Source organism: Rhinichthys klamathensis, unplaced genomic scaffold, assembly GCF_029890125.1.
Source record: "Rhinichthys klamathensis goyatoka isolate OS25496 unplaced genomic scaffold, OSU_Roscu_1.1 h1tg000330l_1, whole genome shotgun sequence".
Taxonomy (NCBI): domain Eukaryota; kingdom Metazoa; phylum Chordata; class Actinopteri; order Cypriniformes; family Leuciscidae; genus Rhinichthys; species Rhinichthys klamathensis.
Genome location: NW_026606845.1, coordinates 2,122,735 through 2,266,913, shown reverse-complemented (window position 1 = coordinate 2,266,913; position 144,179 = coordinate 2,122,735). Strand labels below are relative to the sequence as shown.

Sequence of the window (144,179 nt, the reverse complement as noted above, 5' to 3'; positions counted from 1 at the left end):
GAAGATCGGTCGTGTGATCATCTGTGATGGGAGTATCTGACTTTGATGTCTCACTTATTGTGAGTGTGTCGTACAGGACAGAGGTCGTGGACTTGAGCTCAAGAGCTAAATTATTCTACAGGAAAATGCAACAAATAATATTGTTTACAAGTAGCAGGTCAATTCTGTGTGGTATAAGACTGTGTGGTATAAAACTCTCTCTCTCTCTCTCTCTCTCTCTCTCTCTCTCTCTCTCTCTCTCTCTCTCTCTCTCTCTCTCTCTCATCGGTTTATCACAAAAAATATAATATCGCCCATCCCTATTGAAAAAAGGTTTAGATTTTGATTTTTTTTATTGAAAATAATACAATTTGTCACCATTATGGTGATCAGTGTTTGCTTTAGCTGGCCTCTCGACTCTTGACTTTATAACATTAGTTTTTCTCTGGCTGCTGTAACGTCCAGAATGTAGATCTAGTGGAGGAGTCTTAAGATTAACATAAATCAGATATTATGTTCAATGTTTGCGGAAATAAATACGGGGAAAATCAGCCCTACTAATGAGTGATTATAATCAAGGGTATTATTCAATATATATTTTTATACATATTAAAATATTAAATTATTTGAATGACTTCTTCAGGCTTACTTTACTTAGTTATAGAATTATGTCTGTTTACTGGAATGTGCTCTCCATGTTTTAAAGAGAGAGGCACCCAACATGTGTTAAAACTAGAGCTGGGCGATATATCGCATGACATTGTTATGCGCGTCTCTTCAGTAAAGCCGGTTCCTTGATTAGTAGTAAATCACCTTCACCTGCTTTCAGATGGAAGATATGATGCAGATATGAGTGTTAAATTAACACTCAAGAGTGTTAAAGTTAATGAGATAATTAAGTGATTAATTGAGTGATAATTGAGCATTATTAAAGACACCTGATGTTATCAAGCAGAATCACTGAAGGAGAAAATCACAAATTGTAAGCCACCGTTATGGCGATCAGTGTTTGCTTTAGTTGGACTCTTGACCCTTATACTTTCACTTTAATTTTAATTTCAATTTTGTTTGTCTGCTGTTATTGATTTATAACAGCCAAATGAACAAGGAAAAGTGTGATCTGATAGTGTTGGTTATGTTTTGGCATAATCATGCTTTGATCTGAAAAATGAAACTTAATGAGATGATTTGGTTTAACTTGTTAGCAACAGCTTTGTGATTCTGCAGAATATGATTATCAGTATTTTTCTTATAATCCAAAATATTTAATTAACATTGCTCTGATCAAAACACTTTCAATTGAATTTCTTTAGAAACGCAGACATCAATAATCAGCCCGTGAATCTCAACAATGGTGACAATAATAATGCATGTTCCAGTGGGTGCCACCAATCACAACTTATTAATGGCTCCCATCATGCATTGCGGTATGAATAAGTTATAATCTGAATTGTCTATGTAATTTATTCTGCTTGTCACCATTGTTGAGATGCATTGACTGAATCTTGATATCTGTGTGTGCCTAAAACATTTTATTAGTTTTTATTACAACTTTTAAGAAATCCTTTTTAATTATATCTAAAATTCTGGATATTTATGCAGAATCACAGTTATGCTGTAACCAACAGCATAAATCACAAACATAAAGTTCAAATGATGATTGTCATAATACAACCATCACCATTAGATCACTTTTGTTCTTTGTTGATCTGACCGTTATAACTCAGATACAACACACAAACTAAATCTAAAGTTAATAATGTAAGGGTCAAGAGCCCAACTAAAGCAAACAATGATCGCCATAACGGTGGCTTACAATTTGAGATTTTCTCCTTGAGTGATTCTGCTTTAGGTGTCTTCAATAATGCTCAATCATCACTCAATTAATCACTTAATTATCTCATTAACTTCAACACTCTTGAGTGTGGACTTATATACACTCCCAGGAGTGTTAATTTAACACTGGAGTTTTTGCTGTGTACAAAGAGCCGTAGTTAACTTACAAGCTGAGCCATATCGCATCAATTATCGCTGGCGATATGTCCGCGATATTAATGCGATATGGCTCAGCTGGTCAGTTAACTACGGCTCTTTGTAGTAAATGCCGCTCCATCTGAAAGCAGGTGAAGGTGATTTACTACTAATCAAAGAACCGGCTTTACTGACGAGATGCGCATAGCAATGTCCTGCGATATATCGCCCAGCCCTAGTTAAAACATATATTTAATCTTCTAGCTGAAGACATCCGAGGTCACTGGGGTCACTTCAATCAGCCGCCTACGTGAATAGTTCTTAGTTAATTTTCTCTCGAGGACAATTCAAATCTATCTATCTATCTTAAAGCATTTACTTTACTTTTCATCTTCAATCACTAGAGAATAATGATGAATATTGCCTGAAACTCTCACTGATAGAGGGAACATCAGTATCATCATCATCGAAGCTTTATTAAGGCTTGCATGGTCCAAAAACACAAATAATAAAACAGACAAATACAGAAAAACAAAAAGAGTCCACCAAACGCCAATGGTTCCACATTCTGGAGAAGAACCTGACTGATCTTAATGCCGGGTTCGTCAGTGTTGAAATGATCCTGTTTACAGAGTGATAACCAACACATACATCTGTACATGATGATGCACACAGCAGAACAGAACACATCATTATTATACACTGAGTTTCTGCATGCTCTTTCTGTAGCGCCGCCACAAATGGCCAGTAGATAGGTACATAGGGCTACAATATACACTAAAAAGTATTGTCTTTACAGATCCTGAGCACATGCTAAATTTGCAAATCAACATGTTAGCTTGTGCATAGATCACACGACACTGTCTGTCAATGTCCCTCATCAGACAGGTCATCAGTTATATAATGTCCTATGTAACTCAGGATCCTGGTGTCAGCTATATAATCGATGGAGATATGTTTCAGCCTATCAGTCCAAGTGTGGATATTTTCTTAACCCTCTAGGGTCTACGCTGTTTTTGGACTCCTTGAGATGTCCTGACATGCCCTGACATTTGTGATTTTTTCAGTTGCTTATAAACATATTCTGAAAAGGAATTTTTAAGCCCAAAAGTGGGCGGAGCCGGACGTCGCTATCTTGGCAGCGCGTCACTCCCGGATAACCGTAAATTGGCAAAGAGACAGATTAGCTGAGGTGACGTAACGGCTAACAGACAGCAGACAAATGGCTAATAGTGAGAGCAGCGGCAATCCACCTGTCACTCAAGTGGCCACGCCCTTTACTATGCTTACTTTGGACTTACAATTACAGAAAAAAAAACATCAGCTGTGTTCCCAAAACAACATTCCCAGTACACTCAAAATAATGATATGTTGGCTTTACTTAACTTTTTTGTGTAAACAGGTTCTACCGGTTCCACATAACTATGTTTCGTTAAACAAACATAATATGTGACCCGATCTGGCGAAATGAGTCGGAAGTAGCAACGTTCTATTTTAAGATATGGGCCGATTATGTGGAAAAACAATGAAATAATAGATTTTTTTTTTTTTTTTTGCTAATTTCAAAGAACAGACATTCAAAAATAATCTCCCAAAGTTTCGTAGTCCAGATAATTGAGTAAAGGTATTTAAATTACTATTAAAGTGTACAAAGTTTTACTAAATTCGCTGGAAATGAACATTGCTTTTCTCAACTCCTCTCGTCACCTCTGAGCATTTCCCGGGTATCCCCTGAAACGTCACTATCTCTGCTCTTTAAATGGTGTTACACGTTGTATAGAACCAATCAAAAAGCTTAGAAATGTACACAAATGCTGATCATTTGTCGATGGGAAGCCATTTCGACTGACCGGCACGCGATTGGTCCAGCCACCCTCCTGTCAGACTCGCAGCAAGCGCTCAGTGTTTACCATAACATACAATAGTAACCTTTTAGCTTTCAACACTTATATTTCATTAACCGATAAACTTTATCAATCAATTTCATTAAAGTATTAAAATCTGTTTTATACTTTTGTAATATACTGATAACCACCATAATAATTTAGGTAATAAAAAAGAAAACAACATGAAGATTCAAAGTTCATCACCATTAGTTTTCCACAAGTTGAGGCACATATTGAGCACTTAACCCTTGTGCATCAATTTAAAAAAGTTACACATAGCTACACAGAGGACAAAAATGTCCTTGTCAAAAAACGTCACAAAAATGTGAAGCTTGGGAGCACAGACTTAAGTTTGGTATCATTTTAAAGAAGACCCTTGGCAGATTATTGCTGAAGTAAAAAAATAATAATAAGTAAATCCCAAAAAAAGTTATATAGGTATAAGTTTATGAAAATTATTTATGAAAATTATTTTACATAAAACATATACTTTATAAATCAAGTTGAACTCTAAAACGGCAAGAAAATCAAAGCCATAAATCTAAATAAGTTGTGTTCCAAATTTGAGGATGATATCTCAAAAAATGAGCTTTCGGTAAGAATTTGTTTGGGCGCAGTAACAGATTTTCCCCATTGGGTGCCAGCAAAACTCCACTGGTGCACTGTAGACTTGAAAATCATGCTTCCCCCATTTAATGTTGAATCACAGAAGCTACACCAGTTACTTTTGCCAATAGATTTATTATTTAAATGTGTGTCATGTCAGACAGAGAGAAACAGGCATATAACAATAAGGCTACCGATGAGGAAGTCTCATTCTAGATTTAACTGTTCCCCATTTGTCTACCCCATCATCTCTGTGTTTCCTCCTTCCTCTCACCCCTCATGCCTTATGTTTCTCTGTGGTGGTACAGTGAGATTGAGCTTTTATACATCACAAAGACTCTTACAGCTTCCTTGTAAGGTAACAAAACATGTTGCTCTGAGCTTCTTAAAATTAGAACACATATGTCATATGTACACGTCATGCTTAAACATGGCACAATCCACTTCCATATTAATAACTAACCTTGTTGTATACATTAGTGGTACATTTGCATCAGTGGAAACATTCCTTTCCCTGCAAAGAACATGCCAACTGTCTCCGTGAACATTGCATTGCAGACATAGTACCCCTAAGCAAAATATAACTCAAGCAGCTCTCTGCTCAGCACACATGTACAAACACTGTCTGACTTCATAAAAAAAACATTATGAAATTATTATTAAAATGAATAAAGAAAAATAATAAAATAAAAATAAAATAACATTAAACAATATTTTTTTCAGTCTTCATGCACACAGTGATTGCATTTGTTATTTGCAGTTGAGTTTTTCTCTCTCAATATTACAAACACACACATGCACACACACACATATTTTTTTATAACACGCATACTAACCACACTCTGACATCCATACCAACACACTCACACCAAGAACGTTGCATAATTTATCGAATTGGCTCTATAATATGCCGAAGCAGAAAACAGGAATAAAGCGATATTTTTTTTATAGGCCAAACCTGGAAAAAATGGCACCATCTGATAAAAAATAGTAAAAATGTAAATTTTGAAGCCTTGCCAACAGAATGAAAGCCTCTTAACAGAGATTGCATCATTTTATAGTTAAATGGCACTGGGATTAAAAATTGCAGTTTTAATGGGTTTCAATGGGGACATTTTTGTCCAAAAGGCGCTGAGAGGGAAGTATTTTTTGGACCTAGTGCAAAAAAGATTTTTCAAAGGAAATGGAAGTGTAATAGTAAAATTACAATAAAAATACACACCTGTGCCAAAATTCATCCAGTTAGCATTAACAAAAAACAAAAAAAGTTACACATAGCTACAAAGTGGACAAAAATGTCCATGTCAAAAAACTTTCATAAAAATGTTGGGCTTGGGAGCAAAGACTTAAGTTTGGTCTCATTTTAAAGAGGACCCTTGGCAGATTATTGCTGAAGTTAAACAAGTGAAAAAAGTGAAACCAAACATTTTGAATAGAGGTTTAAGTTTATGAAAATTATTTATGAACATTATTATCGTTATTTAAAATATATATTTTATGAAACATGTTGAACTCTAAAACTGATATAAATACAAAGCCATAAATCTAAATAAGTTGTGTTCCAAATTTGAGGTTGATATCTCAAAAAATGAGCTTTCGGTAAGATTTTGTTTGGGTGCAGTAACAGATTTCCCCCATTGGGTGCCAGCAAAACTCCACTGGTGCACACAGTGATTGGATTTTAGATTGGCAATTGAGTTTTTCTCTCTCAAATTTTACAAGCACACAAACAGACAAACACACAATTTTTTTTTATTACACGCATACAAACCACACTCAGACATCCATACCAACACACCCACACAATTATCGTTGCACAATTTATCCAATTGGCTCTATAATATGCCGAAGCAGAAAACAGGAATAAAGCGATATTTGTTTTATAGGCCAAACCTGGAAAAATGGCACCATCTGGTAAAAAATAGTAAAATTTTTAAATTTGAAGCCTTGCCAACAGAATGAAAGCCTCTTAACAAAGATTGCATCATTTTATAGTTAAATGGCACTGGGATTAAAAATGGCAGTTTTAATGGGTTTCAATGGGGACATTTTTGTCCAAAAGGCGCTGAGAGGGAGTATTTTGTGTACCTAGTGCAAAAAAGATTTTTTTAAGAAAATTAAGGTGAAATAGTAAATTTACAATAGAATTACACACCTGTGCCAAATTTTATGCAGTTAGCATTAACACAGGCAAAGTGATAAAAAAAAAAAAAAACTGAAAAGGACAAAAATGTCCATAAGGATGCACAAGGGTTAAAATACAAAATAAAACAATTCTTTCCTTTCTTTCTTTTTCCTTTAAATCCTCGCTTATCTGGCTTATGCTTATGCTACTCCGAGCAATGTCTGAACTTTGTATTTTGAGCACTTCTTGCGTTGTTTTTGCCTCTCCACGATGACTCGCTTGGTTTAGTCCTCAGTTGTAAGTCGCTTTGGATAAAAGTGCCTGCTAAATGACTAAATGTAAATTGATATAAAGAAGGTGCACAGTGTCATACACACAAATACAAAATAGCATCATGGTGACACACACATGACTCCAAAATAATGCCATTTATATTCATTAAACAATATATAATGTAATATAAACCCCAAATGTACATAACTGATAACAAAAAACTAAAAGGAAACATAATTATTTAAATAAAATAACATCAAATGTGAAGTGTCACGCAGGGAATTCATGTGTTTTTAAAGTTCTTTTTAAAGTGATCTGTCAGTCACTGCTGGCAGGAAGGCGGTAGGGTCACAGAGCTATTATACTCAAAAACTTGACATTTATTAGTATTAAACATTCTTCATACAATGAAAGATAAAACTTTTAAAACTTTTTTTAAAAACTGTAAAAACATGTGTAATGGATATGGAATGACACACTCACACGTGGATTCTTTCAACTCTGATTTATCATTTTAGATAAATTTGAAGAGAAACTACTGCAGACATTCATAAAAGACCATAGCAGCGACACTCATCAAACTGGTCAAATAAAACACATGGTAACAGTATACAACGTGAAAACTAACAATATAGCTGTAATTAATAACAGTGTACTAATACAGGACAATACATTGTAGACGATAACGGGAAAATATAATAAATTGCTAAATACAAATCACGTTGGCTGAAGAGAAAATACTGCAGACATTCATAAAAGAATTCACTCAACTCAACATACAAATAATTGTCAGCTTGTTAAGATATAGACACAATGACCACGTGTAGGTCTAAACTCAATACATTTTATTACAATCTCAACAACTGTGTTAAAGTGTTAAATGCATTGTATATTTGTTCAAATACATGTATAAAAGAAATTGTGTCGAAAAGATTCACTTAAAGGTATAGCAGAGGATTTTCTTTTTCCGGGTGGGTAGTCCATACTATTGGTCCACCTAAGTGTCAATCATTCTGGTGATATGTTTACGTAAGGCCGTCGTACACAGCAAAAACTCCAGTGTTAAATTAACTCTCCTGGGAGTTTATATGGCTCCAGACTCAGTGTTAAAATATGAGTGTTAAATTAACACTCAAGAGTGTTAAAGTTAATGAGCTCATTAAGTGATTAATTGTGTGATGATTGACTAATATTGAAGACACCTGATGTTAACAAGCAGAATCACCAAAGGAGAAAATCTACTTTTTTAAGACACCGTTATGGAGATCAGTGTTTGCTTTAGTTGGGCTCATGGCCCTTAAATCATTAAATTCAGTTTTTGTTTGGCTGTTGCATCTGAATTATAACTGCCAGATGAACAAAGAGAAAAGTTGACCAGGTGTTGTTTGTTATGTTTTGACATAATCATAATTTGACCTGAATATCAAATCTCTATTAGAGAGTTATGTCTACCTTGTTGATTACATCAGACCTGTGTTTCTACAGCAAATTATTTTCAGTATCGTCAAAATAATCCAAAATATTTCTTAAAAGTTGTTCTGATAAAAAGACTTGGGAGGTTACTGTAATTAGACACACTGACATCAAGAATCAACCTGTGATTCTCAACAATGGTGACAATAATAAAGCATGTTGCAGTGCATTCTGGGTGCCACCAATCAAAACACATTCATGGCTCCCATCATGCATTGCGGTATGAATAAATTATGATCTGAATTGTTTTAGTAATTTCCTTTCCCTAATTCAATATTCTGTGTCACCATTGTTGAGATTCATACACTGATTCTTGATGTCTGTGTGTGCCTAAAAGACAGATTTTGTTTTATCAGAACAACTCTTAAGAAATCCTTTAGATTATTTAGAAAATTCTGGATCTTTTGCTGTAGAATCATATTGACGCCGTAAGCAACAATATACATTTAAGTCAGAGATTAGACTCTAAATGAGTTCAGTGATTCAGATCAAATTATGATTATGTCAAAACATAACCAACACCACCTGATAAACATTTTCTTTGTTCATCTGGCAGTTATAGCTCAGATACAACAGAGAATCAAATTTTAAAGTTAACAGTTTAAGGGTCAAGAGCCCAACTAAAGTGAACACTGATCACCATAATGGTGTCTTAAAAAATTCGATTTTCTCCTTTGGTGATTCTGCTTGTTAACATCAGGTGTCTTCAATAATGGTCAATCATCACTCAATTAATCACTTAATGAGCTCATTACCTTTAACACTCTTGAGTGTTAATTTAACACTCATATTTTAACACTGAGTCTGGAGCCATATAAACTCCCAGGAGAGTTAATTTAACTCTGGAGTTTTTGCTGTGTACGTGCTCGTCCCTATGTAGTTTTCACTTTCTGCGCATGCACACTTTCAGGTGTATTATGTGTGATGACGGTTTCAGTCATTCCTTTGAAAATGGCTGAGGGTTGAAAGAGAAAAAATGTATACGAAGTGTATGATAAGAAGAGAAAGGCCGCAGGATATAGAAACAAGACCAGAGTGATTTTGGGTGAATATTTCACATGCTGCCGTGCCATCATAAAAGTGCATGTATCCACCATAAAAGTCCATCAAAAAGTGCATCTAAAAAGTGCATCTATCCATCATAAAAGTGCATCTGTCCATCATAAAAGTGCATCTATCCATCATAAAAGTGCATCTAAAAAGTGCATCTGTCCATCATAAGTGCATCTATCCATCATAAAAGTCCATCAAAAAGTGCATCTATCCATCATAAAAGTGCATCTAAAAAGTGCATCTCTCCATGATAAAAGTGCATCTCTCCATCATAAAAGTGCATCTATCCATGATAAAAGTGCATCAATCCATCATAAAAGTGCATCTATCCATGATAAAAGTGCATCTATCCATCATAAAAGTGCATCTATCCATCATAAAAGTGCATCTAAAAAGTGCATCTCTCCATCATAAAAGTGCATCTAAAAAGTGCATCTCTCCATGATAAAAGTGCATCTAAAAAGTGCATCTATCCATCATAAAAGTGCATCTATCCATCATAAAACTATCCATCCTAAAAGTGCATCTATCCATGATAAAAGTGCATCTCTCCATGATAAAAGTGCATCTGTCCATCATAAAAGTGCATCTATCCATCATAAAAGTCCATCAAAAAGTGCATCTATCCATCTAAAAAGTGCATCTATCCATCATAAAAGTGCATCTATCCATCATAAAACTATCCATCCTAAAAGTGCATCTATCCATGATAAAAGTGCATCTCTCCATGATAAAAGTGCATCTGTCCATCATAAAAGTGCATCTATCCATCATAAAAGTCCATCAAAAAGTGCATCTATCCATCTAAAAAGTGCATCTATCCATCATAAAAGTGCATCTATCCATCATAAAAGTGCATCTGTCCATCATAAAAGAGTGCATCTGTCCATCATAAAAGTGCATCTATCCATCATAAAAGTGCATTTATGCATCATAAAAGTGCATCTGTCCATCATAAAAGTGCATCTATCCATCATAAAAGTGCATCTAAAAAGTGCATCTGTCCATCATAAAAGTGCATCTATCCATCATAAAAGTGCATCTATCCATCATAAAAGTCCATCAAAAAGTGCATCTATCCATCATAAAAGTGCATCTCTCCATGATAAAAGTGCATCTCTCCATCATAAAAGTGCATCTATCCATTATAAAAGTGCATCTATCCATCATAAAAGTGCATCTCTCCATGATAAAAGTGCATCTATCCATTATAAAAGTGCATCTATCCATTATAAAAGTGCATCTATCCATGATAAAAGTGCATCTCTCCATCATAAAAGTGCATCTCTCCATCATAAAAGTGCATCTCTCCATCATAATAGTGCATCTATCCATCATAAAAGTGCATCTATCCATCATAAAAGTGCATCTATCCATCATAAAAGATGCATTGATATAGATGGATAGATGCACTTTTATGGACTTCAAAACAGAATCGCCCTTCACTGCCATTATAAAGCTTGGAAGAGCCAGGACATTTTTAATATAACTCTGATTGTATTTGTCTGTAAGAAGAGTGTCATACACACCTAGGATGGCTTGAGGGTGAGTAAATCATGGGCTAATTTTCATTTTTGGGTGAACTATCCCTTTAAGGGTTTGCAAGCGAGTTTGTGTTTACCTGGGTACGAAAAGATTTTGTCCACAAATTGAATTGTAATTTATGGTTTGGAAATGGAGGTGTTTGTTGTTTGAACAGAATCTAATTTAGCTGCTCTATCTCAAAAAAAAAAAAAAAGTGAAATTATGATAACTAAATGAGAGATGAAAATGGTCTAAACTGAAATTTTGTCAAAGAAAAATGGAAATAAAAGGGTAACACTTTAGAATAATGGTCCGTAGTTAACAAGTAGCGATGCAGGAAGTAATAGTACTGCATTAACACCGAACTTAATACTATTAACAAATATGGAAGCAATAAGCAGTAAGTAATATCTAATTTAGTACAAAGGTAGTTCCTATAGGTATTTGATTATTACTAAAGAAATATATCCTCATTGAGAACTACTTGTGAACTAAGAAAGAATAACCAATTAATTACTAATCACAAAAGTAACATGTCTAAAAAGTGAACAATTGTGGGTTTTTTTTTACTCTTAACATGGTCATAACATTTCAGAAGCTTGTGCCTCAAATGGCTTCTTAGTGGAAACCAGTTTATGAATATTATATCCCCCCAAATACATTAGCTACAGGTTGAGATTGTGACTACTATTACCAAAGGATGGACGTATGTTCTCTGTTTAATTCAAACTTAAACATAGAATAATACTAATAATGATAATAAGTTTAAAAATTTTAATAATTAGGAAGTGATGCTGACATGATTGGATTAGTTCACTATTATGAGCTCTTTTGAGTGTCAGTTCAATATGTCTCAGACTCCAACGACCTACCTTTATGTTACAGTAGCCGCCTGAGGAGGACTTCTCATTAGGATATAAACATTGATGTTCTCTTGTCAATAACAATTTGCATCCTTAATGAAGAAATTTCCTGCATTTATGTTGCGATAATCGCAAAATCACATCTTCCAGATTACAATGTTTGTTTGAATATTACTAGTGCCTCACAGAAATGTATGCCTGTACAGTATGTGTCAAATATAAAATTAAATAACTTGTATTACTTGTGAAAAACATGTTAACTCCTCACTAATTACTCAAGCGTTACCATGTCATCCCACAGGAACTACTAGTGATGTGGCCCATTATTTTAAAGTGTAAAACATGCTAACTCCTCACTAATTACTCAAGCGTTACCATGTCATCCCACAGGAACTACTAGTGATGTGGCCCATTATTTTAAAGTGTAAAACATGCTAACTCCTCACTAATTACTCAAGCGTTACCTTGTCATCCCACAGGAACTACTAGTGATGTGGCCCATTATTTTAAAGTGTAAAACATGCTAACTCCTCACTAATTACTCAAGCGTTACCTTGTCATCCCGCAGGATCTAACGTTATTAGTGATGTGGTCCATTATTTTAAAGTGTAAAACATGCTAACTCCTCACTAATTACTCAAGCGTTACCTTGTCATCCCACAGGAACTACTAGTGATGTGGCCCATTATTTTAAAGTGTAAAACATGCTAACTCCTCACTAATTACTCAAGCGTTACCTTGTCATCCCGCAGGATCTAACGTTATTAGTGATGTGGTCCATTATTTTAAAGTGTAAAACATGTTAACTCCTCACTAATTACTTAAGCGTTACCTTGTCATCCCACAGGAACTACTAGTGATGTGGCCCATTATTTTAAAGTGTAAAACATGTTAACTCCTCACTAATTACTCAAGCGTTACCTTGTCATCCCGCAGGAACTAACGTTATTAGTGATGTGGCCCATTATTTTAAAGTGTAAAACATGCTAACTCCTCACTAATTACTCAAGCGTTACCTTGTCATCCCGCAAGAACTACTAGTGATGTGGCCCATTATTTTAAAGTGTAAAACATGCTAACTCCTCACTAATTACTTAAGCGTTACCATGTCATCCCGCAGGAACTACTAGTGATGTGGCCCATTATTTTAAAGTGTAAAACATGTTAACTCCTCACTAATTACTCAAGCGTTACCTTGTCATCCCACAGGAACTACTAGTGATGTGGCCCATTATTTTAAAGTGTAAAACATGTTAACTCCTCACTAATTACTCAAGCGTTACCTTGTCATCCCACAGGAACTACTAGTGATGTGGCCCATTATTTTAAAGTGAAAAACATGCTAACTCCTCACTAATTACTCAAGCGTTACCATGTCATCCCGCAGGATCTAACGTTATTAGTGATGTGGTCCATTATTTTAATGTGAAAAACATGTTAACTCCTCACTAATTACTCAAGCGTTACCGTCATCCCGCAAGAACTACTAGTGATGTGGCCCATTATTTTAAAGTGAAAAACACTTAAAGGAGCTGTATGTAAGATTGTGGCCAAAACTGGTACTGCAATCACTTTCAAATTACTGTAGAGCGGTGTATCCCCTCCCCCTCCTCCCTGAATCGAGGTTGCCAGATAGGCTGCAGGATCCAGCAGGAACGTAGGCTGCTACAAGAAGTGGTAACTAGAGCAGAGCTGGCAACCCGGATGCCGCAACACTACTGACTTCGTGATTGGTCGATAGGTGGAGGGTGGAGCATCAGACCAAAACACAACATGACAACATCAACATCAGTTGAGGGCTGCAACTTCACTTTTTAAATGACAATATCCTGGCCAGACTACTGTTGTCAGTGATATAAGTATTTGAAATGAACATGATTTCTTAATATCTAGTGACATATCAGGGCCATTTTATGATTAACTGAAATAAATGTATTTCATACAGCTCCTTTAATAAAACTTATAGTTTTTAAACACTTCACTATTATACTACTAGTGAATCACTAGTAGTTCCTGCGTGATGACAAGTTAACGCTTGAGTAATTAGTGAGGAGTTAGCATGTTTCTCACTTTAAAATATGGGCCACATTACTAGTCAACGTGATCTCATGAGAAAAAGTGTAGTTCTACCATACGTACATTTATTTATGTTTTATACACACAGAAACATATAATACTGATTTATTTACAGCACTAAAACGTATAACATTTACGTATTGACAGCACAAAAACGTTACTTATTTACGTATGAACAACTTTACCGACATACAAATTTGTACGTATTGCTATTTAACTTATGCATATTAAAATTGTGGCATTAATGTTTTGACTCTATTGTATTCAATTGTCTTATCAATTAAATGTTTAGTCGCATTTATTAATAACGTTACAGTTTAACGTTACTCATAAATAATAACATTTCGCTCTGTTCGTGACTTCTGCTGCAAACTCGTTTCGGAGGATTATAGCCTATAAGCCTATATAAACAAGAATACACTTTAAACCTTAAAAATACCTTCTTTAATCGTTTAACCATTTTGTAATAACTTACTTGGTTTATTTAACACAACATAAATTCAAAAAAGACATCAATTTTATTAGCTTGATGTAATCCAAATCTTTATAATCCATACGTTGTTAGCAAGAAACAAATCCAAATTCAGCCCTTTATCCAGTGATCTTCATCTCCATTTCTCAGCAGAGACCGTAAACGTCAAATCCCGCGCTGGTGTTGCACCCGAAGCGTTACGACATTTTACGGCAGTGATATCAGACGCTCATTGGCTCTCGCATGCATCGTCACAGATTACAACATGCCGTGTTCAAGTTGGTGTACTACATTTGAATTGGAGAAGCGTGCGCGCCTTCACAGAGCGAACAGCGAACCGAAACTGGATTAACATTTTCATGGATAAATAATTTAAATTCTGCTTTGTAACGTTACCTCATACAAAACTATACTGCCAGAGAGGACTGCGACACATCGTCATGTGAACGACTTTTGGTACGGTTTTGAGATTTTCTCAATAAATAAATTATTGTGATAGCTACGTGTCTGTCTGTTGTTTTTCTTTATAATTGTAGCCTACGTAGTTTTAAGAAATTCTTAGGTTTAGGGGTAACTTTGGGGTAGGATTAGTGGTTCAAACTATGTTTTAATGCTATGTTGTTAATAAAACTGCCATTTCTCTACACATATCTGTCCATTACGTTTTATCCTTTTAATATTGTCTATAAAACGGGTAAGTTGTGTTTAGGTGTGGGAGTAGGGTTAAGAGATCTTACATTTATAATCTATAAAATGGTAAAAGAGAAATTATACAGTTATCTTTATAATATGAAATATTCGTAAAAAGTTTACGTTTTTTAGCTGTAAAATCGTAATAATATTACGTTTAAACGTTGCAGATGCGTCCATATTATGCGTTTCAACATTGCAGATGCATCCATATTATACGTTTCAACATATCGAAACGTACAAAAAAGTACGTTTTCTATCTTTGAAAATTACGTATTAATACCTAACGTTACGTATTAACAATGAGACCAGGCTGCATTAGTAGATCCTGTGGGATGACAAGGTAACGCTTGAGTAATTAGTGAGGAGTTAACATGTTTTTCACTTTAAAATAATGGGCCACATCACTAGTAGTTCCTGTGGGATGACAAGGTAACGCTTGAGTAATTAGTGAGGAGTTAACATGTTTTTCACTTTAAAATAATGGGCCACATCACTAGTAGTTCTTGCGGGATGACAAGGTAACGCTTGAGTAATTAGTGAGGAGTTAACATGTTTTTCACTTTAAAATAATGGGCCACATCACTAGTAGTTCCTGTGGGATAACAAGGTAACGCATGACTAATTAGTGAGGAGTTATCATGTTTTACACTTTAAAATAATGGGCCACATCACTAGTAGTTCCTGTGGGAAGACAAGGTAACGCTTGAGTAATTAGTGAGGAGTTAACATGTTTTTCACTTTAAAATAATGGGCCACATCACTAGTAGTTCCTGTGGGATGACAAGGTAACGCTTGAGTAATTAGTGAGGAGTTAACATGTTTTTCACTTTAAAATAATGGGCCACATCACTAGTAGTTCTTGCGGGATGACAAGGTAACGCTTGAGTAATTAGTGAGGAGTTAACATGTTTTTCACTTTAAAATAATGGGCCACATCACTAGTAGTTCCTGTGGGATGACAAGGTAACGCTTGAGTAATTAGTGAGGAGTTAACATGTTTTTCACTTTAAAATAATGGGCCACATCACTAGTAGTTCCTGTGGGATGACAAGGTAACGCTTGAGTAATTAGTGAGGAGTTAGCATGTTTTACACTTTAAAATAATGGGCCACATCACTAGTAGTTCCTGTGGGATGACATGGTAACGCTTGAGTAATTAGTGAGGAGTTAGCATGTTTTTCACAAGTAATACAAGTTATTTAATTTTATATTTGACACATACTGTACAGGCATACATTTCTGTGAGGCACTAGTAATATTCAAACAAACATTGTAATCTGGAAGATGTGGTTTTGCGATTATCGCAACATAAATGCAGGAAATTTCTTCATTAAGGATGCAAATTGTTATTGACAAGAGAACATCAATGTTTATATCCTAATGAGAAGTCCTCCTCAGGCGGCTACTGTAACATAAAGGTAGGTCGTTGGAGTCTGAGACATATTGAACTGACACTCAAAAGAGCTCATAATAGTGAACTAATCCAATCATGTCAGCATCACTTCCTAATTATTTAAAATTTTAAACAAATTATCATTATTAGTATCATTCTGTTTAAGTTTGAATTAAACAGAGAACATACGTCCATCCTTTGGTAATAGTAGTCACAATCTCAACCTGTAGCTAATGTATTTGGGGGGGATATAATATTCATAAACTGGTTTCCACTAAGAAGCCATTTGAGGCACAAGCTTCTGAAATGTTATGACCATGTTAAGAGTAAAAAAAAAAACCCACAATTGTTAACTTTTTAGACATGTTACTTTTGTGATTAGTAATTAATTGGTTATTCTTTCTTAGTTCACAAGTAGTTCTCAATGAGGATATATTTCTTTAGTAATAATCAAATACCTACCAAGGAACTACCTTTGTACTAAATTAGATATTACTTACTGCTTAGTTAATATTGTTTCCATATTAGTTAATAGTATTAAGTTCGGTGTTAATGCAGTACTACCTATTACTTCCTGCATATCTACTTATTCTATTACTTCCTGCATAGCTACGGACCATTATTCTAAAGTGTTACCATAAGTACTAACACTAGAAAAATGTGATAGTTTTTCTTTAGCATGTAATGATTTGTATATTTATATTACTTCTATTTAACTCACACATATTTACAGATCACTCAAAACATGTTTCCGTTCCAGTAATACAACCAATGTTCAGATTCAGAAGTGCATAAAAGTAAATGCCCTATTTTGTCTAATAAACTCGAAACGGGAAACTCATGAAAATATGCATGATTGATACCAGGGCAACCAAATATCTCAGACACCAAATAGTGCAACGCTGACCAAAATGTGACCAAAAAGGCGGCTACATGACATTTCCCTACTTCTGTAAAATAACCGATCACTGTCAGTGAAACCCATAGTAAAACCATTGCAGTTTCACTTTAGTGTGTCGACAAGTGAAAAGGAGATTGATCTTAACACAGGTGAGAATTGAGTCTCCATTCATAATGTTCATAATGGTCGTAATCTGTAGGTTATATGATGCTAGGCGATTTGTACAGTTATATTTATTATGTTGACAAGTGTTGTGTTGGTGATTAGTGATTATAGGCCTGGACTGGCCACAGCTTACTCCACAGCCATAACACACATTTTAGCCAAACAAGCATTGGAAGTTATTTAAATGTCAATAATAGGCAAAGTAATAAATAGTAAAAATGCAAAAAAAAACAAAAAAAAAACTTTTTTGGTTAGTCTTATACTGTATATGGTGCTCAAGTCCAGCTGGGAAGTTGTTTAAGACGTCAGTTGATTTAACTACAAAAAAATACAGTAAGATTTTTATACTACAATATGAAGAACAAAGAATGTGCTTCAGGTGTGTATTACGTTTTTTTTTTTAAATTCATTTATGAAGTCACTTAAATTAACGTAACGTATTATCGTTACATAGGCTATTTATTATATAAATATTACAATGCCATTATATTTTGTGCAGGAAACTGTCAGGCTTTCTTTTTTTTTTACAACAAAAGAAGGCAATGTGACTGCTAAATATAGCCTACTGTGAAAATAAAGTTTTAGGCACTTGTGTAAACCTGCTGTAAATGAGGACGCTTCCAAAAATAATGTCATAAATAATTTGATTTATCAATTAACTTCTATTAACTAAATTAGAGTTGTCCAAACGTTTTTTTTTAAAACACTTTCAAACTCTTGCGTGTGCTCTCAAACGTTCCCGTGCGTTGATCATTGAAGCCAATCACAGACATATATGATGATACACAATAGCCAATCAGAAGTGTTTAAGATTCTGCTCAGCACTCAAGGAATAACAATTTAAAAATTTCAGTACTGACTTGGTACCGAAGTGTGTACTTTTTGACAACTCTAAACTAATTCAAATCAATAGTTGGCATGTGACCACACTTTGCATTTAAAACCGCTTTGTAGGTAAACTTGCACATAGTTCCCTTTCGAGAGAACTCGCGCTGCGTCGATGACGCTTTGGGAACGCCCCTTCATGATTGCGTCTGAAGCACAGGTGTCAACTAGTCCAATGGCGAGAGTGAGCGTCACGGGCGGGTGATGTCACGACCAGGAAAGGATAAAAGCACATCCGGTCTGACGGGCGTTAGCTTCTGTGCCTCAGCAAGCGCTCTGTGTTACAAACTGTCTGCCATATTTATTGTTGTCTTTCACAAAATCATACAGCTCAATTTGAGTTTATATGGCGTCCAAACAATCATTCAAGTTGTGTGGTTCTCCCTGCCCTCGTTATCTCACGGGTGGGGATATACACGAACTTTGTGTGATGTGATTGGGAGCGAAGCATGCTCTGTCAGCCTTCAAGGGGGCTAACTGCGAGCATTGTGAGAGGCTGCCGCTTCACACGCTCCGCTCTCGCCTGTCACTCTTAGAGGAGGGTGTTCAGGTGAACGTTCCCTGCGGCTCGGGACCCCCACGTTGGGATCGCAAATGGATCTCAGGGTGGGGTTTGAGACGGGCCCCGCCCTTTTATCCAGTGCTCTCTCTCTCCGGAGTCGAAAGCCCGCCCAGCAGGAGAGACCGGCACTTTAGCTGTCTTCTTCCGAGGAACTAGATGTACTGAGTGTCGAAATGGGGGAAGATGAATCGCCAACACTTTCGAGAAACAAGGCGATCCTCCCAAAAGTTTATTAGACGAGCGATTTTTAACATCAAGCACAGTACCTCCACCGAGGGGACTTCCATTCTTTCCCAACCTCCACACAACCATATTCTGCAAGAGTATTTAGCCCCCAGGTCCTTGTATACTCTGATATAAGGGGGGCTAAAAGGACATGGTTATGGGGCGATGCCTAAAGTAGAACAGCCACTTGCCAATTATCTGTCCCCAGCCTCGGCATCGTCCCTGAAGTCCCTAATGCTGCCCACTAACCCACTAAAAACAAACATAATCTATGCTAGTGGGTAAAGCATATACGGCGGCAGGTCAGGCCGGTGGATGCCTTCATAATATGGCTATATTATAGGCATACCAAGATAACCTTCTGAGGGACCTGGAGACTGGCAAGGGGGCGGGGCGGGGTTCGAGAAGATTTGTCGCTCTGAGCCATTAAAGAGACTGCTCGTTATATTGGGTGGTCAATGGCAGCAAATGTGGCATTGGAAAGACATCTTTGGTTAAATTTATCTGAAATCAAAGACAAGGATAAATATTTCCTAGTGCACGCCCCACTATCGCCTCCTGCCCTCTTCTGTGATTTGGTTAACACCGTAGTCGAGAGGTTTCAGGAGGCTAAAAAACAAGCGGAGGCGTTCAAGCGCTACCTCCCTCGCCGTCAACAGGCCTCTGGGGCTGCTGGTCGTGGGGAGCCCCTGCCGTCAAGCTCCTCATACACTGTAAAACCCAACATGTTCAGCTGACTCATTTCATTTGAGGTAACTGATTACCTAAAACAATTTAAGTTTTTATAAAAACAATAGTTATGAGTGCTCTGAACTTATTTTCATTGAGTCACTAAAACAATAATAATTCTGAATACACAATTAAACTTTACACTGCATTTAAATACTAAATAAAGCTTAAACTTCACTTTATTGAGTAAAAACAGTGAAATGACAAACTTTAAATTAACTTAGAGCACCTTCAGTTACTGCTAGCTCACACCATCACACACAAAGTCAAATCCAATGAGTTAAGCTAACTCATTACATTTGATGTAACTGATTACATAAATTCTTTTAAGTTTATAAAAACACAAAAGTTATGAGTACTCTGATTTTTTTCAGTTGAGTGATTAATTAGGTGATTAGTTAAGTGATTGGTTAAGTGATTAATTAAGTGATGGTTGAGTATTAGAGATGAACACCTGCTGTTAATCAGCAGAATCACTGAAGGAAAGATGAACACAAGAACTACAACTGACTTCCAACCACAATATTCGATGAAATCAACTGAAGATAATATGTTTAAACCTCTAAACATCTCAGCAGAGGATAATTGAACATCTCCACAAACAGCATTACCAGCTTCACTTATTACCAACCAGTTTGAGTTTTATCATGCGTCTACAGAAGTTTTTATTGTGAATGTACAGAGGTCTAGATGAAGATGATTTATTGAGTTTTATTTAAAGACACCATGATAGTGGTCAGTGTTTGCTTTAGTTGGGCTCTTGACCCTTGTCTTTATAACACCAGTTGGTCCTCTGGCTGCTGTAACTGAGTGTTTATGACACGCATTTGTTATGGCACAAAAGCCAATGTGAGCATGTGGTTGTGTTTTGACAATGATTTATGAAATTATGAATCATCATTTAGTATCTTGATTATCTGATGTCTGTACTAATCTCTGGTTAAAAAAGGTGATGCATTACTTGTATTACTCTTAATAAGTTACTGTGATTCTGCTGTAAGGCCAAATGTTGTGACAATCAGATTTTAAAAACCTCTTTGGTATCATGCTGACTTAGACATCAAGAATCAGTATATGAATCTAAACAGTGGTGACCTTTCAAAAACGATTCATGCTGCAATGAATGCTGGAAGCCGTGTATGCGTTGTGTATTATGGTAGTACCCAGCATGCATTGCAGCATGAATTGTTTTTTCAAATGGTCACCATTCTTGAGATTCATATCCTGATTCTTGATGTCTGTGTTATGCATTGTAATGCAATATTTTTCTTGTTTTTTTTTGTGCGCAAACCATCTGTAAAATCCTCCAAATGATCTATAACATGGTGTTCTCTTATGCTATAGCATCACAGTTTAGAATTAAACTAAGAATTTTACCCTTTTAATCAGAGCTTAGACTCTGATTGAGATCAGTCAGTCAAGTCACTAAATGATGATCATCATCATTCCTTAACCAACATCACCTTATCATACTTTTCCTTGACCACTCTGCCATAACACGTGTTTAAAAAAAATGAATTACAGCAGCCAAAGAAAAATATATGTGCAAATGTCAAGCGTCAAGAGACCAACTAAAGCAAACGCTGATCTCCATCATGGTGACCTTAAACCTTGTTTCTCTTTCCTTCAGTGATTCTGCTTAATAACAGCAGGTGTTCATCACTAATGCTCAATCATCTCTTAATTAGTAACTTAACTATACAATTATCATTCAATTATCATTCTGGGATCAAGAATGTTCCATAACTCAAAACGTTTGAGTTATGTTTCAGTCTTTGTGTCCACATAGCTTTCGGTAATATTTGAGGCCAGTAAACTCAATTTAATTTAGTCCAAACAACTGTTAGGTTTTACAGTGTACCGAGCGCAACAGAAGGAGAGTTTTCTTGCGCCCCCAGTGTCGGAACAGCTGGCGGTTCGGCATCGAGACGTCGTTCATGGCAGCCGCATCCAAGTCAAGTCCTCCTCATTTATATAGCGCTTTTAACGATGTAGATTGTTTCAAAGCAGCTTTACAGAGCTAAAGTTAGTTTTGATTGATTCACTTCCGTCGAAATGATCATTTGTTGTTAAATTACGCTGATGGCATTCAAATTCGTATTAAGAATTGATTCTATAGTTATGTGCGTTTGAATATATGTGCGCAGGTTTGTAATTCCCTACAAACCATGCCTAAACAAACTACTTTTCTTGCCTATAAATTGATACGGAATTTTATTTTATTACTTCGGGGTTGGTACGTGAACCGTAAAATACCGTGAACCATAAAAAAGAACCATAATCCAACATAACGTTCAGCCTGCTGTACATGAGGTCCCTAAAGTGGTGTCTCAAAACCAAGGGGTTTTCCCCCGAGAATGAACCCACTTCCTATGATCAAGGTAACACGGCAGTGTCTCCATGCCTTGGTTATATGGAGGGTTCCTTGGTTCCTATCCCAGGGTCCAGTGTTAGGTGCTCTTTGCCATCAAGTTTTGCTCTCGACAGATGCTTCCCTCACTGGCTGGGGAGCGGTAATGGAAGGCCGCTCAGCTCAGGGCCTGTGGAGGAGTCATCATCTTCCATGGCACATACACTGCCTGGAGATGATGGTGGTCTTCAACATGTTGAGACACTTCCTTCCAGACCTGAGGGGCCATCACGTGCTTGTTTGTACAGACAACACGTCGGTGGTCTCCTATATAAATCATCAAGGGGGTCTGCGTTCACGTCCACTATGCAAACTGGCGCACCAGATTGTATTGTGGTCCCTAGGGAGACTGCTCTACCTGAGCAGTTTATATTCCGGGACATCAGAATGTAGGAGCAGGCATCCTGTTGAGGCAGAGGCTGAGGCCCGGGGAATGGAGGCTCCACACCGAGGTGGTGGCGCACATTTGGGGGGTTTATGGCCAGGCACAGGTGGATCTGTTCGTGTCTCAGGATACAACGCACTGTCTAGTGTGGTTCTCCCTCACACATCCAGCACCACTGGGACACGTCTGTATGCATTTCCCCCGATTGCTCTGCTCCCAGGAGTTCTGGAGAAGGTTCGCCAGGACGGAGTGAGTGTTATGTTGGTAGTTCTTTACTGGCCAAGCTGGGTGTGGTTTTTGGACCTAATATCCCTTCTTGACGGCTCCTACCTGAAGCTGCCGGTCAGGAGGGACCTTCTAACTCAGGCGGGGGACTAGTCCCGGTCCAGAAGTGTTCCACCTGTGGGTCTGGCCTCTGTGGGGGCCAGACTCATAGACTCTGGTCTCTCAACCGAGGTTGTAGAGACCATACTCTACTCCAGAGTTCCATCCACAAGGAAGCTATACGCCCTGAAGTGGAGAGTTTTTACTTCCTGCATGGCAGCCTGAGGCTCAGGCCTGCCAATTCGTACCAGAGTTCCAGCTTGGGATCTGGCACTTGTTCGAGAAGGTTTATCTGTCCCTCCTTTCGAGCCCCTTGATTCTGTTCAGAAAAGTTTCTGACCCTCAAAACTGCGCTCCTTTCTAGCCATTTCCTCACTAAAAAGAGTAGGAGATCTCCAGGCCCTATCAGTATCTCCTTCTTGCCTTGAGTTTGCACCCGGGATGGTCAAAGCGTTCCTCTCTATCTGAAACCATGTACCAAAGGTTCCAACCAATATACCGCGGCTTATCATACTGCAGGCAGTACATTCTGTCCTCCTCCCTTTAAAGATCAAGACCAGGAGAAATTGAAACTCATCTGTCCAGTAAGAGAACTGTACACTTACGTCCACAGAGTGGAGAAAGTAAGATCAGCTGCTGGTATGCTTTCGGCCTCCTACAAAAGGTATTCCTGCATCCAAACAGACTGTTAGCAAATGGATAGTTGAGGCTATCTCTCTTGCATATGAGGTTGTGGGCCAGCCTTCACCTTTGGCCACTAGAGCCCATTCTACTAAGGGTGTGGCGGCCTCCAAGGCCCTAATTTTTGGGCTGTCTCTTCAAGAAGTTTGTGACGCAGCGGGCTGGTCTTCGCCACTCTTGTATGTCAGAGATTATGACTTAGACATGGATACCGCTGGATCTAGAGTTCTCAAGTCGTGAGACAGTTTTAACACGACGTTCGGGTATTCTTGTTCCCAAAGCGACATGGACGCAACGCGAGTTCCCTCGAAAGGGAACGTCTTAGGTTACGACTGTAACCCTAATTCAGTTTTGCCGCAGTGGCAAAGGTCATATGGGCCGCATCTGGGCCACACACAGCAAGCCACAACTCACACTAAAACCGTCTTGCTGTGTGTGGCCCAGATACGGGCCATATGACCATTGCCGCTGCCAGAACTGAGCCCTTTGTGCAATAGTTTTCTGGATTTAGTCTGTCTCAGTTTTTTCTGTTTCTTTTTTCGCAGATAAAGTTATATAAACTTAAACTGTAAAAATGTATTTCCTTGTAATAGAGAGAGAGAGAAATAAAATCACAGAAAGATGCAGAGGAACAGCATGGAAGAACCTTCTTTTATGAATATTATGCTGTTGGGCTCGACTGGATCAGGAAAGAGCGCTTCAGGAAACACCATCATAGGTGTTAGAGAAACATTTAAAGAAGATTTTTCTCCCGAGTCTGTAACCAGAACCTGTGAATCAGCACAAACAGAGCTGGACGGACAAACAATCACAGTGATCGACACTGTAGGACTCTCTGATACATCAGTGAAGATTAAATATGCTGAATCTCAAATAGAGAAGATGTTTACACTCCATAGTGTTGATGTGTTTCTGCTGGTGATCAAACTGGGTGAGACATTCACAAAGGAGAAAATTAATGTTATGCAACTGAGCCATATTTATTTTGGATCAAAGCTCTCAAATCACACAATAGTGCTCTTTACTCACGGAGATCAGTTACATGAGCCAATAGAGAAATATCTGAATAAATGTGAAACACTGCGGTCAGTAGTTGATCAGTGTTCAGGAGGTTTTCATGTGTTTAACAACAAAGGTGAAGATCAATCTCAGGTCACTGAGCTTCTGGAAAAGATAAAGAGTCTGCGAGAGAAGAATGGAGAGAGCAGATACACCGAGCAGGATAAGAGGACTCTTCTACTCAAGCAACATGATGCTGCAGTATCATTATTAGCAGGAGCAGTGGCAGCAGCAGCAGTAGGAGCAACAGTAGGAACAGCAATAATAATAGGATCAGTAGCAGGAGCAACAGTCGGAGCAGCAGTAGGAGCAACAGAAGCAGTAGCAGGAGTCAAAGCAGCAGCAGGACTAGCAGCTACAGTGGGAGCAGCTGCATTAACTGTTGTGAAAGCAACAATAATGGGAGCAGCAGGAGGTGCAGCTCTGGCAACAGCAACAGCAGTTAGCGCTGGAGTATATTTCTGGTATGCTAAATAATGAATATTGTAATTATTACCAGAGTTTCTTATTCCTTAGAATTTTTTTCTGGTCTAAGTCCTGCCGGTTGTTCTGTTAATCAGTGTTTCATGCGCTTGTGATTGTAAATTAAGAGTACATGATATTTTTAATTTCATTCTGCATCTAAGATAATGCGTTTTCATTGTATTCCTTTTCACAATGTAACTGAATTAACTATTTACCTGAACGGTTTATGACGTTGTATATGGTATCATTGTAATCATTAGAACCATCAAACAGAGTTATGGACTTTTTAGCTGTAAATTATGACATTTGAAATTGAAACCATGAGTAAATCTGAAGATTTAGAATGCGTGTGTCAGTGTGACGTCACAGAGATTGAGCTTCATCTCATCATGAGGGAAATAAACTGGTACAACATCTAAAAGCCCTGTCCAAAACTAAAATAAATTGCTAAATTTTCTGTTTAGGCTATTTTTTTGAGCCTGTGCAGATATGGTTTCTTTTTTACCTCTTTAATTTGTGTGTTAGCCCTTGTTACATTAAGTTTGATGCCATCTTATTATATTTTAAGTTCTCCTTACCTCTTCAGATGCGTTGGTGACACTTTACCTGGTTTGGTTTTAAGGCGATTGACCTTATAGTTTAAAATCGGGGCATTGAGCATTAGGGACCCCCAGGAGACCTCATAAACCCAGAAGTAGAGGATTTTCTTTCCAAAACATGCTCACATAGGCCTACATTTACATTATACATGTGACATTCAACAAATACCAGAGTGTAACATATTACCATGGGGTTTTGGACTTGAGCCAAAAGACCATGTAAAGATCATTGTGAATTCCAGCATCATGATGCATATTTTATTAGACCGAAACCAAAAAGAGCCCTGGATAAAATCTAAATTTGCTTCAACAAATGTCTTATAGTGTTGGTGTATGAAACCGCTGTGCGCCGCTTGCTTAAACCCCTTCCCTGATATCATTAAATGCCATTCTAATAACCATATCCTCACACCTTGCTATGCAACAGATTTATTTGATGGTCCACAATGCACATTCTTTGATTCAATGCTTTTATTAATTTGAGGAATGTTTCGGAGAAAATATTGAAAAGAGATTGATAAGAAAAGAAAAAGTAAATTTAATAAGATCAAAGTAAATGTGGAGCAGGATGACTAATTACCATCTCCGACCACGCGTGAGATCATAATTAATATCCAATACACAAATATAGTTCATTGATGTTGAACAGGGAGCATCATTCCAGCAACGGTTATCTGTAGGGTGGAATGATGAAATCAGTTACGCTGATCATTACCGTGGAGTTAGAATCAATGGTGTTCAACTTAAGGCACTTGGTGAAATCCAAATGAGTCATTTAACGTTACCGCATGATATGAAATTATAGGATTGCAAATTATAAATTGAAAGTGCACTCACAGGTCCAGTTGATCTCCAAACAGTTCTCAGGAACAACAGCATTGTTTGGTTCTCCAGAGCACCAGTTGGTATAGTCATACACAGATCCATCACTCCACAACCACTCTCCGTCCTAATAAGTGAAGAGAATGAATCCAAAAAGTGCACTATAGCCAGACTTAAGTTCAGCTTTAAGTCAAACTATCTTCATTAGAACCTTCACCTTTGATTAAAGCAGAAACTTCAGTTTAGACAAGCAAATAGGGATCTTTAGGGCGCACAATTTAACTTACTTGTTCACCATCATGAGCACCAACCCAAGTTCTTGTGGAAGGCGGCAACAGACTCAGCAGGAAATCATTCTCTGGTTGATCATGCACAGATGCGAGATTCGCACCGAGAGTTTGACAGTTTCTCTGAAGAGACAGATTTGTCATTTCAAAATCTAAAGTCGTTTATGCTTTCTGCCAAAAAGATTAAACATTTTAGTCATTTGGAAACAAAGTCTGCTCTGATCGATTATTTGCTCGGTATCAGTTTTCTGTTGCATTTATTTGCAGAAGAGAATTTCACTTAATATAACTGGGAAAGCTTCTTTTTAAGGGTCTTTAATCTGTAACATTTAAATTAATCATTTGATTCAGCAAACTATTTTTATTTCATTTTTAAATGCAAGCAATTAATACAGCTGTAATTAGATCTAGTATTACTCGGTTGACCCAGTTTTAACCCACACTTAAACCTAACCATACCTAGCAGCAAAAGTGTTTTACATCAACACGTACATTACCAAACCATTTATTTGGATGTAGTTAAAGACACCTAATATAAAGATGTGCCCAAATAATTTTGTGTTAGTCAAGTCACATTTATATAGCACTTTTTTACGGTTCAGAATGTTTCAAAAGCGGGGGAAAAAATTGCAACAAAGTTTGTTTCCAGAAGAAAATAGCATTACAGTCCAGCTACGTAAATTCTGTGAGGTTTAATTTTTGTTGTAAAAAGTTATAAATTCTAATATATCCGCTCTGGGGAAAACCCATGATGTAACTAATACATTACCTCTGCTGTAATCCAGGTAACCGATTGAGAGAAGTACTTGTAGCACCTGAGTCCAGAATCGGTCCATTCAAGTGGGCATCCTTCTGAATCATTTGTGGATCCAGTAACATTACCTAAATGTTATGGGGATTTTGTAATATTTACAGCAAAAAGGGTTTTTATTTTATGTGGCTCATTTCAAAATTGTGCGATTATATGCCCAAAGCTAAGTGTACTTTGACACTGAAAATCCTTCATTAATCATGCAAATAGTACATGGAATCTTGTACATTCCCAAAATGCAGTTAAACTATCAAGGGTTTTTAAAATTAAATGTTTTGGTTACCTTCTGCATTCCCCATGGAGCAGATAACGAAAAGCAGCAGAAGACTTCTCAGCATTGCCATGACGAACCTGAAATTAACCTAAAAATGAATAATTATGTGAAGTTAAATGTCTGCACTCAAATGCTGCACACTGTGGATTTCTCAATGCATAAACACACAGCAAATTTTATTCAGTAGATTTCTGTACCAAAAACTCACCTTGCTTTAAAGACTGTAGCCTTCAGATTCTCAGAGGAAGTTTTCGTGAAGTTCCAGAAAGACCTCTGCGTTTAGAGCCTACTTTATTTAGTGGGCCTCATTTATCAATCTAACGTAGATCCGAGCGCAGAAATCATAGGGTTCACGTGTGATTCATGAAACATTCAAATACAGCCAATCCCATCGTACAAATGATCGGCCGTTGATAAATGTGGCTGCTGAAAACAATCATCATTTGAATATCACGCCCATAAAAATTCACGGTTTAGAAGCCGTAACTTCCTCATTATCTTCACCTGAGCTCAACACGCAGCGCCAGCTGAAGCTTGGGCTTTGATCCAATAGGATGGTAAAGGTATTTTATGACGTCCCAATGTGATTACACCTCAGTCCAGTAGATGGCGGTAATGCACAATGATTGCAAGCTGCCAAATAAAATCTACCGAAGAAGAAGATTATCTTCACCTGGGATGTTTCCATGACAACGCAGCACGGATGCAAATAAATATAGAATTTATTTTTATATATATTTTTTTAAATATGCGGTGTCTGTGTGTGTGTATGTGAGAGAGAGAGAGAGAGAGAGAGAGAGAGAGAGAGAGAGAGAGAGAGAGAGAGAGAGAGAGAGAGAGAGAGAGAGAGAGAGAGAGATACATTCAGTAGTCCAAATTGAACCAATATAATCATTTTAACTAGTTTTTGTTATTTTTTTTGTTATTTTATAACGTTGGGGAATCTTTCTTTAGAAATAAACTTAAGATTCGAAGTTACAGACCAGTCTCCAATTACATCCATAGAATAAGACTAGCTTGAGACCCTGAATGGATCAGTTCTTATTCTTTGTGACTGAACACAAATTGCAAGCAGTGTAAGGATTTGAGATCAACGGGGACCTGTTTCTTGATTGCGCAATGCGTCATAAATGAAGTTAATCAATGACCTGCTGGCAGACATTGGGGCACCATATCACATGATTCAAGGTTTTGTGAATTAAACATATATGTGTTCATATTTGTTCAGTAGTGAAAGGAAAACAGGATTCGGTCAGTCGCTACATAAATTAATAATCAAAAGAGTTCGTTGGACGAACTGATTAATTGATTGTAATATTAATTTAACCACATCAAGTTAATCCAATTAACTGACCCAAATATTCATAATTAATCATAACAAGTTATTATTGATTATTAATATTTCATAGAGCTGATTCATTACACTCTTTCCTTCAGTAATTCTGCTTGTAAACAGCAGGTGTTCATTATTAATGCTCAACACTTACACACAACGCAGGGTTTGAGGCGCCTGTTTCCAAGTGATAACTGATAGCTTTGTGGCTTCAGATAGTCTACCTGAAATTTAATCTTACAAAAATATACTTAATTCAAGATGTTGACACTGGAAAGAAAGTGTCAGATGATCAGTTAAATTCAAATTTAAGTTTGTTTGACATTTTAATTTAAAAAAAAAAAAAGAAAAAGATTGATTAAACTTCCACAATAGAGAGAAATGAAAAACATCCACATATTTGAAACTTTGCCACTGCCAGAACTCAGCCCTATGAGACTCAGCGCATTAGCCCAGATGAGGAATGTATGTTTTTAGACAGTACATAAAGGTATTTACAGGGCAGGCTGATCCATAATAATTGTGATGTGAATATATAACTTAATTGTTAGATTATAAAAACCTCAGTGAATCAGGCTATTTCATGATGAACACACACACACAGCCGCCTGCAGTGCATACTACATTGAATTTCACACACTTTTGCGTCACTATATGCACGCAGATTTGATGCACACTTTTGCTGAACCTGGACTGAAGCGAGCTCCACAGCAGTCTTCTACTCGACAGTCAAAGCAGCGTTACGTCACTAAAGTGTGGACACGGAGGAAGATCCATTTGGGACAGGGCTGTGCACTCCAGTCCAGAAACTCCAGGGTTTCATTTTAGATCAACTGATATAGAACTCATACAGATTTAGAACAACAAAAGAAGAAAAAAAAGTGAAATAATGATTATGTTAAAACATAACCAACACCATCAAATCTCCTTTTTCTAGTTGTTCATTTGGCTGTTATAACTCACTTACACAGCAGCCAAAAAAAATCTAATGATAATGATTTAAGTATCAAGAGCCCAACTAAAACACACACTGATCACCATAACGGTGACTTAAAATTCCGGTTTTCTCCTTCAGTGATTCTGCTTGTTAACATCAGGTGTCTTAAACTTTAACACTGCTTCAGTGTTACTTTAACACTCTTGAGTGTGGACTCATATAAACACTGAACAGTGTTAATTTAACACTGGGGATTTTGATGTGTATATATTTCCTCCAACAGCTCAAGCATATCTATACACCTATAGAACAGTGCAAAAAATAAATAATTAAACCGCTCAATAGCAGATTCCAAGTAATTAAGACCTCAGGGCATCATTTCATTTTGCATGGGTTCCGCATAAATGGTCAGGTCACTACTGTTCAATAAACGACACTCATTCTAGAGACCAAAGCTCATCTGTGAACACATACTGTACTGTAACTGTAAGAAAGTGCAAATAATGGAATCAGACATCTATTATGTAAATTTTAAAAGAAGAGATGCTGAGGATACAACTGGACCTCAAACACCAAATAACCACCAGGATGAAGGAAAAGCTCAAAAGTGCAGTAAGTACAAAGTTTATTCTGAAGCAATGATGGTGGTGAATGTTTGAGGAATTGAGAAAAACTATACAATACAATACGTACAATACGTCAAGGTTTGTATCAAATGAATTAAAACAGATTTTTTTTTTTTTTTCATATTTTACCATATATTTATTTCTTATTATTGTCATTTATAAAAGAGCATTCAGAAGAAAACTCTTTAAAAAGCCATTTCGAATGTTGATTTTAGTTACATCTTTTACTATAGAGTAAATTGTTATTTACTGATATCCGTGTGTTTTGTCTCTGTGTGTCAGGAGGAAGCAGGTGTTTGGTGTTGATGACAGTGTGTCTCGGGCTCATGTGTGTTCTTCTGCTGGTCTTCATCACACTGTACATCACCATCACAGCAGAGAGAGACCTGTTAAAGAGTTACAAGAACACAGTTGAAGAGTTCAATCACACTATCAACAGCTTACAGGACAAGAACACTGATCTAATGACTGAAAAAGACCAACTGAAGAACAACTTCAGCTCTTTGAGTCAGAAGAAACTGGAACTGGAGACCAGAGTCAATGATCTCAGTGCTGAGAAAAGTCAGTTACAGGGAAGTTTTGACTCTTTGAGTCAGAAGAAACTGGAGTTAGAGACCAGAGTCAATGATCTCACTGCTCAAAATAGTCAGTTACAGAGAAGTGTTGACTCTTTGAGTCAGAAGATCCTGGAGTTAGAGATTGAACTAAGAAAGTTATCTATACAAGGTTTGTACACATGTATTTATATGTTTATTTGCACTTTACACCACAAATACTGACCAAAGTGTTTGTGTTTATTGAAAGGAAATGGCAGTTTTATTTTCATATCTCATAAGTTGAAGAGATGGTCTGAGTGCAGGCAGTTCTGCAGAGATCGAGGAGCTGATCTGATCATTATCAACACTGAAGAGAAGCAGGTGAGATTGTGTGAGTGACTGTTAGTTTATGAGAGGAATCACACCATTGGGCATTTATTTTAGACTGCAAGGGAAGCTCAGCTTCCCCTATTGTCAAAAAAATTAATGGTCAAATATGTACTATTGTGTTAACATTTTATTGACTAAAAATGCGTTAGAACACGTTCATCTCGAAGACAAGTTCGTTCAGATTCAGCTACATATAGCAGGACGGTTGAGTCGATCTCCTTCTAATACATTCCCATAGCATCACAGTGCATTTCACTGTTGAAGCCTATAGCGTCCATTGACTTCAATGGGGCTGCTTTGAACAGTTTTTTTTTTCAGTGCTTCGCAACTATAGACGGTCATTAGATAAATGCTGCATGATGTCCCGCCCACGGACGCTCAGCGTCTCTGGGAGTGAATGGAGGAGTGGGCTGGCCAGGATCTCTGCATCTCCTTTTGATTGACGCCAATTTTCTCCAATAAACACTCACTGACGTGGAAGCTATTTGAGCTCAGTTCCAGCGAGGATTGTTCAAGTGTAGTCGAAAGACAAACTGCTGCACATTTCACACAATTATACACCACATTCCTTGTTTCAGTTTAACAAAAAAGCATGGAATGTTTTGTGATTAATGTCCTTTACTACAAGCATGGTATGTTTTGTGATTACTAATCACAAAACTTACTATGCCTTTACTACATTATTGGTAGTTTTAATATGACATTTGTTGAAAATGCACTGTAACCACAACACTTACCATGCTTTTACCACAGTAGTTGTACTGTGATAGGCAGACATGGGGACTTGTGACTTGGTGACTTGGACTCGAGTCGACTCGAGTCGCTATTTTTATGACTTGTGACTTGACTTGACATAAAATGAAATACTTGAGACTTGACTCGGACTTGGAAGTTAAAGACTCGGGACTTGACTTGACTTGAGACACGATGACTTGAATGACTTGAGTGTTAATCACATCATGTTTTCAGTTTGAATATAAAATATATATAAAAAAATGTTTTAAAGTTGATCACGACACTATCATCAGTCATACCTCGTACCTATACGCACACCACGCCCACTTAGATCAGATATCACATCAAAATGTCAGCCGGAGGGGTACCGAGGGTCATTGCTTTCGGCTTCAAGAATTATTCACACGATGGCAAAAGACGAACAGCGCTTTGCAAGACATACAACATTAACATTGCGGACAGCCAGACGACAACCTCCAATTTCGTCCGTCATTTGAAGAGCCATTCTGCCCAGTAAGTGCTTGTCAATTTGTTAATGTTAGTTGGTAGTTAGCTAATGTAATAGCTAAAGTAGCCATTAACCCTTTCACAAGTAAGTTTAAACTATTCTAACTGATCCCCCAGCGTGAGTTTTTCTAGGCGACCGTTATTTAGAACCTGTCACTCACTTTAATGTTTCATGGTGACGCGTCATTGCTTGTCAAGTGACACAGCGCAACCACAACACAGCGCTGAATGAATGATCTGCTTTTATGTCATTTTTCCTGTTTTATTCAAAATGTTCACAAATGTATTAGCTATAACATGCAACACTGATATTCCGATTGTCAAATATGTGTAAGTGGATGTGTTTTGTTGTTTAAACACCTTTATAATGATCGCGTTAGTTGAGCTGTATGTGCGAATGGGCGGTGCCATGTTAGTTTACAACACGTCAATTTCTCAACTTCTCACGAAATACATGAAAGTAAGTGACCGGTGAACTGGGAGGAGAATAGGGTAAAATGTAAAGCTACTTACACAATGTGTATCTGATATGAATAAAACGTGCGTCTTATTATAATGGAAATGATTATTATTGACGCTTCCATAGACATCAGTGTATATTTTACAAACTACAAATATATTTTTTGCTAGTAGTTATGTGTATTTAAATGTCTGAAACCTAAAATAAAAATGATGTGGTTGAAAACACTGAACAGTTGTGATATATGACAGCACTGAGAGCGTATGTCTCTGGCTCAGCGCCAGCCAACGCGTTTGAATTCATTGATAAATAACTTACACGAAGCAGAATAGTGGGTCATATGTCTAATGCTTTTTGAAAACTTAAAAGGGGCATATAATGCCATTTTTGTACAAGCTAATATGATTCTTTGGGGTCTAAATTAAAAGTTTGTAATATACTTTAATTAAAAATTCTCATTAGTATTGTAAGAAAACACTTATTTTACTTGGTCAAAAACAGCTCTGTTTTCAGCACGCCGTTTCAGTGCATATGACTTTAAATGATAATTTGCTCACCCCGCCCCTCTGTTCTGTGCGTACACCGTTTGTAACACAATAACACAATAACCATAACGCGTTGTTCAGTATAAACGTGGAATTATGAATTATATTGAGAACGTCATACATAGAAAACATGCCGTAATGTACCCTGAGTGTAAACCTTAGACGCATTCATTGTGAAGTGTGCAGCTAGCGATTTGCAAAGATATAAATATTAATATAAAGTTGAATAAAACGTTACACTCACTTCAGTTCTTCTGGAGATTCAGCAGGAACACGAATATCTGGTACCGATCTTTTTTCATGAGCAGCTACTTAGCAAATCCAGCTTTATACTCACCCTCGTTTATAAAGCAGTCTGGTGTGTGAAATGATTCGGGCAAACATGAGAGCATTGACGTTGCTCGTGGGGAATATTCCCTTCGAAAACAAACTCAGCCACTGCGTCTTCAGCGGTTCAGATTTAGGAACATTAAAATGACTGCTGTGTTCGTTATTACACCCAAGAGCAGAACACCACAATCGCTTAGACGCCATTCTGCTCATAGACAGTGCTCCAGCATATCAACAATGACCGCGCCGGTCCACGCAGACTATGATTGACAGCTCTCACGAGCGAGGGCGGGTCTGTGTTGAAACGCGGCTGTCATTCAACAATCGTGGGAGTGGCTTCCGAGCCTGTGACGTCACACGGTCGAACGGCTCGATTTGAGGCAGGGGAAAACATATAAGGAGATTAAAACAAAACCACTGGATGGATTTTTATCATTATATGATGGTTGTGTACAGGCACTGCCAACACACATTTCAGTACAATCAACTTGTAAAAGTGCATGTACCATTATATGACCCCTTTAAGGCTTTCTTCTTCATAAAAGAAGTCGGACATCACATTTTTGTATACATTGTTATTTCTTTAAATTAGTAAGCTACAGGACACCATCTTTTAAAACATGACCTGCGTGAAAGAAAAAAGTGAATGAATGCGTCATTGTTCCCAAATGCAATTCCGAATGCGCCTCTGTTCATTTCAAACCAAACTGACGCCCATAGATCAAACTCTGCAGGTAAAATTACAATAATAAGGTGACTTGACTTGACTTGGACTTGACTTGACCTACTACAAGACTTGACTTGACTTGACTTGACATAGCCTGTGACTTGACTTGACTTGACTTGCCCAGGAAAAAAATACTTGGGACTTACTTGAGACTTGAAGGTTAAGACTTGAGACTTACTTGAGACTTGCACATGTGTGACTTGGTCCCATCTCTGGTGATAGGTGTAGTAAAAGTAACCCACTATTATCCCCAAAAATGAGCTTCCCCTCCTTGAAAGACCAGCAGCCGCCACTGAATCACACTTATTCCTGTTTTTATTCACACACAGAGCTTCATAACTTCATTATTCAAGGAGGATGTGTGGAGTGGTGTGTGGTTTGGTGTGTGGATTGGTTTGTCAGACTCTGAGACTGAGGGGATCATGAAATGGGTGGATAATTCACCACTGAAACAAGGGTAAGTGATAAAACACTTCGAATGCGTTTGTTTAATCCTTTCAATTCTCATTAAAAAAATAGATAATAACAACCTTTATAAATTAGACTCAGCTCTTCCACAAACAAAATCACGACAACAACCACAATAAAAAAAAAATTTATGGATTAATTATTTTCTTTCTTGCTTTTCTGCACTTTAACTTCTGAACTACTCTGCTGTTGTCCCAGCTAACAATTTTGTGTTCTAAGAACTTTTCCAAACATTCGGTTTTGGTTATGGAAACGTTAAAATGTCCAGTTTTTCTGATGTTCTTGATGATGTTCATAAAACATTCTTTCAACTTAATTTTAACTCAACATTCTAACTTTGATTTGTAACATTCCAAGAACACAGAAATGTCCAGTTTCCTGAATGTTAATAGATAGTTATTGAAAGGTTAGTATGATGTTCCTGAAACATTATTTAAAACATTTGAACTTCTGCTGTAAACAAGCAGAATCACTGAAGGAAAGAGAAACCAGATCAGTAAAAAGCACAACTGACTTCAGACACAGTCTTAGATGAAATCAACTGAAGAGAAAAGAAGACATTAAATCTGTGAAGATCTCAGCAGAGGAGGATTAAACAACTCCACAAACAGCATTACCAGCTTCACTTATTACTAACCAGACTGACTTTATTTCTGTCACACGTCTACACAAGTTTTATTGAGAAATAACAGGGGTTTAAGGGCTGATGTTAAATTGAAAATCTTTCGTTTGAAATCACCATTATGGTGAACAGTGTTTGCCCTAGTCGGGTTCTTGACCTTTCTTAATTTCTTTCAGCATTTGAAGGTATTTCCGCATTAATAGAGAATCAGACCATTTCCTGATAGTCACCATAACATTTACAGTCATCTTCATCTAAAGATATTTTGTCTCATGTTTTTTTGACACAGTAATTGTGTGTTTGTACAAACTGATTCTACAACCAGAAGAAAAACTAATACATTACAAATTAAATACAATTATATTAATATTATTTTAAGGTTCAAGAACCCAACTACAGGAAACACTGATCAGCTCAATGGTGACTTCAAATATGTGTTCCTCTTTCCTTTAGTGATTTTAAACATTAACTTTGTCAATACTAACGTTCACGCTGTTAATGAAACACAGGGGATTTTACAGCGTCTGGCTTTAATCCAGAAAATATTTAAAGGACATCCAAAGAATGTTGTTTGAATAATGTTTTCTGCCAACATTATCAGAACATTCATCAAATACTATAATGACAATATGTTGTGATTACATGAACATTGTTTTGAAAGTGTTTAATTCTCACACTTGCACAAACTTTACATTTAAGAGAAACGCATGAACAATAATGGGACAGCCTACAAAACCTTCCCACTTTTCAAGGATGTTATTTTAAAAGAGCAAGACAACCTTATTCATCTGAAGTTTGTTGTCATTCTAATGTTTAATGGATGTTCCAAAAATAATGTTTTAAGAACATTTTCTCCCAACATTATGTGAACATTTAAAAAAAAACTTCTACAAACATAAACACTTTTTTTTTGTGCTAACCTTTTGAGAACATTATTAAATACCAGATAACGTTGAACAAACATATTACTGGAAGAATGATTGTTCATAGCTTTGAGAGAACTTTGCCAGTACATTAGCCAATGTCAGGAGATCGTTCCCTGTTAGCTGGGGTGGTGCATGGCTCTTTTATGATGAATAGCTTGTTAAGCTCCTCATTTGTTGTTTTCTGAATGGATAAAAACTTTCATTGGACATCAGGGGTCCTGAATAACTGAAAATCTGACACACTTTATTCAGGTTTTGGCAAAGAGGTGAGCCGAATAACAGTGGTGGAGATGAGGACTGCATTGAACTGGATCCTGGAAGAGACCCTGTGAACAACTGGAATGATTTGCCATGCTCTGCGAATATGAGATGTATTTGTGAGAAATAAGTTTCAGTCTTGTTGTGCTTTTTCTATGATTGATGATCTATGAATCATTCTTATTGTGAATGTATAATTTCTGATTCAGGTTTCTGTCTTTTAAAAAACTGCCATCTGATCTTCATATGAATTTGTTAGAAGGAAATGTAAAATTGTCATTTTTTTTCTCATTGCTATAATAAACTCAGAACATCCCGTTTCTCACGATGTGAATGATGCTGATCTGGGACAATAAACCTCTGATGTGTTCATGACTATTATTCTGATATTGAGTGTCTGTAAAAACTGCTTTTGAGTTGTTTTCACTCTGAATAAAATGGCCAATAACCATTATTATTATTATAGTAAACTGTATTTTTGTTTTTATTTCATATTTCATTCTTTTGTATCTGTTTATTGCACTATGGATATACAGCGGGTGAAATAAGTATTGAACACGTCACCATTTTCTCAGAAAGTATATTTCCAAAGGTGCTATTGACATGAAACCCAAGTAATCCATACATACAAAGCAACCAAAACAAATAAGTTCAGAAATTAAGTTATGTCTAATAATGTGAAATGACACAGGGAAAAAGTATTGAACACCTGAAGAAAGGGAGGTGCAAAAAGGCATGGAAAGCCAAGACAACAGCTGAAAACTATCAGTAATTAAAAAGCAATCCAGCCCTGTCCGTGCAAATTAATATCACCTGGTTCAGTCCCAAAGGATGGCTTACAAAACGGCCTCATTGCCAAGGTGTCACACAAGACACATCTCATGATGTGGATTGCCTACAACCATTGTCAGAATCCCATAAAATAAAGTGAGCAATGTCTCTTCTTCACCTATATATTATAATTTTAATAATAATTCTATCGAATGACAAATTTGAAAATGATCACTGGTAAAGGTAGTAATATAAAATAATAATAATAAAATAAAGATTTGGCAGCAGGCCAAATTATTTGCCCGAATTCTCCCGGTGCTCCCGATGGCCAGTCCGGGCCTGATGTGAGTTCACAGAGATCTCACTGTGTGCTCATATGTGAGTCACCCCAGCTAGAAATGTTGAGCTGCTGAGATCTTCAGATTTAATGTCTTCTTTTCTCTTCAATGGATTTCATCTAAGACTGTGTCTGAAGTCAGTTGTAGTTCTTGTGTTTCTGCTCGTCTCTTTTTCTGTTCTCTTCTTTCCTTCAGTGATTCTGCTTGTTAACAGGCTTATTAAAGCTGAGATGACTTCTGTTATGTCTTCATTACAAGAAGCACAAGCAAGTATATTCCTTTAGGAATCTTTTAATAACTCTTATGCACAAGCAGGATAACATGCAAGCACTATTTTCTCTCACTCTTCTTTCTTCCTTCACATGCGTTTCTAACTCAAGAAGCGTGAGTGCCATCTAGTGGTGCATTAATGTAAGAACATCACATATTCCCCTCTTAGTTAAATGAATTCTTTCTGTAGCCAACAATTGACAAAAAATAGAAGTAAAGCACATCAAACCAGTAATGTATTAACAATTTCACATGTGTATGAAGAATACACTAAGCAACACATTACATGAATGCAAAGCAGCATTTAAGATAACAATATGAACAAAACCCAACTACTCAATACTTCAATGTTCATGTGAGTGTTGCAAAAGTCCATGTCAGTTTCTGTGACTAATAGACATGGTCCTTTAGCCAACCCGGCTCACGTCTTTGACGTGTCTCACGTGGCAAGCATCAGAAGACATTGAGTTTCCAGACGGTGGAGCATGAGAGGGAATCAGGTTTTCTGCATTTGTGGTCAGTCCATTATCCATTGCATTAGTCGGCACAGGTGCGAGACACGATGCATGCCACTTCTTTCCATCGTCTAATAGGAAGGTGTAAGGGCCAACTTTTTTCCTCACCTCAACTGGAGGAGTGAATTTTGGGTGTCCTTTTGGTACATGTACTGACTTTTTAATGCGCACTTTATCCCCTTTTTGGAAAGAAGAATGACGCACTCGATGCTTGGTGTCAAAGCGAGATTTGCAGAACACGTTTCTGCAGTTGTTTAGGTTCATGACCAGAAGGTGAGGGTTTCAGGACATTGAGGCAGGTACGCATCTTCCTCCCATGAAGTAATTCGAAGGGGGAAACACCTGTCACAGCATGAGGTGTAGCACGATAGATCTGCAGGAAGTCAGTCACTGTTGCTTTCCATGGTGCAGATTGTAGGATTGCTGATTGAATTGTACTTTTAAGAACTCTGTGGAAGCGTTCAATAGCTCCATTTGCAGCAGGATGATACACTGATGTGCGAATGTGCTTAATGTCTCTCTCTTTCGAACGCAGCGAACTCTGGTGAAATAAACTGAGGCCCATTATCACTCACCAGAGTGGTCGGGTTGCCATGTCTACTGAAGACTGAGGTAAGAAAAGCAGTCACCTGTTTTGTTGCAACAGATGCAGTAAAGGCTACCTCGGGCCATTTACTCTAATAGTCAGTGAGTGTCAGAGCGTATCGACAGTCCCAGACAGCAGTCTCGAAAGGGCCCACAATGTCTATCGCCAATTTTTCCCAAGGTGCAGAGGGTAAAGGAAGTGTAGTGGCACAGCAGAGGTTTTCGCAGTTTTATCCAGAGAAAGGCATGACAGGCGGTAATTCTTTCTTCCACAAGTGTGTCCATTCTGGGCCACCAGTACATTTCACGCAGGCGTTGCTTTGTTCTTACAATCCCCTGATGGCCCTCATGTGCAATGCGGACTAGCGACACACGCAGGTCCCCAGGTACCACCAGTCGAGACCCTCTGAACACAAAATCAGCTTGCACACTGAACTCATGTCTTAGTTTGTAGTACGGGCGTAGAACAGGATCCAGAGCAGCCGGAGATCAGGCTTGTGCAAAATTCTGAATTTCAGAATTGGCCTCCATTCAATTCATGAATTTGAATTTGAATTGAATTGACTCCGCCCCACAGGAAGTTGAATTGGAATTGGAATGGCAGGAAGTGGAATTAAATTCATGGCAATTCAAAGAAATTCCACACAGTCACACAACAGAAAGAATGTGTTGAATCTCACATAGGCCTACATTCAGTGTTTGGAAGGTTACTTTGGAAATGTAATTGCTTACTGTTATAAGTTACCCATTATAAATGTGGTTTGGATTACTTTATTTGGATTACTTTATCAATGCAAAGCAACTTCCTTTTAATTTGATTAGTAACTAATTGAATTACACATTTTACCTCAGTAATACAACTAAATACAATTACATTAATTTTGTAATTTAATAACATAATTTTGTTACACGTAAGTCACTCCTCAACCCTGCATATATTTTGTTCTAAAATATAGATAATGATCAAATTCTTGATATAAATTAGCCAATGTTGTTTAATTGGTTTTGTTCCAATGTTTTTTTCATTTCAAAGTAATCAAATAACACAAAGTCGTTGTAATTGCAGTTCCCTTTCGTAGTCACTCCGAGTTACGTCGGATGACGGAGAATGGGGGTTTCGCCAGAAAGCCTATCACCTTCGAGTATTAAAAAACGAGCCTATGGCAATGAAATGCCATGGGTCTGCGGAATTTGCATAATGTATCTCCGCCTCACCGCGTGAGTATTTAAGGAGAGACACCTGCAACAGCAGATCATGTTTTCGCTTCGGAGCCAAGAGCATCTCTTCACTCCACAAGCCAAATCCTGAGTTTTCTCAGTGACTACATCTCTTCGAGACGAGCGAACTCTCCGGTGTTGGTGTGACGGCGGTATCCAGCGAGTTTCACATTGCCTGCGAGCTGAGCAGTGGTCTGCCAGTCTGTGTGTTCTCCCTGGTCACTTCAACATCCGCGGAGTTTTTCCTCTCACTAAAGAGCTGCACGCGGCACGTCTTTTTAAAGACGCGTCTATCTAAAGACGATCTGCCCGTGTTTTTCTGAGTGTGGTATTCTGATAGATTCAGCTGATGGGCGCGAGCGCTGTTTTGAGTGCTTGGGCTTTGATCGCGCTCAGACAGCGCTCGTGGGTGTGTCACGTTCTCTCACTGGGAACGTGACCATCGCAATGTAACGGTCGAGACTCGATGAGCTCAATGAGTGAGAGTCCCCTCATCCACACCCCGATCTATTTTTCTCCACGTGAGATAATACTTCGGCTGGTGGCCAGGGTGACCTAAGACGGCAGGTTTGGAACTAAACCGACGAAAAATTCCTCGGTCCACACCCCGTCTTTCACATTGCAACCTGCGTGGTCCCGGGTGAGTTCGCCGGCCCGCCCGCGGGCCCGCGGTCTCATTCGGTACCCCGGCTGATGAAATCATGTATCATGAGATCGTGGAAGTCTCCTTGACTTTTCGCGACTGCTCAGTGGCCTCTTCCGCCTTCTCTGCCCTTGTAGAGGCCGCGGCCTAGGGTGCACTGGGGTTCCCCCTGTGGAGTGTTCTGTGGCAACACTTATGTGTCCCCACAGCGCCTCCACCTGGTGTGGCGACTCTTAGGCACCCCTCCAATGCCTGTAGGTTCTTGTCTACTCCGGTGGCGGGGACCTATAGAGCTGCGGGGCAGGCTGCCACCTCACTGCGTGTTATTGCCATCCTCCTGGGTGTTCAATGACATGCACGAGGGTAGGGCTGATTCAGGGCTCATCCTTGAGCTGCCTGCCGTCACCGACCTTGTTCTCCGAGCGACGTAGGTGACCGCACGCTCCCTGAGTCAGGTGATGTCCACATAGGTGGTCAGACACCTCTGGCTAACCTGGTTGATGTGCGCGAGGCTGAGTGATTTCGTTTCCTCAACTCCCCCATATCCCAGGCTGGCCTCTTCGGCGGCGCGGTCGAGGACTCTGCCCAACAGGTTTCGGCCGCCCAGAAGTGGACTGTGGCTATTTTTTCTGACCCCGCGGTTTTGCTGCCTCCAGCTGCCGGCTCAGACGCCTCAGTCCGCTTGCTGCCGAATGCGCCCTCCTGCGACTTCCGCCCCCTCCCGCCCGGCCCCCAGCAGCACCGGGCCGCGCCGTGGAGGTGGTCGCAGGAAGGCGCCCAGCGCCGCCGCTCCCACCACGCGCATCACGCGCTGTGCGTAGGGCACCAAGTGCTGAGGGGGCACCAAAAATAGCCTAATGAAAAACCAATCATCAAACTTTTTGTTATAATCAGATTCAGCGCGTTCTTCCTCTTCATTCCGCAGCGGCGCCGAGCAGAGACAGAGAGCACGTCAGAAACACAGGACAGGGTGTGTGTGTGTGTTCATGTGTGTGTTCTTCTGAGCCTCATTGGTCTGTCACTGCTCGTCAATGTCAGAATATTTGAGATGACCAATCAAATCAAAGTAGGCGGGCTTTATGTTCACAGACGCTGAGCGCGAATTTTAACAGTGCAACTCTACGCTTCAGTGTACGGTCAAGTGCGAGATAAGATGTAAGTAGCTAAACAACTTTATTTGACAGTTTTTTTTAGGTCATAAATGTTAAACGAATGACAAAAAATAATTAGGCAAACTAATATAGTTTTGTCTAATTTCGCCATTTTTAACTGAAAATAGGCCTATGTAACATGTAGCCTAGTGTAATAGTTTAGGCTACTGTCATTGTGAGGGGACAAGAAACATGAACAAAGCCGTTTTCATCATGTTAGGCACAGGATTTATAATGAATGTGTACATATTGAGAATAAAATACAAATTGTAACCTTTAGTAAATTAAAAAAGCCAACTTTAGGAGGGGAAGAGACAGGGCAAGATAAAAACAAAGAGAAAAAGAGTGTGATGCTGATGAGGAGAGAAAAATAATCAGCTGCCCACTGACATGGTTTTAAAGCTGTTGTTATCGATTTTTTTTTTTTTTTTTTTTTTTGCCTTCACAACATCTTAAAATGCACATCTGTAGTTCAGAAAAATCCAAAATTTCCCCCGAACACCCCTAACTAACCTGCCTCAAATTCGGGATCCCAGTGATTATAAAACCATGCCATTGCATGGTAATGAAACTAGTTAATAGTAAGCATTAGACCCTAATCTAAAGTGTTACTTTTTAGCTTTTTAATTTTTTTATAAATCATATCCTCATTGGGGGCTTAGCCCCCCTAAATGAAAATACTAAATGAAAATGTTTTTTTTTAGGGGGGGGGGGGGGGGGGGGGCATGGCATCATAAAGGAATTATGCTTAGGGCACCAAAATGGCTAGCAGCGGCACTGAAGGCGCCCCTGCCCGTACCGGTCCCGCAGCCCCGCCAAGGCCAGGCTTGCGGCGCTCCCGTTACGTGCAGCTCAGATGTGGGTTGCAGTTCTTCAGGGAGTGGTTGCAGGGCCACTCCTTCCCCTGGTGGAGGGCTGGGGGAGAATCTTTCTAAAACAAAGAGCTGCATCCCATCTCTGAGCCCTCAGAGGGCCGGACGACAGTGCGCGACGCTCCCGGGCCTTGCCGCTCTCGTCCCCCTCTGTCTCTGAGGGCGCGGATGACAGTGTGTGCCGTCTCCGGACCACACCACTCTCGTCCCCCTCTGTCGCCAGACCCCTGGCAGAGCAGACCCCCGTGGAACGCTGGTCCTTCCCTGGTCTCCTCTGTCAGGACGCGGAGCATGACCGTGCCCCCGCACCGGGCCGCTATGCCACCCACGCCTGGGCCGGTCACTCCGCTTCGCTGCCCCTCCGGGGGGACGTCTGTCGTTCGGATGTTTCCGCTGGTTCAGTTCTTGGGAGCTTGGTTAGAGCTTCCCTACCTGTCCCGCTGGGTCGCCCGAACTATCAGGCTCGGCTATGCGATCCAATTCGCACGGTCTCCTCCCCGCTTCAGGGGAGTCCGTTACTTTGGTCGCTGGCAATGCCCCGATCATGAGAGCGGAGGTTGCCACCCTGCTGGCGAAGGGTGCAATCGAGACTGTCCCTCCAGCCGAAATGAGGTCAGGGTTTTACAGCCCGTACTTCATTGTCCCCAAGAAGACCAGTGGGTTACGTTTGAGTACCCTGCCACCAGCGGTGGCGGCTACCATCACTTCCGCTAGAGCATCGTCCACGAGACATATCTATGCGTTGAAGTGGAACCTCTTCGCTAACTGGTGCTCTTCTCGCCGAGAAGACCCCAGGGGATGCTCGATCAGTGTTGTGCTTTCCTTCCTGCAAGATGGGTTGGAGCGAAGGCTGTCTCCCTCCACCCTGAAGGTGTATGTGGCCGCTATCGCCGCATATCACGAAGCAGTTGAAGGTAAGTCTATTGGAAAACACGACCTGATCATCAGGTTCCTGAGAGGAGCGAGGAGACTGAATCCTCCTCGCTCTCCTCTCGTTCCCTCTTGGGACCTCTCAGTGGTCTTAAATGCCCTGCAGAGGGCTCCCTTTGAGCCTCTGCAATCAGCTGAGCTTAGGATCCTGTCAATGAAGACAGCGCTCCTGGTTGCGTTGGCCTCCATCAAGAGGGTTGGGGACCTGCACGCATTCTCCGTTGACGAAGCGTGCCTGGAGTTCGGGCCCGGCCACTCTCACGTGATCCTGAGACCCCGGCCTGGATATGTGCCCAAGGTTCCCACCACTCCCTTCCGGGACCAGGTGGTGAACCTGCAAGCGCTGCCCCGGGAGGAGGCAGACCCAGCCTTGGCACTGCTCTGTCCTCTGGCTCTCTCCAAACAAAGGTTGTCTCACTGGATAGTGGACGCCATTGCTTTGGCATACCAGCAGCAAGGTCGACCATGCCCCCTTGGTGTGACTGCCCACTCCACCCGGAGTGTGGCGTCCTCTTGGGCTTTAGCGCGTGGCGCCTCGCTGACAGACATCTGCAGAGCTGCAGGCTGGGCGACACCTAACACATTCGCCAGATTTTACAATCTCCGAGTGGAGCCAGTCTCCGCCCATGTACTGTCTTTTTCAAGCTAACATGGGAGCTGTTAAGTGTCTCGCTTGCTCGCCACTCCACTCCACGGACTGGATACGTGCGATATTTCCTCAGGTAGCCTTCCTCTCTGAGGCCCTGAGTTCCTCCAGCACTGTTGACGCTGGCGCCAGTGTCTATTGCCTGTGCGTCGGCTAGGTGCCTCCGTGTGCATGGTTCCTCCTCCGAGCAACCCCCACATGTGTATTTCCACTGTAAGCCTCCTTGAGCATGTGTCTTTCCCTCGGCAAGCCACCTTGCCACTCCTGGAGTTGAAAGTAGATGCCACCCTACTGGCTGGTCACTCCAGTGTTCCTCCATATGAAGCCCCCTCGGGCCATATGTGTATTCTTAAGTCCTCCCTACGGGTAGGCATGCTGCGGCATATCTCCCCTGAGATATGCTTCCCAGTGTACCTTGGTATTCCTGTGTTAAGTAGGACTCCTTCGTCCGTGCCTATATCACGACAGGGAGGTCAGACTTCGCAGGGCACTGGAAGACAGCTGTGAAGGTGGCGTGATTACACGGGGACCCCCATTCTCCGTCATCCGACGTAACTCGGAGTGACTACGAAAGGGAACGTCTCGGTTACGGATGTAACCCTCGTTCCCTGAGTAGGGAACGGAGACGTTACGTCTCCGTGCCACTTCCGCTGTACCGCTGGGTCGACGCCTGAGTTCAGTTTCGGCTCCTCAGCGAAGACATGATCTGCTGTTGCAGGTGTCTCTCCTTAAATACTCACGCGGTGAGGCGGAGATACATTATGCAATTTCCGCAGACCCATGGCATTTCATTGCCATAGGCTCGTTTTTTAATACTCGAAGGTGATAGGCTTTCTGGCGAAACCCCCATTCTCCGTCATCCGACGTAACGTCTCCGTTCCCTACTCAGGGAACGAGGGTTACATCCGTAACCGAGACGTTATCATTTATTCCAATGCAAAACTCACTGAGCAACACTGTTGCATCTAATTCTCAATAGCTCCTCAAATGTTATATCATTGAGTCTGCACCGTTCTGGTCTGAATATTTTTCCTGCAACACTAAAGATTCTCTCGACAGGTGCAGAAAAAGCTGGTATGGCAAGATATTTACATGCAAGTTGAGCTAGGGCAGGAAAACGGCTTTGGTTTTCTCTCCAATAGACCAAAGGATCAGTATCCTCTTTAAGACAAGGGGTCCTCAAGTACACACGCAGCTAAAAGACTTTTGTTATAAGAACGTTCTCCAAATATTCAGTGTTGGTTCTGGGAACGGGAAAAATGTCCAGTTTTCTTGACGTTAGAGGAACGTGTTTTAAAAGGTATTAGGTTCCTCAAACGTTCTTTCAACTTAATTTTGATTTAAAATTCAACATTTAAGGGACGTTGATTTCTAACATTCCAAGAACATAAAAGTGTCCAGTTTCCGGAACGTTAATAGAATGTTATTTAAATGTTAGTGTGATGTTCCTGAAACATTCTTTCAATCATCTTTCGAAAGAGTAATAAGAACACAAACTACAACTTTCTTCAGAAACAGCCTTAGATGAACTGAAGATAAAAGACATTAACTCTATCAAGATCTGATTAAACAACTCCACAAACAGCATTACCAGCTTCACCTATTACTAACCAGACTGACTTTATTTCTGTCACGTCTACAGAAGATCTTACTGAGAATTAACAGAGGTTTAGATGTTGATGAGAGTTAACAGAGGTTTAGATGTTGATGTCTTATTGAAAATGTTTGGTTTGAGGTCACCATCATGGAGATCAGTGTTTGCTTTAGTTGGGCTCTTGACGCTTGACATTTATTAAGTTGGTGCTTTATCAGCAATTGCAGATGTTTATGGAAACAAAACATGTCTGATTTAATAACAGATAAAGGACTGCAATTAAATAATTGCATTCACTGTAGTTTTGCTCACTTTTGGAACTTGAATGTAATTTGAGAAAAAATAATGAACTCAATTGATGTGCTAAAAATAATTTGTGTAAAAGTGTCCAAATCTATTTGAAAGTTAAAAACGACACACTTAGACATAAGCACACATCATACAAACCTCAACAATGGTGACAATAAAAAAATTATTCAGCTGCATAATTTATTCATACCGCAATGCATGCTGGGAGCCATGAATGTGTTTTGTATGCTGGCATGAAGAATGTCACCATTGTTGTGTTTCATATACCGAATGTTGATGTCTGTTTATACTTATAAATTCACAGAATTCAACATTCAGCATCTGAAATACAATAACATTGTTACAAATCATCTTTTTCACATTTATTAATTTTCACATTTTTCAATAGTGTTTCAATTCCTTAAGTCATCAATTACAGAAAAAGCAGTCATTTGTCTGCTTTTTAAACAGACATGTTGATCTGCGCTATCAATGTTGAAATGTTCTTCATAAACACCTGCAATTACTGATAAAGCATTAACTTAATCAGAGTCAAGAGCAAAACTAAAGCAAACACTGATCTCCATGATGGTGACCTCAAACTAAACATTTTCAATAAGACATCAACATCTAAACCTCTTAATTCTCATCAACATCTAAACCTCTGTTAATTCTCAATAAGATCTTCTGTAGACGTGACAGAAATGGAGTCATATTCCATCATGTTCCACAAAATTACAATTACAATAAATAAAACTTAATTATTTGTTCTGTGACTAGAGCTTTTAACATTCATTGCTGATGGAAAACATTTCCTGTTAATGTAATCTGTACAAGTAGTTCAAACTAATATAATTTATAGAATATGTAATGCAATCATATCTGACTGTAAAGCTTCATTGTTAAACACTTCACTTAAAATATGTATATGAATTTCTTTGAATTTTTATTGAATTACAATTCTGCTTCCTTTAATTCAAATTCGAATTGTAATTCTAGATCCTGTTTTTGACATCAATTCAAATTCAATTCAAATTCAAGAATTGAATTGGAATTTAGGAGTCATTCTCAATTCAATTCTGAATTGTGCACAAGCCTGCCGGAGATGGAGGCCAGCCACACGTAATTTGTGTGCGCAGTGCAGAGAGTTTAGAACAACGAGTAGAGGCAGCAGCAAATTCATCCTGAGATGGCAGTCGGACCAGTGGACAGTAAAGCAACCAATTCGGGATCTGTATCTGACTCAGCATCGGAAGTAAGAGGCAGGGGCAGGCGGGACAAACAGTCTGCAGTGTAGTTTTCAGATCCAGGACGATACTCAACTGCATAATTAAAACAGAGCAACCGAACAGAAGTACTTATCTTCTACTAAAGATAAGTAGATAACCTACTTATCTTTAGGTTACCTGTAAATCTCCCCTTCCCGAAGCTGAGCTTTAATTGATACAGTCTTTGCAAACTAATTATTTATGTCGGTCGTTTAAAACTTCTATTGTAAAACAGCTGTTTAGTTTAGCCACTTGCATCTTATCTCGTGAAGCGTCGCGTTGGGATTCGCTCGCGCTTCTGTGAACATAAATCCGGCTTGCTTTGATCGGTCATCTCAAACATTTTGCCATTGCCGACGAGCGGTGTTGAGTAGCTAGTAGCTGAAGCAGCTCAGATTATGAGGTCGGTTATCGTCGCGATATGCGAATCATTGCAGCACCAAATTAGAGTATTAGGCAATTATTTCACAAAGTTCATTATACATTCAGAAAAATGACCGAGGTCCGGACCTCGGAGACCTCAATGGTGGGTACAGTCCTGAGGCTATTTGGCCGCTTGAGTTTCTAGAGATTTTTTATTATTCTGGCCTTTTCAGCGCCGCCTTTGCGCCTATTATCCATGTTTTGTATCTCTTATTTTTTGTTCGCACATCTCTAACAAATGACTTTTTTTGTGGGGTTGCGAGAAAATAATAATAAAAAAATAGTGGGGCTGCGCTGTGACTGGAGCATTCAACCCAGTGCCATGACAACACCGGCCCTCCTGGCCAATAAAACAGACCGGCTCACCGAGAATTCTCCCGGTGCTCCCAATTAGCCAATCCGGGCCTGGGCGATCGCCTCATTCAGATAATGTTGCACAATTAAAATGAAAAACGACACACACAGTATCATGTAAGTCTAAATAAACTGTTTTATATATTGACGTTTTTTTGTCTGACGTTAGCCAGGCTACTCTTGACCCTTCACTCTGAAACATTAGAAACATTAGACTCTGTGTGCTGTATCTGTGTATTTATTTTGCAGATTTGAAACAGAAATAAACATGAGAAAATATGATCAGATGATAATATCATCATCATGTGGTATTGTTAAACTTAGCAAGAGTTTAATATCTAGAAGATGACTTTAAAAGATTTAGCAAGACTAGCATGTTAAGATCAGCTTAGTGTTGGTTTTTAAATACTCAGTTCATTCAGGATCTTACAGTCTTACAGTCTACGCTTTCTTATCCTATATTTCTTTTAAAAAATGTTTACAGAAAGTTTTAATCTGCAGAAAAAAATAGTCAAATACAGATATCCAGAATCAGCATATGAATCTCAACAATGGTGACAAACAAAAAGCTTCATGTCGCAATGTAAGCTGGGTGCCACTATAGTACAAAACTCATCCATGACTCCCAGCATGCATTGCGGTCACCATTGTTGAGATTCATACGCTGATTCTTGATGACTGTATTTAACAATTTTATGCAGCAGCTCAAAATTTTTGAGACACCCCTCGCTGCAGTCTGTAGCACGATGACGTAGCTGGATGGTCCAATACGTAGTGGATGGACATCATAGATGCATGCGCAGTACCAATATCTGGGTTATAATTCGCATGCGCTGGTCTTAAGTGATATGTATACTCAATATTGTACTGAGATGATATTCTAACCTGTGTAGTAGTAGTACTGTTAAATAGTTATAAGTAATTATTTACATAAATGGGATGCTTAAGTTATCCGAGTTTTACTCTACATAGGCTACATGCAAAATAGTTAATTTTACAACATTTTAAATCACATGATTTTAAACCTAAATTTGATAGATTAATAGCATGTCCTCACCGCAAGTTTTTTTTTTTAATGCGTGTATATAGAACATTTTAAAATAAAGCCATTTTTATTTTTATTCAGGTCATATTTGCTCTTGAGTGGAAGCAAAAATGAGTCGAGTAGCAATTGTCTCTGTAATTTTAAAAGGTAAAATACAATAAGGTCTGTAAACATCTTAAAATACCAGTACAAATTCAAGGGAAAATGCAAAAATAATAAATTGCGGGAAAAAAAAAAAATGCTTAATGATATTTTGCCTGGTAAGAGTTCCTTCTTTAATGGCTATACTCATTTTTCCACAGTGATCTGTAGCCTACGGTTCCTCTTAATTTGCTGTTCAGTGCAAGACATGTCTATGGTACACTAAAGTACATAATTGTACCTTTAGGGGTACAATTGCTTGTCACTGGGGCTGTACCCTCAAGGGAACAGTTTTTGTACCCTTGGCATAGGGTACATATTTGTACCCTTGTGCCAAAACTTTTATTTCCTTTATTTCAAGTTTATTTTAAGGCTACTCAAATATAGTGATAAGTTCAAATTTACCTTAAATAATTAAGGTATCATTAAAACCTTTAAACAACAAAAATTGGCTTAGCAGAGGCTGTGTCTTGATATTGTACACGGTATTGTTTTTCATTTATTATAACAAAAGGCAAATATTGTGATAAACACAATTGTAAAAGTAAAAGGACAACAAAAGGAAACAGGTGTCATATGTTTACAACCTTAAAATTAAATAAAAAAGAAATCCTCAAACTAAGGGCACAGAATCACCAGCACTTACATGAAAAACCAGTTGATATTATTTGTACAGGTTGTGAAAGTTAACAGCACAGAGATAGCAATGTCTGAACGTGCTTTTCTGTTCTATGCAAAAGACCAAACTCAGCAAACATCATAATAATAAAGCATACTATGTACAGGAAAGCAGATGAGCCCAGAACATGAACGCAATGCGTTACACATTAAGCGGTTTCCTCATTAATCATTGGTTTCTGAGAACAGATTAATTCTCACGTGTTCTTTATACAGTTTATCATTTCTATTCATTTTCCACTGAATTATGCGATCTGAAGAGCGAGCGGGTTTTTTTTCTGTGCGTGAGTCAAAGAGCTCATTCGCTATAGAGCTGAGAGAAACATGCAGATAAAACATGAAAAAAAAACAAGAAAAAAGTAGTACAATATTTTTTTTGTTAACCTATACTTGAATTACTATTATTTTGAAGTAGGGCTGCACGATTAATCTCACGATATTGTAATGCGCATCTAATCAGTAAAGCCGGTTCCTTGATTAGTAGTAAATCACCTTCACCTGCTTTCAGATGGAGCGGCATTTACTACAAAGAGCCGTAGTTAACTGACAAGCTGAGCCATATCGCACTAATATCGATGACGTATCGCCAGCGATATTTAATGTGATATGGCTCAGCTTGTCAGTTAACTACGGCTCTTTGTACACAGCAAAAACTCCAGTGTTAAATGAACACACCTGGGAGTGTATATGAGTCCACACTCAAGAGTGTTAAAGTTAATGAGATATTTAAGTGATTAATTGAGTGATGATTGAGCATTATTGAAGACACCTAAAGCAGAATCACTGAAGGAGAAAACCGGAATTTCAGGTTACCATTATGGAGATGAGTGTTTGCTTTAGTTGGGCTCTTGACCCTTATATTATTGACTTTAGACTTTGTTCGGCTGTTTTATCCGAGTTATACCTGCCAGATGAACAATGATAAAATATGATCTAATGGTGTTGGTTATATTATGACATTCATCATTTAGACTATTTTTTTGTGATTTATGCTGTTGGTTACAGCATAACTGAGATTCTGCATAAATATCTAGAATTTGTGATATAACATTAAGGATTTCTTAAAAGTTGTAAAAAAAAAAGAGAAAGATCCTACTTTTAGGCACACTCAATCCATCTCAACAATGGTGACGAGCAGAATATTCAATTAGGATAAGTAAATTACATTGACAATTCAGATCATAATTTATTCATACCGCATTGCATGATGGGAGCCATTAATGAGTTGTGATTGGTGGCAACCAGGATTATTATTGTCACCACAGTTGAGATTCACAGGCTGATTATTGATTTCTGTGTTTCTAAATAAATGCATTTAAAAGTAATTTGATCAGAACAATGTTTATTAAATGTTTTGGATTATAAGAAAAATACAATTATCATATGCTGTAGAACCACGAAACTGTTGCTATCAAGTTAAACAAGATCATCTGAATGAGTTTCATTTTTCAGATCACAGCATGATTATGTCAACACATAACCAACACTATCAGATCACACTTGTCTTTGTTCATTTGACTGTAATAAATCAATAACAGCAGACAAACAAAATTTAAACTTAAAGTATAAAGATCAAGAGCGCAACTAAAGCAAACACTGATCGCCATAACGGTGGCTTACAATTTTAGATTTTCTCCTTCAGTGATTCTGCTTGTTAACATCAGGTGTCTTCAATAATGCTCAATGATCACTAAATTAATCACTTAATTATCTCATTAACTTTAACACTCTTGAGTGTTAATTTAACAGTCATATCTGCATCATATCTTCCATCTGAAAGCAGGTGAAGGCGATTTACTACTAATCAAGGAACCGGCTTTACTGATTAGATGCGCATAACAATATTGTGAGATTAATCGTGCAGCCCTATTTTGAAGCATTGATTGCCTATATGTGGAAGTAAATGAGTTTGTTCTACTCATGTTATATACATGTTTTGTAATGATACAGTCTTTTAGTTACTTTTATCTTTTTCTTTAGAATTATATTTTCTTGCCAATAAATAGACTCCAGATCCCACAGCTACTGCTGCCAGAACTGCTCCTCCTGCCGCTCCTATTAATGCTGCTTGTCCTGCAGTAAGTGCAGTTCCCATCATAGATGCCAGTCCTCCTCCTGCTCCTCCCAGTCCTACATATCCTCCCATTGCTCCCACTGCTGCTGCTGCTGCTGCTGCTCCTCCTCCTACTGCACATTTCTTGAGTAGAAGAGCTTTCTGAGTCTCCTTATAGTCCTGTTCTTTGCAGAGGTGGGTAATCCAGGGGCCAAAGAGTAAAAGTCCTGCCATAAGTTTATTCCACCCATGAACTCAGTCAGCTGATTTCACTAATTAGTTCTGTCTCCTGTCTGAATTAGCAAATACAGGTGATTGGAACAAAATACTGAGGAGGACTTTTACTTTCTGAACCTGGACTTTATACCTTTGGCCACATGTCAGCCAAGAGCAAAGAGTCTTAGATGAAATCCACTGAAGATAAAAGAAGACATTAAATCTGTGAGGATCTCAGCAGAGAAGGATTAAACAACTCCACAAACAGCATTACCAGCTTCACTTATTACTAACCAGACTCACTTTATTTCTGTCAGACGTCTACAGAAGATTTATTAAGAATTAACAGAGGTTTAACTGTTTAATTTGAAGTCACCATAACAGTGATTAGTGTTTCCCTTAGTTGGGCTCTCAACTCTTATTACATCTAATGTCTATTTTCGCAGCTATGGCAGTGTGTGTGTTAAACACATTTGCAGCAGCAAAGAAAGCTAAAGTTAAATGAGATCAGGTGATGATGGTTTTATCATCATCATGAAATAGACTCAATCACTGAGGTAGGGCTGGGCGATATATCGCACGAAATTGTTATGCGCATCTCTTCAGCAAAGCTGGTTTCTTGATTAGTAGTAAATCACCTTCACCTGCTTTCAGATGGAAGATATGATGCAGATATGTGTTAAAGTTAATGAGATAATTAAGTGATTAATTTAGTGATTGAGCATTATTGAAGACACCTGATGTTATCAAGCAGAATCACTGATGGAGAAAATCACAAATTGTAAGCCACCGTTATGGCGATCAGTGTTTGCTTTAGTTGGACTCTTGACCCTTATACTTTCACTTTAATTTTGATTTGTCTGCTGTTATTGATTTATAACAGTCAAATGAACAAAGAAACGTGTGATCTGATAGTGTTGGTTATGTTTTGGCATAATCATGCTGTGATCTGAAAAATTAAACTTATTGAGAAAGTTTGGTTTAATTCATTAGCAACAGATTTGTGACTGTACAGCATATGATTATTAGTATTTTTCTTATAATACAAAATATTTCATAAACATTGTTCTGATCAAAACCCTTTTAAATGAATTTAGAAACACAGACATCAATAATCAGCCTGTGAATCTCAACAATGGTGACAATAATAATGCATGTTGCAGTGGCTGCCACCAATCACAACTCATTAATGGCTCCCATCATGCATTGCGGTATGCATAAATTATGATCTGAATTGTCTATGTAATTTACTTTTCCTAATTGAATATTCTGCTCGTCACCATTGTTGAGATGCATTGACTGAATCTTGACGTCTGTGTGTGCCTAAAAGAAAGATTTTTTTTTAAAACAACTTTTAAGAAAACCTTTATATTATATCTGAAATTCTGGATATTTATGCAGAATCACAGTTATGCTGTAACCAACAGCATAAATCACAAACATAAAGATCAAATAGTGATTGTCATAATATAACCAACATCATAAGATCACTTTATTTCTTTGTTCATCTGGCAGTTATAACTCAGATACAACAGCCAAACAAAATCTAAAGTTATTAATCTAAGGGTCAAGAGCCCAACTAAAGCAAACACTCATCTCCATAATGGTGGCTTACAATTTTAGATTTTCTCCTTTAGGTGCTCAATCATCACTCAATTAATACCTTAATTATCTTATTAACTTTAACACTCTTGAGTGTGGACTCATATACACTCCCAGGTGTGTTCATTTAACACTGAGTTTTTGCTGTGTACAAAGAGCCGTAGTTAACTGACAAGCTGAGCCATATCGCATCAATTATCGCTGGCGATACGTCCGCGATATTAGTGCGATATGGCTCAGCTTGTCAGTTAACTACGGCTCTTTGTAGTAAATGCCGCTCCATCTGAAAGCAGGTGAAGGCGATTTACTACTAATCAAGGAACCGGCTTTACTGACGAGATGCGCATAACAATATCGTGCGATATATCGCCCAGCCCTATGTGTATGTCAATGTAGGCCAGTTTTTTTTTTCATGTCTGTTAAAAGACTTATTTGACGAAGATGAAAAGATTCTCATGCTGCAGATGTGAATATATTAATGGAACAATATAACTGTTGGATTATCAAAACCTCAATGAATCAGTCTATTTCATGATGAGTATAAATCCATCAACAGGAAACCATCATCACCTGATCTCATTTCACTTTAGCTTTCTTTGCTCCTGCAAATGTGTTTGACACACACACTATCACAGGAGCCAAAAAGACTAAATATATACTAAGAGTTGAGAGCCCAACTAAGGGAAACACTAATCACTGTTATGGTGACTTCAAATTAAACAGTTAAACCTCTGTTAATTCTCAATAAATCTTCTGTAGACGTCTGACAGAAATAAAGTGAGTCTGGTTAGTAATAAGTGAAGCTGGTAATGCTGTTTGTGGAGTTGTTTAATACTCCTCTGCTGAGATCCTCACAGATTTAATGTCTTCTTTTATCTTCAGTGGATTTCATCTAAGACTCTTTGCTCTTGGCTGACATGTGGGCAGAGGTATAAAGTCCAGGTTCAGAAAGTAAAAGTCCTCCTCAGTATTTTGTTCCAATCACCTGTATTTGCTAATTCAGGCAGGAGACAGAACTAATTAGTGAAATCAGCTGACTGAGTTCATGGGTGGAATAAACTTATGGCAGGACTTTTACTCTTTGGCCCCTGGATTACCCACCTCTGGTTCTTTGTATCTCTTGTATGCATTTTTTATCCTGAGTGACTCAATCTTTTCCAGAAGCTCAGTGACCAGAGATCGATCTTCATCTTTGTTGTTAAAAACATGATAACGTCCTGAACACTGATCAACTAGTGACCGCAGTGTTTCACATTCTCCCAGATAATCTTCTATTGGCTCATGTACCTGATCTCCGTGAGTAAAGAGCACTATTGTGTGATTTGAGAACTTTGCTCCAAAATGATTCTGGATCCATTTCACAACTTTACTGTCACTCTCTGTGAAAGTCTCACCCAGTTTGATCACCAGCAGAAACACATCAATACCATCACACGTACTCTGCAATATCTGCTCTATCTGAGTTTGAGCGTCTGTGATCTTCACTGATGTATCAGAGAGTCCTACAGTGTCGATCACTGTGATTGTTTTTCCATCCAGCTCTGTTTGTGCTGATTCACAGGTTCTGGTCACAGACTCAGGAGATAAGTTTTCTTTAAATGTTTCTCTAACACCTATGATGGTGTTTCCTGAAGCGCTCTTTCCTGATCCAGATGAGCCCATCAGCATAATCCAAGGAGGTTCATTCATGCTGTTTCTCCTCTGCATCTTGTTTGTGAGTGGAATCGATTTTTCCTCTCTCTCTCTATTACAAGGAAACATATTTTGTTAGTTAAATGAATTAAACCTGCTGCCTTTTACACAGCTCAAGTATATATATATATAAGGTCGGGCCATAGGCTTAATTAATTAATGTTCTTCTAAAATATTTTTTTTGTTAAAGCAACACTATGTAAAATTTTTTACCTTAAAATAATGTTTCCAAAATCTTATCAGTGGTTCATCAAGTCGTAACAGGGTGAAAGGCGCTTCTGCCATAGCCTGACGGTTCTGTATCGCTTTTACTGGCACTACAGAACTTCGGGGTTCGGGTAGTAACCCGAGCACAAAAAGAACTACAAAATTCGACTGCTTTACGTCAATCGTTACAATAGTCACTATTTCGTTTTTCTTCGTTTCTGATGTCGCAATACATCATACTTTCATGAAATCATGTAACACACTCTACCTTGTCTGTGGACATCGTTCATTCTAAAGCCGGTGCTGGATAAACAGCGAGCGTGCGTGCAGCGGTAGGCTAAATTATTTACGACAGCGGTAATGGACAATTTCTTTTACAACCAGTAGGGCGACCGAAAAGGAAAAGTTCCATGGTGTTGCTTTAATATATCTTTGTTAACTACACTGTTAGACCTTACCAGGTTTTTTTTTACAGTAAAATACTGGCAACACTGCCAGTAAGTTACTGTTAATTTTACAGTTATTTACTGTAATCTACAGTATGTTACTGTAAAAATGAACTAAATTAAAACTCAAATGAACTAATTTCACTTGCAGAAACCGACTGCCTTAAATTGACCAACTCTCATTTAAATGTATCAACTAAAATTTAAAATATACTAATAATGTGAAATAAAGTATTACTGTGAACTTATTTCATTTGACACCACTAACAAACTATTGTACATAAAGAGATTTCCACTGGATCAGCAACTACACAGTCACCGCTTGTTAGTGATGGCCGGTTCGTGAACGAATCGTTCTTTTGAACCGGTTCTTTTTAGTGAACCGGTCGAACCAGTACACTAAATCGGACTGAATCGTTCGAAACAGTTCGCGTCTTGCGTTAGTGCTGATACACAAGTTACTAAAGTTACTCACTTTCAGACATGCCTGACAGTCCCTCTGACTCGAAATAAACCAATATCCCGGAGTATATTTCACTCCAGTAAATCCAACAGTTTGAAACGTGCTGTTTTTGAGAGTGATGAGCACGAGCTGATACTGCGCATGCGCGTACTACCGAACGCACATGTACAGCGGTTATCGGATCACCAGTACAGAACCGAGAACTGTTTCTTTCGGACACGTTCGACATAATGAGAACAACTGATCGATGAGCTGAGCACGCGTGCAATTTTTTTCTGAGGGACGAAATGTACGTTTCTTAAGTATTTATTTAGTTGAACATCAGTAAGTGTAATAAAAAAAAACATGTTGGAAACATGTTTATCACATAATTACTGTATTATCACTGTATTATTTTAAAGTTTGGAAACACAATGAATGGATTGTAAAACTGTCAAACTAAACATTTATTAAAATAATATTTTCAGGAACTGCTCATTTAATTTCTAAGTAAGTTGATATAAATATTTTATGTAAACTCTTGCCAAAGTTTTAATGGTGCACACTGCACAGTACTGCTTAGTAAATGTTTATAATGTGTTAAAACATAACGTATTAAACATATTGGAGAAGAAAGACATGCATCGATTTTTTTAGTTTTGTCGACTGTATATTCAGGTTTCAGCAGTTCTCAGCTCAGCACACAGCCTATGCTACGGTTCTGGAGTCAAGAACTGGTTGTTGCAGTTCTTGAATCACCAGTACAGAACCGAGAACTGTTTCTTTCGGACACGTTCGATACGGAGAACCGATGAGCTGGAGATACTGAGCATGCGTGATAGCACCGTCTCTAAACAGAACTTTCTTTCAGCCAACTGATGATGTGCTGATGAGCACGCAGCACGGGTGAACCGAGGACTTAAATGAGGGGCCGAATTCGGCGAAATGTAAGTTTATTACAAATAAAATGATGAAGACCACTTATGCACTTTATATATTTAAGACATGTTAAACATCCGCGTTTGCACATCGCCTGTAGGCTACAGGGTTCGTTTGCAAAATGTAAATGTAAGAAACTTATCCAAGAGGATTATTACGATGAGTACTATTATTTAAGTGAAGTTATGATTACAAATGCCTTTAATTTAAAGTATTTTTATCCGCCGGGATGATATAATTGACGTCATTACGCGAGGACGTAAAAGAACTGGTGAACCGGTTTTTTGAACCGGTTCATTGAAACGAACTGTCCGAAAGAACCGGTTCGCGGAAAAGAACCGAACTTCCCATCACTACCGCTTGTTAAATAAAGCAACACACAGCGTATCATCAATGTTTGTAGATCTTCTCCTGGACTGAAGCACAGGCTCTACTCTTCAGCACAACGGTGACCCAAAAAAAAATATTTTACAGTAAACTACTGGCAACAGTGTTGCCAGTATAAACCTGTTTTATAACTTACAGTTTATTACTGTTAAAATACATTTTGTGGGTGTGTCTTTTTATCTTACACTGTTAACCCTTTCAACCCCACAGGAAAATCCACACTACAAAGAGTAAAAAGTAACAGTTGCAGTGAGATAATTAAGTGAATATGTAAGTGATTGTTGAGCATTAGTGATGAACACCTGCTGTTAACAAGCATAATCACTGAAGGAAAGAGGAACAGAAGAACAGAAAATAGAAAAACACAAGACCTACAACTGACTTCCAGCCATCACACATTATTACACTTATTATTATCCAGTATTACTTTATTTCTGTCATACATCTATAGAAGATATTGATGAGATGTTTAATTGAAAATGTTTGGTTTGAAGTTACCATTATAGAGATCAGTGTTTGCTTTAGTTGAGATGTGTTGAAGATTTTATTATTCAGAAAACAAGAAATTTAGCCTTATAAGAATACACAATTATTTCTTGTATGAGTCCTCTGAAAGGACTGTCTAGGTGACTTTGAAAGCCGCAAGACCTTCTGTAAAAAGACCCTGAATGTCAATTCTATTCTGAGAAATCACATGGTACAAGACCTTTACCTCAAAATATCTATAAGTGTATGACCATCTTTGGAAAAGGATGTATGCATATATGTGAGAAGCTGGGCACTGATCAGGAGTGATCGCCTGCAGGAGGAAGGGATCTCCTGCTGGAGGGAGTGATCCCCTGCAGGTAGATGCTCGGCTTTGTTTGTTAATAAAGTCTAATATTTCTGGCATCAAAGATCTATGCGAAGTTATTTTACAGAACAATTGAAACCTCAAAGGGGCTTGGATGGGTTTTTGTTTTGTAAATCGTATGCTTCTTTAATGCAAACAATATTTATTGCATTCTTTTTTCATCACTTTAAGGGCTTTTATATAAGACAAACTCATTAAGAAGTTATCTCTCATTTACAACTCTTCTCATTTATTACTCATTTAAAAGTAAAGTAATACAATGCAATACAAGTCACATACATTATGTAAGCACGTTACATTCTAATAATACAAATACATTTATTTACATAAATGTCACTGCAGATTAAGTATTTTCAATAAGAATATTCACAGTATAAGTATGAACTGTAGCTGAAATATAGCCATTGATGCATGAGGTCCACTACAGTGGACAGATGATTAATCAGATTTTTCTCCCAATCTAAAATCAAAATTTGGAAAATTTAACTGTGATATGATTCATTAGATATTGCTTGATGCTGCAATATGTTTTTATCTACAAGAGTCTCCTAGGAAAGAAGGAATGGTTGGACTAGCCGAGGTGGGCTGGTCCAGGCGGGGTACTTGAGCGCTGAGCGTCCGAAAACGACATCTCCGAAAACGTCAGATCATAATTTTAAATAGGCGCTATCTGTATAAACAAACAACATATTTGAGATTGAAGCAACTACATTGTCGACTGAAAAACTCTTAAAACTACATTTCATACACAATAACAGTAGTATTTTTAAATTTCGCGGTCTTTCTCCTCTGCTATTGACGCAACTTGAGATTTTAAATATTAGATATAGAATATACACAATTTACATATACAATATGCAATTTAATTTAATCTTACCTTGCATATAGCAACGGGAGTTAGCATTCTACATAAAGCTACCACATAATAACACTAAAACAGCTCACGTTAGCTACAAGTTATCGCGAGAACAGATTCAGATCAGGCATACTACTGGCATACTAATGGGGTCCTACGCCCGGACTATTCACACCGAGTAACCCGATTATTCACCACACCGGCCGAGCCACTAAGCGACCGTTGCAATTGCAAAGGGCCCCGTGGCCAGCAGAGGGCCCCCTAGAGTCACTGCTAGCTAGTGGGGGGAAAAATCGCACAACGAAAGTAACATAAAATAAATAAATAAAAAGAAATGGACCTACAGGCATCATTTATCAGGCATCATTATAAGCACAGAGTTGTTATTTATTTAGTTCTGTATTATGGCAAATGCAAATCAACCGGGAGCTCCCCGCAAAGGCGCGCGCGCGTCTTGATTCCGACTGCCCCTATGATGTCACTAGTTGTCACTTGGTCAGGGTTAGCGACTCCGACGAATCGACGATGTCTGACAAGAAACGAAAATATCTTTCTGGCCAAGAAAAACGACAAAAAAGAGCCTGGAAGAAGAGAAGAAGCAAGAAGATAAAGGTACGTAAGCCTGTAGGCTTAATTTTCCGATTTCTGTAATATGGATAATCTGCACTAAAAGTCTTAACATTAGCCTAAATCTTGCTTGTATTAATTTTCTACAGTTGTTTAACTTACATGCTAATAACATGCTGCATAAAATTGGTTTAGTATTAGGCCTATACCATTTGCTGTGGTGTTACTGTTAAACCATTTAACAGAACAATATAACAATATAAACACAGTTTGGATTCTACACTAAAGGGCTAACATTAGTTTACTCCTTATGACCCTTAGGAGCACTATTGAAGTAACGTTATATGCTGCCAGTAAGCAAAGCTCCAGCTGTTGGTGAGTATAAAGGGGCTGTAAAATGATAACCTTCTGCATTTTAAAAATTAAGTCTAACTTTATGTATAATTATTTTCTTTATTTGGATTGGATTTTAATAGTTATATTGAAATGTTACCTTATTCTTAATATTGTTACTATTGATCTTCTTTGTGGTGTTTTAGATGTTATTGTTAATTTTGTTTATTTGAAAAATCTATTTATTATTTTATATAATATTATATTTAAATGTTATTCTATTTGCTCTATTTAATTTACATTATATATATATATATATATATATATATATATATATATATATATACACTCACCGGCCACTTTATTAGGTACCCCATGCTAGTAACGGGTTGGACCCCCTTTTGCCTTCAGAACTGCCTCAATTCTTCGTGGCATAGATTCAACAAGGTGCTGGAAGCATTCCTCAGGGAGTTTGGTCCATATTGACATGATGGCATCACACAGTTGCCGCAGATTTGTCGGCTGCACATCCATGATGCGAATCTCCCGTTCCACCACATCCCAAAGATGCTCTATTGGGTTGAGATCTGGTGACTGTGGAGGCCATTTTAGTACAGTGAACTAATTGTCATGTTCAAGAAACCAATTTGAAATGATAAGAGCTTTGTGACATGGTGGAAGTAGCCATCAGAGGATGGGTACATGGTGGCCATAAAGGGATGGACATGGTCAGAAACAATGCTCAGGTAGGCCGTGGCATTTAAACGATGCCCAATTGGCACTAAGGGGCCTAAAGTGTGCCAGGAAAACATCCCCCACACCATTACACCACCACCACCAGCCTGCACAGTGGTAACAAGGCATGATGGTTCCATGTTCTCATTCTGTTTACGCCAAATTCTGACTCTAACATCTGAATGTCTCAACAGAAATCGAGACTCATCAGACCAGGCAACATTTTTCCAGTCTTCAACTGTTCAATTTTGGTGAGCTCTTGCAAATTGTAGCCTCTTTTTCCTATTTGTAGTGGAGATGAGTGGTACCCGGTGGAGTCTTCTGCTGTTGTAGCCCATCCGCCTCAAGGTTGTGCGTGTTGTGGCTTCACAAATGCTTTGCTGCATACCTCGGTTGTAACGAGTGGTTATTTCAGTTACTGTTGCCCTTCTATCAGCTCGAACCAGTCTGGCCATTCTCCTCTGACCTCTGGCATCAACAAGGCATTTCCGCCCACAGAACTGCCGCTCACTGGATGTTTTTTCTTTTTCGGACCATTCTCTGTAAACCCTAGAGATGGTTGTGCGTGAAAATCCCAGTAGATTAGCAGTTTCTGAAATACTCAGACCAGCCCTTCTGGCACCAACAATCATGCCACGTTCAAAGTCACTCAAATCAACTTTCTTCCCCATACTGATGCTCGGTTTGAACTGCAGGAGATTGTCTTGACCATGTCTACATGCCTAAATGCACTGAGTTGCCGCCATGTGATTGGCTGCTTAGAAATTAAGTGTTAACGAGCAGTTGGACAGGTGTACCTAATAGAGTGGCCGGTGAGTGTATATATATATATATATGTGTGCTGTAGTTTGTGACTCTTAAACTCTGGTGTCAATAAAAATGTATCTTTGTTCAGTGATAATCACTTTATCTGTCTTTTTATTCAGCAAATTAATCAGTGTGTGTGTGTGTGTGTGTCTTGCACTGCCATTCAGCTCAGTGGTATCATAATTTTCCTGTTAGACATCAAACATAGTATATACAGTATAATATAGTTATATAGTATGGTATAGTTATAAGGTAGTCATTGCTTTTCTTTAGGCCTTAAAACGGTCAAAGGGGCCTCCAACCAAATTTTGCTTAGGGCCCCCAAAGGTCTAGGGCCGGCTCTGACTGCAAAAACTAAATAAATAGGCAATACAAGCTGACCGATTATTTTATTTATTATGCTGTGAGTAATCCACAGATTTGTCAGTGGAAAAGTAATTTATATTTGTGTGTGTTTTCTCACATTTTGGCATAGACAAGCATGTCCCGCGCATTTTTTCTGGATATTTTTCAGTGAGGAGACTGATTGACTAACATAACGTTAGCTGCTAACACTGCAAAAACTAAATAAATAGGCAATACAAGCTGACCGATTCTTTTATTTATTATGCTGTGAGTAAACCACAGATTTGTCAGTGTAAGTAATTTATATTTGTGTGTTTTCTCACATTTTGGCATAGTCAAGCGTGTCCCGCGCATTTTTGGATATTTTTCAGTGAGGATAACGTTACTGATTGACTAACACTGCAAAAACTAAATAAATAGGCAATACAAGCTGACTGATTATTTTATTTATTATGCTGTGAGTAATCCACAGATTTGTCTGTGGAAAAATAATATTGTAGTATTTTCTCACATTTTGCATAGACAAAAGTGTTCCTCGGACATGAATATCCGTGAGGAGACAACCACAGGCCGTCTTTCACGCGGCAAAAACTAAAGAAAAAGGTACTACAAGCTGACCTATTCTATTGTTTATGCTATGAGTAAACTACAGTTTTATAGGGGGAAAATGAATCAATAATTGTGTTTTTTTTTCTTCTTCTTCACAGTTTGGCATAGACAAACCTATCCTGTACAATTGCATATTTGACACAAGGGAGACTGACATTCATTTATGCGGTAAGTTACGAACTAAAGAGAAAGCTATAAATATTCCTTTCTAAGCTTTAATTCAAAACGGGTGATTTATAAAAGTCTGGTGCTCAGGAAAACGCGTAATTGCCGTTTAATGAGGTTAAAATGACGGATTGGTTTGCTAGTGTTAGTTAAAAAGACTGACAATATGTGCTTGTCACGTTTTCTAATTTGAATTTCGCAATAACAGATCACTGTCATGCTATTGAAATGCAAGCTATGCCCATTTGTCTGCTCTGTCAGACTAAGTCTGTTAAAACATTACAGACTTTACCATTTTGTACATTCAACAGTATGTCCGATACCATGTCTGTATGAAGGCTGCATGTGTACATTCAAATCATACAATTCCCTGAAGATACACTTGACAAGATTTCATCCTGAGAAGGAAGAGACACATGGCTGTGAAAAGTCTATGGAATTCCATTGTCCTTTGTGCACATTGAAGCAGCCATTTGTAGAACAGGACATGTTCTGTCACCTGCGAAGTCATTTGAAAAAAATTGAAATGGTGACATGTCCTTATAGAAATTGTAATTTCCAGACAAATAATTACTCCACATTCAATTCACACAAATGGAAGGAGCACCACGATGCTTCAGAATATAATGATTTGATAGTCATAAGTGAAGTTTCTGAGCAGCAGAACAGTGGATCTGAAGATAACCAAGAGGTATCTGAAAGTCATTCTGTCTTGGAGCCAACTGTGTTAGACACTGGTCAATTATTTGACCTGCTTCATCACACTTTGGCAGCTTTGTTCCTCAAAATGCAAACAATATTGCATGTCTCTGAAAAAGCTGTTCAAGAAATTGTTGAACAATTAGATCAGCTGTTTCAGTTATCAAAGCCCTTGATCAAAGCTGCTGTCAGTAGAGTACTTACTGAAAACCAGTGCTGCGTCCCTGAATCAGTTGTAGATGAAATTGTTGAGGCAGTGTCAGAAAATAATGTACTTCACAGATCCACAACTAAACATGCAGTTCTTTCAACTGCTAAAAGGAGGAAGACGTATATTGAGCACAAATTTCCATTTGTGAAGCCTGTTGAGTACTTCATTGAATCAAATCACACCTGCATGTATGTGCCAATTCTCTCCAGTTTGCAGGAGTTGTTGAAAAAAACAGATGTACTTGAAAAAGTACTGGAGACTTCACCTTCACAAGATGGATGTTATGCAACTTTTTGGGATGGCACTTATTGTGAAGAAAATCCCATCCTCTCAGATGACAAACTAAAGTTTGCTCTCATACTTTACATTGATGATTTTGAGGTTTCAAATCCTCTGGGTACTTCTCGTAAAATTCACAAAGTGTGCGCAGTGTATTGGGCATTAGCTAACATTCCAGCTAAATTTCGCTCTGCACTTCACACCATACAACTTGCTGTTTTTTGCAATTCCAATGACCTGAGACATTTTGGCTATTCTAGGGTTCTTGAACCCTTACTAAATGATCTCAAGACTCTTGAAGTAGAAGGTGTTTACATTGAGTCTCTTGGTGACTGTGTAAGGGGTTCAGTTTTTGCTGTGGCGGCAGACAATCTTGCTGCGCATGGCTTTGCTGGCTTTAAAGAGAGTTTCAATTCCGCATACGTTTGCAGATTTTGCCTCAGTCCCAAGACAGACATACAGACTTCAGAAGTGACCACTGGTAACTGTGAGTTTAGGACAAGAGAAAATCATGACACCTTAGTCCAAGCACTTAAAAAGGATGGAGATCATCTTGATTATGGGGTAAAGAGTTCTTGCGCCCTATCAGATTGCCTTGCTTATTTCCATCCCATCACAGGGTTTCCACCTGATATATTACACGATTTGTTTGAAGGTGTTGTACCTGTTGAAATCGCACTTTGCTTAAAAACATTGATTTCCAAGAAATATTTATCTTTGGATGATCTCAATAAGGCAATTGTGTCCTTTCCTTTTGAACATTCTGACAAGACTGACCGTCCACATCCGATTCCCAAAAGTTTTTCAACCCGGGGCACTATAGGTGGAAATGGTCACGAGAACCACACCTTGCTGAGATTATTGCCTGTTCTAATTGGACACTCTGTCCCAGAGGGTGAAAAATGTTGGGACATTTTGATGAATTTAAAAGACATAGTTGATTTATCACTATGTCATTCGTTTGATGATGAGACACTACAGTACTTTGCTTGCAAAATTTCTGATCACAGACAACTATTACAGGAAGTGTTCCCTAACTTTGTGCTTCGCCCTAAACACCATTTCGTTGAGCACTATCCTCACCTGATTAAGTGCTTTGGTCCTTTGGTACATCTCTGGACCATGAGATTTGAAGGGAAGCACAAAGTTTTCAAGAAAATTGTGCATGACGCGAACAACTTCAAAAACGTTTTGAAAATGCTTGCAGAACGACACCAAAAGCAGATGGCTTACTATCTGTCCTCTCCAGCCTTTTTTAAGCCTGAAATCCAAACCACAAACATGAAATCTGTCTTAGTAGCCACATTGCCAGAAGATGCACAGGCATTTATATCCAGTATCACTGACAGCAACACCGTTTACTCTGCTGATCAAGTGATCATTGATGGTACCCTTTTTAGACCGGGCATGTTTGTTTGCACAGGGCTACATGGAGGGCTGCCTCAGTTTCATGAGATATGGCACACTTTGCTGTTTAATGACGGTGTTTATTTTGTGCTGAAGATATTTGAATCAAACTATGTAGAACACTTGCGTAGTTATGAGTTAGTTGCAGACTGTGGAGGAAAGGTCTTTGTGAGATCACCAAATGAGTTGCATGACCATATTCCTTTGACTGCTTACAGGGTAAAAGGCCAAAAAATCCTTACCACAAAGAGGTTCATCTCACTCTTGGATCGACAGTAGCCTGCTGCTGCATTGCTGATCACTACACACCTGAGGGTCAACTGTAAGTGCCTTAAAGATTGTGGATGCATCTTCTACAAAACAAATTTTGATTTCTTGATAGTTGCCAATTAGCTGATCAGTTTTGTGGCAAAATATGAATTTTTATTTTTTATTATTATTATTACTGCAAAAGCCCCTGTAGTATGTTTTTTTTATTGTATTTTTATGCTTACAGATTCCAAGATTCCAAATGAGCGCATCAGATAGCACATTAAAGCTGAGGGTGATAATAGATCCTACGAGTACCCGTAAAGTAGTTATGCCATCTCGACCTGAGACAGTCAGTGACCTTTCGTTGCATCTAAAAACAAACCTCAATGTGAGTTATGATTTTAGGCTACAGTTTGAAGATCCTGAGTTTGGAAATGCATTATGTGATCTCGAGAACATTGATGATCTTCCCTCCAAAGCAACTGTGAAGCTCATCAAAACACTTGAGCTGGATATCCATCCTACTGACACAGAAGACACCGCGTTGGCTTCGGACACATCATCCTTTTCTAAACGCACAAGCAGGTGGCCTGATGTGTTTGATCTGCCAAAATTTTCATATGACGTTGAGTTTGCCTTGAGAGAGGGCAATTCTGAATATTTGAAACAAGGAAAGCATCTTAAATTGACAAGGGATCAAAAACATAACATCCTTGAGAGAATGATAGATACAATTTACAGCTTCAAGGCATACCCAATTGATACTGAGTTTGCTCAAGCAGCTGAAGCCCTGGTGAACAAACACCCCTGTTTGAAGGAAAATGGCTCAAGAACCGGTCATGATGGATGGAAAGTGTCCTTGAAGTTCAAAATGGGTAATTATAGAAGCAAACTTCGGAGATCAGGAATGCAAGAAGTTGCCATCAATGGGTGCAAAAAAAGCAGAAGCAATCCAGATGCAGAACATAGTCGAGCAAATATTAAACGCCCTAGACGAGCAGAAGTCAACTTCCTCCCCAACCTTCCTCATGGGTCAGATGAACTTTCTTTGGAAGATTTACGTCTAAATATGATGGATGAACTTAAAAAGAAGGACCAAGATGTCATGATGATAAATCGACACATGCAACAAACATTTGCGCTGAGACGAAAAGAAATTGTGCAGTCCAGTCCATCAGTTAAGGAAATGATGTCAAGATGGCCAGCTTTGTTTCGAGAAGCCCAAGTAAGTGATATTATTTTGTAACTACTTTTAATGTCTACTTCTCAAAGAGAAATGGTTCGTATCTTACTGTTTTGGTATATTGCAATTCATTTTGTTTTAATGCTGTCTTTTAAAAGATTAGTTTACTAAAAATATTGACATATTTCAATAGTCATAGTCATGTCAATAGTATTTCAAAAGTTGAGTAAATGATGAAATAAGTTTTAAAAAAATGGTGAACTTTATTTATGGACATCTTTGCACCCTGTAGTGTTCAAATTTCTTGCAGTGTAGAAAAGCGTTGTGATTTATTTTATTTTCAAATTCACAACCGCCTTTTCATCTAACATTTTTTTCTATTTATTGTTGCAGGTACTTGCAGAGTTTCACAGAATCACAAATCAAAATCTGCAGCAGACATTCTACTCCTCCCTGGATAAACATACTCCACAGCTTCTGAATCTTTTCAGAGCTAAGGCAGCAAAGGGCGGTGTCAGTGGCAACAAGATGGCTGCAATATTAAGAGACTACGATGAACATGTAAGTAGAATTTAACTTATTTAAGGGCTGTACAGGATGAGAACGTTGGTGTAAAGGTTATCCATGCAACAAATGTTAAAGATGTTAAAGAGTTAGTTCACCCAAAAATGAAAATTCTGTCACCAGTTACTCAACCTCATGCCATTCCAAACCTGTAAGACTTTATTCATCTTCAGATCATAGTTAAAGATTGTGGGGAACAGGACGAGGCCGAGGGACGTGAGAACGGCGCGAGGCCGGTGGTGCGAGTGTTAATGAGCTCACAGTTGTCGCTCACGCCTCGCGCCGTTCTCTCACGTCCCTCGGCCTGTCCTGTTTGCCACAAAGATCTTTTGAAATCTTGTAGCTTTCTGTCCCTCCAATGACAGTCTACACAACTACCACTATCAAGGTTTAGAAAGGTAGTAAATCCATGTGACTCTACTTGATTATCCACAAACAAACACATCCGTAGCTTCATAAACTAAGGTTTAACCACAAGTCACAGGGATTAGTTTAGTGATGTCTATCCTACCTTTCTAGACCTTAAGGCCCTGATCACACCTAAAGCATTTTTCAGGTTCAAAAACGCGAGGCACATAGAACTGTCATTTTGCTAGTTGTGTAAGCTGTCAGTGGAGGGAGAAAAGCTCTCTGATTTCATTAAAAAGATTTTTGTATCCCAAAAAAAGTCTTACAGGTTTGGAACATCATGAGGGTGAGTAATTAATGACAAAATTTAAATTCTTTGGGTAAACTAAAATCTTCTGAAGCAATACAATCAATTTGTATGATAATTAGACTGAAAATAAATATAATCAACTATTTAAAATAGACTAAATTTTAAAAAAACACCTCTATACACAGCCTAGGGAAAAAATGGTAATATGGCAGCACAAACCTCAACTATCATCAAACTGATTAAATTATGCTATGTTTTGTGTTTTGTCTTTAAGGACAAGAATGACATTCATGTCAGACGAACTACTGCTCTGGCAGGTTTACCAGTTTATCTAAAAGAAGACTCTGCAGATGTTTTCAAGACACACAAGGTATGAAATATTATATTGCAACAATTTAATCTTTTAGTTAAAAGATTTTAGTCCGTGGAGACGTAACCTAATGCCTCAGAAAATCCAATCTGCCTGTTTACAAGACAGTCGCATTGGCACATATCTGATTTCTATCTGATTTATTTCCACATATGAACAAGGCCTGAAATATCTGAATGCATGCAAATTTTTTCCTGTTTGCACGGTCATAGAACGTCTCCCTAGTGTCGTCACCGACGCAGTTCGAGTTTCCTCGAAAGGGAACACATCCCATCTGTGTCACATATGAGGAAAAAATCTGAATTGGGTCACATTTTACTGACAGAAACTTAGATTTGTTCCACATTAAATTTGATTTCTAAATAAGAAAAAGGCTGTGATAGATGTTAATTTTAAAGGATTAGTTCACTTTCAAATGAAAATTAGCTCATGATTTGCTCACTCTCAAGCCATCCTAGGTGTATATGACTTTCTTCTTTCAGACAAATACAAAGAGTTATATTACAAAATATCCTGGATCTTCCAAGTTTTGGCAGTGGATTGCAACCAACAGATTGAAGCTCAAAAATGTGGATCCATCCGCCATAAACGAACTTCACGCGGATCCGGGGTGGTTATTAAAGGCCTTCTGAAGCACGATGAGTTTGTGTAAGTAAAATATTAATATTTAAACTTTATAAAGTAAAATAACTAGCTTCCGGCCAAACGAACATATGGATTCCACTTACACCTAAAGCGCAACTTATGCGAGTAATGTGACGTACTGCTGATATTTTTGCTACGCCATGATGCAGTACGCTACTTCTGAAGTCACAAGTTGCGCTTTAGGGGCAAGTAGACTGCGTTTGGCTGGAAGCTAGAATTTTACTTTGTTATGTGTTAAATATTAATATTTTTCTTACAAACTCATCGTGCTTCAGAAGGAAGCCGCATGTAGTTCGTTTATGATGGATGGATCCACGTTTTTGAGCTTCAATCTTTTGGTTGCAATCCACTGCCATTATAAAACTTGGAAGAGCCAGGATATTTTGTAATATAACTCCGATTGTATTTGTTTGAAAGAAGAAAGTCATACACACCTAGGATGGCTTGAGGGTGAGCAAATCATAGGCTAATTTTCATTTGAAAGTGAACTAATCCTTTCATAGGATTCATAGCCTGTTCTATAGGTTGTATATCTTTTTACTTTTCTTTTGTTCTAGAACATTTAGCCGATACACCTAGTATGAGTTCCTAGTAAAGTACTAGTATTTTTCCAAATAAAATCTTGCTAATTAACAATTTTGTTAAATGTATTGTTAAAATGAAGTATTACATTTTTGTAAATATTACAGTCAATCGAACTTTGCTGAGCATGTCCATTTTTCAAGGCTTTGTTGTCATTCATGAAAATTTAGTTTTGATGTCTGCCCTGACTATGGCCTGTTTGTATTGTAGATTTGTAAAGAGATGCATTAACAAAGATTTATTTCAAACCATTTAGAGAGAGGATCTTGACCAGGCGCAAAAGGCAGCAGTTGCCATCATTGCTGTCGAGGAAGAGGTTGAAAAGTTGCCTTTCAACCCACAGGATTTTCTGATTGTCCTTGAAGATGAGGTGGTAATGTCTGCAAAGTCCTGGGTTAGTGCACTGGTGCTGATTTTTGGGCTACTCTATGCCCTTCACATAAGCTACCCAAAGAAGCTGACCGTTTTTTTTGAGTTCATACAGAAAGTGCTGCTAAATCTCGACGATGGGAAGGCCAGGCCGAAGTTGCTTGCACTTAAAAATGAACTTCTGATTGACTAATTGCTAACTTTTTCTGGTTCCATTAGGCGATTGAGTTTGCCGTTTTTAGAATTTTAAACCGCAGTTTATGAATTTCTTTTTAAAAGTTCCCAATTTGAGCTGTCTGTTAAAGTTTGAAGAGTTTTAAAGTTTTAAATATTTTATTGGAAATGTATGTCTGATGAAATTGTTTTAATGTTATTTGGACTGATTTGGCACACTGATTTAGTTTTAAAATGACCCTGTTTGGGCAGACCCTGTTTCATAGTCTTAAAGGAATAGTTGATTTAAAGGGTTAGTTCGCCCAAAAATGAAAATTCTGTCAGTAATTACAAAAGTCTTACGGGGTAGGAACAACATGAGAGTGAGTAATTACTGACAGAATTTTCATTTTTGGGTGAACTAAACCCTTTAATGGTTAAAGTGTATATTTCATGAAATTGTTTTAATGTTATTTGGACTGAACAGCACACTTCTGTTTTATGCCTGATGAGCTTTTGTGGGTGAACTAAACCCTTTAATGGTTAAAGTGTATATTTCATTTCATGAAATTGTTTTAATGTTATTTGGACTGAACAGCACACTTCTGTTTTATGTCTGATGACCTTTTGTGGGTAAACTAACCCTTTAATGGTTAAAGTGTATCTTTCATTTCATGAAATTGTTTTAATGTTATTTGGACTGAACAGCACACTTCTGTTTTATGCCTGATGACCTTTTGTGAAAAAGTATTTTTTCAATAAATACTGTTATTGCATAATTTTCTTTCATCATTTCTTTGTACTAATATTTTCCCCTTGTCTTAATTTAACTTTATTAATTTGAGTTTAATTAACTTAAATCATTCACGGCAATCGGTTTCCTCAAACCATTTGAGTAGCTACGTAGTTTAAACTTGATTCAATTTATTAAATGAACTCAAACCAATTAGTTTAAATTAATGGAATGAACTTAAAATCTTTAAGTTACCTATACTCAAAATGATTGACTAAACCAACACTAAATTATGAGTGAATATGACTCGATATATACAAGTTCACAATACTCATATGTATTTGTTTTTAAACTTAAACGGTTTGTAGCAATCAGTTTCCTCAATCGGTTTGAGTTGAGTTAACTTATTGGGTTTTACAGTGTATCAACTCGTCTTAGTTAAGGGAATAACATAGTTTAATATGAAAAACCAGTATCCCTTTAATGAACCCAAACGTCAGAAGCCCAACATACCCACAGCAGCGACACTCGAATCTGGCAGCAAGACGAGATAATAGGGAGAAAACACACTGTCTGCAGTACCATAAATAGCCACAGGAGGGGAGCCCTCGAACACCAACGATTATAACAAAATACCTTATTTTATGTAATTCACACATCAAAACTGTTTAATAAAAATGAATGTTCTTTTGTTTAACACTGTTACATATCACAGGGGGAAAAAAAATCTAAGGAATAAGAAACTGCTAATAATTATTTAGCATACCACAAATATACTCCAGCGCTAACTGCTGTTGCTGCTGCCAGAGCTGCACCTCCTGCTGCTCCCATTACTGTTGCTTTCCCAACAGTGCATGCAGCTGCTCCCACTGTAGCTGCTAGTCCTGCTTCTGCCGCTGTTGCTCCCACTGCTTCTGTTGCTCCTACTGCTGCTCCGACCGTTGCTCCCACTACCGTTCCTATTACTATCGCTGCTCCTGCGGCGGCTGCTGCCACTGCTCCGGCTAATAGTGATTCTGCAGCATCATGTTGCTTGAGTAGAAGAGTCTTCTTATCCTGCTCGGTGTATCTGCTGTCTCCATTCTTCTCTCGCAGACTCTTTATCTTTTCTAGAAGCTCAGTGACCTGAGATCGATCTTTATCTTTGTTGTTAAACACATGAAAACCTCCTGAACACTGATCAACTACTGACCGCAGTGTTTCACATTTATTCAGATATTTCTCTACTGGCTCATGTAACTGATCTCCGTGAGTAAAGAGCACTATTGTGTGATTTAAGAGCTTTGATCCAAAAAAAAGCTGGCTCAGTTGCATAACGTTCCTTTTCTCCTTTGAGAAAGTCTCACCCAGTTTGATCACCAGCAGAAACACATCAACACTATGAAGTGTAAACATCTTCTCTATTTGAGATTCAGCATATTTAATCTTCACTGATGTATCAGAGAGTCCTACAGTGTCGATCACTGTGATTGTTTGTCCGTCCAGCTCTGTTTGTGCTGATTCACAGGTTCTGGTCACAGACTCAGGAGAAAAATCTTCTTTAAATGTTTCTCTAACACCTATGATGGTGTTTCCTGAAGCGCTCTTTCCTGATCCAGTCGAGCCCAACAGCATAATATTCACAATAAAAGGTTCTTCCATGCTGTTCCTCTGCATCCTTCTGTGAGTATAATTGATTTTTTTCTCTCTCACTATTATGAGGAAACACATTTTGTTAATTAAATGACAAAAACCTGCTGCTTCATTACAATGACTTTATTTGCGTAAAAAGAAACAGAAAAAAATGAGACAGACTAAGGCCTTGTGCACACGGACACAGGTATTTTTATAACCGGAGTTTTTCCTACAGCGTTTAAAAAAAAATCCCGTCCACACATGCTCGGTCTCCGTCTACATGAAAACGTAAAAACACGCTATCAAGCGCGGTCAAGTGCATGCCACGCCAGCAGGCGGCGATATAGCCCTAACCGTAAAAAAAGCAACGTTGGCCAATCAGAAGCGCAAATCTGACGTCAAACACAGCGGATAACGGCACACACTCTGACGTCGCAAGGCAAAAACCCCGGTTTCACTGTAACCGGCGTTTCTGAAAATCCTCACCCTGGCAGGGGTTTTCAAAAATGTTCGGTTTCAGTGCGTTTTCGTGTGGACGAACGGCCGAACCGCGTAAAAAAAGTCACGGTTATAAAAATACCCGTGTCCGTGTGGACAGAGCCTAAATCCAGACCCAGATAACATACATATCAGCAGGTTTTAGTGTGAGTAGTGGCTTGCTGTGTGTGTCCCAGATACGGCCCATATGACCTTTGCCACTGCCAGAACTGAGCCATTTGTGCCATAGTTGGCCCAGATGAGGCCCTGATATATTTGCTATTAGCCATACTCCTCAGACAGCAACATAGAATCAACGCATACCAGATGTGGGCCAGATCTGGGCCGACACTATTGGCGCTTTTCCACTGCGTGGTTCGGCTCGGTTCGGCTCGGTTCGGCTCGACTCGGCGCGGAACGGCTCGGCTCGCTTCGCTTTTCCACTGCGTGGTACGACTCGACTCGGTACGGCACAGTTCGGTTCGCTTTAGCTTGGTTGCTTTTCCACTGCAGTAGTACCGCTTCAAAGAGGGTGGGGGACTGATCGTTATAGTTGCGCAACATCTCGGCAACCAACGAGAGGAACGTCTGCACCTCGTCCACTGACCACGATTCAGCCATTTCTTTTTTTGAAGTTTTCATCTTCTTTTTTCAAGCAAGTACTTTAAAAACAGGTGCTACAGCGTTGGCTGTTGTCTACTGGCTATTTCAATCTAGCGGGTTTAGTGTCTCGTGACGCAAATACAATGACGCTGGTAGTGACGATTCTGTCTGTCTGACCAATCAGTGATCTGTAATGTGTTCACGTCACATTTTAGTATCGGTACGGTACGCTTGGAACCTCAACAGACCAGGTACCATTTAAAGCGAGCCGAAGCGAGCCGTACCGTACCGTACCATGTGGAAATGCGCCATAAGTGAGCCGTACCGAACCGAGCCGTACCGTACCATGCAGAGGAAATGCGCCATAAGTGAGCCGTACCGAACCGAGCCGTACCGTACCATGCAGAGGAAATGCGCCATAAGTGAGCCGTACCAAACCGAGCCGTACCGTACCATGCAGAGGAAATGCGCCATAAGTGAGCCGTACCGAACCGAGCCGTACCGTACCATGCAGTGGAAATGCGCCATAAGTGAGCCGTACCGAACCGAGCCGTACCGTACCATGCAGAGGAAATGCGCCATAAGTGAGCCGTACCAAACCGAGCCGTACCGTACCATGCAGAGGAAATGCGCCATAAGTGAGCCGTACCGAACCGAGCCGTACCGTACCATGCAGAGGAAATGCGCCATAAGTGAGCCGTACCGTACCGAGCCGTACCGTACCATGCAGAGGAAATGCGCCATAAGTGAGCCGTACCGTACCGAGCCGTACTGTACCATGCAGAGGAAATGCGCCATAAGTGAGCCGTACCAAACCGAGCCGTACCGTACCATGCAGAGGAAATGCGCCATAAGTGAGCCGTACCAAACCGAGCCGAGCCGTACTGTACCATGCAGAGGAAATGCGCCATAAGTGAGCCGTACCGAACCGAGCCGTACCGTACCATGCAGTGGAAATGCGCCATAAGTGAGCCGTACCGAACCGAGCCGTACCGTACCATGCAGTGGAAATGCGCCATAAGTGAGCCGTACCAAACCGAGCCGTACCGTACCATGCAGAGGAAATGCGCCATAAGTGAGCCGTACCGAACCGAGCCGAGCCGTACTGTACCATGCAGAGGAAATGCGCCATAAGTGAGCCGTACCGAACCGAGCCGTACCGTACCATGCAGTGGAAATGCGCCATAAGTGAGCCGTACCGAACCGAGCCGTACCGTACCATGCAGTGGAAATGCGCCATAAGTGAGCCGTACCGAACCGTACCATGCAGTGGAAATGCGCCATAAGTGAGCCGTACCGAACCGAGCCGTACTGTACCATGCAGTGGAAATGCGCCATAAGTGAGCCGTACCGAACCGAGCCGTACCGTACCATGCAGAGGAAATGCGCCATAAGTGAGCCGTACCGAACCGAGCCGTACTGTACCATGCAGTGGAAATGCGCCATAAGTGAGCCGTACCGAACCGAGCCGTACCGTACCATGCAGAGGAAATGCGCCATAAGTGAGCCGTACCGAACCGAGCCGTACTGTACCATGCAGTGGAAATGCGCCATAAGTGAGCCGTACCAAACCGAGCCGTACCGTACCATGCAGTGGAAATGCGCCATAAGTGAGCCGTACCGAACCGAGCCGTACCGTACCATGCAGTGGAAATGCGCCATAAGTGAGCCGTACCGAACCGAGCCGTACCGTACCATGCAGAGGAAATGCGCCATAAGTGAGCCGTACCGAACCGAGCCGTACCGTACCATGCAGAGGAAATGCGCCATAAGTGAGCCGTACCAAACCGAGCCGTACCGTACCATGCAGAGGAAATGCGCCATAAGTGAGCCGTACCGAACCGAGCCGTACCGTACCATGCAGAGGAAATGCGCCATAAGTGAGCCGTACCAAACCGAGCCGTACCGTACCATGCAGAGGAAATGCGCCATAAGTGAGCCGTACCGAACCGAGCCGTACTGTACCATGCAGTGGAAATGCGCCATAAGTGAGCCGTACCGAACCGAGCCGTACTGTACCATGCAGTGGAAATGCGCCATAAGTGAGCCGTACCGAACCGAGCCGTACCGTACCATGCAGAGGAAATGCGCCATAAGTGAGCCGTACCCATAGACAGTAAAATAAATGGACAGAGCGATCTCATTGGAACTCAGTTGAGACAGTTGAAGCCCACTTTTAGCGATTTTTGAGAACTTCCGTTCCTGACGCGCAGACTCAAACCGACTCAAACTAAGCTTGATGACGTGAGCAACCTGTCTGACAGACGTTAATCTTCTAGTAGCTGTGCGTGAAAACTGCCAACGTTAATCTTGCAGAGACGGGGAACTTGAGCAAAGAGTTCTTTGGCGTGAGTGAGCAGGAGTAAGAATTCCGTTGCTTTTATGGACTCATTATCTATGGGCTTCTCCCTTGACGGGACGTCCCCCCGATTGCCTGCGAGCTTCTCCTGCTGTCTGTACGGTAACTTCTGTACAGCGCGACAGAGAGTCGAGTGGTTATGACGCAATCGTTAGCCTATTTTTACTAAATCTGTTTCTACGGGGCCATAGTGTAACATAGAAGGTAATGGAGCCCTTTATACATTGTCGTGTTTCTTTAGAAATAAATAATGGACAAATGGAGTCTTTAAACGCCTCAGATGTAAAGTTATTCGCTGTCAAAGTGACGCAAAAATCAATGGGAGTCAATGGAAATGCTAACGCAAGTGAAGTTCTGCTACAACATGGCGGCACCCGTCCGGCTTCAACTTCCGGTCGATGGATTACCCCCTTGGCCGTACCGAACCGAGCCGTACCGTACCATGCAGTGGAAATGCGCCATAAGTGAGCCGTACCGAACCGAGACGTACTGTACCATGCAGTGGAAATGCGCCATAAGTGAGCCGTACCAAACCGACCCGTACCGTACCATGCAGTGGAAATGCGCCATAAGTGAGCCGTACCGTACCGAGCCGTACCGTACCATGCAGAGGAAATGCGCCATAAGTGAGCCGTACCGTACCGAGCCGTACTGTACCATGCAGAGGAAATGCGCCATAAGTGAGCCGTACCAAACCGAGCCGTACCGTACCATGCAGAGGAAATGCGCCATAAGTGAGCCGTACCGAACCGAGCCGAGCCGTACTGTACCATGCAGAGGAAATGCGCCATAAGTGAGCCGTACCGAGCCGTACCGTACCATGCAGAGGAAATGCGCCATAAGTGAGCCGTACCAAACCGAGCCGTACTGTACCATGCAGAGGAAATGCGCCATAAGTGAGCCGTACCGAACCGAGCCGAGCCGTACTGTACCATGCAGTGGAAATGCGCCATAAGTGAGCCGTACCGAGCCGTACCGTACCATGCAGAGGAAATGCGCCATAAGTGAGCCGTACCGAACCGAGCCGTACCGTACCATGCAGAGGAAATGCGCCATAAGTGAGCCGTACCGAGCCGTACTGTACCATGCAGAGGAAATGCGCCATAAGTGAGCCGTACCGAACCGAGCCGTACCGTACCATGCAGAGGAAATGCGCCATAAGTGAGCCGTACCGAACCGAGACGTACTGTACCATGCAGTGGAAATGCGCCATAAGTGAGCCGTACCAAACCGAGCCGTACCGTACCATGCAGAGGAAATGCGCCATAAGTGAGCCGTACCGAACCGAGCCGAGCCGTACCGTACCATGCAGAGGAAATGCGCCATAAGTGAGCCGTACCGAACCGAGCCGTACCGTACCATGCAGTGGAAATGCGCCATATGTTGCTGTCTGGGTCAGGTTGAGTTTATGTCATTCCATGCGGTATGTGGGCGAACTGTGGCAATATCTCAAGATGCTTGAAGAAACCTATGTGCAAAGCTACCTGAAAAACATCTCAGGTTACGACTGTAACCCTAAATAGGGAACAAGCGTTGATGACGCTTTGGGAATGGCCCTGCGTGATTGCGTCTGTAGCACACGTGTCAACTAGTCCAATGGTGAGAGTGAACGTCATAGGCGGGTGGAAGGGAACTAGCCTATGTGCAAGTGTACATTAAGCTGTTTTAAACGCCAAGGCTGGTCACACGTCAACTATTGATCTGATTAGTCAAAAAATACAGACTCCGGTACTAGGTCGGAACTGAAATGTTAAAATTGTTACGCTTTGAGCGGTGTTAAGTGGAATCGTTAACACCTCTGATTGGCTATTGTGTTCGCGCTCATCGGATATGTCTGAGGATTAGCAACAATGCTCTACGCGCAGGAGCGTTTGACATAGAAATGTTTTAAAGTGTTTAAAAAAAACTTTGACAATTCTAATTTAGTTAATGGAAGTTAATTGATAAATTAAATCTATTTATGACATTATTTTTGGAACTTTCCTCATAGGCTATATTTAGCAGTGACATTGTCAGGCTGTTTTATTTACAACAAAATAAGCTAGTTTCCTGCCCAAAATATAATGGCATTGTAATGGCAATTAATATAATAGCCTATATGTAACGATAAAGTTTACAGTGACTTTACAGTACATTTTTTACAAACGTTAAAAAAGCTAAAATAACACCTTGCTGTAGTTTTGTGTAGTTAATCACCTGACGTATTAAACACGACTTCCCAGGAGGACTTGAGCACCATATATAAAACTAACCAAACAAGTTTTTTTTTTTTACTGTATCATTTTTACTATTTATTACTTTGCCTGTTATTCACATTTAAATAACTTCCAATGCTTGTTTGGCTAAAATGTGTGTTATGGCTGTGGAGTAAGCTGTGACCAGTCCAGGCCTATAATCACTAAATCACCAACACAACACTTGTCAACATAATAAATAAAACTGTACAAATCGCCTAGCATCATATAACCTACAGATTACGACCATTATGAACATTATGAATGGAGACTCAATTCTCACCTGTGTTAAGATCAATCGCCTTTTCACTTGTCGACACACTGAAGTGAAACTGCAATGGTTTTACTATGGGTTTCACTGACAGTGATCCGTTATTTTACAGAAGTAGGGAAATGTCATGTAGCCGCCTTTTTGGTCACATTTTGGACAGCGTTGCACTATTTGGTGTCTGAGATATTTGGTTGCCCTGGTATCAATCATGCATATTTTCATGAGTTTCCCGTTTCGAGTTTATGAGACAAAATAGGGCATTTACTTTTATGCACTTCTGAATCTGAACATTGGTTGTATTACCGGAACGGAAACATGTTTTGAGTGATCTGTAAATATGTGTGAGTTAAATAGAAGTAATATAAATATACAAATCATTACATGCTAAAGAAAAACTATCACATTTTTCTGGTGTTAGTACTTTTATTTCCATTTTTCTTTGACAAAATTTCAGTTTAGACCATTTTCATCTCTCATTTAGTTATCATAATTTCACTTTTTTTTTTTTTTGAGATAGAGAGAGCAGCTAAATTACATTCTGTTCAAACAACAAACACCTCCATTTCCAAACCATAAATTACAATTCAATTTGCAGACAAAAAATTTTCGTACCCAGGTAAACACAAACTCGCTTGCAAACCCTTAAAGGGACAGTTCACCCAAAAATGAAAATTAGCCCATGATTTACTCACCCTCAAGCCATCCTAGGTGTGTATGACATTCTTCTTACAGACGAATACGATCAGAGTTATATTAAAAATGTCCTGGCTCATCCAAGCTTTATAATGGCAGTGAATGGCGATTCTGTTTTGAAGTCCATAAAAGTGCATCTATCCTTCATAAAAGTGCATCTATCCATCATAAAAGTGCATCTATCCATCATAAAAGTGCATCTATCCATCATAAAAGATTAAGATGCACTTTTATGATGGACAGATGCACTTTTATGATGGATAGATGCAGTTTTATCATGGAAAGATGCATTTTTATGATGGATAGATGCACTTTTATGATGGATAGATGCACTTTTATGATGGATAGATGCACTTTTATGATGGATAGATGCACTTTTATCATTTTATGATGGATAGATGCACTTTTATCATGGATAGATGTACTTTTATCATGGATAGATGCACTTTTATGATGGGTAGATGCACTTTTTAGATGCAGTTTTATGATGGATAGATGCACTTTTTAGATGCACTTTTAGGATGGACGCAGTTTTATGGACTTCAAAACAGACAGGACATTTTTTATATAACTCTGATCGTATTCGTCTGAAAGAAGAATGTCATATACACCTAGGATGGATTGATGGTGAGTAAATCATGGGCTAATTTTCATTTTTGGGTGAACTATCCCTTTAACGCTTCACGCATGCACACACACACACACACACTCACTGCATGACACAGCGCCGTCTGCTGGTCACGGGTAAATAAGGCTTCTCCAGTGTTCAGATTTCATTCTTAGTGTCAAATCATCAAACTGTCTGTATGCATATACCAATATGGTAGTTTACCAACTTACTCTAAAATATTAAGTTTAAACATTAAGTAAATATGTGATAAACATTTGTTGTTACATGCTTAGTTCAAGTAAACCACTAAGATACATCTAGAAATTTAGGACCAAAGCGTGAAACTGAATTAGTAATAATAAGTCATTTGTGCAACTTATTCACTAAATGCCCCCATTACATTAAACACAAAAAACTACAAGCACATTTGCAGGAATTACAGTAGCTCATTTCTGTCACAAATGATGCAGGATCCGTGTCGATTGTAGAATTATTAGAGATGAACAGAACAGAAAAATAATGAAAAATTAAATCATAGAACCAAGTACAGAAGTTTGACTCGTCTTTCACATTGCAAAAAACCGTTGGATCCCAATCAATCAAGGTTTTCTGTGACCCCTGACCCTAATTAACATCTGTCAATCAAACTCAGCAACATATCTATGAAGTGTCAAATACAGATCTTTGAAAATACAGTATTTGTATCATTAAAACACAATTCATACAAATTGCTTTAACTTTAAAACCATAAATATGGACCGTTTTGTGTGTGCATTTTATGTCTTAAAGCAATAGTTCACGCAAAAATGTCATCATTTACTCACCCCACATATTAATTAAATGGAAAAGAGCTGCATGAACATTATGAAGAAATCAAAAAGAGATGTTTGGCATTAAAAAAAAGGTTTGGAACAACATCAGGTGAGTAAATGATGAGAAGGTTTATGTTTGGGTGAATTATTCCTTTGAAACATCTGCAATAGGAGTATTTATGAACAGCTTTTAAAAAATAATCATAATAATTGGAATCATCATTCATTCATAATCTACAAACATATCTATCCTGATAGATAACATCTATGATCTAAACCTCACCCTGAAGAGTCCAGTCGTCTTTTCCCAGAAGATCCAGTTCAGTGAGTCCAGTTGTCCCAGTTTGGCTCTCGGAGAGTAATGAAGCCGTGTTTCGTGATGTTCGGTGTGTGTCGTGCTGGTCTGGCAGCGTCGTGACGTTGATTATGACTGTGTAGTGTGAGAAAGAGAGAGATTGTCCAGAAATAATACAGCAGTGAGCGCAGCTTCAAGAGGAGGCCAAAGGGGAGAGGTCAAGAGGTCAAAGTTCAGCTGATCACAAGGATGCCGAAGTGCTTCTTCAGCTGCTCCAGAAAGACGAATGTCAGGACGGTGTGAGGAATCAAGCGGATCCCGGCCGGAACTAAACCCTGTCATGCGATTGGACGGAGAGAAACGTTTCACAAAACGATCAGTAATGATTCAATTCACATTTATTTGTATAGCGCTTTTCACAATACACATCGTCTCAAAGCAGCTTTACAGAAAACACACGAGTCCACATTACAATTTAGAGAGATCTGTTCTGAGAGGAAACTGTCTGAGTTATATATTGTATATTCACGGTCTAGTTATTAAATACAAAATCACAGTTAGTGAGAAATTTATTCATTTAAACAATGTAATAATTGAATGCAGAAACAATGAGCTCATTGAAGTAATGAATACTTGTTTGTTAACTAATGATTATGACATTTAGAAAAAACTAGCATGATCACAATGTTTTTTTTTTTTTACTAAGCAAAACTGGTACCTTATAGAAGGCGAGTGGTCCCAGTTTGGCGGTTTCAGAAAGGCAGTGCGCCACACCCTAAAATACACAAACAAATATTACTAATTAGTGATAAACGTATTGAAACAATGATCAGAGAGAGAGAGAGAGAGAGAGAGAGAGAGAGAGAGAGAGAGAGAGAGAGAGAGAGAGAGAGAGAGAGAGAGAGAGAGAGAGAGAGAGAGAGAGAGAGAGAGAGAGAGAGAGAGAGAGAGAGAGAGAGAGAGAGAGAGAGAGAGAGAGAGACTCACTCTGTATTCTCCTTTAGAGTTCATTAATCTCGTCTTTATGACGTCCAGCGGCTGACAGAGGAACGTCGCACAACCTCCCTGAAGAGAGAAAGATGACATGACAAACATTTATGTGTGCAGTCAAACCAACATTTATTCAGACACCTTCAACATTTCTCACATTATCAGTTTATTCGCTATAGTTTAGAAAATGGTAATAAATATGAGCAGAACTCAGAGTTCTCAGATCAGTGGATATTTCTCTGGTTTTGTCCGTCCTTCTGTTAGACTCACACACATGAATCATGTTGAATATCTGTCAGCTGTTAAATTTAACGATGTGTAATAGCGCCCCCTATCGTATAACAATGAAAACACGGAAATTTCCATCAATGGCGAGGAAAGAGTTAAAATGTAAAATGATTACACTTCTACATGTAAATATAACCAATACTGTCCAATAACTATCAGTTATCAAAAATATCCTATGATTGACCAATCAGAGGCTCCAGTACTCACAGCGATGAAGCTGGACAGGAAGTGTGTGAGTATGTTGTCTCCCATGAGTCCTGTGCCCAACACCAGCTGCTTGGCCTGGTCATAACATGCCAGCTGACACACACACACACACACAGAGAAGTTCAGCATCATAAACGGGTAAATGCCCTCATTCTTCCCTCGCGGGTCAAAATGACCCGAAGCCCTAAAATTATACTTAATGTTTGTTTGTTTTTTTGTCCAGAAAGCTTATCATATTTCATTTTGATATTTTTTTCAAATTTTTCATGCAATTTTTTTTTGGAGATTTTTTGTTCTTTTATATTTTACTATTAAATTACTAGATTGAATCAAATAAATAATAAATAAATAGTCATTTAAGCACATTCCTCACATTCTTTCAACTTAAATTCAAAATAACTCACAACTTCATGCCTAAACCTTTTAATTCAGCTCAGAATATTTTACATTGGAAGTCTTTGCCGACCTCTTGTGGAAACATAATAATATAGCATGATATATCATGACTCTTGCCAGTAGATGTGACTCTAGCTCTATGTGGAGCAGATGAGCCGTTTCCCCAGGGTCCTAAAGTCACTTCAGTATGCATTCAGATACACATGTAGACATTATAATATACTATTTTAGTATAGCATTTTTAATTTGAATTTTGAGCATTTTTAGGTTTTCTAGAAGCATTCCTCGCGCTCCATTCATTCCTATGGGGGTCAAATTGAGCCGCGACGGCAGGATTTGTTACTTTTCAAAATTTCAACCACAAAACTCATCGAATCCATAAAAATATTAAAAAAGTGTGTATTCGTGGTTCAAGTGCAACAAAAGTCATGGGATCTTAGACCCCTCCGATTAATTTTTTTTTTTTAAACATTTTCATATTTTTGACTTTTTGATTTTGACCCGAGGGAAGGATGAGGGTTAATCCAAAGCAGTTCACGGTGCATTCAAGTGTTTATGTATCCATCTGTGAGGGAATCAAACCAGCCCCTGATAGACTTTATACTCTTTATGCACTTATTTTGGGGTAAACCTCAATCCTACAATATATAATAAATGTTTTAAGGATAATCCGTAACAGATATTTGATACACTCCCATCATGCACTGCTCCCTCACCTGTCCGACGGTGACGAGAGCTCCTCTACTGGACGCCATAGTGGCTCCTGAGAACAGCCTCCTGGTTCCCTCTGAGAGAGAAACATGTTTAGAGAGAGACATTCAAACATGTGCAGAGGTTAATGACAGATGCAGAAGTGTGCGTTACCTTCCCGCCAGACCCTGAAGAGGCCGTCCAGCGCGTGTTTATAGCTGCGACACACACACACACACGATGAGGTAAATCACATTATGACTGTCTGGTGTGTAAACACTGTTTCTAGATCGAGACACACTCACTTTCTCCTCTGCTCTGCAGGAAGCTTCACATCGTTCTGCATCCTGAAGACATAAACAACATGAAATAAATCACCAGATGAGCTAGCAAACAAACACACCCGTAACACAAACCCCACAACACACACCGAACGTTAACCATGTCTGCTGGAGTCCCGATGAAGCCGCCGGTGAATCCTGCAGAGAAACACAGGCTGTGAGAGGATATCCCAGTATATTGGATTTATATATGCATCAGGGTTATGATCATTAACTAAAAATAAATATTTTCGTTACTTGAAATGAAATAAACATTAAATAGAAAAAAAGTTTTTAAAAAAAGTAAAACTTATTTTAAGTTAGTATTTTTTGCCATTTTTTATTAGTAAGCCTAAAAAATTATATATAAACAAAAACTAATAAACATGACAGACAAACCCCCCCCCCCAAAAAAAAAACAAAAAACGAATGACAAACTTTCAAATGAAAATATAAAAATAAATAAAACTGAAATAAAAACTAATATACAGTATATACTTCATAATATATATTATATATATATATATATATGTGTGTGTGGTGTGTGTATATATATATATAAATAACTGAAACTAACAAAAAGTTACAAAAACAAAACGACAACATTGAGCAAAAAGTTAATATTTAATAAAAACTATAATGCTAAATGAACTATACTAAAATAACACTGTTATGCATGCATTTATTAAATGTCACACAGCATGTTGTCTAAATAAGCTCGCGTAGTTTCATAAGTGAATTGCGAGCGATGAACACGATGGGTCTCTTGCACATTTACCACACTTGTACCAAATGCTGTAATAATGCTCTATTAACCCACTAAATCTCTCAAAACTGTTATGAACTGCTTATTACCAGACATCCTGAATATCATTATTCAGTCCCTTCAGCAAAAACTGTATCCACATATTTGTAAAACTGCAATTGTTAGAAGAAAAACAACCTTGATTCTTCTGTGCTCAGTAACTACAAACCAGTCTCTAATCTGCCATGCCTAGACAAAACAATTATAAAGATAGTGTCCATTCAGATCAATAACTTATATCAACTACAATAAACTTAGAGAGATATTTGACTCTGGCTTCCGGGCGAAGCACAGAAACAGCCTTGATTGGGGTTTTAAACGATCTGCATGTTATTTGGGACTCTTGTTCTTTTAGATCTGAGTGCTGCTTTTGACACCGTTGATCATGTGACTCTTCTCGACCGACTGCAGATCTGGGTCGGTCTGTCAGGTCGGGTCTCAGATCCCACTTAAGCATCAGGGAAACTGTGTTACACCTCCAGGCGTTATACGTGGTTTCTTGTGGTGTTCCTCAAGGCTCAGTTTTGGGTCCTTGTGGAATTACAAATTTAAGAATCTGTTGATCTTACATCCTTACAAGTCAGCAAGTTAAGCAAAGATTTTATCAAGAGGTTCCTGCCAGTCCTGTTCTCTTTATTGTAAGTCAAATGAGTCCGATTACTGAGACTCTCCCCCTTGTTCTGTGAATAGTTATGATTATTGGATTAGGAGTGGTGACACTCCAGAGTCTGGGGCGGGTTATCCTATACCTGGATACTTCATTCGCATGCTTTCTATCCTTCCCTTGGGTCATTGTGACCCGAAACTCATATTTACTTTTTTTTCTTTTTTCAAAATTGAGTGTTCATCAGAGGGGTCCAATACCCTAGGACTGTTCTCGCACTTAAACCACGGATACACACCCAAAACAAAAAAAATGATTGAATGGATTCAATGAGTTTTGTGGTTGAAATTTTAAAAAGTAACACATTGGGCCCATTTGACCCCGTTAGGAATGAATGGAGCGCGAGGAATGCTTCAGTACACATAGAAAAACCTAAAAATGCTCAAAATTCAAACTAAAAATGCTAAAACTTAACCAAAAAATTATTTTATAATGTCTACATGCGTATCTAAATGCAAACTGAAGAAAAAATCTAGTGGCAAGAGTCATGAAATATCATGTTATATATATTTTTTTCCACAAGAGGTCGGCGAAGACACCCAATGTAAGATATTCTGAGCTGAATTAAAAGGGTTATGCATGAAATTGTGAGTTATTTAAAATTTAAGTTGAAAGAATGTGAGGAATGTGCTTAAATTACTATTTATTTATTGATCAAATCTAGTAATTTAAAAGGTAAAGAAAAAAAGAAAATTATTATCAAAATCACATAAAATAAGCTTTCTGGAAGAAGAAAAAAATATATACACTACCGTTCAAAAGTTTGGGGTCAGTGAGAATTTTATTTTTATTTTTTGGAGGAAAGAAATCAATACTTTTATTTATCAAGGACAGTTAAGACATTTATAATGTTACAAAAGATTCTATTTCAAACAAATGCTGTTCTTTTGAACTTCCTATTCATCAAAGAATCCTAAAAAAAAAACTAAAAAAAAACTGTACAACTGACAGACCAACAACTGTTTCAACATTGATAATAATAATAAATGTTTCTTGAGCATCAAATCCTCATATTATACTGATTTGTGAAGGATCATTTGACACTGAAGACACTGACACTGGTGATGCTGAAAATTCAGCTTTGATCACAGGAATAAATTACACTTTACTATATATTCACACAGCTGATTTACACTGGAATAATATTTAATACTATAACTGATTTTTGTTGTATTTTTAATCAAATAAGCGCAGCCATGGTTAGCAGAAGAGAATTCTTTTAAAAGTATTTAAAATCGTACCGACCCCAAACTTTTGAACGGTAGTGTACATATAAATATATAAACATTTTTGGGCTGCAGGTCATTTTGACCCGCGAGGGAAAGATGTGTTACAAAGTGCGAGGGAAGGAAGAAGGTTAAGGTCGTCAGCCAGGCTCGTATCCTCCATTTCTAAACTACAATATACAGCAACCGAACATCTCGTGTTCTCAATAAATAATCCCGCTGAAGACACAAGCGACTCTCCTGGTCTTCTCCTCTAATATTTACCCTACACATGCTGAACAGGCTCATCGAATGCCATGTTTAATTTCACCAGAGTGCAGATGACACACAACTATCCTTCACTTGCCCCAGATTCCCACACTTCACTTCCCACCGTACCGTCCTGCAGAGATTAGAGAGCATTGCGGACGTCTCAGAGCTTCAGCTAAACACAGATCAGACAGAGGTGCTTGTTATCGGTAATGACGCGCGGCGAACATCGATTGCTGCATATCTTTACTCTATCACTAACAGCCAGTAATCAGGCCAAGAACTGATGATGGACATGACCTCCGTTTATTATCATCTCCAAAGTACGTGACATCGTCTCGCCTTCTGACAGTCAGAACCTCGTCCATGCATCCGATACGTCTAGACTTGATACCACATTACTCCAGCACTTCACTTCCTTCAGAGCTGAATCCAACATCCTCAGATTAGTGTATTAATGTCTTCATGGAAATGCCCTAATACGCCTTTCCACTTGTTCGAGTAAAAGTACTCCAGCAAGATCGCTCCGAACATACAGTGGACCAAAAACACGGCTAAAATTTTATTTTATTGTTATATTTTATTTTATCACCTTCTTTTTATTAAGTGTATATGTTTTTCTTTTCTGTGAATGTATTTCTCTTCTGTAAAGCACTTTGTAAAGACGGTGTTAAAAGGTTGCTACATAAATAAAGCTTTACTTACTTCCTCTAAATCTTATTATGATCTGTGTTGCACTGCGCGTCTCATCGTGAGGTAGTTGGTGTGTGTGTGTGTGTGTATTCACCTCCAAACGCGCCCAGCAGGACTTTCTGATAGAAGGGCATGGGTCCCTGACTGCCGCTGCCCATCATGTCTCGCACCGTCTCGTAGATGGCGAACCGCGTGAGGGAATACGACATCTGCGCAGACACACACACACACTCAGTTCATCCTCTTCTGTGTTAGAGGGGCATCTTAACCATGTTTAGCCTGTAAACACTTAACATTAATCTCACACTTAAAGGATTAGTTCACTTTTAAAAAAACTTTTGCTGATAATTTACTCACCCCCCCATGTCATCCAAGATGTCCATGTCTTTCTTTCTTCAGTCGAAAAGAAATTAATCTTTTTGATGAAAACATTCCAGGATTTTTCTGCATATAATCGACTTCAATGGTAGCCAAACGGTTCAAGGTCTAAATGACCGTTTCAGTGCAGCTTCAAAGGGCTTTAAACGATACCAGACGATGAATAAGGGTCTTATCTAGCGAAACGATCTGTCATTTCAAAAATAAATAAAAAAGTTAAAGTTTTATAGGCACAAATGCTCGCCTTGCGAACTCTCCTGTTCGAACTCGTTCATCAAAATGAATGAATCTTTTTTGAGTCAATGACTTGAAAAAAGATTTGTTCATTTTGTTGAACGAGTCAATGACTCGAAAAAAGATTCGTTCATTTTGATGAACGAGTCAATGACTCGAAAAAAGATTCGTTCATTTTGATGAACGAGTCAATGACTCGAAAAAAGATTCATTCATTTTGATGAACGAGTTCGAACAGGAGAGTTCGCAAGGCGAGCATTTGTGCCTATAAAACTTTAACTTTTTTATTTATTTTTGAAATGACAGATCGTTTCGCTAGATAAGACCCTTATTCATCGTCTGGTATCGTTTAAAGCTGAACTGAAACGGTCATTTAGACCTTGAACCGTTTGGTGCCCATTGAAGTCCGTTATATGGAGAAAAATCCTGGAATGTTTTCATCAAAAACATTAATTTCTTTTCGACTGAAGAAAGACATGGACATCTTGGATGACATGGGGGTGAGTAAATTATCAGCAAAAGTTTTTTAAAAAGTGAACTACTCCTTTAAGCATCAGAGATTTCACACTGTAAACTGAAGATCTTGAGTTTCATGAATACACACAGAACTGCTCCTCTACAGGATCACAGTTTCATAACGGTTGATTATACGAAACATGTGCGATCCAACACTTTTTACACCTTTAAAGCTTTACACCTATCATTATCCTTCACACGCAGCACTAAAACACCACGACACCCTGATGTCATTTGCCAGATCTGCATCTGAAACACACTTAGACTATTATTCGTTTGAAAAAATGTTGGACAAAATGTGTTAGTTGAATATGTCATTCTGGGGAATATTGCACGTGATTTATTTGAAAGATCGACTTCCTCACTATTGTTCAGGCTTTCTGCAGTGTCACGGTGAACGTTCATAACTCAGTTTCGGTTTGATGATGATGAAGATAACGTCCTCACTATTGTTCTGCACTGTCACGGTGAACGTTCAGAACTCAGTTTCGGTTTGTCATCTGTAGCTTTGGCAGCGATTTTTCCAAAACACTGTCAAACCTAGAAGATGCATTTTCAGTAAATAAACGAAGTGAATTCATTTGTGTCCGCTTCTTCTTCACGACTCAAACTCTTTGATTGGTACATCAGTGTCCAAACCTCATACACGCTCAACCCGCTGTAGATCCTGATCACATGACCTGTCTCTCTCTAACAGAAAACACACATTAAGTTGATGGCGAAGGCTGTCTGTGTGAAATATTTCGCGTCTCCAGTTTCACAGGCGCTACCAGTGCTCAGTTTTCCCAGAGTTCCCCGCGGGATGTGAACGGATCTGACCTGTCTGCAGAGGGACGCGCTGAGGCCGTTGTAGAGCGCCAGCACACCGTCGCTCTTCACCACGTGCATCGCCATGCCAACCATCCTCATCCTCACCTCCTGCTGCGTCTGCAGGTGCACCTGTTCAACATCATCATCATCGACATCATCAGCATCATCATCACCAACTTCATCATAAACAACATCATCTTCATCATAAACAACATCATCATCATCACCAACTTCATCATAAACAACATCATCTTCATCATCATCAGCAGCACAAAAAACAACAAACGGCATTTTCCTTCACATGAGTCTGAAACGGATACAAAATACAATACAAAACAAAAAAGCACACACACACACACACACACACACACACAACAAACATTTTGTGTCTGGTTTAAAATATATATAAATGACTGAGTCAGTTAAGTGTTTTATACATATAATATAAATAAAACACTCAACTGACTCATATACTGTATATATGCGTGTGTGTGTGTGTGTGTGTGTGTGTGTTTTTCTCTTCTGTTCACCAAGGCTGCATTTATCTTTATCAAAAATACATTAAAATCAGTAATATTGTGAATTATTATTGCACTCTAAATCATCTGTTTTCTATGTGAATATACAGTAAAGTGTAATTTCTTCCTGTGATCAAAGCTGAGTTCAGCATCATTACTCCAGTCTTCAGTGTCACATGATCCATCAGAAATCATGAATAATATGAGGAATTTGATGCTCAAGAAACATTTCTGATTATTATCAATGTTGAAACCATATGCGCTGCTTTTGTGGAAACTGTGATAGTTTTTATTCGTCAGGATTCTTTGATGAACAGAAAGATCAAAAGAACAGCATTAATGTGAAATAGAATAGTTTGTAACATCTAAACATTTTCCAGCTTTTGTTTTTTATTTGGTTCTGAATTGTGAGTTATCAGCAGCCACAAACGAGCCCACGTCTATATGAAATCCCAAATCATTATATCAATTGTGAGAAACATGTAGTTTTCCGAGCACTAACTGTTTGTTGAGCTATGGATATCAGCACATCTGTAAATGCCAACAATGGTAGAAATGTAATTAATGTAAAAATGCATCACGTGACCCAGGGATGACATTTACATGAGGAAAAGGATCTGATTTACCAAACAAATGGTTAATTATGTCATTGCATTACATACACAACACTCTAATAGGTCTAGAAAGAAAACTTTTGAATTTTTGCCAGTTTTTAAATACTTATCTGTCATTCAGCCATTAACGTCTGTGTCACTTTTGGTCAATTTAATGTATCCAATTGGTGAATAAAAGCATGTACTTTTCAGCAATATATATATATATATATAGCGTGTAATAAATATCATCTCTCCAAATAGACTGTAGTTCAACATCAACTGTCTGAGTTGAGCTCAAGTGTGTAAAATGTGCAACAATTTTCTCATTCAAGCATTACATAAATACCTGCACACAACAGGTTGTAACAAAACCTCTCTCTCTCACACACACACACACACACTAGTGCATTGTAGCATGGTTTGAACAGTGGCCAACAATGACTTCACATATCTTTCTGTTGAAAGGAGATGTACACAGTTTAATAATGCAACTGTAACTCGAGACTGAACGGGTCAGCCATAAACAGAAGATGCAGTGTGCAGAATATAGTGGGGAAATATTACAATATCAAGAAGAACATTTACATACATATGTTTGCAACTTGTATCACCCTGTGTTTACCATATTCACAGACCATTGGTAAAACTTTATAATACGACTCCATTAGTTCACATTAATGCACTACTAACATTAACAGTGAGCAATTCATTTGTTACTGTATTTATTAATCATTGTTAATATCAGTTTATGAAAATACAACTGTATCTGTAATGTCAGCTGTGGTCCATTAAACAATATTATCAGATACAGCTTTTGATTGTAATCATTTATTAGTAAATGTCAATGTTTTTCATTGTTAGTTCATGTTCACTAATGTAGTTCACTAATGTAGTTCACTAATGTAGTTCACTAATGTAGTTCACTAATGTAGTTCACTAATGTAGTTCACTAATGTAGTTCACTAATGTAGTTCACTAATGTAGTTCACTAATGTAGTTCACTAATGTAGTTCACTAATGTAGTTCACTAATGTAGTTCACTCAAGTTTACTAATGAATGTTAACACACAAAAGCGTTTGCAGATGACTTATAAAGGTCAAAGGTCGCGCTCAGATTGGACTCACGAGGGTCTCGCTGTCTCTCTTTAAACACACAGTCTGAAGGGTAACCGGGTCAAGTTTTTAACTTCAGCCAGTGTGTGTGTGTGTGTGTGTGTGTGTGTGTGTGTGTGTGTGGTGTTAAACGGTACTTATCTGTGGCTTTTGTTTGGTTTTAGTGAATAGCAGACAATCTGAGCTCACTCAGCCGGATTGCTCAATAAACTCGCTCTCCTTTTTATAATTCATTCATTCGTGTTTCATTCATTCACAGGTGCTTTCCAGCCACCTGATACTCTCCTCTGTGAAACTCTGATGAAAAAACACACAGTAAAACTACTTCTGGAGCAGACACACACACACACTGAAGCAGACACACACACTGAAGCAGACACACACACACACACACTGAAGCAGACACACACACTGAAGCAGACACACACACACACTGAAGCAGACACACACACACACTGAAGCAGACACACACACACACTGAAGCAGACACACACACACACTGAAGCAGACACACACACACACTGAAGCAGACACACACACACACTGAAGCAGACACACACACACACACACACTGAAGCAGACACACACACACACTGAAGCAGACACACACACACACTGAAGCAGACACACACACACACTGAAGCAGACACACACACACACACACTGAAGCAGACACACACACACACACACACACTGAAGCAGACACACACACACACACACTGAAGCAGACACACACACTGAAGCAGACACACACACACACTGAAGCAGACACACACACACACTGAAGCAGACACACACACACACTGAAGCAGACACACACACACACTGAAGCAGACACACACACACACTGAAGCAGACACACACACACACTGAAGCAGACACACACACACACTGAAGCAGACACACACACACACTGAAGCAGACACACACACACACACTGAAGCAGACACACACACACACTGAAGCAGACACACACACACACTGAAGCAGACACACACACACACTGAAGCAGACACACACACACACTGAAGCAGACACACACACACACTGAAGCAGACACACACACACACTGAAGCAGACACACACACACACACTGAAGCAGACACACACACACACTGAAGCAGACACACACACACACTGAAGCAGACACACACACACACTGAAGCAGACACACACACACACTGAAGCAGACACACACACACACTGAAGCAGACACACACACTGAAGCAGACACACACACACACTGAAGCAGACACACACACACACTGAAGCAGACACACACACACACTGAAGCAGACACACACACACACTGAAGCAGACACACACACTGAAGCAGACACACACACACACACTGAAGCAGACACACACACACACTGAAGCAGACACACACACACACTGAAGCAGACATACACACACACTGAAGCAGACATACACACACACTGAAGCAGACATACACACACACTGAAGCAGACACACACACACACACACACACACACACTGAAGCAGACACACACACTGAAGCAGACACACACACACACTGAAGCAGACATACACACACACTGAAGCAGACACACACACACACACACACACACTGACTGAAGCAGACACACACACACACACACACACACTGAAGCAGACACACACACTGAAGCAGACACACACACTGAAGCGGACATACACTGAAGCAGATACACACACACACACACACACTGACTGAAGCAGACACACACACACACACACTGACTGAAGCAGACACACACACACACACTGAAGCAGACACACACACTGAAGCGGACATACACTGAAGCAGATACACACACACACACACACACTGACTGAAGCAGACACACACACACACACACTGAAGCAGACACACACACACACACACACACACACACACACTGAAGCAGACACACACACACACACACACACACACACTGACTGAAGCAGACACACACACACACACACACACACACTGAAGCAGACACACACACACACACACACACACACACACACTGACTGAAGCAGACACACACACACACTGACTGAAGCAGACACACACACACACTGACTGAAGCAGACACACACACACACACACACACACACTGAAGCAGACACACACACACACACACACACACTGAAGCAGACACACACACACACACACACACACACACTGAAGCAGACACACACACACACACACACACACACACACACACACACACACTGACTGAAGCAGACACACACACACACACACACACACACACTGACTGAAGCAGACACACACACACACACTGACTGAAGCAGACACACACACACACACACACACACTGAAGCAGACACACACACACACACTGAAGCAGACACACACACACACACTGAAGCAGACACACACACACACACTGAAGCAGACACACACACACACACACACACTGAAGCAGACACACACTGCTGTGTTTTTGTGATATATGAGGACATTCCATAGGCGTCATGACTTTTATACTGGACAATCTGTATATTCTCTCCCCCTACACTGCCCCTATCCCTAAACCTGCCCATCACACACACACACACACACACTGCCCCTATCCCTAAACCTACCCATCACAGGAGACATGCTGCATTTTTACATTTAAAAAAAAAAACATTGTTTTTTATGTTTTTTAAGCTATTTGAAATATGAGGACTCATGCAATGTCCTCATATATCACGTGTAAGTTGTAATACCAGTGTAATATGCATGTCATTATACACATTTGTGTCCTCATATATCACAAAAACAAAAGCACACACTGAAGCAGACACACACACACACACACTGAAGGTCAAAGCAAGACAAGATAATCAAAGTCCAGCAAACCGGCCTCAACTGGACACAGATGGCAGACATGCTGATCTCACACGTGTGCGACTCGAGGAATCTGGACAAAAGCATATGCATGAACACACACACACACACACACTCTCTCTCTCTCTCTCTTTCTAACACACACACACACACACACATTCTCTCTCTCTAACACACTCACACACACTCTCTCTCTCTAACACACACACTCTCTCTCTCTCTCTCTCTCTCTCTCTCTTTCTAACACACACACACACACACTCTCTCTCTCTAACACTCACACACACACTCTCTCTCTCTCTCTCTCTCTCTCTGATAATGAATGAACACTTCCTGTCCACATGGAGAGCTGATCCTAAAACACCACTGGCCTTTAATATAACAGTACAGCACGCAGAACATGTACAGCCTTTCATCCCCAACTCTATTATTATCAACACATCATTTACAAGAACCGACTGCGCTGTAGGCTATATGACAGAGAAACTCGAGTGTGTGTGAGTCTGTCATCTACAACACCGTTGTTTAATGTCCTTCAACAGTTGCAGGAAGTGTTTGGGAGTCGCGCTGACCTCCGTACTGTTATAATGTGATTACACACACACATTCTTTTGAGTTAGTCACACATGACATCACACGAGGCCAATAAACTGATCCCAAATCAGAGCTACTGACATCTGCCTGTCATTTAACATCTAAAGTGCAGGATGAATTTATTCATTATATTTCTAGAATTAATTTAAATGCTTTTCATTTAAACTTAAATTGAAATATGTACAAAATTGCTTTGATAAAATAAATCAAACCAACAGTTATTTTACACAACATTTGCACAAAATTTGATTGAATCTTTCAAGGATTATTATGTTAATGTTGTTAAAATGGTCAAATATTAACCGATTTATCAGACACAAGGTTTTCGGTAGATTTTGCAATAAATAAGCATTTATATGTTGATGGTGTTAAAATGGCCAGATATTATGAGATTTATTGGATGTAAAATGTCTGTTACAATTCGACTAACGTTAGTCTGAGATTGCTAAAATGGCCAAATATTACAGTCGATAAATATTCTTTAGAACAAGGCTGGCAGTAGATTTTGGGAAAAGCTACAAGCATTATACTGATAAACTGACCAAATATTATATGATTTATTTTCATATAAAATGTTCAGTGGTAAATTTTGGATCTGAAAAACTACACGTCTATTGTGTCCATAGTAGGACACACACTCACTCACCACATGATCTGGGTTTGGGTTTGCACCCAAAAGGTTTTTTTTAATGGCACATATGAATATGTTTGTTTAAAAGTTATGTGGCTGTATAAGCAATAGTGTTAAAATTGATGATAAATTACTATTTCCCTTTGCAGTTTGACTGGCCCATTTTACAAGAAACTGCTAATGCAAAAAAAAAGTTGTAGGCCTAGCTGATGTTTCAAGAACTGTAGGGCCTAAATAATTATATTTTATTACATAATTTCAACACAAAATTATCAAAAACAGTCATTATCATAAAATCACATGGAAATGGTATTGTACTATTGTTGTCCCAAACCTTTTACCAAAAAGTGGCCCAATTTAGCTGAATCACCCATGAATGATATTCCACCCAACGTTTGGCTATTAAAATGGCCAAAGATTATCCAAATTATCAGATGTAGGCTAAACAAACATTCATTGCAGATTGACAAAGCTGTCCGTAGATTCTGGAACAAAATTATTTAAAATGACCAAATATTGTCTGATTTTTTCTGACTTCAAATATTCAGAACAAATTGACAGATTTTAAAACAGACTAGCAGCATTATGATAATAGTGTTAAAATAGCCTTTTCCGATTTATGTTATCAGTCTGGCCGATATTTTCGGTCTCTCGATCAATATGTTTAACTATCAATGATCAAAATGAAGAACTATGAACAGTTTTCTCTTCAAAGCCACACACGCACACACACACACACACAAGTCATGTGCTCGAGCGTTGTTGTCTTCCTCTGGGGATGAAGATTAGACCGATGATCTGTCATTCTACCTGCACTAACCACACACACACACACACACTCACCTTGATCAAGTCCAGAGGGTGCGTGCAGCAAGCGGCTCCACACGACGCGATCCCACCGAAATACCAGCGCGACATGCGTTTCTCCGCCATCTCTCCGGTCCCCGTTGGCTTCTCTTCTCTCGGTCTGGTTGCAAGCGACGCGCGTTGCTGCGTGCGTGGATGATCTCGCTAATCTTCCGCGAGGTCAAGAGCGGAACGGTGATGTTTCCGATGTGCTCGAGACATGCCGAGTGCGTGGCGTGCGTGACCGGGGCGCGCGGACAAACAAAGCGTCGCAAAGTTCACGAGCAGCCAATTGCTCGCGAGGAATCTGGAACGGCCTCCCGGTGCGCCAGATCCTCCTACTGGCACACACACATTACAAACGTACAAAAAGAGATAGAAAAAAAAACACCCATCCGAATGTTAGGTGTTCATTTGGGAACGAGGGCTGGACTCTTAAAGGGACAGTAGGCGCTGAGATGACGTGGGGACTCGGGAGCGCGCTGAGTTACTGCACTGTCACTTTAAGACGAGACACTTCCTCATTCACACGCAACTTTTAGAGGAGGGGTGGAGTCACTGCATTTGGCACAATAGAGTTGCAATACTGTTGTGTAAAATGTTTAGTTGGCCAGTAAACGTTTGTTCTGGAGACATGGCTGACTGACTGACTGAATGAATGAATGTAGGCCTACTGTACTATAATATCTATAGTCTGTCTAAAAATCAAGTAAATAAACTCAACAATAAACATCAATGACATATAATCATTAATAATACTGAACATTGGAAAAAAGACTAACAAAAACAATTCGTGAGACTGTTATGCAACAGCAACAAAAAAACAATAAACGTTTGTTCTCACGTTTTGTCTCAATAAACGCATGTTGAGACATGAATGGCTGACTGAATGAATGAAGACTATCTCTCTATAAAACGTCAATTTATAATGTAGGCCTATTACCATAGAATATTTATCGTCTGTCTAAAAATCAAATACTTTACCATTGAAAAGTTAACCTGACAATCTAAAGTCTCTATCAGCTGCCAGTTCCATGAAGAAAACATTTCTTTATTATTATTATTTGCTTAAGGGATTTGTTGCCATCAGAACCCCAAGCTTTGCTTTTCAGATGGCGAAACCATGCAACCATACAAAATGAAAGTTTTTTTGGCTTTTAGTATGTTACTCTTACCGTTATCTACGGTTTTCTAAGCTTGTTTCCGCTACAGAATACAAAATAAAAAAGGTAATTGCAACTTCTTATCTCACAATTCTGGCTTTTTTTCTCAGAATTGCATGTTTATATCTTGCAATTCTGACATTATAACGCACAATTGGGAGATATAAAGTCAAAATTGCATGATGTAAAGTCGCAACTGCATGTTTATATCTCGCAATTCTGACTTTATAACACGCAATTGCAACTTTATATCACACAATTACAGTCAATACTGACTTTACAGCTTGAAATTCTGAGAAAAAAGTCAGAATTGCGAGATAAAAACTCGCAATTATCTCTTAAAATGTTTTATTCTGTGGTGGAAACAAGCTTCTATAGTTATCTAAGCTAGTGTGCTCCAGAATCTGAAGCTCCGCCCCCTACACTATAAATGAATGCAGAAGCTGTAGCTAAAATCGGCCAGTTGTTCACACATTTACTATTTTCTACACGGTGAATGGCACATAGTCCACTATATAGGGGATAGGGAACGATTCAGACAGTATAAAAATATGCTTTCCATTGGGGCAAATTAAGTTTGGTTTCATGTTAGTGTCACGTGAACCGTCGCAGCTCCGATCCAGAGACACGATACACAGAGCGGATCCTATGAGCGAGTCACCGTGGACCAGAAAACATATCGGATCCATTTGAATTCAGCACAGGATTTAGTATTTTAAAGTGATATGGATGAGATTAGGAGGAGAATCGATTAGAGATTAGAAGGAAACTGCAGCTTTTTTTAGCTCAACAGCTCTGGTCGAGCTGTGATATAAACTAAATGCTATTGGCTCATTTAAAAAGGGGAGGAGCTGATTGATATGCCCCGCCCTTTCTTTCTGTTTCAGAGAAATTAAAGGTAAACTTAGTAACTTTTTTACCTTAACCGAACAGCTTTGGAGTCATTGTAATGTTTATATTACTGATTTCGTGTTGAATGGTGGTCGTCTCGCACCCCCCTGGTGCCTGTGAGACGCAAAACCACCTTTGCGACTTTGGGCCGGCGGGCCACGATACTTCCTCAGTGTTAGGAAGTATCGTGTGATATGAGGTCTCGCGAGGTAACGAATTGCTTTACGGCAAAAAACAGATCTGATAAAATTCTGATAAAATGAGCATCAAACAGAAATAACCCGGCGCTGCATACATGTGGTGATGGGCGCGCGCAGCTCTTAAAGGGGCCATACCTTATTTTCACTCGTTACAGCATCCATCCTACTGAACAGGTACCGGTGTACAGGGGGAGGGGATCCGGCCGTGAGTGCGAGCCATCTCTGCGTGAGTGCTATTCACGACAGTACAAGTGCTCCACAGCGACTCTAGGGGTCGCTGTTTGACAAAAACAGAATTCCTACTTAGTGCTGCTTTAAGTCAACACTAAATAATGCTGCACTTTTCAAGGCACTTCAGTGGGGCTTTAATTCTCTCCTTATCAATAATGTTTCCCCTTAAACCACCAAGGGTTTGAAATGAACCCAGTTTATGAGACCCTTCACTCTTCCCTCGTGTCTCTGAAGTATTGATGTTTATGAATTCCTCCTCCTCTCATGTTGTTTCTGAAGGAGTTCTATGGAACACGAGCTCCACTATGATGACATCATCGGACTCACAGTGGACACTCTGTTTATTGTCCCATCCTGTATTCTGCTATTGTGTTGTGTGTGATTTTCTGCCAACGCATGTTGTCAACACACATCAACATATACATGTGCACATAGTCAGTCCATATTATTACATTAGGTTTATTAGACAAATAATGCACAGTAACACATCAATAAATAAATCACATGAGATATAATCATTATTAATTATACTGAGCATTGGAAAAAAGATATGTGAGACTGTTATGCAAAAAAAAAGAGTAAACTACAGAGCTTAAATTGACCTCCTATAAAAGATTAATTAGAAATCAAAATAATTGCTAAAGGCTTTATGAATGGTAATTTGAAATGTACCCATATTCAGTCTATGAAGAGGACAGAGTCAGATTACTTAATGGAATTGGACTGTCTAAATGAAAATGTACCCTCATGTCGTTTCAAACCCATGTGTTATTTCTTTCTAGCACACAAAAGTAGAAATTTTGGGTGAAAAAAAAAGTACATGAGAATGGATAATAAAGAGTTAAATCAAAGGACCTGCATAAAGTTGATGCAAAAATCACAATTTTCCACAGAAAACAATAACCGCATACAGTTTTTGAATGACATGACAGTGCGTAAATTATGATATTCCTGAATTTCTGAATATTAAATGGTAACACTTTATTTTACAGTGTCATTGTTACACATATGTTACACGTCCTTACCATAGCAATAACAGTAAATTATCCAACTCAACCAAATCCTAATCCTACCATAACCCTATAGTAAGTACTGAGTAATATTAAGCAACCACATGTACTTACTAAAGGGTTAGGATTGGGGTTTGGTTTAGGGTTAGTTGCATGTCATTATGCATAATTAATAGTTATTACTATAGTAACTACATGTAACAATGACACTGTAAAATAAAGTGTTACCAAATAAAGTGTAACCGATTAAACCTTATATGCGACCATTAGGACAGTCTTTTTTGCTCCTTTTACACAAAGAATTTCTCCGGTTTGAATAATAACCACATACAGTTTTTGAATGACATGACAGTGCGTAAATTATGATATTCCTGAATTTCTGAAGATTAAACCTTTTATGCGACCACGTTTTCCAGGTTGATGTCACCTTTTACACAAAGACTTTCTCCGGTTTGCTCTCAGCCGTGGAGGGAGGGTTCGCTTTTCCTCCTCGTCCAAAAACAGGAATAACAGGAGCTCCCGGGGACGCGGAGCCTAAATATAGCACAGCCCCGCCCACCAGCATCAGCACGGTCACGCCCCATCCCAGGTAGAGCGCAGGTCCGAGTTCACGTTTGAGCGGCGCGGCGACACTCGGGTCGTAGAAATCCCGAATCACGACGTGCGCGGTCCAACACACCGGCACTAGGAAGAAAAACGCAGCTATGAGGAAAAGCACGGCGCCGACCTGCGCCATCCGAGCCTTGGCTTCGTGAGCGTCGCCGAGGCCCCGCGTGCACTTCAGCCCGGTTACGCTGAGCGGGACCGCTAGCAGACACAGGAACAGCGACAACACGCACAGGCCGCGGCACATCTGGGCGGAGCCTGAGAGCGCGAGGCCCGAGTCGTAGACTTTACACTGCAATCGGCCCCGCTCCGACAGACACGTCATCCACAGCCCCTCCGACAGCACCTGCGACACCACCAGCTCGTCCCCCACGAACGCAGACACACGCCACCAGGGGGCGGCGCAGACCAGGACCCCAAAACCCCAGCCTGCGATGCCCAGCACCAGACCCATCACCTGAAGACTCGTGTTCGCCATGACGGATGATTGATTCACTCTGTAAAAGACAATGGAGTTTAAAATACAGGATATGTATTTCAAAGAAAATGTTTCTGTGTGTGTGTGTGTACATTCGCTAGGTTTGGAAAATAGATTTATGACCCTCCCTTAATAATATATATAAAAATAACAAATCAATTATAACTTAATAAACTGAATTATATCTGAATTTTTATAGATGGAATTAAATTATGCTTTATTCATGTTTGCATAATTATTATTAACTACATACAGTATTTCTAATAATTACAAACATTATAATTACTAACATTATTGCACTGAATTTCACTATGACTATCGGTTAAGTAGAGAAACTGGTACTAATTTCTATAATACTTTGGTACAATTAGGTTCCATTAGTTAATTTTAGTTAATGCATTAACTAACAATGAGCAGCACATTTTCTACATTATTTATTAATGTTTGTTAAAATTCATACAACCATCATTGTTAGTTGATGGTTGTCATTGTTAGTTCATGTCAGCTCAGCTTCATTAAACAATATTACCAGATACAACTTTTGATTCGAGAATAGTGCATTAGTAAATGTTGAAATTAACATTAACTAAGATTAAAAAAAAAAATGTTTAGAAGTATTTTTGATTGTTAGTTCATGTTACTAAAATCTCTTCACAAGAATTCTGTATGAACTTTTTCAACATAATTACAAAAACAACTATATTACAAGTATATATTCAAAGAAATGATTCTGAATGATTTCACCAGATGAAGTGGAAAATCTTCAATACTTACAGTGTCCGAGGAGCGTCTGTGTGTCGAGCTGATGTTGTTAAACTTTCATCTGTGTGTGTGTAGAAACACTCTCTTTGTTTTCACATGTGGGAGTAAATCTGCATCTGAGCGACGGACAACATCATCTCATCATTATGTGAACACACACATAAATACGGCATGCACTTATGCAAGCGCCCACACACACACACACACACACACACACACACACAAGAGCTACAGTCATGCAAACATACACACCACAGATACATATACTGTGTATTCATTAGAAGACAACTAATAGACACACAAATATGTTTCTCTGTTCACACCAGAACACTAGGTGGCAGAATAGAGTCATGCGAGACTATTCACTAGCAGATTCAAGACTGTCATAAAAGAAGACATTCCTTAAGATGTTTACATGACCTCATGTCATTATTTTTCTGCCAATTTGCCACTATTCACTTTATATTCACTTATATTCACCAAAACAGTTTAATCTGTTTGTAAGAAAGGCTGCACACGTGACTGTATAATAGTGTATGACATATTGATGCGCTCCAACACACCCTGAGTGCACACAACGAGCAGCGCTCTGCCTCCAGCCTCCCAAGCAATTCAATTCAATTCAATTCAAATTTATTTGTATAGCGCTTTTCACAATACATATTGTTTCAAAGCAGCTTTACAGAAAGTGCATTTCAGAAATGTACATAGAAGAATATAGTTAGTTAATCAACATGTATTAATTTAGGGCATAACATATCGCCGGCGTTGAGTCGTCTCTTCACAGGCGTCGAGTCGTCTCATCGCAGGTGTTGGAGCATCTGAAGTCTCCGTGAGACCCTTTGCATAGCAGCGAAGAGCAGTTTAGTGCCACCTTAGCAGAGATCCGACAGACTAGATCAGAGTTGAAGTTACTCGCCAAGACGGTGCGCAGTATTCAGTAGACCCCTCAACTAGCTATAACATGCTCCCATTCCAGTACATCTGACCCACTTATGCCTGCTCAATTTCCCATATCCCCCTAGACCACAGATTTTTGCCTCCTCCTTGTACAGAGCTGGTCAGCGATAAAGTCAGTGAATGCGACGAAGTAGACTGGCCTGAACCTCCCCACTAGCCAGAGCCAGATTAGCCACGGCCTATTGTTGATGCTCCTATAATGGGCCTTCTGGAGAAGATGATGAGTGAACTGCAAGTATTAAAGCAAGCTGCCATCCATCCAAGTAGATCTCTTGCAGTCCCATCAGCAAGCCTTCCTGTCAGAGACTCCAAACCTTCAGACCCCCAGACAAGCAGGATGCTTCTGGGCCATTCAAGACAACGACAAAGCCTTCATCCTCAGCCACCTCTCAGAGCCGGTCCAGCTTATAAGTCAGAGCAGTACGAGAGTTACCTACAAGGTGAGCTCGCAGCAATCTCCCAGCCACACCTGCAGAGGAGGGCTCAGCCGAGATCCCAAATTGATCTCCGGCACCAGACTGTCCCAGCCGACATACCGAGGTCCAATGCCAACGATCCCCCACTTCAATCACAGAGACCCCAGCGAGTTTGCTAGATTGAAGATACCTTTGGAGAATCTACTGCCCCCAGATGCACTCCAAAAAATGATATGTTGGCTTTACTTAACTTTTTTATGTAAACAGGTTCCACCGGTAAAAAAATAAACTTCGTAAAAAATATGTTGTGTAGGCACACACAGACATCAAGAATCAGCATATGAATCTCAGCAATGGTGACAAACAGATCATAAGCTCATTATTTATTCATGCAGCAATGCATGATGGGAGCCATGAATGAGTTTTGATTGGTGGCACCCAGAATGCACTGCAACATGCTTTATAATTGTCACCATTGCTGAGATTCATATGCTGATTCTTGATGTCTGTGTGTGCCTACTCAGAATATTTTTTAGGAAGTTTTTTTTATTTATTGATTTGATCATTTGAATTTCATTGAAAAGTCTAAAAATAGTATGCTCTACAATGACAATGCTGCTATTATTCGAAAGGTAAACTTAACTCAGAAATTCGGTTTAATGTTCAGTGACTCAGGTCAAATGATTGTGAAATAATGATTATGTTAAAACACAACCAACACCATCAGATGACCTTTGTTTATTGTTCATCCGGCTGTTATAACTCATGTACAGCAACCAAACAAAATCTAAAGTTAATAAGTTAATGGTCAAGAGCCCAACTAAAACACACACTTATCTCCATAATGGTGACTTAAACATTCCGGTTTTCTCCTTCAGAGATTCTGCTTGTTAACATCAGGTGTCTTCAATAATGCTCAATCATCACTCAGTTATTCACTTAATTAACTCATTAGCTCAGAGTTTAATTGGGTCGCTTAAAATGACCAAATTCCATGATGTTGAAGTTACATGAACATATTATGTTTGTTTAACGAAACATAGTTATGTGGAACCGGTGGAACCTGTTTACATAAAAAAGTAAAGTAAAGCCAACATATCATTTTTTTGAGTGGAGCTGTTTAAATACCTAATCCTAGTGGATCACTTGAAGCTGGAAGAGGCAAGGCTGATTCGTATCTGAACTCCCCCACACCTTACAGCAATACCATGGCTGCTCTTAATCAGAAGTGGCATCAGATGGCACTGAACAAAAAAACAACCCCATCAGATGGCATTGAACAAAATAGCCAGTGTTATGGACTCGCCTGATATTCGACGTGGTGATCAAGCTGCCTTTGAGAAGTCTGCTCTACAGATCTAGGCACTCGTGGGCATGCTTAAATCCCTTAGCCCCTGTAACAACAAGCAGATGGTCCGTTCTGCCATTTTCGTTTAGATCACTGGATTCTAAGTTGCAAACACAGCTCCACTCGTTGCTCCACAAAGCAAATGGTGTTTGGACGTAATTAAGTTACTGATTCTGATTCGCACACGTGGTGCTTTTCTCTAATGAGTAAACAAAGAAATGCCCTGTTGTACCGACATGTGACCCAAAAAGGCGTCGTTCTGGCTGGGGCATCCTCTGAGATGACACCTCAGAAACAAGACGAACATTGTGTCACCAGATGTTCAACTACATATAATTCCCCGGAGGGGGGTGAGCAAGAGTTCACCACGTCACCGAACGCTAAATGAACTCTGCTACGCACGCACACACACACACAAACACCTACACACATACACAAACTTTTACTACTTTCCTCATTTACTGAGATATATTTGATATGTTGTTATGTTTGTCTGTTGCCCAGGTCCTATGAAGGTATCTGTGATTGTATAGTGGTTCTAAACGAACGATAACTGCCTGTACTATGGATTTTAATGTATAACCTCGCAAATGTCATCCTTTACATGTCGTTTTTGATACCTACGGAATTCCCTTGATCGGACCAAGCCATATATGTAAATGAACATGCCGTAAAACGTATTTTACTACGTTTTAACATCTTTGGAGGGGTCTGACCAGATTCTGCACATGGTCACAAACCCTGCGGACACTGTCATAAATCAAGCATTTGACAAGACAAAGACGACGGACTCATCCCAAAACTGAGGAGTCTTATTGGCTTGTTCCTCCCAAAGCAGGTGTGGATTCTTTATCTTTAAAAGTCAGGATCACGCGTTTGCTCGCTCTCTTCCTTTTTCTTCAGGGTGCTCCATCATGTAACTTCTCTCCTTCGTGATCTCCTCACCGGGGATCGTTGGTTTGTTTGTTTAAGTTTTGTTTTCCTTTTTCGTATTCTGCTATTGTTCATTTCCACAGACAAGTAAATGAACTTAGCCTGAATTGTGTCTTTGGTAACTTTACGTCTGAGACCTTTAAACCTTTGTTTGAAAGTGCGCGCTCCAGACCCATCCGCAGACCACGTGACGCTCCCCAGGAACACACACACACGCGCTCTCTCGACTCAGCACCACAAATAGCATATGCAAGCAAGTATTCAATTACCGAGCTTTCAGAGCATTAAGATTGTTTTTTTCCGTGTTGTCTCAAAAAGGTTTAACGGTCCAGGTGAATTTTGCCACGATCTTCGGATCTCTCTCTCTCTCTCTCTCTCTCTCTCTCTCTCTCTCTCTCTCTCTCTCTCTCTCTCTCTCTCTCTCTCTCTCTCTCTCTCTCTCTCTCTCTCTCTCTCTCTCTCTCTCTCTCTCTCTCTCCCTCTCCCTCTCTCTCTCTCTCTCAAACTCTGACCCTTTTTGATCTCTTCCTTCATCTTTTTCTCCATGTTTCTCTTTATACTGCTGCCACTATTGTGTTTGTAAATACATGTATTCCTTGTAACGCTTAGTAACCCATACGTAATCGCAGTTATTAAATACATTCATTTATTGACTCTGTCTTCATGCTGATACTCCAAGTCACTTAAATGCGATTCAGCTACAAGCTTTAAATTTGTAGAATATTTTAAATAGTATTTTTATAGAATAAGAGTTGTTTTTCATGGCCAGAGAAATAGCCTTGCTTCTATAAGACAGATAGCCTTTCGTGAGGGTTAATTTAATATCGTATGGTCAGTTTGCCGGACACACAGATTGGTTCGATATTGAATTGATGCCATTAAAGGTTATCCTGAGAATAAATCTATTCTCGACAATTTGTATATAAATAAATAATTATAATTCGTTATGATTTTGATTATTGATACATAAAATTATTCTAGTTTTGCCAATCTGTGCGATGACTGATTATGAATCCGTTGTATTCAGTCGTTCATACAGATTGGCAACGTATTCCCTTTTTGGGAGATTTTAAATGTATGCTTCTCTGGGCCGAATCCGTATTAATAGTTATTAATTTTGAATTATTAAATATTGATTACATATTTCCCCCAAAGCCTGGCCCAGGTTCGCTACACCCCCCATGAGAGATAGAGCTATAGTGTGGAACAAGCACGCCTGTTGAGTAAGTTACCGCCAGAGAAGAGAGCTGCAAGGAATGGGGAACAACCTATACCCTGACTGCCCTCTCTGAGTGGCTGCAATATGAGTCCTGGTGCCAGGAATATGGCGGTTCATCGCAGGTGAAGATCACCAAGGAGAGACAAGGGCCTAGACAGGAACCTCGCCAGAAGAGGTGGACCACCACTGTGTTGTATGGAGCCAGAGAGGCGACGGAGAGAGACATTTCACCAGTGCCTGTGAATCTCCCAGCCAAGAACAGAATTAAGTCTTACTGCACATTCTGTAACAACTCAGATCACTTATTGAGCCAATGCACAGAGGTTGTAAAATGAGGAACCAATTATCAGAGTGGATCCGTACCAATAAAAGGTGCTGGCGATGTGCAAGAACCCACCAAGCTGCGCAGTGCAACCTGCGGAAACCCTGTAGCATTTGTCAAGGTAAACACTTACCAGTGCTGCATAAAATTAATTTCATGACACCTAAGACTGAGATTAAGCAAACCAAAGAGAAGAGCTGTCTGGAGAATACACCTTCGGAAGTGCTGTATGTGGACAGACCAGTAGATGGCAGTCCTGTCCTATTAAAGGTTATTTAAGTACTACTCCACCATGGCAAGCACACCCTGTGCACATATGCCATCCTGGACGATGGCTCAGAACGGACTATGCTCTTACCAGCTGCAGTACGCCACCTGGGCCTCCTGCCAATAAACCTCAGCACAGCTTCCTCATCACTGGTGCCTTCACCGCAGAACAACTGGGTCTTGCACTTCACTCTTACCCCATATGGACAAATTGTAGAAGAGGACCTTGTGGGCCTTCCAATACAGGCATTCGAGCAGGCGCAGCGCTTGCTGCTCATTGGAGCTGACCACCCTCACTTAATTACTCCCATTAAGCCAGTAAGGTTAGGACCCCCAGGAGGACCGGCAGCTATTAAGACACATTTAGGATGGACATTGCAGGGTTTGTTGACCTCCACCATTCCCCAAATGGCAGAGCTCTTCAGGAACGTCGAGAAACTGAGGCAAGTTGACGTACTTCCCTTCAGGAGCGAGAAGGAGGTCACCAGGTCCCGACATGACCAATATGCTGTTCATATGTTTATCAGTCATAGCCAGCCAGAGGATGATGTGAGGTTTTCCATTGAGAAATGCTTCTACGTCGATAATTATCTGCAAAGCCTCTCCTCCCCTGACCAAGCCCGAACACTGGTACATAAGCTAAGGGAGATTCTAGCCTCTGGTGGATTTGAACTCCGCCAATGGGCCAGCAATAAACCAGAGGTCATCAGCCATCTACCGAAAGAAGCCCGATCAGACAGTCTAGAACTCTGGTTCCATCACGGCCGAATAGATAATCCTTAATCCGCCCTGGGCCTCAGCTGGCACTGTTCCACAGACAAACTGAGGTACAAACATCGACCAGTAAATTATGATGCTCCTACCATGCGGAACATCTACAGGGTAGTCAGTATGACCCCCTCGGGTTTATCCCGCCGTATACCACCCATGCCAAAATACTAGTGAGACAGCTTTGGGACAAACACAGGGACTGGGACGATCCTCTACTGCCCCATGATTTACTACAAGCTTGGAGAGGCTGGGAGGGAGAGTTACAAGTCCTGCCGAGAACAACACTGTTTGTTGCTGGTACTTTGATTTGCCAACTTTAAGTGCCTGGCCTTATTCTCTTACAGTGCTGTTGTGTTTTCTGTTGTGTTTGTAACAGTACACACACAACAGAAACTGTATTTCTTCCTGTTTGTCTATGCATGATGACTCATTTGCACTTTCCGTATTTTTTTTTAAATACTAATAAATAAGACTGTCTGAGCTTCAAGAAATCAACTCATAGCTGGATCCACCAGGACTTCTAAAAGTGAAATAACAGGATTTGCTTGTTTGTGGGCAAGTCCTGCTTTGTTTGAACAATGGAGAGAAATGGCTAATTTGATTAGCAGTCACGTGATCACACTGTTGATTTTCCTGCATGTACTTTCAGTTTGTTTTATTCCATTCAGCCCGAGAAAGAAGATTGCAAAATATGTAGAAATCCAAATGACAAACTTCACAGAAAAATGGCTGGAGCTCATACAGGAACATTAAAATATTGATTCAATCGAAACATTAAAACATTAGCTGCATTCATTGTTATTTTATTTTGAAATATTTAAAAACAAAATACTGCCATAAAACACATATTAAACCGTAGATTTGGAAGAGGAAGAAAAATATTGAGTTCTTAAGTAAATAAATAGATATGTAACTCTTTATTCTTTTTAAAGAAGAAAAATTGGCTACATCTCATCTCTGAAGTTTTATAGTATATTGCAGAGTAAGACACAAGCAAATAACATTACAATGATTTTGTTTCTTTAAAAGTTTTTATAGATTTAGCTTGTTACCCTCAAATTTGTATGTGTATTTCTACCTGTTTTTGTGAGACACATTTATTCTACCTTTGGTCTGATATCTTTGTCTTTAGGTCTTTAGGTGTCAAAATACAGCCAATGTGTGACGCTGGCATATTTTTTTTTTTTTTTTTTTTTTTTTTACAGTATGAGGGAGTGTAGAGACACTTCCTGGGTCCGGCTCACACAGACAAACAAACACACAGGGACTTTGAACGACAAGCACTAACTGCGAAAGACATAATGGCATCAGCATATAAAGGTCAGTCTAAGTTAAATAACCTAATGTGATACAGCTAGTTTAATACCATACTGAGAAATTAATCATATAATGTGCTTTTTGTTGCTGGTAGTTGACAGCATTAAACAGTAAATCAGAAAGTAAATAGTGAAGATAATCTACATTAGCATTTAGTGAGCATACACAACCTTAAATCTCTACTATTCAGTTCTACTAATTCATTTTATAAAATATATTTGTATACAAGTACAGAGTATCATGATTAAAATACTGCATGATGTTACCAAAATAATGGTGAGGTAATGTCATCTGTCTTCTATGCCAAGTTTGAATCCCCATCCTTAAACAAAAGGAATGTGACACGACCTGTTAGCGGCTCAAAAAGTTATTTTGTGAATGTTGCTAATGTTTGTATTCATACGTCAGTTCTCACAATGTTACATAACCAGAATATCTAAAAATGAATCATCCATTATTACTTTTATGACACTGTTGATATTTCTAGTGTTTACATGGATGTAAGTGTTGGCTGCTCATCTATTTGCTGCAACTTGGAGAATAAAAAAAGATAATAAACTTTCCACGGTGTAATCATGATCTTACAGATGTGGTGCTCCCAACAGTGTAAAGCCTGATGGGCAATGAAGGCAATGTGATGTATGTCAATCAGAAAGTGTAGGTGCTGTTCATCTGTGACCACCAGATGGCCACAACATACAAGGTGTTGAAATGCTTTGAGTAATGATGTGATACAGTTTATCATACTTTGTGGCTATGCTCATTTTAGGAGGGCTTCAGTCCCACATTTCCACCCAGTCCCCCCGAAAATTAGCAAATAACTCCATTAAAACTCACATAAAACCGGTGGCACTTTTGGCTCATCCCCGAATTTCAGTCTGCGTTATTCAGCATGTTCTTCGCCACACTGAGGTTAGTTTTAATTTAGCCAGCTGGTTGGTTGGCTAGTTATCTAGCTAGCTAGTTTTAGCAAGTTAGCAAGTTTTAATTTGTTAGCTAGTTAGTTGGCTAGTTAACTAGTTAGTGTGTTTGTTGGTTGCCTTGTTAACTAGTTAGCTAGTTAGTCGGTTGTATAGTTAACCATCTAGCTAGCTAGAGGGGCTTGATGTTAGTTAATTAGTTAGATAGCTATGTGAAGTGAAGTGACATGTAAAGGCCAAGTATCCCTTACGGAACAAAAATATATGGGAATATACTGCAAAATATAATGCAATATATTACATAATACATTTCCATATATGGGAAACTAGTGCTTATATTTTTCAATATACCGCAATATGCATTGACCTTGGCTATATATTAATGAATATAAAATATTTATAAATGAAGACAAAAATAGCATTACATGTAATATTCACAAAGTTTTATCCTTTATTGTGTACATATTTTGCCCGAGGTGTAAAGTCCAGATTCAGAAAGTAAAAGACGTCCTCAGTATTTTGTTCACCTGGATTTGCTAATTAGCAGTTTTTCAGCCAGGAGATAGAAATCAGCTGACTCAGGTTGTGAAATAATGACTATGTTAAAACATAACCAACACCATGAGATCACATTGTCTCTTTGTTCATCTGGCTGTCATAACTCATGTACAGCAGCCAAACAAAATCTAAAGTTAAACTTGTAAAGGTCAACTGCCCAACTAAACCAAACACTGATCTCCATAATGGTGACTGCATTTGATTTTTCTTCTTTAGTGATTCTACTTGTTATCATCAGGTGTCTTCAATAATGCTCAATCATCACTCAATCAATAACTTAAATAGCACATTAACTTTAACACTCTTCAGTGTTAATTTAACACTCAAATTTTAACACTTTTACACTCTTGAGTCTTTAACACTCTTGAGTTTTTGCTGTGTAACATTCAGGAAACTGGACATTTTTATGTTCTTGGAATGTTAGAAATCAACATTACTATCATGTTGAATTTTTAATCGAAAATTACGTTTAAAGAACGTTTGAGGAACATTATACATTTTAAAACACGTTCCTCTAACGTCAAGAAAACTGGACATTTTTCACGTTCCCAGAACCAACACTGAATATTTGGAGAACGTTCTTATAACAAAATTCTGTTAGCTGGGATAAGCCCTAACTACTTAGTTAAATAGTTTGTTGTTTAGTTACCTAATTAGCTAATATGTTGGTTAGATAGTTAACTAGCTAGCCAGATAGTTTGTTTAAGTTTAGCTAATTAGCCAACCAATGAACCAGCTGGCTAGTTAGATTGTTTTAGCTAGTCTGCAAGTAAGTTTTTTAGTTAGTTAATTTTAAGTTGTACTGAGATACTAAACACAACCATAGACTGTAAAAAAGTTGGATGACGCACCTTCACTCTCTTCCATTGTAGAAAAGTGAATCCGCCAAAGTCTTAATATGACGCTGACATCTCGGAGCCCGAGTCTGCGCAGTAGTGAGTGTGAAGTGGAGCCGCGATATCAAGGTCCCTCCCTCACTCCCGCAGAAACTGATGGTTAGTACAGTTTACGGCAGAGCAACTCATTGTGTCGATGTGAAATATACAGTTATGGAAGCTCAAATCTCCTCCTGAAAATCCCAGGCGACTCAGTGACTACTTCACTCAGAGAGGCAAATAACTAACTAAAAACAAACTTAATTAAAACACTTACACCAACGTGATAAAAACTACCTAAAATGACAGAAACCTTCTTTGGGGAAAAGTGTAATTTCATTGTTTAGTTTGTCTTACGTCATATTAAATTCCGTTAAGAGGGCGGGGTTTATTACCGCATCTAGCCACCTGGGGCGATCGAAACATTTTGGCTTCACTTTTCAGGACTTGTGTGTCACACTTGCTCAAAGGGTCGACAAAATGCATTTTGTACAATAACAAAATTAACAGCACATGAGTAAATAAATGGGTCTGGTGAAATAGCTAAAAATGCATGGGGATTAAAAGCAGGCATGTTTAATCATCTAGGCAAGGCAAGGCAAGGCAAGTTTATTTATATAGCACATTTCATACACAATGGTAATTCAAGGTGCTTTACATAGAAAAATCAAAAGAAATAGGAATAATTAAAACAGTTAAGAATAAAGAGATTAAAATAATCAAAAGAAATAAGAATAATTAAAACAGTTTAGAATAAAAAATTAAATAAAATACAGTACAAACAGTCGGACGAGCAGTGGCACAGTGCTCATTCAGTAAATGCATAGCTAAACAGAAGTGTTTTGAGTCTAGATTTGAATGTAACTACTGTAGGAGCACATCTGATCTCTTCTGGAAGCTGGTTCCAGCTGCGGCTGGCATAATAGCTAAAAACAGACTCTCCATGCTTAGAGTGAACCCTTGGTATTTCTAGCTGATGTGATCCTAATGATCTGAGTGATCTGTTGGGTTTATATTCAGTGAGCATATCTGCAATATATTGAGGTCCTTGGCCATTAAATGATTTATACCAGTAATAATACTTTAAAATCAATCCTAAATGTAACTGGGAGCCAGTGTAAAGACCTGAGGACTGGTGTGATGTGTTCATATTTTCTGGTCCTGCTCAGGATCCTGGCAGCAGCGTTCTGTATGAGCTGCAACTGTCTTATGGTCTTTTTAGGAAGGCCAGTGAGGAGTCCATTACAATAATCCACCCTGCTGGTGATGAAAGCATGCACAAGTTTCTCTAAGTCTTGACTGAAAACAAAGCATCTAATTCTTGCAATATTTTTCAGATGATAGTATGCTGATTTAGTTATTGCTTTGACATGACTACTGAAACTAAGGTCTGACTCTAGAGACACACCAAGATTCCTGACTTGATTTTTAGTTGTTAGACCCCTAGCGTCAAGGTATGCATTCACCTTGAGAACTTCATCTTTGTTTCCAAACGCAATGACTTCAGTTTTGTCTTTGTTTAACTGAAGAAAGTTTTGGCACATCCAACTGTTTACTTCATCAATGCATTGGCACAGGGAGTCAATGGGGCTGTAATCGTTAGGCGATAGGGCTAAGTAGAGCTGTGTGTCGTCTGCATAGCTGTGGTAAGAGATTTTGTTCTTTCTCATTATTTGGCTCATTGGGAGCATATACAGGTTGAATAGGAGTGGTGCAAGAATTGAGCCTTGAGGGACTCCACATGTCATGGATGTCCACTCAGACTTATGGTCTCCTATACTCACATAATAACCTCTCCCTTCTAAGTATGACCTGAACCATTTTAGGACTATCCCAGAAAGCCCCACCCAGTTTTCCAGTCTGTCAAGAAGTATGTCGTGATCAACAGTGGCAAATGCAGCACTGAGGTCGAGTAGTACCAGCACTGATAATATCCCTGTATCAGTATTTAAGCGAATATCGTTTATTATCTTTATGAGCGCTGTCTCTGTGCTGTGATGCGATCTGAAACCAGATTGAAAATTGTCAAAGTATCCATTCAAGCTTAAGAATTTGTTCAGCTGATTGAAGACAACTTTTCAATCACATGCTGAATCAGGTCAAAAGTTTTTAAAACAGTTTTGATTTCTTTTGCCATATTTGTATCATTATCTATGTGAATGTTAAAATCTCCAGCAATAGCAAAACAGTCGAACTCTGAGGAAATTGTTGATAACAGTTCTGTAAAGTCCTCAGCAAAGGCTGGAGAGTATTTTGGAGGCCTGTAAATAATGATAAGTAAAATGCGTGGGGCACCTTTTAAAACAATACCGAGATATTCAAAAGACGGGTAGTTACCAAATGATGTTTGCTTACATTGATAGACATCCTTAAAAAGAGCAGCTACTCCTCCACCTCTCCTTACAGCTCTGCAGACACTCATAAAAGTAAAGTTAGGAGGGGATCTAGAGCTCCAGCTAATGACATGAACTGTTTGACAGGTTATGCACATGATCTGAGGATTGTGTTACTGGGAGTCTCTGGAGCTGGAAAGAGTTCAACAGGAAATGCAATACTGGGTCAAGAGGCATTTAAAGAGAGCAGAACCAGAGAGAGTGAGAAACAGAGAGGAAGAGTAGAAGACAGAAACATCTCCATCATCGACACTCCAGGATTCTTCAACACTGAACTGACTGATGAAGAGATGAAGAATGAAATGATGAAGAGTCTGTATCTCTGTTATCCTGGTCCTCACGTCTTCCTGCTCGTCATCAACCTGGGAAACTTTGAGGAGGAGCAGAGGAACCTTGTGGAGCAAATTCAGGAGAACTTTGGAGCTCAAGCTTTAAAGTTCACAATGATTCTGTTTATTGGAAGAGAAAAAATAACAATTAGAAAATGGAAGCTCATTATGGATAGTAGAAAGTTCCAGAACCTCATCAAACACTGCAGAGGTAAATATCATGAGATCAACAGTAAAACTGAGATTCTTGCAACTCACATCACAAAGCTTCTAGAGAAGATTGATGAAATCGTCAAACAGAATGATGGCCAGCATTATGACATTTCCATTTACTTAAGAACTCCACTAAAGGGCAGAAAAGAAAAGATAAAACAAGAGAAAGAAACGAAAGTGCAAGAGACAAAACACGAGCAGATAGAGATAGTGAGGGAGACGATTCACGTGCACAGTGTAAAGGAAAATAGCACAACACATTGTGTGACTGAAAAGAAAGATACTTTTTCAAAAATAGTGACAAAAATTAAGAGAACAGAATTATTTGAAGACAGATTCTCCAGAGTTACACACGAAAACAGGCAAGATGAAGAGGAGGCATTGAAACAATCAGTAAAATCACAGAGAAACTCTTTTGAAAACATGGGAGAAACAAATACAGTCCAGATCCCAGCAAAATATTGGGAAACAGGAAAATGGGACCAGAAGAAACAACATACAGCAAGAGAACAACATCCAACCCACACAGGTGAGAACTTGTACTTTATTACACTTTTCCAAAATATCACGACATCATATTTCTTGAAAAGTAAATGAAACTTAATCTCTTATTTGTCTGCTCTAAAACTCAGTGTCACAGTCCATACAGAACAGACATATGAAACTTGGAAAGCACACAGATCTCAGGATCGTGATGGTTGGTAAAACTGGAGCTGGAAAGAGCGCGACAGGAAACACCATCCTGGGACGTAAGGCGTTTAAAGAAGAATTTTCTACTGAATCTGTGACTGAGAAATGCCAACAACATCAGCAGACGGTAGAAGGTCGAAACATCTCAGTGATCGACACTCCAGGACTGTGTGACACATCAATCAGTGAAGATCAACTGAAGAATGAAATAGTGAAGTGTGTCTACATGTCTGTTCCTGGTCCTCATGCGTTTCTGCTGGTCATGAGACTTGACGACAGATTCACAAAGGAACAGAAACAAACAATGAAATGGATTCAGGAGAACTTTGGAGAAGAAGCTGCTTGTTACACCATCGTTCTGTTCACTAGAGGAGATCAGTTAAAAACACCTATAGAGGAGTTTCTGACAAAAAACAAGCAAATTAATGAGCTAGTTATAAAGTGTAAAGGCGGTTATCATGTGTTCAATAACACAGATGAAGAAAATCGATCACAGGTCACTGAACTGCTGGAGAAGATAGAGAGAATGGTGAAGGAGAACGGAGGAGAGCATTACACAAATGAGATGTACAAGAAAGCTCAGAGGAAAATAGAGGAAGTAGAGAAGAGGAAGAGAGAGGAAGAGGAGAGACGGAAGTTAGAGGAAGAAGAAAAGATAAGGGATGATGAAAGAATGAGGCTGTTGACTAAGGCTAAAGGAGTGGCATTAGTGGGAACAGGAGCGGTAGTGTGTGCAGGAGCAGTAGTTGCTGGAGGAACACTAAGTCCAGCTTTAATCTCAGGAGCAGCAGTTGCTGGAGGTGCAGTACTGGCCTCTGCTGCTAAAGGAGCCACAGTATCTGAAGCTTTAAAGGCAGGAGTAGTAGCTGCTGGAAATGCAGCACTGGCCTCTGTTAATAGTGGAGCATCACTACCTGCTGCTTTCATTGGAAGCAAGAAATCATGTTAAAGTTAAAGAAACTGAACACTGCAAAATCCCCAGAGTTAAATTAACTCTGCTCAGAATACATATGGTCCCACTCTAAAGAGTGTTAAAGTATATAACACTCTGAATCAGAGTTAAAGTTAATGAGATAATTAAGGGATTAGCTAAGTGATGATTGAACATTAGTGATGAACACCTGCTGTTAACAAGCAGATTCACTGCAGGAAAGAGAAACACAAGAGCTATGTCCCAATGTGAAGGCTGCATCCTTCGAAGGCCGCGGACTATCTTGAGGCCACGAGTTACTATTTACACAGGTTTCAACCCTATTTGAATATTTAAAACCAGTTGAATATAAAAAAGTCTAGTGCAAACGTTACTCCCGCTCGTCATCGGCAGCTGTCAGTCACAGTTGCTAGGCGACAAGAACAATCCTCCGTAGGCTAGACCGGTCTGAGCGCTTCAGATGCGCACTTTGATATGGGACACAGCTGTAGTTAGCAACAATTTGTTAATATTGTGACAATAGACCTACATTTTGTTACTTTAATTTTCAAAATAACCAGTGGTGTAATGTAAGGAACTACATACTTCGTTAAGTATTCACGTACAAATGTGAAGTAGCCTACTTTTTCCCTCACAGGACAGCAACACTACGCATTGTTTTACATTAAACTACACAAAAGTATGTAAATAAATAAATTCTCAATCATTCTTTCAAGACGAGAAAACAGTCTGTCCATCCTCTTCCTACTCTCCTCTGCAGTCCCATGCCTTCTCTAATCAAGTCCAACAACTCGTCCTCTCTGAAAACCCCTTCTTTGTAGTGCTGGTGCTGATGCTGATGATCCTGCTGGTGCTGGTGCTGCTGGCTCATCCTCTTCTTGGTCGCACTCTGCTGAACTCGGCCCTGGTCTGTCCTCAGGGATGGAGCCAATTAGGACAGGGGGGTTGGTGGAGTGCCTCTGTCCCAACACCTCATCCATGAGGACAAACCAGGGCCAAGTTTCAGCAGTGGGTTTCCCACTCACACCCTCACCTGTCCTAGGACACTTGCAATCCTAAGGCAGAGCAAATAAAGCATGCCTGTTAACAACAACAACACAATACATTTAAACAAAGATCTGTCAAACTTTCTAACTTTATATATATATATATATTATCCTGCATGGGAGTCACCTTCCCCAGCAGGTCCATTTTCTCCAGAATTCTCCTAAAACAAAACAAAAGGGAACCACTTATGAAAAATATTAAGACAGGAGTGCAATCTTAACATTAGTGCAACCTTAACATTACAAAATATGACACATCAGGATATGAATACAAAAATACTTCAGAAATCATATTTCTGGATACTCAAATTTGGTTAAAACCTTTGTAGACATAGCTTGCATGACAGCACTACAAAAACACATAAAAGTGAAACCCCATTGTCATTTATATTTTTTTTATAATAGGCTTCACAAGTGAGACAGACTAGTGCAAATATTACAAATAGGTCGTTGCCTTACGCTGGCGGAGTTTTTCACCCCCGTAAAGAAATGGTCATTTTCAGACAGCAATTGGATAAATTGAGCTGTCTGCTACTTGTTCCCTGAAACAATTATTAAACTAATATTAGCACAAGTTTTGCCTCAAACCACATGTCAAATGAAGCCACACAATGGTGACGATTGAGTAAAGATGAATAAGAAAGACAAACTTGTGGCTTTTAACGCTAGTTTCTCTAGCTATTTGAGTAAATGAAAACATAATACTTACATTTAAATGTGAATTTGCCGTCCACCACCGAACTCTCGGCCGCCCTTTTTCTTTTAATAAAAATGCTGTCGTCACTAGCGCAATGACTTATGGGGTAGGATAGGCCGCTTAGGATCCATTTATGTATCCTCTCTTTCACGGGGAAACGAAGGGTGCATTTGGCGTCGCTTTTGAATCAGGGTAGCCTTCGTCGCGCGGCAATGACGCAACCGGCCTTCGAATACGGCCTTCGGAGGAAGCAGAACAGAATTGGGACAGCCTTCATCGTGCCGTGGTGATGCAATCGGCCTTCAAATGCGGCCTTCGGAGGGTGCAGCCTATGAATTTGGACGTCCTTCGTCGTGCCGCTGTGACGCAATTGGCCTTCAAATACGGCCTTCGGAGGATGCAGCCTTCACATTGGGACACAGCTATACTGTGTATTCAATAGAAGGCAACGAATAGACACACAAATATGTTTCTCTGTTCACACCAGAACACTAGGTGGCAGTGTAGAGTCATGTGAGACTATTCACTAGCAGATTCAAGACTGTCATAGAAAGAAGAAATACCTTAAGATGTTTACATGACCTCATGTCATTATTTTCCTGCCAATTTGCCACTATTCACTTATTCACTTATATTCATTCACCAAAACAGTTTAATCTGTTTGTTGCTGGTACTTTGATTTGCAGACTTTAAGTGCCTGGGGCCTGTACCATGATGGTAGTTGGACAAACTCAGGATTATCTCATTTGGAGTAGAATCAGGTGGAGTGACTTTATCACATCAGACATGTGTCACTTTGCTCACAGCTGATTTGTCCAAGTTTGGTTTGCTACCTCTTACTGGAACATAACCTGCCCTGGACCAGGTTAGCCATGGGGCGTAAGTTACGATGATCACTGCTAAAACCCAAACCACTTTCATGGTGCCTAAAACCCAGGGTTAGCGCAAACACTGAAACATACCTGGCTAACCTAAACCGGCCTATAGGCCCAGGCCTTATTCTCTTACAGTGCTGTTGTGTTTTCTGTTGTGTTTGTAACTGTGCAAACACAACATAAACTGTATTTCTTCCAGTTTGTCTATGCATGATGACTCATGTGCACTTTAAATACAATTTTAATATATTCATAGCTGGATCCACGAGGACTTCTAAAAGTGAAATAACAGGATTTGCATGTTTGTGGGAAAGTCGTGGTTTGTTTGAACAATGGAGGGAGAGGGCTCGTTTGATTAGCAGTCACATGATCACTGTTCATTTTCCTGCATGTACTTTGTTTGTTTTATTCCATTCAGCCAGAGAAAGATGTAGAAGTCCAAATGACAAACTTACAAGAAAAATGATTGGAGCTCATACAGCTAAATTAAAATATGTATTCATTCATTTGAAACTTGCAAATATCAGCTACATTCATGTTATTTTATTTTAAAATATTCATAAACATAAAACACATATTAAACAGTAGATTTGGAAGAGGAAGACAAATATGTAAATAAATAGAAATGTAACTCTTTATTCTTTTTAAAGAAGAAAAAATCATCTCATCTCTGAAGTTTTATAGTATTTTGCAGAGTTAGACACATTACAATGATTTTGTTTCTTTAAAAGTTTTTATAGATTTGGCTTGTTATCCCCACATTTGTATGTGTATTTCTACCTTTTTTCTGGAGACACATTAATATACCTTTGGTCTGATGCTTGACCTTTAAAACTGAATTAACTTATTTTTACATTTCAAACCTATTCATTGGAGTCAATAGTATCCAGCTGCAGACCTGCAGCACCACCAGTTTCAGAACCCCAGCGCCAGAACCGGAAGTGAGGGGTGGAGCTTACGTTCTAAACCGAGTAACGCCACCTAACGTTTTGGAGTGTAATTTGCTTAGGCACGAAACGGCATTATTACACACGAAACGGCATACTTTATACGTATTATGATGATACATTAAGGTATAGTACAATAAGCATTTTAAAACATTGATTTTGTGTAATATAATTCTATATAGTTATCTGTTTCATTGTATTATGAGAGTTACTTCCTGATCATGATGGTGAAAAATAATGCTTGAAACTTATGGTCATTTTATATAAAATATACTTTATTTCACAAGAACATGTGCAGCATGCATTTTTCTTTATGTAAAATAATGTCAAAAATCTAAAAAGAGAGAGAAAATCCGGCATTGTTTTAAAAGAAACCATAAAAATGTACCATAGCTTACTTCAAATAATAGCCGAGTCCCAAATAGACGATTGTCTCTTTTACACGCCTGGTGTGGCTGCAGGTCTGGGTAAATATAAGTCCGGTCTCAAATAGAGGTCGGGTCTGTTTTTTAGTTTCAGGTTGTATTAAATCTTCTAAAACCCGTCAGATCGTCCGCTTTTTGGCGGCCGCCAAAGCAAATTTTTGTCCCGCCAAAGCCTATTTTGATCGGTGAGTGATGTAGAATAGAATGACTGCTGCGCATGACAGGGCAGAGCAGAGAGAGAGAGCCCTGGCCGCGCGCGCGCACTCTCACGTCTTCAAACAACACTTGCTCTTTATTTGTCACTACTTGCCAGACTAATATGACAAAGCACTAAAACAGTAAACATCAGTTGGGCACGGCCCAAAACATAAAGTAGTTCTGCAAGATCTTTGTCTTTAGGTGTCAAAGTGCAGCCAATGTGTGACGCTGGCATATTGTTTTTGTTTTTTTAACAGTATGAGGAAGTGTAGACACATTAACTAGGTCCGTCTCACACACACAAACACAGGGACTCTGAACGACAAGCACTAACTGCGAGAGACATGGCATCAGCAGATAAAGGTCAGTCTAAGTTAAATAACCTAATGTGATAGTTTAATACCATACTGAGAAATTAATCATATATTGTGCTTTTTGTTGCTACTAATTGACAGCATTAAAAAGTAAATCAGAAAGTAAATAGTGAAGATAATCTACATTGGCATTTAGTCGCCATGTTACAACCTTAAATTTCTACTATTCAGTTCTACTAATTCAATTTATAAAATATATTTGTATTCAAGTACAGAGTATCATGATTAAAATACAGCATGATGTTACCAAAGTAATGATGAGGTAATGTCATCTGTCTTCTTTGCCAAGTTTGAATCCCCATCCTTAAACAAAAGGAATGTGACACGACCTGTTAGCGGCTCAAAAAGTTATTTTAGCATCATTCACAATGTTTGTATTCATACGTCAGTTTTCACAATGTTACATAACCAGAATACCTAAAAATGAATCATCCATTATTACATTTATGACACTGTTGATATTTCTAGTGTTTACATGGATGTAAGTGTTGGCTGCTCATCTATTTGCTGCAACTTGGAGAATAAAAAATGATCATTAACTTTCCACGGCGTAATCATGATCTTACAGATGTGATGCTCTAATAGTGTAAAGCCTGATGGGCAATGAAGGCAATGTGATGTACATCAATCAGAAAGTGTAGGTGCTGTTCATCAGCGTCATCATTTAAAGCCCCGGCGTTACCCACCAAGCCATTAAAAGCCACTTCAGAGCTGGTGGGTAAAGCGTATTCGGCAGCAGGTCAATACTGCAGGCATACCAGGCTGATCTGCTTAGGGACATGGACGATTGTGAGGAAGTCAGCGCTGCAGCGCAACAGATCTGTCTCTCCGGGCCACCAAGGAGGCGGCCAAATCAATAGATCGGTCTATGGCAGCCATGGTGGCCACGGAACATCATTTGTGGCTAAAGCTGATTTAAAAGATAGAGACAGGTCTGATATTCTGGACGCTCCGCTTTCGCCTTCGGGTCTATTCGGGTCTATAAACAGTGTCGTCGATAGATTTCAGGAGGCGAAGAAACAATCAGCGGCGTTCCAGAAGTTTCTTCCTCGCTGGTCTAATGTCCCCGAGACTACTGTTATTAAAAAGGAGCAGTCTCGGCCATCTACGGGTTCCTCGCAACACAGAATGCAACAAAAACAAAGCGTCGCCACACGGGCTCCTCCACAATCGGGGGGGCCTGGGTGGTGGTCGCAGTCGAAGCCGATTAGAGGCAGGAAAGATCTGAGGACTGTCATCATCTCTAAGAAAGCTTAGATAAAGAAGAAGTCCTGACGCCGAGGCTATCAGGCTTCGAGAATCCGTGTCTCTCCTCGGCGCCCGCTGGGGGGCGACTCTCTGAGGAGAGAAGGTGTATGTTGCGGCTATATCTGCTTACCACACTCCTCTGGGTGGTGCATCATTGGGGAGAGATCCTCTTATTACTCGTTTTCTTCGTGGCACCCTGAGGCTGAGGCCTGCACTGTACATTAGAGCACCGGCTTGGTATTTGGCCGTTTCTTTGGAGGGCTTGTCTTTGGCTCCCTTCGGGCCAATTGAAGAGGTTTCAGAAAAGTTCCTTACACTAAAAACTTTATTTCTCATTGCTATTTCCTCTATCAAGAGAATTGGAGATTTGCAAGCCTTGTCGGTTGCTCCTTTGTGCCTGGAATTTGCACAGGGCATGGTGTAAGCCTTTCTTCACCCTAGGCCGGGTTATATTCCTAAGGTACCTACTAATGTTTTAGGCCCAATCATTCTGCAGGCCTTCTGTCCTCCACCTTTTATTACACCAGATCAGGAAAAACTTGATCTGTTGTGCCCGGTTCGGGCTTTGGATGCTTATGTTCACAGAGCTGCCCTGTGGCATAATTCGGACCAACTATTTGTCTGTTTCGGGTCACCTAGAAAAGGTTACCCTGCTTCCAAGCAGGTTATGAGTAAGTGGATAGTCGAGGCTATCTCACTTGCTTATGAAGCGGCCGGTCAGCCTTCACCTTTATCTGTCCGAGCCCATTTTATCAGGAGTATGGCTGCCTCTAAGGCTTTATTATCGGGGGTTTCCCTCCATGACATCTGTGATGTGGCAGGCTGGTCCTCACCGCATATATTTGTTAGATTTTATGACTTGGATCTTGGCTCCTCCAGGGTCTAGGGTGCTTGCTTCTTAGTGTGCGCAGTGACTTCACACAGAACATACCTTTGTTATTATGGTGTAGTGGGTATGGGGTTTCCACCACGTCTTGACGCAGCTCGAGTTCCCTTGAAAGAGAACGTATCAGGTAATGTATGGTTACGTATGTCCCGCCATGAGAGGGAATGAGGCGCTGCGTCACCCTGCCATACTCTCTGCATGCCTGTGATCAACTTGCTTCGGCTTTTCAGAAGCTAGCGCGGTCTGTTTTCAGGTGTGCTTTATAGTTCCCTGGTCGGCGACGTCACCCTTGACGTCTCGTCTCGTCACGCAGGGGCGTTTCCACCGCGTCTCGAAGCAGCGTCTCAGTCCCTCTCAGGGAACCAGGGTTACATACGTAACATGAGACGTTTGTCTTACGTCATATTACTGACGTGATACTCCCTCCGGTGGTGCTGCTCGGCTGGCGACCCGGACACGTGCACTTTCAGTTTGTGGTTCGGGTCGGATTTGATCTTAATTGTTTAATGTTTTTAAACATTTTAATGTGTTAGTGTTAAAGTGCTGATCATAATGAAGCCATTTTTGGTACAATTCCTATTACTGACTTTGATTGGAGGAATGATCCTTGCTCTGAATCGTGTATCATCTGCACACTTTGTTGCTGTGCCATCTTTGAGCTATACCAGAGTGGAATTTCTCCTTCTGAGGCCTGAAAGAACATTGTCTCCCACGGATTTACCAGTTGATATCAGGAGGAAGAGCGCATTTTCGGCGTGACCCAGAAAAAGAGGGAAGAGAGGAGGGCTTCGTCTCGGTCTTCGGAACCGTGGTGATAAAGCAATCGAAAGAGCAATGAGCAATGTGCGGTCCTTAAAGAATAAAATTGAGGAGCTACGCGTGATCACAAGGACATGGCACGAGTATCGTGAGTCCTGCTTGATGGTGTTCACGGAGACATGGCTTCATCGGGACATCCCTTGCTCTTTGGTCGAATTGGATGGGTTTTCACTTGTTTGGGCAGACAGGGATGAAAACTCGGGTAAATCAAGAGGCGGCGGTGTCTGTATATACATCAAGGACAAATGGTGCTGCCAGCATACGGTGAGAAATACTGTTTGCAATCCCGATGTGGAATTATTATGTTTATCATTAAGGCCTTTTTTATCTACCGCGTGAATTTAGAAACATCATTATTTGTGCGGTGTACGTTCCACCAAGTGGGATTGCCGCTAACGCGGCCAGGTGTATAAGTGACTGTGTCAATGAGCAATTAAGGCGCACTCCAGTGGCTCCAATTTTTATCCTTGGAGACTTTAACCAGTTTAGATTGGAGTTTATGCCCCTGGGGTACGAACAATATTTTAAGTGCTTTACTAGAGGTAACAAGATTTTGGACAAATGTTACGGAAACATAAAGGATACGTATGTTGCTAAGGCCAAACCTCCTCTATCTAACAACACTGTTCATTTGATTCCAACTTATAAAACTCTCTTAAAAAGAGCTAAGCCACACACAAATACAATCTCGGTTTGGTCGGAGGACAGTATAGAGAGCTTAAAAGGCTGCTTTGATTCCACGGACTGGGATCTTTTTCACAAGATGGACATTTAGACGGCCACAGAGTCCATAACGGACTATATACATTTTTGTGTGGAGAAGAAAACTGTAACGGTATTTCCAAATAACAAAAGTTTTATAACAAAGAATGTTTGAATAGGTAGAAGTTGGCATTTATAAATCATGATAAAATTAAATTAAAAATAGTCAAAAAGGTACTGAATATATTACTGAAGGGGGTGAGTAGAAAATTTAGAGATACAATAGAAGATAATTTTTCTACAGGGAATTAAAAAAAACTGTGGGCTGCAATGAAAGTTGTATAAAATATGGCACCACCTCACAAAACTTTTATAATGATGACAAATACAGGGCCAATTATTTAAAAGACATTTTTCTTAGGTTTGAGTCACCAGCTGATTATACGGGTGTTCTGGACAATGTAAAATGTGAACTGGGTCAGAGGCTAGTGGTTGACCCACAGGTGGTCAGCACTTTATTTAGAGGTGTATGCTCTATAAAATATTTGGGCCCGGATAGAATTCCGGCTTTTTTGTTAAAAACTTGTTGCCACTGTTGCCTTGGCTTTTGGCTTGCTTAGTTGGGGACATTTAACATTTAATATTCAATAATATTATTGATCTGCCTTACTTAAGGTGGACATTGACGCAATTTCTTTTAGAAACAAACTTTGTTATATTGTTTTCATGTTATCACTGTGAAGCGCTTTGATACAATCTGTATTGTAAAAAGCGCTATATAAATAAAGGTGACTTGACTTGACTTGACTTGACTATGGAGCTTTCCACGGCATTCTGCCCCATTTTTCAAAAATCTTTGGACTCACATAATATGCCATCTCTATGGATGAAATTTTATTTATTTTATTTGTAGTTTATTTGAATAAGCTAATTGTTACGGTGTTATTCATTTTGTCATGTTTCTGGTTTGTGGTTTCTCTGTCTTTGGTCTTTTATTCAGTTTTTGCCTTGTTAATTGTAGTCTGTTATCATAGTCATGTCATTATTAGGTCCCTTGTTTCAGGTGTGTTGTCTTGTTAGGTTGTATGGTCCCGCTCGTTGTTCTGATTTGCCCCAGCTGTGTCTTGTTCCCTGATCCCCTCTGTGTATTTAAATCCTGTGTGCTCTTTTGTTCATGGTCAGTTATTGAATGTATGTTTGAATGTGCGTACCACGAGTATCTTGTCTGTTCTGAGTCTGTATATAATTAAAGTCTACTGCTGCATTTAGATCCGCCTACTGCCTTTGCTTCCACGCAACTCGTAACACTAATAAGGACAGATACAAAAAAAACAACAACAACAACAACAGATTATTACATAAAAAACAATCCGATGCCTGTATCACAGTGTTTATAGCCGTGGCTAATTCACAACACCTGTTCCTAGAATCCTGGACTACAAATCCATTGTAATACCAGTTCCTAAGAAAAAGAACTCAGTGGAGAATGGTGATTTTAGACCAGTAGACCAGTTACATGTTATGAAGTGTTTTGAACGATTTGTTCTAATGGGTTTAAAGGATCAAACCATTACTCGACCCGTTTCAATTCGCATATAGGGAGAGGTGAGGTACTGAAGATGCCATTAATTGCATCTCTCATTTGGTTATTAGTCATTTAGAAGACATTCAAGCATATGCCCGTCTACTTTTTATTGACTTTAGTTCAGTATTTAATACCCTGAATCCCATGTTGTTGACCACAAAGGCTTAAGGTAAATCCATACTGTATTAAGTGGCTCTATTCCTTTCTGAACAACTGCACACAACAGGTGAGAGTCAACAACTCATATTCTGAAGTTAAAATTACGAACACGGGAGCCGCACAGGGATGCGTTTGCTCACCAATTTTATTTACATTATACACCAATGATTGTGTAGCAAGTCAAGACAGTACTTTTTTTTATCAAATTATCTGATGACACAGCAATCTTAAAGGGATAGTTCACCTCAAAATTAAAATTCTGTCAGTGATTACTCACCCTCATGTTGTTCCAACCCCGTAAGACTTTCATTGATCTTCGGAACACAAATTAAGATATTTTTGATTAAATCTGAGAGCTGGATCACTCCTCCATAGGCTTCTAAGGGATTGAAACTTGCCAGCCCCGAAAAGTTATTAAAGAAATCGTTCAAATTGTCCAAGTGACTACAGTGGCTCAATCTTAAGTTTAACAAGCGGCGAGAATACTTTTTGAGCGCAAAAAACAAACAAAAATAACAACTTTATTCAAGTATTCATTTCCTTCTCTGTCGGCCTCGAGATTTCACGTAGTGTAATAGCATAGTGCTTCTGGTTGAACGTCACTGTCACGTTTGTATCTGTTTAGATCTTCAGTTTGATTTCATTCTCAGTCACATGTCTTGTTTTCCCGCCATTCTTCAGTTACCATGTTAACCATTCATTAGTTCATCTTAATCACCTGTGTCTGGTTAATTATCATCATCTGTGTCAACTGTTTCAGTTCATCAGTGTTTGTATTTAGTTCCTTCAGTTCAGTCAGTCCTTTGTCTGTAGTTAGTCTTATTTTGAGTGTTTGTTCGTCCTGCCTGCCTATTAGTACCTGTGTGAATTATATTTAGTAAATCGTGTGAATTGGAACTCTGAGCCTTGTTCTTCTTCTTCTGCCCGCACCACACCCGTGACAGAACTACTGACCGCCCTAAGATGGATGATGGGGTGAGAATTATCGTCCTGGCTCAGGGGAGCCACATTTTTTTTCTTTTGTTGCGGGCTTTGTCCGCCTTGCTGTCGTCAGCGATCAGGATGATGAGCGTTTGTGCACCTTGTTCCGGATCGGGGCCACCTTTAACCACCCTATCGACCTCCCAGACACCACCGGTCTAGGCTGGAGAGACACCGTCATCCGGTGTCTGGAGAGCGTCGTGTCCCGATCTGGAGCACACTCTTGTCCTGTTGAGACAGCCCATCCAGTGTCTCGTCCTGCCGAGACCATCCCTTTAGAGGATCTTCACATTCTGGAACAGCCCATTTTCCACATCCTGCCTGAACCCTTGTCTCCAGCCAAGCCTCACATCAGTCCTACAGAGCCTTCACCGCTGGTCCCGTCCAGCACAAAGCCTTCACCGCTGGTCCCGTCCAGCACAGAGCCTCCACCGCTGGTCCCGTCCAGTACAGAGCCTTCACCGCTGGTCCCGTCTAGCCCAGAGTCTTTGTAACCCCTCCACCCACCCCGCTCAGGCCTCGAACCTGGGTCTCCGGCGTGAGAGTCAGGCGCTCTAACAAGGAGGCTAAAGACTGCAGCCCCTAGCGTCTGTTGCTAGAGCGCCTATTGAGATCAGAGGAGTGAGGTTTATTTGCACAGCGACTACTAGCTGGCCTCCGTTACACCTTCACCACCGCTGGTTCCGTCCAGCCCAGAGCCTTCACCACCGCTGGTTCCGTCCAGCCCAGAGCCTTCACCACCGCTGGTTTCGTACAGCCCTGCCAAGTCCGAGCTCCTCGTCAACCCTGCCGAACCCGAGCTTCACGTCAGCCCTGCCGAGCTGGTGATTCACTGCCTGCCAGCCATCCGCTCTGCTCCAGCCTGGTCAGTGGATCCCCGGCCTCCGCCTCCTACCTCCTCAACCAGGACTCTACCTCGGTCCTTCATCCCATCTGCTCCACCTTGGCTATTACCTCCCTCAGCTCCACCATGGCCCTTCAGTTCCCTAGTTCCGCCAGGCTCCCTCGTCCCCCCGGATCCACTTTGGTCATTCGTCAACCTTCCCTCACCTCTGGACTTCTCTCCTCTGGCTACGCCTCGTACCTTCGTCCCCCCGGCTCTGTTGGACTCCTCACTCCCTTCAGTTCCCCTTTGGTCCTCACTCCCTCTGTCTCCACCGTGCCCTTCTGTGTCCCCGCCTGCACTTCAGTCACCAGAGCCTGCGGTGTCGCCATGTCCCTTCAGTCCCTCAGCATTGCCCTGTCCAGTCGGCTCTATTGCTCCACCCTGGTCTCAACCTCCTGCTGCGTCGCCGTCAGTCGGCCCCCTGCTTTCGTCAGCCCGCTTCCGCCTTGGCTCCTTCCTCTGTCTGCTCCACCATGGATCCTCTCTCCGTCTGCTCCGCCCTGGTCCCTCTTCTGCGCGAGGTCGCGCCTTACGGAGGGGGGGAGTAATTTCATGTTTGTGTCTGTTTAGATCTTCAGTTTGTTTTCATTTTCAGTCACATGTCTTGTTTTCCCGCCATTCATCATTTACCATGTTAACCATTCATTAGTTCATCTTAATCACCTGTGTCTTGTTAATTATCATCATCTGTGTCAACTGTTTCAGTTCATCAAAGTTTGTATTTAGTTCCTTCAGTTCAGTCAGTCCTTTGTCTGTAGTTAGTCTTAGGGTGTATTCACACCAGGAAAGTCCGATAGTTCACTTGCTTTGGTCCGGACCAAATACTTTTTTTTTTTTTTTTTTGGTACGGTTCGCTTTCACACTGCTCTTTTTGCAAGTAATCCAAAATTTGTAAACAAAACCACACGTGTGCTAAGGTCGTCCATTCATTGGACAAGGATTCTCAAGTAGGGAAATCAGGAAGTGCAAAAAAGGCTCAGCATGGAGAGATTTCGTACTGCAATATTTGTTATTTTACTAATTTTGTGTTATTCTGTGCTACATGGGCAGCTGTGCTACATGGGCATCTGCCCAAATGTTAATAAGGCAGCTCATCTCTTCGAAGCTCCAGGACAAACCACGACTCATTTTATCAAATGTAGTAGGCTACAACAGATCACTTTCCCATAACGCAACTCTGACTACGGAAGCCTGTTAACTCAAACGCGCAGTGCTTTCTTGCAATTGGGTCGGTTCATGTTCACACCGTAAACGAACCATACCAGAGATCGTTTGGAACCGTACCGAGACCACCTCTTCAGCTGGGTCTCGGTTCGGTTGTTTGGTCCGCACCCGAGTTCGATTGCTGTATTCACAACTGCCCAAAAGGTCCGCACCAAGGGGGGAAACGAACTAGAGTTCGATTCAATCGAACCAAACCAGGCAGGTGTGAATACACCCTTATTTTGAGTGTGTGTTCGTCCTGCCTGCCTGTCAGTACCTGTGTGAATTATATTTAGTAAATCATGTGAATTGGAACTCTGAGCCTTGTTCTTCTTCTTCTGCCTGCACCACACCCGTGACAGTCACACGCATCCCACACATGACCAGCGTCGGCCAATAGTGAGCCTACGTGTGACGTACAACACAGAAGCACTACGCTATTACACTACGTGAAATCTTGAGGTCGACAGAGAAGGAAATGAATACTTGAATAAAGTCGTTATTTTTGTTTGTTTTTTGCGCTCAAAAAGTATTCTCGTCGCTTGATAAAGTGTAGGGGATCATAGTCCGGTAAAGATACATGGTAATATCATTGCACAGGTTCCTTCATATAAGTACTCTATGGAGTCCATATAGATAATTCACTATGCTGGTCTCTTCATGTAAACAATCTTTGTTTAACTTGTCTGTCCAAATAAAATCGAGGTTAGGACGTTTGGTGCACACCGCGCCTTTAGAATTATAAGGGGTGATGAGAGATTATCACCATAAGAGTTGTTTGATGCTTCAATTTTAAACCATGCCAAGAAAATTGTTGGAGACGTTACTCATATTCGGAATGCCCACTTTAAATTATTACCATCAGGAAGGAGATATAGGATATTGATCTGTATGTCTAATCGACTGAAAAATTCCTTTGTTCCTAGTGCAATCAAAGCGTTAAATAGAGATAAAACACTGTGAATTGCCATTAGTCTCACATGTATTTACCTTCACTTATTCTCTATTTTGTTTTAATGTATGTTGTATTGTATGTATCGACTGTCATTGTGTTTTTTATAATTTCACTTATTTCTATTCGCTTTGAATTTATGTTGTTTTGTATGTACAGACTTGCACGTTGTCCAATACAAATTTCCCAGCGATGGGACTAATAAAGTATAAACTAAAACTATTAGATTCCGTGAAGAGGGCGGGGTTTATTACTGCATCCAGCCACCTGGGGCGATTGAAACATTTTGGCTTCACTTTTCAGAACTTGTGTGTCACAAAGGGTCAACAAAATGTGTTTTGTACAATAACAAAATTAACATCTCAGCACATGAGTAAATAAATGGGTCTGGTGAAATAGCTAAAAATGCATGGGGATGAAAAGGAGGCATGTTTATTAATCTAGAGCTCCAGCTAATGACATGAACTGTTTGACAGGTTATGCACATGATCTGAGGATTGAGATGCTGGGAGTCTCTGGAGCTGGAAAGAGTTCAACAGGAAATGCAATACTGGGTCGAGAGGCATTTAAAGAGAGCAGAACCAGAGAGAGTGAGATACAGAGAGGAAGAGTAGAAGACAGAAACATCTCCATCATCGACACTCCAGGATTCTTCAACACTGAACTGACTGACGAAGAGATGAAGAATGAAATGATGAAGAGTCTGTATCTCTGTTATCCTGGTCCTCACGTCTTCCTGCTCATCATCAACCTGGGAAACTTTGAGGAGGAGCAGAGGAACCTAGTGGAGCAAATTCAGGAGAACTTTGGAGCTCAAGCTTTAAAGTTCACAATGATTCTGTTTATTGGAAGAGAAAAAATAACAATTAGAAAATGGAAGCTCGTTATGGATAGTAGAAAGTTTCAGAACCTCATCAAACACTGTGGAGGTAAATATCATGAGCTCAACAGTAAACGTGAGATTATTCAAACTCACATCACAAAGCTTCTAGAGAAGATTGATGAAATCGTCAAACAGAATGATGGCCAGCATTATGACATTTCCATTTACTTAAGAACTCCACTAAAGAGCAGAAAAGAAAAGATAAAACAAGAGAAAGAAACGAAAGTGCAAGAGACAAAACAAGAGCAGAGAGAAATAGTGCGGGAGACGATTCACGTGCACAGTGTAAAGGAAAATAGCACAACACATTGTGTGACTGAAAAGAAAGATACTTTTTCAAAAATAGTGACAAAAATTGAGAGAACAGAATTATATGAAGACAGATTCTCCAGAGTTCCACACGAAAACAGGAATGATGAAGAGGAGGCATTGAAACAATCAGTAAAATCACAGAGAAACTCTTTTGAAAACATGGGAGAAACAAATACAGTCCAGATCCCAGCAAAATATTGGGAAACAGGAAAATGGGACCAGAAGAAACAATATACAGCAAGAGAACAACATCCAACCCAAACAGGTGAGAACTTGTACTTTATTACACTTTTCCAAAATATCACGACATGTTTCTTGAAAAGTAAATGAAACTTAATATCTTATTTGTCTGCTCTAAAACTCAGTGTCACAGTCCATACAGAACAGACATATGAAACTTGGAAAGCACACAGATCTCAGGATCGTGATGGTGGGTAAAACTGGAGCTGGAAAGAGCGCGACAGGAAACACCATCCTGGGACGTAAGGCGTTTAAAGAAGAATTTTCTACTGAATCTGTGACTGAGAAATGCCAACCACATCAACAGACGGTAGAAGGTCGAAACATCTCAGTGATCGACACTCCAGGACTGTGTGACACATCAATCAGTGAAGATCAACTGAAGAATGAATTAGTGAAGTGTGTGGAGATGTCTGTTCCTGGTCCACATGCGTTTCTGCTGGTCATGAGACTTGACGACAGATTCACAAAGGAACAGAAACAAACAATGAAATGGATTCAGGAGAACTTTGGAGAAGAAGCTACTCGTTACACCATCGTTCTGTTCACTAGAGGAGATCAGTTAAAAACACCTATAGAGGAGTTTCTGACAAAAAACAAGCAAATTAATGAGCTAGTTATAAAGTGTAAAGGCGGTTATCATGTGTTCAATAACACAGATGAAGAAAATCGATCACAGGTCACTGAACTGCTGGAGAAGATAGAGAGAATGGTGAAGGAGAACGGAGGAGAGCATTACACAAATGAGATGTACAAGAAAGCTCAGAGGAAAATAGAGAAAGTAGAGAAGAGGAAGAGAGAGGAAGAGGAGAGACGGAAGTTAGAGGAAGAAAAACAGATAAGGAATGATGAAAGAATGAATAATATTAAATTTGTGGCCTTACTGGGAACAGGAGCGGCAGTGTGTGCAGGAGCAGCAATGACTGGAGGAACACTAAGTCCAGCTTTAATCTCAGGAGCAGCAGCTGCTGGAGTAGCTGGATTATCTGGAAGACTGGCCTCTGCTGTTAAAGGAGAAACAGTATCTAAAGCTTTAAAGGCAGGAGTCATCGCTGCTGGAAATACAGTACTGACCTCTGTTAACAGTGAAGCATCACAACAAAATCCCCAGAGTTAAATTAACTCTGCTCAGAGTACACATGGTCCTGCTCTAAAGAGTGTTAAAGTAACTCTGAATCTGAATGAACACCTGCTGTTAACAAGCAGAATCTCTGAAGAAAAGAGAACTACAAGAACTACAACTGACTTCCAGTCACAGCCTTAGATGAAATCAGCTAAAGATAAAAGAAGATACTAAACATCTCAAGATATCTACAGAGGAGGATTAAACGACTCCACAAACAGCATTACCAGCTTCACTTATTACTAACCAGACTGACTTTATTTCTGTCAGACGCAACAGATGTTCTTATTGAGAAGTAAAAGAGGTTTAGATGTTGATGTTTTATTGGAAATGTTTTGTCATAATTATGGTGATCAGTCTTTCTTTTAGTTGGGCAGTTTAATTTTAGGATTTTTTTTTTTGTGAGTTTTTGGTCTTTGTAACAGTGATTAACAAAATACACAATTTGTTACAAAGGAAGCCAAATGCATGCTTATACATGTTTTTTAAACAACAAAGAAAGTACAACATCACTGCGCATGTATTTTCCTTAAGCATTTCTGGAAGTGCCATTCTTATAATCCAGAGCTGTCAAAACACATTTAGTAGTGCACACTTTATAAAAAAAAATTAATTAAAAAAAGCCATGACTTAACTATTCAGCTAGCCTCGAATGATCAACAAATTCTGTCAAAAAGACGTTGAAATTTGATTGGAATAAGCAAAAAAAGGATGAAATGCATGGCAGCACATTAAATCTGAAGATCTCAGCAGAGGAGGATTAAACAACTCCACAAACAGCATTACCAGCTTCACTTATTACTAACCAGACTGACTTTATTTCTGTCACACGTCTACAGAAGATCTTATTGATAATTTAATTTTGAATTATTATTTTGTATTATTATTATTTTTTCATATTATTACAGTATGCCTGTGATTCTACATTGTCCACTAAACATTTTGAACTCCAAGAAGAAGAAGTAGTTTTATTTATATAGCGCCTTTCCTTAGCTCAAGGTCGCTTTACATTGTAAATTACAATACATTTACACACCTACACACACATTACAGTCGCATAGGATACATACAGTCACATTAAACGAAATACAAATGTTTTTAACTGAGTCTTGAATGTAACATTCAGCTGTAATCCAGCTGTGATGTGATTAATGCATGAATTAAGGTTTCAGCGTCAACTAAAGTGAGAGAAGATCGTAGACGAGCAATACGAAGATGGAAAAAATCGTTTTTAACAAGAGAAGAAATATGAGAGCCAAAAGATAGAGTTGAGTCGAATAAGACACCAAGGTTACGAATCAATGACGAAGGCTTAACATGAATTCCATCGATATCAAAGGACTGGTCCATCCTTTTGACTGAGGCAGCAGAGCCGATTACTAATATCTCCGTTTTTCTGTCATTTAATTTGAGGAAATTAAGGGACATCCAGTGCTTGATGTCCCTGATACATGCAGTGAGTGAGTCAGGCAGGGATGGCCTATCAGAGCTGGAGGTAAGATAAGTTTGAATGTCATCAGCATAGCATGGGAATTGAAGTCCATGCCTGCGTATGATGATACCAAGTCGATGTATATAGATGATGAACAATAGCGGACCAAGAACTGAACCTTGAGGAACACCCTGTGTAAGTGAAGCAGTGGCCGAACTATGACCTTGTATGCTGATATAATACTTTCTGTCGCTGATGTAGGAAATGAGCCAGGAAAGAACGGAACCAGTGATGCCGATATCAGAAAGCCGAGAGATCAGTATTTCAGAGTAGGGGGAGGCTGCAGACCTGGAGCCGGCAGATATACGCCCCTGGCAGTTTTACGCCCCGGCAGGTTTTATGACCCTGTTGTTCCTGATGCGTCCAGTAGAGGGATATACTGCGAAATAACATCATTAAATCGACGCTTAATAACCCGTCCATAGACTTGACAATTTTGTGTTTTTTGTTAATTTAAATATAAACGTTACAGTGTAGATCTGCACGGATTAAATTATCTGTTTAACAAAAAAAAACAAGGGGGGTAAACGGACATCAAAAGAGATTGAATTAGGGTACACAAATCAATGCAATATTCCATTTTGTCAATATAAAAACATGTAATGTTCTTTACAACAGACTCAATAATATTATTATTTTTATAAACCTTTGAGTTTAAAGGTTCTGACATTTTCTTAAAGGAAGAAAAAAATGAACTTTATATCAGAGGAGAATATTCTAGAATCAGGATTACTTTGAATGGTTCTGTCTTTATGAAGATGAAACTTGCCCAGAAGACAAAGTAATAATACCGTATAATCAAGTTCCCCTTCAGGGACTACCGCTGTGTGTAATCGCAGTGGGAACGCCCAATGAAATCATTCAATGGAGAGAATGAGCGTACGGCGAGTGACGTCATCGACCAGGAAGCTATAAATATCCCCTGAGCACACAATACGCCAGCTTTTCGTACTTCAGCAGCTCTGTGTGTGTGTCTGAATCTGTCGATTGTGTTTGTCTGCTTTGTCAGGAGTTTATCACTATATATATTATATAAAAAAAACAATATGAGCGAGCAGTATAAGAAGTGTGTTCCCCCCTGTACTCGATACATCACGGGTGGGGATTCACACGAGCTATGTGTGGCTTGTTTGGGAGTGCAGCATGCCCAGTCGGCTCTCGAGGGAGTCGATTGTGAGCATTGCGAGCGCTTTCCTCTGAGAACTCTGCGCTCGCAGCGATCGCTCTTCGAGGAGAGTGGTTTGCTGCGAGCTCCCCAAGGCTCGGGTCCCGCTTCTGTTGAGGCAGAGCGGCGGCGCTTGTCTTGGGGTTCGCAGATGGATCTCGCTGGCGACGTTGAGACGGGCTCCGCCCTATCTCAGCTTTCTCCGGCGGGATCCAGTGCCTCTCACCCGGCTCTGGAAGCACGCGCTGCGGTGGTTACTTCTGCCCGGGTGAAGGCACATGATGATGTTGAATTAAGATTATCCAGTTCTGAGGAGCTGGATGTCGAAAGTTTTGCATCAGATGAAACTAGTTTGTCACATTATACTGCAAGTGAAGAAGGTTTGATGGATGTGTTATCTCGGGCTGTTTAAAAGCTCAGTATCGAGTGGCCAGCTGATAGACAGGAGTCTAGTAAAAAAAGTAAACTAGATGATAGATTTCTGTCTGCACGACCTCAACCTTCTTGCCGGGGCTTACCGTTCTTCCCAGATTTTCATGCTGAGGTTTCAAAGACCTGGGTTAGACCGGTTTCAAGCAGAATTTACACAAATCAGTCCAATGCTTTTGGTAACAGTGTTGGTGCTAAATCTGCTGGTTATGTGACGATGCCGGAGGCGGAGGAGACGCTCGCGAGCCATCTCTCTCCAGCTTCATCATCTTCACTTAAAGCACTGGCTCTGCCCTCTAAACCACTAAAAAATACTTCTGTGTTAGTGGGGAAGGCTTACTCGGCGGCGGGTCAGGCAGCTGCATGTCTACACACTATGGCCATTATGCAGGCTTATCAGGCTGACCTGCTTAAAGATGTGTGTGAAGGGGGGGAAATTTCTGTTGAAATGATTAATGAGCTCAGGCAGACTGCTGATCTCACTCTCCGGGCCACCAGGGAGACAGCTAAATCTATCGGCCGGTCTATGGCAGCCATGGTGGCCACAGAGAGACACTTGTGGTTGAGTCAGACCTCTATGAAGGAAAAAGATAAGACTCTCCTTTTAAATGCTCCAGTTTCGCCTATGGGCCTCTTTGGTGACGCTCTTCTTTCTGTCACGGAGAGGTTCCAGGAAGAGAAGAAACAGGCGGCTGCTTTTCAGAAATGTATGCCCCTTAAAGTGCGTGTCGCTGGGGCTGCTGAGCGAGGGCAGTCCCAGTCGCCGAGTACCTCAAAAAGAGCGCAGCAGAAACTAAGTGTCGCGTCTCGTGCCCCCCCGCAGAGAAACTGGAGGGACGAGGCGGGGCGCTCCCCGGCACGACCTTCCCGTGGTAGGGCTGATCTGAGGACTTATCGCCAAGAAGGCCGCGTCGAAAAGATCTTGACGTACTGAACGTCAGGACTCTGAGGGTGGTCCCCATCGTGAAAGACTTGAGTTCACTGCACAATAACACGGTGCCCTGTCTTTCCCGATGCCCTCAGGGGTCTGCTCTACTTACCCTGCCTTTACAGGGCATAGAGAGACTCGGCGAGCGATTTCCCGAGGGACGCTCGCCCCAACCCGAGGAGGGTTGTGGAGTGCCCAGACCAGCTGTTCCCTGCCAGTACGTTACAGGGCGCTGTGTCTGTCACTCGGGATGTTCAAATCAGATCCGAGGACTGGTTTGTCGCGATAGATCTAAAGGACGCTTACTTCCATGTATCTATCCTCCCTCAACACAGGAAGTTCCTGAGGTTCGCTTTCGGGGGCAAAGCGTACCAATATCCGGTTCTTCCGTTTGGCCTAGCACTGTCACCCCGAACATTCACGAAGTGTATGGATGCTGCTATAGCCCCGCTGAGGTTACAGGGCATCCGCATTCTGAACTATATAGACGATTGCTTGATTCTAGCTCAATCGGCAGGCGGTTCGGCACCGAGATGTCGTTCTTGCTCATATCAAGTGACTGGGGCTGAGGCTCTACGCCAAAAAGAGTGTTCTTTCTCCATTACAGAGAACCACTTTTCTAGGTGTAGTGTGGGATTCAACGACGATGCAGGCACGATTGTCACCTGCTCGTATTGCTTTGATTCTCGCCGCAGTAGATCAGGTCAAGCTCGGCCAGTCATCCACTGTAAAACAGTTCCAGAGACTGTTAGGTCTCATGGCAGCTGCGTCCAACGTTATACCTTTTGGCCTCTTGCACATGAGACCGTTACAGTGGTGGCTCAGGACCAAGGGGTTCTCCCCGAGGGGAAATCCGCTTCGCATGATCGTGAGTTCGCGACGGTGTCATCGAGCCCTGATCATGTGGAAAGATCCTTGGTTTCTGTCCCAAGGCCCTGTGTTAGGAGCTCCTTGTCGTCGCGTTATGCTAACGACAGATGCCTCTCTCACGGGTTGGGGGGCGATCATGGATGGTCGCCCGGCTCAGGGTCTGTGGGAGGACCATCATCATCTGTGGCACATAAACTGCCTAGAGATGTTGGCGGTGTTTCAGGCTCTGAAACACTTCCTCTCAGACCTAAGGGGCCACCATGTTCTTGTCCGGATAGACAACACATCGGTGGTTTCTTATATCAACCATCAGGGGGGTCTGCGTTCTCGCCCGCTTTACAAACTGGCACGTCAGATCCTTCTATGGTCCCAGGGGAAAATTCTTTCTCTGAGAGCTATTTATCTCCCGGGGTATTTAAATCAGGGGGCAGACATCCTGTCAAGACAGGGGCCGAGGCCCGGGGAATGGAGTCTTCACCCCGAGGTGGTGGAACTCCTATGGAAACATTTCGGTCGTGCCGAGGTAGACCTATTTGCTTCTCGAGAAACATCACACTGCCCGCTGTGGTTCTCTCTCAGCCATCCAGCCCCGCTGGGGTCGGATGCGATGGTACATCCGTGGCCGAGGTCACGTCTGTACGCTTTTCCCCCGATCGCTCTGCTCCCGGGAGTTCTGGAGACGGGAGTTCTGCCGGGACGGGCTCAGTCTCCTGCTAATAGCCCCGTTATAGCCGGCCCGAGTATGGTTTGCGGACCTAGTGTCTCTCCTCGACGGCTCTCCCCTGGAGATACCGATCAGGAGAGATCTACTCTCTCAGGCGAGCGGGTCGATCCCAAAAAAATCACCCCCGCCCAGAGCTATGGAGGCTGTGGGCTTGGCCTCTGAGGGGGCCCAGCTCATAGATTCTGGTCTCTCGGCTGAGGTCGTTGAGACCATCCTCCAATCCAGAGCTCCCTCCACGAGGAAGCTATATGCCGCGAGGTGGAAACTTTTCACCTCTTGGTGTGGAGAGCGCCAGCAGGACCCGGTTGGTACAGTGCTGGATTTCCTGCAGGACCATCTCTCCACAGGATTATCCCACTCCACACTGAAGGTGTATGTGGCGGCCTTAGCTGTTTACCACGCCCCTTCAAGTGGAGGTTCCCTCGGGAAACACCCACTTATATCTCGCTTCCTTCGTGGCACCTTGAGGCTGAGGCCTGCAGTTCGCACGAGGGTCCCAGCTTGGGATCTGGCCATCATCTTAGAAGGTCTCTCCCTTGCTCCTTTCGAGCCCATCGAGGACGTTTCGGAAAAGTTTCTTACTCTAAAGACTATCCTTCTTCTCGCTATCTCATCTCTAAAAAGAATTGGAGATATTCAAGCACATTCGGTGGCTCCCTCGTGCCTGGAATTTGCTCCTGGTATGGTTAAGGCCTTTCTCTGTCCGAGACCAGGTTATGTTCCTAAGGTGCCAACTACTTTTGTTAGACCTGTAGTTCTGCAGGCTTTCTGTCCTCCGCCTTTTCTGACGTCAGACCAGAAGAAACTTAATTTGCTGTGCCCTGTTAGGGCTTTAGATGCTTATGTCCACAGAGCTGCCCTGTGGAGGAGATCGGAACAACTGTTTGTCTGTTTTGGGTCACCTAAGAAAGGGTGTCCTGCATCTAAGCAAAGGATGAGCAAGTGGGTGGTCGAGGCCATCTCGCTTGCTTACGGTTCGGCCCATCAGCCTTCACCTTTGGCTGTAAGGGCTCATTCCACCAGGAGTATGGCTGCCTCTACAGCTCTTCTTTCAGAAGCTTCTCTTCAGGACGTTTATGATGCGGCAGGCTGGTCCTCACCGCACACTTTCGTCAGATTTTATTCCCTTGACCTTAGCTCCACTCCAGGGGCTCAGGTTCTCTCGTCGGTTTGTGTCTCCTGATGACACAAGACGGGGATTTGGTCGTATGGGGATGTGGGTATTGCGTTCCCACTGCGATTACACGCAGCGGTAGTCCCTGAAGGGGAACGTCCCGGGTTACGTATGTAACCCTAGTTCCCCGAAGGGACGGACGCTGCGTGTCCTGCCATACTCTCGGCATCCCCTTGGGTCGCTGCTTCAGTAACTTTTAAGCTGGCGTATTGTGTGCTCAGGGGATATTTATAGCTTCCTGGTCGATGACGTCACTCGCCGTACGCTCATTCTCTCCATTGACTGATTTCATTCATGCTTCAGACGCGTCACGCTGAGGGCGTTCCCACTGCGATTACACGCAGCGTCCGTCCCTTCGGGGAACTAGGGTTACATACGTAACCCGGGACGTTTAACATCGTTAGAATTAAAATCTGACAAAAATAGATTCTGTCATTTGTATGTTAAATAATCTGCTAAAGTTATTGTTTTTTAGCAATGATGCAACATTTATTATTAATAAACGATTAGCTCGATAGAGCTAGGGTAGGTAGATATCAATTCATTTATATATCAATGGATGGGTCTATAATGTATTTTGACAGGTTTCTGTTCTATCTGGCTTCAACTTAACTAACCACGTAGGTTTAGCTTCCCCTATCTTCTCTACTCAATTTAAAATTAATTTTAATTTTCTTTTGTTGCCTGTCTTTAGCTTGGCCTCTTCTGGTAAGACTCTGTTTACTCATTGCATTAAAACATACTCCACATGGTTTATAGAGCAATATTACAGTAGATAATGGAAATATGTGAATTTTATTTACAGTCTATGGTGTGAACACACAAAAGACACATTTATAATAGGTATGTAAATCTCTCTCTCTCTAAGTAAAGAGTTAAACTGCACACTCACTCAAATACGTTAAAACACATTAAAAACTTTCCCCATTTAGTTTGAATGTAGATTCTGGTTTGAGTTGTTTCTTATAAATGAGATGATCTAATTATCTCATTTATATCTTAATATACATTTTTTCTTAAAATAGCTTATACATCTGGACTCAAATGTAGGGTATGTGCACTTAATGTGGGTTTTATCATACTCTGTCTTTACCAACTTCTCTTTAACTTGGATCTCATAAAGGTGTGTTTGCTTTAGCTACTTAAGGAAATACACACACACACACAGTTAAAGAAGAGTGGCAAACCATAGGGGAGTCATCATAATTCATAAATGGTGTTAATAAATATTTTTTTGTGAACAACAATATTGTCTATATCTTCTAAATGGCCCATGGAATTTTAGAAAAGGGATAAATTGTGTTTGTCTTCATATAAAATGCTGTGTATGACACTGTTTTGTAGCTGTATGATGACCAATATAATAGTACAGCAGATATTTCATCGAGGATCCATATTATTACACGGTACTGCATGTCTAATGGGCCAAATATAGTTAATATCTAAATGTGACTTTATATAAATTCCCAAAAATATAGTTCACTCAGTCTCCTGTATATAAAAACCTACGGTGAATTGGCCTATAACTGCAGTAGGTCATAGCATCACCTGTCATAACACATAGTTGATCCAACTATGTGTATTTTTTATTTTTCAATTCACAAAAACAAATAGTCTTCTGTAGGTTGAGTGAAGAGAGTGAAGCCCAACTGAATATCTACAGATAATTTAATCAGTGCAGATCTACACTGTAACGTTTATATTTAAATTAACAAAAAACACAAAATTGTCAAGTCTATGGACGGGTTATTAATGTGTAAGCGTCGATTTATTTATGTTATTTCGCAGTATATCCCCTACTGGACGCATCAGGAACAACAGGGGCGTAAAACTGCCAGGGGCGTATATCTGCCGGCTCCAGGTCTGCAGCCTCCCCATATAGGTATTTCATGGCAGACTGTGTCAAAAGCAGAAGAGCAGTTTCAGTGCTATGAGATGGGCGAAATCCTGACTTAAAAGTTTCAAAAAGACCATTAACATCCAAATATGATCACAATAGCGAAGCAACAACCTTTTCAAGGATTTTGCTTAGAAATGTTAAATTGGATATTGGTCTGTAACTGTCCATGTTTAGATGACTATTACCGCCACCTACTGTACAGACTACATGGCTGATGCATCTGTATATTCTTTTGTTTATTTTGTTTATTTGTGGATGTAATGCCTCACCCACCTTCTGCTGGCGCTGCGTGTTCAGCTCCTCCAACGTCCGCCCTGGGCTCCTCAACCTTCAAGGTGGGCAGAAGTATCATAATCCCCATGCATTATATCCTATGCTCTAATCCTGTATTCTTTAAACAGGTTAAAACAGCCCCATATATCTGAGAATCTCTCAATCCCTTTCCCAAGATGTCCGTGACATTTACTGGTCCATCCTTTATATTATTAAATAAACCACTTCGTTGATCATCATATTTGTTAAATTTAAAAAATACATGCTATACTGTTTCTAAAACATCATATTCATCATACCATTTTCATGCTTCCCCATTCTTGCAAGTGTTGAATTTTATTCTTTCTGTAATCCAGTGTGTCCTAATCTTAATCTAGAGATCATCGCTTCTTCCTTTCTGTACCTTCCATAACAACGGTTCTATACTGATTTTGCAATATTATAATAACATCTCCCTGTGATACTATGCACCTTTGTTGCCATTTATTTACTAGTTTCTTTTTAATCAATGATTTTTAATCAACAATTTTAACTCACTTCTCCCCAGTGGTACTTTTATATCCACCAAGTTTTTCTTTAACACCTTTTGTGCTAATTTATCAGCGGTTTCATTTCCTGCTATCCCACTGCAGTGCTGGTATCCAACAAAAGGACATTATTATACCCTCAGTATTTCAATCTATACAATAATGTATATCTTTATTAAATCTTCTCTGTCACTTCTTGTAGACATTTTCAGAGCGACCGATGAAACTCCAGCATCTAGTAGACTCACTCAGACAACATCATCTCATCATTATGTGAACACACACATAAATACGGCATGCACTTATTCAAGTGCTG

General features: G+C 39.9%; 7 protein-coding genes across 8 annotated transcripts; 4 read left to right on the top strand and 3 right to left on the bottom strand.

The window, feature by feature from the left end:
* Positions 1 to 26,353: 26,353 nt before the first annotated feature.
* Positions 26,354 to 28,047, bottom strand: LOC130105948 (ladderlectin-like). The gene is made up of 5 exons (XM_056272137.1): positions 27,981 to 28,047; positions 27,656 to 27,738; positions 26,887 to 27,009; positions 26,615 to 26,726; positions 26,354 to 26,451 (listed from the first exon to the last, which is right to left on the bottom strand). Exons 1-5 carry the CDS (start codon positions 28,039 to 28,041, stop codon positions 26,354 to 26,356), a joined length of 477 nt encoding a protein of 158 aa, XP_056128112.1. The 5' UTR covers positions 28,042 to 28,047.
* A 2,397-nt stretch (positions 28,048 to 30,444) lies between these two features.
* LOC130105866 (uncharacterized) lies at positions 30,445 to 31,669 on the top strand. Of its 2 annotated transcripts, none has more exons than XM_056272066.1 (2): positions 30,445 to 30,853; positions 31,150 to 31,669. In XM_056272066.1, exons 1-2 carry the CDS (start codon positions 30,745 to 30,747, stop codon positions 31,644 to 31,646), a joined length of 606 nt encoding a protein of 201 aa, XP_056128041.1. In that variant the 5' UTR covers positions 30,445 to 30,744; the 3' UTR covers positions 31,647 to 31,669. The 2 variants fall into 2 exon arrangements, with proteins under 2 accessions (XP_056128041.1, XP_056128042.1); XM_056272067.1 differs by having other exon boundaries at positions 30,605 to 30,853; positions 31,153 to 31,669.
* A 35,794-nt stretch (positions 31,670 to 67,463) lies between these two features.
* On the top strand, positions 67,464 to 71,767 carry LOC130105947 (uncharacterized). The gene is made up of 4 exons (XM_056272136.1): positions 67,464 to 68,428; positions 68,780 to 68,947; positions 69,883 to 69,978; positions 71,462 to 71,767. Exons 1-4 carry the CDS (start codon positions 67,532 to 67,534, stop codon positions 71,765 to 71,767), a joined length of 1,467 nt encoding a protein of 488 aa, XP_056128111.1. The 5' UTR covers positions 67,464 to 67,531.
* Positions 71,768 to 82,550: 10,783 nt separating this feature from the next.
* slc25a10b (solute carrier family 25 member 10b) lies at positions 82,551 to 98,471 on the bottom strand. The gene is made up of 11 exons (XM_056272058.1): positions 98,035 to 98,471; positions 90,904 to 91,023; positions 89,051 to 89,165; positions 85,430 to 85,478; positions 85,305 to 85,346; positions 85,174 to 85,217; positions 85,026 to 85,096; positions 83,914 to 84,006; positions 83,416 to 83,493; positions 83,147 to 83,203; positions 82,551 to 82,763 (listed from the first exon to the last, which is right to left on the bottom strand). The coding sequence occupies exons 1-11, from the start codon at positions 98,122 to 98,124 to the stop codon at positions 82,662 to 82,664; spliced, it is 861 nt and encodes a 286-aa protein (XP_056128033.1). The 5' UTR covers positions 98,125 to 98,471; the 3' UTR covers positions 82,551 to 82,661.
* Positions 98,472 to 101,812: 3,341 nt separating this feature from the next.
* On the bottom strand, positions 101,813 to 103,560 carry cldn31 (claudin 31). Its single transcript, XM_056272065.1, has 2 exons — positions 103,391 to 103,560; positions 101,813 to 102,635 (listed from the first exon to the last, which is right to left on the bottom strand). Exon 2 carries the CDS (start codon positions 102,614 to 102,616, stop codon positions 101,963 to 101,965), a length of 654 nt encoding a protein of 217 aa, XP_056128040.1. The 5' UTR covers positions 102,617 to 102,635; positions 103,391 to 103,560; the 3' UTR covers positions 101,813 to 101,962.
* A 7,264-nt stretch (positions 103,561 to 110,824) lies between these two features.
* On the top strand, positions 110,825 to 116,604 carry LOC130105946 (GTPase IMAP family member 4-like). Its single transcript, XM_056272135.1, has 3 exons — positions 110,825 to 110,934; positions 115,765 to 116,481; positions 116,582 to 116,604. Exons 1-3 carry the CDS (start codon positions 110,916 to 110,918, stop codon positions 116,602 to 116,604), a joined length of 759 nt encoding a protein of 252 aa, XP_056128110.1. The 5' UTR covers positions 110,825 to 110,915.
* Positions 116,605 to 116,692: 88 nt separating this feature from the next.
* Positions 116,693 to 134,375, top strand: LOC130105945 (uncharacterized). The gene is made up of 8 exons (XM_056272134.1): positions 116,693 to 116,748; positions 116,852 to 117,853; positions 118,557 to 118,747; positions 120,390 to 120,448; positions 128,856 to 129,164; positions 129,644 to 130,080; positions 132,300 to 133,283; positions 133,384 to 134,375. Exons 2-8 carry the CDS (start codon positions 116,878 to 116,880, stop codon positions 134,373 to 134,375), a joined length of 3,948 nt encoding a protein of 1,315 aa, XP_056128109.1. The 5' UTR covers positions 116,693 to 116,748; positions 116,852 to 116,877.
* The last annotated feature ends 9,804 nt before the right edge of the window (positions 134,376 to 144,179 follow it).

Coding starts and splice junctions, on each gene's coding strand:
- LOC130105945 (XM_056272134.1), top strand. CDS start 116,878: ATGAAACTTGGAAAGCACACAGATCTCAGGATCGTGATGGTTGGTAAA. Junction 118,748..120,389: donor CTCTGCTGAACTCGGCCCTG/GTCTGTCCTCAG, acceptor CTTTGCTCACAG/CTGATTTGTCCAAGTTTGGT. Junction 129,165..129,643: donor GAGCCTTCACCGCTGGTCCC/GTCCAGCACAAA, acceptor GCTCTGCTCCAG/CCTGGTCAGTGGATCCCCGG.
- cldn31 (XM_056272065.1), bottom strand. CDS start 102,616: ATGGCGAACACGAGTCTTCAGGTGATGGGTCTGGTGCTGGGCATCGCA.
- slc25a10b (XM_056272058.1), bottom strand. CDS start 98,124: ATGGCGGAGAAACGCATGTCGCGCTGGTATTTCGGTGGGATCGCGTCG. Junction 85,097..85,173: donor CTTCAGGGTCTGGCGGGAAG/GTAACGCACACT, acceptor TTTCTCTCTCAG/AGGGAACCAGGAGGCTGTTC. Junction 84,007..85,025: donor CTCTCGTCACCGTCGGACAG/GTGAGGGAGCAG, acceptor TGTGTGTGTCAG/CTGGCATGTTATGACCAGGC.
- LOC130105947 (XM_056272136.1), top strand. CDS start 67,532: ATGCCATCTCGACCTGAGACAGTCAGTGACCTTTCGTTGCATCTAAAA. Junction 68,429..68,779: donor CTTTGTTTCGAGAAGCCCAA/GTAAGTGATATT, acceptor TTATTGTTGCAG/GTACTTGCAGAGTTTCACAG. Junction 69,979..71,461: donor ATGTTTTCAAGACACACAAG/GTATGAAATATT, acceptor CAAACCATTTAG/AGAGAGGATCTTGACCAGGC.
- LOC130105866 (XM_056272066.1), top strand. CDS start 30,745: ATGGAATCAGACATCTATTATGTAAATTTTAAAAGAAGAGATGCTGAG. Junction 30,854..31,149: donor AGGAAAAGCTCAAAAGTGCA/GTAAGTACAAAG, acceptor TCTGTGTGTCAG/GAGGAAGCAGGTGTTTGGTG.
- LOC130105946 (XM_056272135.1), top strand. Junction 116,482..116,581: donor GGAAAATAGCACAACACATT/GTGTGACTGAAA, acceptor ACACGAAAACAG/GCAAGATGAAGAGGAGGCAT.
- LOC130105948 (XM_056272137.1), bottom strand. CDS start 28,041: ATGGCAATGCTGAGAAGTCTTCTGCTGCTTTTCGTTATCTGCTCCATG. Junction 27,739..27,980: donor CTCCATGGGGAATGCAGAAG/GTAACCAAAACA, acceptor CAAATGATTCAG/AAGGATGCCCACTTGAATGG. Junction 26,727..26,886: donor GTGCTCATGATGGTGAACAA/GTAAGTTAAATT, acceptor TTCACTTATTAG/GACGGAGAGTGGTTGTGGAG.